At 43.4% G+C, this 142,821-nt stretch overlaps 3 protein-coding genes across 3 annotated transcripts; all 3 read left to right on the top strand.

Annotated features, from left to right (window-relative positions):
• Positions 1 to 7,667: 7,667 nt before the first annotated feature.
• Positions 7,668 to 19,486, top strand: ZC3H15 (zinc finger CCCH-type containing 15). Its single transcript, XM_054177048.1, has 10 exons — positions 7,668 to 7,781; positions 9,843 to 9,944; positions 12,238 to 12,349; positions 14,127 to 14,279; positions 15,318 to 15,409; positions 16,093 to 16,275; positions 16,940 to 17,086; positions 17,238 to 17,342; positions 17,568 to 17,694; positions 18,675 to 19,486. The coding sequence occupies exons 1-10, from the start codon at positions 7,704 to 7,706 to the stop codon at positions 18,866 to 18,868; spliced, it is 1,293 nt and encodes a 430-aa protein (XP_054033023.1). The 5' UTR covers positions 7,668 to 7,703; the 3' UTR covers positions 18,869 to 19,486.
• Positions 19,487 to 31,378: 11,892 nt separating this feature from the next.
• On the top strand, positions 31,379 to 84,314 carry ITGAV (integrin subunit alpha V). The gene is made up of 30 exons (XM_054177014.1): positions 31,379 to 31,647; positions 37,058 to 37,185; positions 48,665 to 48,756; positions 49,245 to 49,359; positions 51,088 to 51,149; positions 52,650 to 52,695; positions 54,921 to 55,046; positions 55,973 to 56,017; positions 56,193 to 56,236; positions 56,324 to 56,380; positions 56,997 to 57,049; positions 57,426 to 57,628; positions 59,305 to 59,496; positions 59,602 to 59,647; positions 60,761 to 60,862; positions 61,401 to 61,459; positions 61,954 to 62,108; positions 62,811 to 62,948; positions 64,351 to 64,418; positions 66,282 to 66,429; positions 67,573 to 67,665; positions 68,636 to 68,715; positions 71,422 to 71,502; positions 72,503 to 72,608; positions 73,869 to 74,027; positions 76,580 to 76,693; positions 77,220 to 77,333; positions 77,426 to 77,533; positions 78,577 to 78,699; positions 79,802 to 84,314. The coding sequence occupies exons 1-30, from the start codon at positions 31,493 to 31,495 to the stop codon at positions 79,895 to 79,897; spliced, it is 3,108 nt and encodes a 1,035-aa protein (XP_054032989.1). The 5' UTR covers positions 31,379 to 31,492; the 3' UTR covers positions 79,898 to 84,314.
• A 3,938-nt stretch (positions 84,315 to 88,252) lies between these two features.
• Positions 88,253 to 127,435, top strand: FAM171B (family with sequence similarity 171 member B). Its single transcript, XM_054177041.1, has 8 exons — positions 88,253 to 88,525; positions 117,711 to 117,944; positions 118,712 to 118,804; positions 119,084 to 119,242; positions 121,985 to 122,152; positions 123,407 to 123,523; positions 124,941 to 125,064; positions 125,326 to 127,435. Exons 1-8 carry the CDS (start codon positions 88,360 to 88,362, stop codon positions 126,656 to 126,658), a joined length of 2,394 nt encoding a protein of 797 aa, XP_054033016.1. The 5' UTR covers positions 88,253 to 88,359; the 3' UTR covers positions 126,659 to 127,435.
• Positions 127,436 to 142,821: the final 15,386 nt, after the last annotated feature.

The raw sequence follows: 142,821 nt of genomic DNA, 5'->3' as shown, positions 1-142,821 counted from the left end.
ACCACTGTCTCTCATCCTATCACCACAGGACCTTCTAAACAGTTCCTCCCCAGCCTTCCTGTAAGTTCCCTTCAGATACTGAAATGTAGCTATACAGTCTTCCCAGAGCCTTCTGTTCTCCAGGTGGAACAGCCACAACTCTCTCAGCCTGTCTTCGTAGGCTGTGCTCCAGCCTTCTGATCATCTTTGTGGCCCTCCTCTGGACCTGTTCCAGCAGGTCATTGACTCTCTTGTGGTGGGGTCCCTATAGCTGGACACAGTGAGACTGCACCAGATCAGAGTGACAGAATCACCTCTCTCAACCTGCTGGCCATACTGCTTTTCATGCAGCCCAGGGTAAGATTGGCCTTCTGGGCTGCAAGTGGTTGCTGGCTCACATCCAGTTTCTCATTCACAAGCACCCCCAAGTTCTTTTCTGCAGGGCTGTTCTCAATTTCATCATTACCCTGACTGTATTGATACTGATGATTGCCCTGACCTTACTGAACCTCATGAGATTCTCCTCAGCCCACCTCTTGAGCCTGTCCAGGTCCCTCTGGATAGCATCTCATCCTTCAGCTAATATTAGTTAGCTTATAAACAGTAGTCCTATAAAGAGCTTATAAACCAAATGCTGATGACACTGTATCACCATAATTCTGATAGCATTTGATTTTGCTGTCTCTAATGACACTTAAACCAGGTATCTCAAAATAGCTCTGGTATCAGGAGCTGGCAAACAGTTCGTGATATGTGAACCTTAGACAAAAGCACCTATTTCATGCTTCAAATTTAGTCATATTTTAAACTATTAAAAATGCCTCCTTAATCATGTGCTTCATGTTTAGGAAATGTTCTTCTCCTCTGACAGAATTTTGAATTTATAATAGACAATTCTGTGGAGAGATAATTTTCTAGGATTCTTCTATATGGACAGCGCAAGCTCTGAGAATCCTAACCAAAATTAATATGCATAGAGAACACTCAGAATACCACAGCCTTGGTTAGGAAGACACACAAAAATCAGACATAAAGGTTACAGCATCCTTCCCAGAGCACAAACCTCAGAAAGGCAACATCATCCATTGTGTCATCTCTGTTACATGATTCAGGCTACAACAGGGTTATTCTAGACATGGAGTTAATGCTGCCCTAGTGTAAACCCAAGAAAACCATACTGCTGCCTCTGCAGAAAGCCCCCCCTCTCCTTCACATCGCTATATTGGCACTGATCACATTCCAGGTACAATATATGTGATTCCAAGACTATGACATAAAGAAAAACCACAGGGAATAGTGTGCAGGTTTACATGCCTTTGGATCTTCCCCACTAAACTTATCTCTGAATCTTGCAGTCTTTGAAATGACTTTGTTAAATTCTCACTTATTTTGTTATATAACACAAAGATATATTGCTGCCATTTCTGTCCCTCATACCGAACCTGGAAAGACCTTTTAAAGATACAATTTACTTAAAACATTCATACACACACATATATATATATATGGCAATCATATGACTTTTTGGGAACTTAACTTGTAACTTGTGAACCCATGTAATTACTCTGCCAATGACAGCAGATTTTGACTGTGCAAGCTACACGGTTTTCTGGGCAATTCACTTCGAACGCGGGGGAATTCTGACACCTTTTGGCCGTTCCAGTACATGACCTACAGTAAGTCCTGAATAAGCACGGCCCCAGCATTATTTTGCTTAATAATGCAATCAGTATTGATACTATGAAATTACATCTTCCTAAAGTGAATCCTGATTAACTCGGGTATCATTTCTTCCTGCAGTCATCTAGGTTTTCTTTACCAGATATGTGAGAAGTCACAAGGTTTTCAATAGGGAAATTCAGTGAAGAAAGACAGAGCTCATTTAATGCCAAGAAGGTACATTATATATAACATTGGGGGGTGGGAAGGGAGGGGGGATGAAAAATACTTATTTAAGCATACTCAGAGCCATTTACAGACTTCACATTTCTAGTTAATGAACAGAATGAGATTATTATAGACTTACTACTAAATATCTGTATTTATACAAATGCTAGGTCTTAAAACTGTTTGTTGCTTGAGACTCTAAATGTTTTAGAAATGAAGTCAGAATAAGAAACACAACTGTTATCACAGTATCACCAAGGTTGGAAGAGACCTCAAAGATCATCAAGTCCAACATCCTAGCCTGGAAGGCACTCTTGACCAATGTCAAGCTTGTCTCTACCCAGCACCATCATTTTACAGAATTTCATTCCAAATGAAAGAATACTTTTACTTTATTTCTACCCCCACAAAAGCTAAAAAAAAAAAAAAAAAATCATTTAAGAAAAAATGTCATTGAAGTACTTGAAATGTCATTTATGAAGTGCAATATACCATGAAAGCAATTTATTTCTATAACACTATTTTTGATAGATACACTCTTTGGTTGTCTGCTACTGCAGTAAAAATAATCTTGGTTGAACCACGAAGAAAGGAGGGTATTCTAACGTGTATGACTCATTGCAATGGCCCAACACTTTAGCATCATGTGGAAACATGATGTTCTTTTAAGTCCTGACTCCGGTTTCTGAGTATTTTGCTGTGGGGAAAATTAAAAAAGGCTGTGTTCTCATCAAGGAGTAAGATTTAGAATCACAGAATTGTTTTGGTTGGAAAAGACCTCTAAGATCATCAAGTCAAACCATCCACCTAACAACATCATGGCCATTAAACCGTGTCCCAAAGTGTCATGTCCACACCTTTCTTAAACATCACCAGGGACAGCGACTCTACCACCTTCCTGGGTAACCTGTTCCACTTTAGAGAACATTATTTATTTTTAAAGACAAAACCACACTCCTTAGCTGCTTTAGGGTCTCAGAACACACCACACAATGACATGCAACAAAGAACTCAAGGGGGGGAAAAAAAAGAAATCAAAAGACAGCAAGATGTGTGAGTCACAATGTATTAAACCTTTGAAGGTTTCTGTCACGAAGACTTCAGCAGCATCACTGAATTTCAATATACTTGGTATTTGTAACTGAAAGTAAGAACACAGCTTAGCATGATATGGTGGGGATCAGTCTCCATGTAACACCAGTTGTTTATGTTCTGAAAGGGAAGTCTATGAAAACTTTGTGGTATGGAAGGTCCAGGCTGGTCAAAGAGATGAAAATAAAACCAAGCAACTGTTCCATGTGACTAGCACATTATGGTTGTAAGCTCTCAATCCAAACTGGGAGATTTAAAGTTTCTTCTCTGAAGTCAGCAAAGTGCAAATTTGTAATAATTTGGTTTGATTTCAAATTCCAAGTAAAATAAAACCTTTAAGAACAGGCCTGCCAGTAAGACAGTCACCATAAGAGAGCTCAGCTACTGCTCAGGACTCTAATTCAGTCTTCACCCTCACTCTCTCATGTCAATTAATGCCTCGAATCAGATGTGTAACTCTACACCAAAGGCATTATACTCACATAACAAACAAATGTAAGCACAAGTTGAAACTATTTGCCTTGAAAGAGGATTGGTATCTTTGGGGTTGTTTGTAAACACCTAATTGAGCAACACAATAACCGAACACCTTTTGCTCTCAGAGCAGCTAGCAGAGGGACCTGCTCTGAGGACACTGTCTCACATACTGCTATCATAGAATCAATAAGGTTGGAAGTGACCTCAAGGATCATCAAGTCCAACCTGGCACCCAACACCTCATGACTACTAAACCATGGCACCAAGTGCCACGTCCAATCCCCTCTTGAACACCTCCAAGGATGGCAACTCCACCACCTCCCTGGGCAGCACATTCCAATGGCTAACAACTCTCTCTGTGAAGAACTTTCTACTCACCTCCAGCCTAAACTTCCCCTGGTGCAGCTTGAGACTGTGTCCTCTTGTTCTGGTGCTGATTGCCTGGGAGAAGAGACCAACCCCCACCTGGCTACAACCTCCCTTCAGGGAGTTGGAGAGAGCAAGAAGGTCTCCCCTGAGCCTCCTCTTCTCCAGGCTAAACAACCCCAGCTCCCTCAGCCTCTCCTCACAGGGCTGTGTTCAAGGCCTCTCCCCAGCCTCGTTGCCCTTCTCTGGACGTGTTCAAGAGTCTCAACATCTTTCCTAAACTGAGGGGCCCAGAACTGGACACAGTGCTCAAGGTGTGGCCTAACCAGTGTTGAGTACAGGGGCACAATGACTTCCCTGCTCCTGCTGGCCACACTATTCCTGATGCAGGCCAGGATGCCATTGGCCTTCTTGGCCACCAGCTGTCAACCAGCACCCCCAGGTCCCTTTCTGCCTGGCTGCTCTCCAGCCACTCTGACCCCAGCCTGTAGCACTGCATGGGGTTGTTGTGTGCAGTCTTGACATCCAGCAATCCTGTGGCAGTAGCCTGGCCCCAGAGAAAACAAAGTTTCTTTCTTCCAGGCCTCGTACAAACTCAAATGCAAGAGAACAAGGACAAGGCTGCTGCAAAATGGCGGGCATGCACTTTTGGGTTCACCCTGACCAACTTCGCAGCCACACTGCCTCCCCAGGCTGTGCATTCCCTCACACAGAGAGAGCTGACAGGAAAAGGTGCCTGAGACTTAGGAATCTGTTTCAGGAGAAGAAAGGGAAAAGTACCTAAGACTTAGGAATCTGTTTCAGGAGAAAGCTGACCTCACCAGGAGAAGCAGTCAATGTTCTGAGCATTGAAACATGAAAAGTGGAGAGTCAGAAGCTGCACATGCTTGGTCACAGGACACAAGTAGCTCACCCACTGCTGAAGCCCTTTTTGAACGTAGAAATGTGAAAAGTGGAGAGCCAGCAGCTGCACATGCTTGGTCACAGGACACAAGTAGCTCACCCTCTGAAGAAGCTGTTTCCAGAAGGGGTTTCTCTGGGTGAGGCCTTCCCACCAAAACGCTTAGTGCCCAAAGCCCTCCTCAGGCCTTCCCCTGCACCGCTGGAGCTGTGCTCAGTGACGAGCCTCTGCCTCTGCTTAGCACTGAGCATAACTGAATGGAAATTACTGACCTGTCAGCCTCAGCTCTGTGCCTGGGAAGATCATGGAAGCTATACTGGAACACACAGAGGATGAGGAGGTGATTTAAGTCAGCCAGCATGGCTTCACCAAGGGCAATTCCTGCCTGACCAACCTAGTGACTTTCTATGATAGTGTAACTACATCACTGGACAAGGGATGGCCAAGAGCTGTCATCTAACTGGGCTTTTGTAAAGCCTTTGATGCAGTCTCCCACAACATCCTTCTCTCTAAGCTAGAGGGCTACAGATTTGATGGGTGTACTGCCCAGTGAATACGGAATTGGTTAGATGATTGCATACAAAGGGCAGTGGTCAACAGCTCAACGCCCAGATGGAGACAGGCAACAAGTGGTATCCCTCAAGGGTCTGCACTGGGTCCAGTGCTATTCAATGTCTTCATCAGTGATAAAGACAGCAAGATTGAGTGCACTGTCAGCAAGTTTGCAGATGATACCAAGCTGAGCAGTGTAGTTGATAAGACTGAAGGATGGGATGCCAGAGGAGGGCCACAAATATGATCAGAAGGCTGGAGCACCTCTCCTGTGAAGGCAAGCTGAAAGAATTGGGGCTGTTCAGCCCAAAGAGAAGGCTCTGGGGAGACTGTATAGCTACATTTTAATATCTAAAGGGGACTTGCAGGAAAGCTGCAGAAGGCTGAAGACTCTTTAGAAGGGCAATGGTTTTAAGCTGGAGCAGGGTAAATTTAGACTGGACATAAGGAAGATGCTCTTTACAATGAGAGTGGTAAAATACTGGAACAGGTGTGCAGAGGGTAAAATACTGGAACAAGGATGTGGTTGAGGCCCCATCCTTGGAGACATTCAAGATTAGACTTGATACGGCTCTGGGCAGCCTGATGTCTTTGGAGGTGTCCCTGCTCACTCCAGGGGGATTGGCCAAGATGACCTTTGAGGGTGCTCTCCAACCCAATGCAATTGTAACAGGCTCACAGTAAGTGCATCCCAGCCTAGATGGGATCTAGCTAGATTTTTATTTCTGTTGAAAGAACAATCCAATATGTTATACTTTTGACTATTATTTTTTTTAATTGTGGCAGACAGATGCATGACACAGTGAAACAGAATAGTGAGTAAAGTACAATGGACTCCTGGCCTACCCTGAAACACCTGAAAGTTAATCACTCCCTCATCATTTCTTTAATTCATAACACAATTAATGTTAATAAAAAGAAATGACCTTAATTTTTAAGGTATAGCAGAGAAAATGGAGAAGAAAATCATGAAGCTCAAGTTATGTCAAGTCTGTTATTTTTCTTGTTATTTAGAATTTTAAAATGAAATATTTTAGATACTGCTGAGCTGTATTTACTCATAATTCTAGCATCAGCTTGCTCTAAGCCTAATGCTGGATGTAAACTGCAATCAAGTTGCATAAATTTGTAGAAAATAGAAACAAAACACCGTTTTTCTGGCTTAGATGGCTAAACCTTTCATTGTATTTATAAAGAAGTAAAATCTGAAGAAAGCACACTCAATACTGAAAGTTCTGGTTTTCATTGGTTCCCAAAACATTTATTTTAGATACATTCATAGTTTTTTCCACTCCTATATATGTAATACATAGCAATTTATTCTTTCTAATAGCCTTTTTCAGACAATCAGCTATCAATCTACCAGATAGCATTGGCAAGAGGCTCTTTCTGCTCTTCAGGTACATTTGAAGAACCAGTCAGGCATCATAGGGATCTTCAGCCTTTGCTCAAAAGGAACTTGCACCAAAATTTATGGCAGTTCCATATATGTTAGTACAGAATTGGACCCTACTGAGTGGTAAGTTGTGGGGTTTTTTCCTTTGATTCTGAGTCTCAGAACTGGTTTAAATTATTTATTAGCCGAACAGATGAACAAAATACAAAATCAGTCATGTGAACTTGCACCAGTGAAGGACATGAACTACTTAACTGAAGGGGTGAATGTACTCGGACCACAAAGCAAGGTTTTATACTCTGTATCAAATAATTATGAAGATCATTCCCACTAATCCTCTCAGACCAGTGACAGCAGGCAACAAAATGGGACTCATTTTGCCTTTAAGATAGAAGACACAATGAACTTTCCCGCAAATGCAATGCATTTCATAGGAGGAAGACATGGCCTGGCTCCTTCTACAGTGGAATAGCTACAACATTATGTAGGAGCTTAACAAATTTAAGGCAGCAAGTTGTCCTAATAACTCAAACAAAACACATTAATTTCTAGACCAAATTCCTCCTGTTAGCTTCCAACTATCGTGTATGTATTGTGCTTATGTATTCACTGATGGATCAAGAAATCTTTCTCTACTACAGACTTCACCCGCGTGTGGCGGGGGAGGAGCACCTCCAGTGCCCACAAGCAGCGACATTCTGCAGGACATACCCCAACATCTATCGCGGGGACACGCGCAGCAGCCTAGCCTAGCCCCACCGCCCCCGAGCAGCAACAACCCGCTGAGGCGGCGCGCCACTCTGACGTCATATCGGCGCGCCCGTCGCCTCGCCGCGCGCTGCTTGCCGGGAGATAATTGGACGATCGCGCGCTGCCCTGCTCCCGTCGCGCCCCGCGCCGCCTTCCCAGCGTGCCCCGCGGCTGCCGGCGTTACGAGCGGGTTCCGTTGCGCCTCCCCGGCGCCGGCCGCCCCGTCTCGTCTCTCTCCGTTCCGCCCTCCCCGCGGCCCTGAGGCCTCCAAGTGAGAATTGAGACTGTTCCGCCCTCCCCGCCATGCCCCCCAAGAAGCAGCAGCAGCCAGCGGGGGGCAGCAAGAAAGCGGACCAGAAAAAGAAGGAGAAGATCATCGAGGTAAGCAAGCAGGGCCGCGCCGGGCCCAGGGAGCCGCGGCTGAAGCCAAAAGGGGTCGCTTTCACGCCGCGGCGCTCTTCCTCCACCTGTTTTTCCTTACCTTTTCCATTCGCACGCGGACAGCTCATTCCCTGCGCCCCCCTCTGTCAGTCCCCCTGCTACGGGGGCACGGATATTGCTGCCGGCCGTAGCTGGCTTCCCCGAGAGGCCGCCGTCATGGGCCGCGGGCGGGCCCCTAGGCCGTCTCTTCGGCTGAAGCAGACAAGGAAACAGTCATAAACCCAAAAACTTCGTGTGCGTGGAAGGGGAATGCCCACACGTACCTGCTTGGGGCTGCAGCCCAGGCCAGAAGCAGCGTTCCGGGGGATGCTGGTTCCTTTCGCAGCCTGGATCTGTCAAATGGCACACTGTCGCCCTTTAAACTGTGCTGTTTGGCGCTGGGCTTCTTAGACTGAGGTTTGAGTTTTCAGCCTCGAGGTTTTCAGGGCAGGTCTGAAGGTGATGTGACAGGGGAGTAGTCCTTTTTTTTTTTTTACCCTTTCCCTTTGCTATCTCCATTTCTGTGTTCTGTATGTGCCTTTTTGAGTCCAGAATTCTGAGATGTAAATCTGCATTTTTCACTCGGTTTAAAACGTGTGATTTGTTTGTGTGATTTATTAAGGATAATTTATTACATAATTGAAATACACAGGGATTACATTTGCCATGTGGCATTTGCCACACAAATTGAGTGAGTGATCTGTATTCTTTCCCAGTCATTTTGACAAACTGCAAACTTTTCAAATTAGCATGAATTAACAGAGAACTAGCTACTGTTGATAGGGGGTGTGCTGCAAAGGAAGACAGGGTGGTTCTGGAGACTTGGAACTGTTTGCTCTGCAAATCTGTTGTTATGTTTTTGGGTTGTTATGGTTTCCAAAAGCATGTTTGAACTGTGGTGTTATCAGTGGATGAACATCTGTTACTTGTTCCTGAAAGGAAAAAGATGTTGATATCAAGTCAAAGGAATGAGTAAGTTTGTAATGTTGTTATTTCTGCTTCAGATGCCCAAAAGACAGCTCTCTTCCCTATGAGTTTTTGTGAATGGGTGTGAAGATGAAGGTGACAGTCTTTTTTTGGTGGTGCCCAATAATAGGACAAGGAACAGCTGGTATAAACGGGAACACAGGAAGTTCCACCTCAGCATGTGGAGAAACCTCTTCCTGTGAGGGTGACAGAGCACTGGAGCAGGCTGCCCAGAGAGGTTGTGGAGTCTTGTTTTCTGGAGACGTTTCAAAACCCGCCTGGATGTGTTTTTGTGTGGCCTGCCCTAAGTGATCTTGATTTGGCAGGGGCCATTGGACTAGATGATAACTAGAGGTCCTTTCCATGTCCCTAACATTCTGTGATACTGTTTTGGTTAGTTTTGTTACAGAAACCTGTCTCTATACAATAAAGCTGGAGCTAGAGAGGAAGGATTGGTTCAGGCAGTAAACAAACTTTTTGCAGTGGAGTTTACCAAGTACAAACACTTATGTAGACTTGGCATTGGGGAAGGATTTCTATTCAAGTTAGTAAAGTTAGAAAATGGAAAGCTTAAAATACTTCAAAATAAAAAGTAACATGTTTCTTGTGGTAATAGCCATCTGTGTAACAAATGCAACATGTATGAAAACTTGGAGATAAAAGTAATAAGTGACTTTAGGCAGATGGGAGCCAAAAACAGTATATAGGGCTATTCAGTCTTCTTATTTTTCTCAGATGTTACTTGGTTAGAGAGTAAAAACTTCATGTCCTTTTGCCTCAAAAGGCCAGAAAAAGCTCTGTGTATAAACTCACTTGAATACTTGGACACCTATGACTCTGGTGATAAAAGCAAGAGCTTGCACCAAGGCAGCATTTGGTAGGTTCTTTGAAAAGCCAATCTGAAAGACGATGTGAAAGGTCTACACTGTTTCTTGGGTTGCTTGTGTGGCTAGAGGCAATAGTCTGTCTGTCACTGAAAACCTGAGAGGAGTGGCGAATCTTTTTTGGTAACAAACTTGTTTTGGTTAATGTGGCTGTCTTTATCTCTTGGTTTAGGACAAAACATTTGGCCTAAAGAATAAAAAGGGTGCAAAACAGCAGAAATTTATCAAGGCTGTGACTCACCAGGTTAAATTTGGTCAGCAAAATCCACGTCAGGTAAGCATTTATTCTGTAATGTTTTCCCACTGTATAGTCAAATCATCTTTCTAGGTACAGATTGTGATGTAATACTGAAGTAGAAAGAAGCTGAGTTGTTACATGCCTGTGACTGGCACAGATTTAGCTAATAGTCTTCTTTCATAGATCGTCTAGATGAGAGTTATGTACCTGTGTAATGGTATGTGATTCTTTGTCACTTTTTCTCTTTAATTCCTACCTAATCTAAGAAATGGTGGACAGATTAAATTAAGAATTAATTATTACTAATACTGGAATTGGGAAAATATTGAAGAAAGCATAAGCCCTTATATGCTGGTTGTTGTGCTTATGGAAGTGTTTGTTATCATTTTATGGGGAAATAAATCTGACAAGTCTGCTTCTGTTTGCCAGACAGGTCAAAGAAGGTGAAATTTCTGAGCATCTCTGGTTTTTTTCTCTGTGATGAAGTAAAATGGGATGTAGCTGTGATGTTTAAATTATATTGAAATAACAGGCATGGATGTTATAGAAATAAACTATAATGAAAGTGAGCCAGGTCTTTTATTCCTGTGGTGTTAGGGAGGCTGATTAAGCACTTAGACAGCATCCTGCTCTATGAATAAACGTGTAAAGCAATTATATTTGTGTCAGCTATGATGTCATAGTTTGTTCAATTCCTTACATAATATAAGAATGAGCTAACAAATGTACAGTGCAGCTTTAAATGTAAAGAGGGTATTTGGGTCATTAGATTTAGTAGGTTGGTGTAGTGGAAAGGACTGCTTGATGTCACTTTAAACCACGGTGTTAATCAAGAAGTTCTTCTGAAATTTGTGTGACATCCCTCAATCTGTAGCATGACTAGGAATACCAGCTTGTAAATTAGTCAGTGTGAATGAATTTGTTTCTCAGCTGCATGTAGCTGTTGACTGATGCATGTAGGTTCCCTCTCTTTTTTTTTTTTTTAGACCTGATTATACTTTCTTTTTTACCTTTGTGAAGTAGTTGTCAGTTAGGGTTGTCCTTGAGAGAGAACAAACACTTCAAGCAGTTTTTCTTGTGTCCTGAGATACAAATGGAAATGCTGTTCAGGTTTTGTTTTTATTGTGGTGGTGTTCAAGTTTCCTTGGTTGGTTGTTGGAAATTTTTTGGGGCTCTTTTGGGGGGTTTCTGTTGTGTTTTGGTTTTGTTTTTTAAGAGGTAAGCATTCTTTCAAGTACTGAGTTTTGTAGTTGATGTGTGTAGGTCTGCCTATCATATAAAACAAATGATGTCCTAAAAGCATCTCCCAGCTTCTGTGGACAGATTTGCTGGAATTGCTATTGGTACACCTGAAGAGAAAGAGCAAAGCAGCATGTAGGGAAGTAAAGGTAGAGAGGCTTTTTGCATGGGTCTTCAATTAACTGCATTGCATAGCTGCATTGCTTGTGTGTCACTAAAGAGCAACTAATTTCTCCTCTCTTATACTCAGTATCTTTCACTTGATTTTCTAGCCAATACTGGAGGAGTAGATAGAGGTAACTGTCATCTAATAGTACCCATCATTAGGTCACATTTCTGTATCAGCAATAGCGTGGCCAGCAGGACCTGGGAAGTGATAGTCTCTTTTTACTGAGCAGTGCTAAGGCTGCACCATGAATACTAGATCCAGTTTTGGGGCTTTCTCTACAAGAAGGACATTGAGATGCTGGAGCAGGCCCAGAGAAGGGCAGCAAAGCTGGCGAAGAGTCTAGAGCACAAGCTTTCTGAGGAGCAGAAGGCAACTAGGGTTGTTTGTCTGGAAAAAGAGGCAGGTGTTGGTTGCTTCTCCCAGTTGAGAAGCAGCAGAATGAGAGGAAATGGCCTCAAGTTGTGCTGGGGGGGTTAAGGTTGGATATTAGGAAAACTTTAGTCACTGAAAGAGTGAAGGTTGCCTGGGGAAGTGATGGGATCACCGTCCCTGGAAGTGTTCAGAAAACATGTAAATGTGATGCTTAGAGACGTGGTTTAGTGATGGACTTGGCAGTGCTAGGTTAAGGGCTGGAGTCAGTCTTGGAGGTCTTCTGCAACCTTACTGATCCTTTTACTATGATCCTACCAGCATCTTTTATCTGTTAAATTTGGAATCTGTTTGAAAGTCAGTACCACTAGATGGCAGTGGCCATTTGTGCGAGGGCAGGAAGGCTGAGAAGCTCAGGAACCACAGGTTCTTTTCCTTCTCTCCTTGTGTGTTAATTTAGAATGATTTGCTATTTCGATGTACAATTCACGTGAGGTGAGTAGTGTCATTCTAATTGTACATTGCCTGACTTCAAATCTGGGCTTGTTCTAGGCTGCTCAAAGTGAAAGTGAGAAGAAGTTAAAAAAAGAAGATAAGAAAAAAGAATTACAAGAATTAAATGAACTCTTCAAGCCTGTGGTTGCTGCACAAAAAATTAGCAAAGGTATGAGTAACTGAATACTCTTCACTTATGTTCTCTTCTTCATATATCTACTTTGGATAAAATAGCCCTTCAAACCCAGTTACTAGGTGATTAGGGTATCAAAAGCTACCTTGATATTGTCAGGGCAGGTAGAGATGCTCTGCTACATTCAGCTTCATGAATTAGATGCTTCTGGATGAGTGGCATGATGACTTTATTGCTTTGTTATGGAATTTATTTAAAGCAGCCTGCTTCTCCAGGGAAACATGAACATCCAGGAATTGCAAGGAATATAATGTAACTATTGTCTTCACAGGAAGCTTGTGTTAAATCAGAACAGTAAAAATGTTCCAATTCCTTCTATTTCACCTCACAATTAGCAGTAGGACTTGGTTTCAGAAATGTCTTCACTTGAAATCAACTATTGAACAAACTAGTTTTGCAATGAAATGTGAGCTTAAGTGTGTTTGATACTATGAGACTTTACAGTTGGCTCTTGTGTGGAAATAAAAAAATCATACTTTCAGGAGTGAAGTAAATGTTACCAACTCTTTGCTTTATTAATCTGCATAACAATTTTTGACTAGACAAAAGTGATTCCTATGAATGTCAAACTTGATATGTGCTCATTGTGGCACTTAGGAGCAACGAAGGCCAGTTCTCTGTTTATGATCTGCAGTGCTCAGCTTCTCTAAATGAAGTAACTCTTGACTTAAAGTTATTTCAGAAGACTTAATAATTGTCTTAATTAAAGCTGTGTCTTTCTTCTGAAATTGCCAACAAGGAGAACTGTATTCTTGCAGGGATCCTTTCTGTGTTAAAAACTAGATTTTAGTTAAGTTTTTAACCAGGTGTCGCTGTGCATGCTCTAGGCACTGGTGACTGGCACCACGCACAAAGTCAGCAAATGAAAAATCCCAGTTTAAAATCTTACAGGATCAATATTACAACTAAAATATTTCTGATTTAGTTGCCTCATAAATAATTTTCTGCCTGCTTTCATTTATTTTCTCACCTAATGGACAAATAATTCCTTTAGTGGGATGATACTTAAACTGTGGTGAGGTTGATGGAGTAGTTCATGCTATAATAGTTAATAGGCACAAATGGGAACATAGGAAGTTCCACCTAAACACCAGGAAAACTTCACTCCTGTGAGGGTGTTGGAGTGCTGAGCAGGCTGCCAGGACAGGTTGTGCAGTCTCATTCTCAGAAGATGTTCAGAACCTGCCTAGTGATCCTGGGTCACCCTGCTTTAGCAGGCAGTTGGACTAGATGGTCCTCAGAGGTCCCTGTCGTTCTGAGTTCCTTATTATGGGGTCTGTGAACAGCCATCTTGCTTCTTCTGTTACAGAAAGTGGTCTGAATGAGTGCAGGATAAATAATTCTAATTGATTCTAGCTGGTTGTTGATATATTAGGGGAAGATTGACATTCCAAAAAAGTTTTTCCCTGTGTATTTGAGGCAACAGATAGCTCCTTGTACAGGGAAGAAGTTGCACAGAGTGCGATCTTGTGTGTGAATAATTAACTCGGGCACACTGCTATCAGTCTCTCTTTACATAGTCAAGAGCCAGGTTTGTTACTTAATGGAAATATCATGCCCTACAAAGTAAAAAGGACATGTTCAGGACACAAAGTATTTCTGTGGTAAATATCACATCAACTTTCATTCTAAAAATGTTTTCATCCTCAACAGGTCCTCAATGTTGTATCATCCTAGACATTGTTCTCAGGTTTTTTTATTTACAGCTTTTGCTTAAAAACAGTATTAAAATCTTACAACTTTCTTCACTCAGGTGCTGACCCCAAGTCTGTAGTTTGTGCTTTCTTCAAGCAAGGACAGTGCACTAAAGGGGACAAGTGCAAGTTTTCCCATGATTTGTCTTTGGAAAGGAAGTGTGAAAAACGAAGCGTCTACATCGACGCAAGAGATGAAGACCTTGAAAAAGGTAAAATGCTTACAGAAAATGAGCACTGAACTTTTCTGGTTCTGAAACTAGATTTTTAAGAGGCTTCTTGTGTTTATGATCTTGGAGAGCCTGGTCAGTGAGCAGGGCAATTCATGCCACTATGTTCAAAATGATGTCCAACAGTGACAGGCACTTTAAGAAGCACGTCAGGAGGTGTTCTTCAGACCTTCTCTAGAAAAAGAAGTATGACCTTGTGACACTGGATTGTGGTTTTCAAATTCTTCTGTGTAATGTAATAGGTCATAAAAGCAGCAAGTTGTGCAATAATTTGTCTTTCTTGTAGTTGCTAGTTTTCTTCTTTCATAAAATGGAAACATAAGAGGAAGAGCAAGCACTGTAGCTTCCTAGAATTGTTACTAGTGGTTGCCAACTGTGCACAGATCCAGAAATCAGGATACTTGGGAATTTTCTGGTTATTTTCTCATCTTGCCCTAAACCTCTTTGTTGGCCAAGTGTTCTGGTTAGAGATTTTTATAGTTAAAATGATCTATTTTTCCACAGTATGTCATGTCTTGATCTTTATTTGACTTTTAGCCTCTATCATCCTAAATGATAGGATCCCATATGAATCTATGGGATTCTGCTGCTGCTACCATTGGTGATCTCTCTTCATACAATCTCAGAACTTTGACACAGGAAATTTCATATTGTCTCTTTTTTAATCCAAATGTTATATTATTTGAATTTCTGGATGTTATCCTCCAGCTTTCCCTTCAGTCATCTTCCTGTTCTTTTCCATTGTCCACACTTGGTAGTGTACAGATGTAATGACAAGTTTTTTTAGTCCTTAACTGAAGCACACTTTATATGTGTCACAATACCAATTTCTAAGGCTTTTGAGGAAGTGTGAGCAGCATAGGGGAGTTTTGAAGTCTGTAATAAACCAGAATTTATTTTCCATTCTATCAACTAGGTAGCAGGTAAGAATTCCACATTAAAACTCTCTCTAGGGAGAAAACTTGACAGCAATGCTTACTATTTGGAATTGTTGTGAAACCATCTGTTGTCTTTTTCCAGATACAATGGATAACTGGGATGAGAAGAAGCTGGAAGAAGTGGTGAACAAGAAGCATGGTGAGGCGGAAAAGAAAAAACCCAAAACTCAAATAGTATGTCTCTCTTCTTAAATTTTTTTTCAATTGAGCTGTAGTAGAGAGGATTAGCTGTAGACTGGCATTAGATGTGTCTATTGTTAGCTAAAGGGGTTTTGTAATGGAATTTTAGAAGACTATTCTGAGTATCCAGTTGGTGATAGTACTTCTAATAATGCATTTTCAAAGATGGAAAAGCCCATCCCACAGCTCTTTCTGTTATAAGGTATTTTCTCATGTAAAATAAAATGGATAGCAGATGAAGTGCTTTCAAAACTGAAATGCTAATTAGTAATGTAGACTAATCCCCCTGCCAGAGAAGGATCATCTAGAGCAGATGACACATGAATGCGTCCAAGTGGGGTTTGAATGTCTCCAGAGAAGGAGATTTCCCAGCCTCTCTGGACAGTCTGTTCCAGTGTTCTGTTATGTTCACAGTGAAAAAGTTTTTCCTTTTCTTCATGTGGAACCTCCTCTGCTCCAGCTTGCCCTAGCATTGGACATCCCTGAGCAGAGCCTGGCTTCATCCTCCTGACACTTGCTCTTTACATATTTATTAGTAGCTATTCATATCAAACGTTTCCTTTGTTTTTCAGCACAACTGCCTTTAAATTCCTGTGCTTCTGACACATAGTAGCTTCACATGGAGTGTAAATTGATGGGGGTGAAAAGAGAGCTAGCAGCTGTTGTTTTTTACACAGGTCTGCAAATACTTCCTTGATGCCATTGAAAACAACAAGTATGGATGGTTTTGGGTCTGCCCAGGTGGAGGAGACAACTGCATGTATCGCCATGCTCTCCCTCCTGGTTTTGTATTAAAAAAGGACAAGAAGAAGGAGGAGAAACAAGATGAAATTTCTTTAGAAGATCTAATAGAAAAAGAGGTAAAGTTGTCAGACAGGTACCATGTGGTGTGGTGTTTGTGTTACTCTGAAGAGCCACTTGTAAATAACTTCCTAATAATTGAAAAAGTACAGTGTTTTTATAGCTGTATGAGCTAGGGTGAAGGATGTATGGGATTTGATTCATACTGTTGAGAAACTATTACCTAGTGAATAGGTGAAACTACAGCTGCATACTTAGTGGAGGTGTTGCTAATTCTCTTTTAGGAGGCATCTGTTTCTTACTGCTGTTTTTCTTACACCTGTGGCAACTGTGTCCACAGGCTTTTCTCACTGCCAGCTTACTACCTCTTGGTTCTTACAGAACAGAGAGGAAGCATCACCAAGGGAATGGGGCCTTCTGAAGATGTTATGATGCTCTGCTTATTTTTTGTCACCATTGCCTAACTATCGGTTTGAGGAGAACCTGAGCTTTTATTGTTGGCTTCTCTTCTCCTCCACTTTCTACACTACCTTTCATGTCAACTCATTTTACTAACTGGGAAATGGTTTGTTGAGTCAGACTTCCAAGTTTAACAGAGGTGAACATGAAGAAGGAACTAGAAATAAACATTTTCAATTTGTTTCTGGTAAAGAGTAATTAAATCTAAGTTGTTACAGCCTTTGGAAACAATTTCTAGCATTAACCAGTCTCTTTACTTGACAGCGTGCTGCCCTAGGACCAAACGTTACCAAAATTACTCTAGAGTGTTTTATTGCATGGAAGAGGAGAAAAAGACAAGAAAAAATTGATAAGGCTGAGCAAGATATGGAAAGGAGGAAAGCAGATTTTAAAGCTGGCAAAGCACTGGTGGTACGTTCTACAATCCAATTGTTAATGTAAGAAGAAAGAGTAAATAAGTGTTTGTGGTAAGGTAGCTGACCTTGGTTTGGTTTGAAGTTTGGGGGTTTTGCAGTATAAAGTCTATGAAGTGCCAAATGAATATGTCTTCTTCTGTGAACAGATCAGTGGGCGGGAAGTATTTGAGTTCCGGCCAGAGTTGGTTGATGCGGATGATGAAGAGGCAGATGACACCCATTACGTTCAAGGAGCAGGGGAAGATGATGAGGTAAAGAACAGTGTCTACTTGAGTGACAGTTCAAGTTGCATTGAAGTCTGACAAGTTTGAGAGCTTTTACAGTGCAGTTAATAAGCATGATTCTTAATACTTGTACAGGGTATATTTTGTTGAAATTTTGATGGCAAAAGGAAGAACATTCTGTAGAAATCCTGCAGAAACAAGGCTTTCTGTAGGAAGAGTAATTCATGCAGAGCATCTTGATTTATTTTTCAGATGGAAGACCCTGTGTGCATAAATGATGTCGATTTGAACCTGTATGTCCCAAAGGCTGTAGATGAGACTGGCATTACTGTGGCCAGTCCCGAGCGATTCAGCACATACAACTCCACAGAAAAAGATGGTAAGTTGGCTACTGGGGCATGCCTGATGCAGGATTGAACTGTAACAGCTTCCCAAAAGGTAGATGCAAATCCTTTAGCCATCTGCTGAGAAGTGTTTGTCTAAAGAAGGAGGGTGGGGGAGTAAAATTACCAGCAGTAATAAATGTGATGACTAAACAGAAACCTTGTTGTAAATGTTGCACACTTACTATTCTGCTTAAGTTTAAGTAGAAGATATTGTTTATGGCTGCTTCAGGTAAATCCTTAAAATGTTCCTTCTGGCAGTTTGCCTTTTGTTCTTCTAGATTTACTAAACTGAATTAATTATGTCAATAAACCAAGCTTTTATTTGCATCTTTTAGGTAGCTTAAGTTAGCTTGTAATTTGTTAGAGCAAGATCTTATCTTGGTGGCTTACAGAATGCATACCGTGGTCTTTAAGACTCCAAGTGCAATCTAAGTAGGAGCACCTCGTAAGGTTTGGCTCAGTTAGAATGTTTGGAATTCAAAGACTTGGGATTTTCACTTACTCTTTTTCAACTTGCTTTAATAGTTGATGATCCAGACCTGAGTATTAATCAGGTACATGCAATTTAACCACTGTAAGTCTACATAAAATTGAAATGAAGCAACTTCTGTATAGTCTCAGCACTCTAAAACCTGTTTAGTAGGATTGTGAATCAGTGATGTCTTCAACTTCTGGTGCGCACTAATAAGGGAACGTAGGATACAAACTTGAACATAGAAGATTTCACCTCAACATGAGGAGAAACTTCTTTACAGTGAGGGTGATGGAGCAGGCTGCCCAGAGAGGTTGTGGAGTCTGCTTCTCTGGAGATTTTCAAAACCCACCTGGATGCATTCCTGAGTGGACTCCCCTGGGTAATGCTGCTCTGGCAGTGGGGTTGGACTGGATGATCTCTGACAGTCCCTTCCAACCTCGGACAGTCTGTGATTCTGGGATGCTGAAATACATATAATTTTTTATTATTTTTTTTCAGATAATAAATTGAGTGAAGCTTCTGGTGGTGATATAAACAGCAGTGAGCAAAATGATTTAGAGGAGGACAACGATGGAGATGGGGAGTTGGAAAATGGAGTAATTGATGCGGTTCCAGTTGATGAAAATCTTTTTACTGGAGAGGACTTGGATGAACTAGAAGAAGAACTAAACACCCTTGATTTAGAAGAATAAATTAAAAGCTGAAGTGAGGAGTTAAATCCATGTGACAAAGTGAAAACTGACTATGGTTTTTTTTTCTCCTTTTTGACTAGAAATTCTTAAATGGGAGGTTTGTGGTTACCCAGCTGATTCTGATGGGCACGTCATATACCAGGAATATTTTCCTTCAATCTCATCTACTCCCATCTTGACTGTGCTCACAGTAAACTATTCAGAGTAGCTGAGAATTACCTGACAAGCTGAATTTGCAGAAAATGAGATTATACTTTCAACTAAAAGTAGGAAATGTTAAGTACTTTGCCAGTATGCAAGCATGAGTGGGCAAGTTGATACCAGGTACAGTATGTAAGTCCAAGTATGCATTCTTCACCAGAACTGCGTTCTTACTAGAGATTGTGTTGATTTAGAAACTGCCTGAAGTGGGTTTTAGGCAGTGTACTCTAATGGAGCTGATGCAGTTTATGCTTCTTTAAGTGGTGATTTAGCTTTATTTGATCAGCTGGATACTGAAGATTGTGAACTGGTACATCATGCAGTACAGTATGGTGCCCTCTGTTCAAATAATGTTTTAAACTTTCCCACCGCCTTTTGCCAACAAAATTGTAAATAAAGACTCTCAACTTTAAAACACCTGTGTTGATTTTTCTCTGTTAAGTTAGGATCTCAGACCACACTGTTAATAACTCCCATTTTCTACAACAGTGATAAACCACTATTCTCTTGCTAGTCCTGATACTGCAGTGCTGGCTTCAGTTAATTTAGGGCTAACTGCCATTGCAGGGTTTTTTTTCCCCACGATTCTTGCAGTGTAAAATTCCGCAGCTGACTTTTTTCCCCCCTCCTGTTCTTATCTCCTGCCCATCCATTAACTGATTCAAGACATGCTGTAGGTCACTCATTGCTATTTCAGTCTCATTCTTTCTCCACTGTGTTTTGTATATCAGGTAGGACCTCAAGCTTTGCAGAGCAGGGATGTTGTGGTTTAAAAAAAACTGCCTGTGATGCCTTTGGTGTTCTGTTAATAACACAAAGTTTTGCAGTAGTCAATTGCCTCAGCGTGATGCTGTGCCCTGGATTGTGTTCCCTGCAGAAGGTATTTGCTGCCAGGCTCCAGTGAAGTCAGTGGGTCCTTTTTAAAGCCACTGAATGCCTGCCATAAAGATTTCTCCTTAGTGGTGCTTTTTGAAAGGGGCTCTAAGTGATGCCTCCTTTACAAAATTACTGAGGCTGGAATAGACCTCTGAGATCAAGTCCAGCCTATGACTTAACACCACCACACTGGCTAGACCGTATCATCAAGTGCCACATCCTTGCCATACTACTAATAGTATCTGCAACAGTATTGCTGTACTAACCATACTGTTTGTATTGATTATTTTTTTTCCCTAAACCTTTTAAGTTGCTACTTAGAGACCTTTATTAAGATTGGTGGCATTGTTGGTGAGCTTTCTTCATTTGCTGTTGGATGGTACTGTTGGCTTTAATGATTCTTTCTGACACTGCTAAATCGACTCTGGAGTCTTGAGTACTGTTTCTGAAATAGCTGACTGAGACATGTTCTACCCTTTTGGGAAACCTTGTGAAATATGTTTTCTCCTACAGGAACAAGAAGCAGTGTTTGGGAGAAAAAGGCCTACTGAAATGGACTTCTAAATGTAAGTGTTTAAGGAGAAGCTGCAATATCAGATCTAAGTATTTATGGAGATTTTCCTCCTGTGGCTGTAAATAAACAGTGTTGACAGATAATTGTATTCTCTTGACCAGCAGCAGGACACCTGGATATCAGGGCACTTAAGAATGCAATTCCTATTTGAATGTATGATGCATAATTTTTCAAAGTTGTATATTTTAAATGGGAATAAAATTAATTTAATCAATATCAAGGACAAAAAAAAATTGGCTTTCTATATTTTGTGTCTTAGTGGCTGGTAATATGACATATGATACTGATTCCTACAGCACTGGTCTGCTTCACTGATCCAAAGAGGTTAAGCCTTTGCCACAGTTGTGTCAGTGTGCATTTTGCAGTGGGAGGATCACAGGGTAATGAACACTGATTAAGATAATAGAACACTGGGATAAATGGGCAGAGAAAGACTTGTGGTGCAAAAATTCCTTTGTCCATGGACCATAGAATGGTAGGGGTTGGAAGGGTCCTCTGGGGATGATCTGTCTAGTTAGGGCAGTTGCCTTCTGTAGTATTGAAATAAGTTGTATATCTGCAAGTTGATTGAAGGAAAACTTCTTTTCTTAGACAGTAGATACTGACTGATTGCCCCACGTTGTCAGGAAACAGTTTGCTGTCACTTTTTGGTTTCACTTTTTCATCTAGATTTATTCTGGCACTTTTGACTGGACTTGTTCTAGCCTCTTGGCTTGGTTGATCTGTCTTCCAGTCGTGGAACCAGTGACTGCTTTTAAAGAAGTCTTTGTTAGTACAGCATTCAGGCATACCTTTGAGGATTAGTAGTGATGTGCTGCTACTTGTTCCTTCTCCTTGAGGACAGGCTTGAATGTAGCCTATTGAAAGTTCTCAGTCCTGTGAGTTAAACTTCAGTTTGCTGCTGACAGGGAGTTCCAGTCAGTAAATGCTTGATTAAAAATGTAAGCAAAGGCCATGCTTAGGGCAGATTGGTGTTTTGGCAGTCAGCATTAAAAATGTAAGCAAAGGCCATGCTTAGGGCAGATTGGTGTTTTGGCAGTCAGCATTAAAAATGTAAGCAAAGGCCATGCTTAGGGCAGATTGGTGTTTTGGCAGTCAGCACTGTGACAGAATGGAGTCCACCTGTATGGGACTTGCTGCTGAGTTGTTTCTATTGATAAAAGTTTCCTGAAATTCATATGAATTACTCAGTTATGGGAAAATGAGAGAGACTGAATCCTAAAATAGCAGTACCCTCATTGTAGTGACCAACCAGTTTGAACCAGTATTTCACTGAGGGGAGCAGGAAGACTTAGTCCAAGACACCTAATGGGTTGAGGTCAGGCTCTCAAGCCTGACCCAGTTCTTTCATTTCAGTAGATGCTCTCTCTTTTTACAGAGAGGGCCTGTTGCTAGAATTAGCAAGAAGGCAAAGATGTTTTATTCATTTATGATGTTATAGACTTAATATGTGACCACAACAGACTCCTTCATAGCATGTTAGTGAAATGAATGGCAAAAAGTAATCAGTGCTTCCAGTCATAGAGTAGCAGCATTTTATTTGAAGAGACCTCGGAGGCAGCCTTTTTATTTTACATTTGTGGTGTATTTGGACATAAATTCGAGCAAGCCTGGCTTAAAACCAAGGAGATGTTCCTAAAGTATGAGGTGACTCCTAAATTAAAGGGAGGTTGGACTAGATAATCTTTTGAGCTCCTTTCTAACCCCTAATGTTCTGTGATTCTGTGTAAAGCAGGATACAGTGGAAAATCATCACAGGTTTCCATTAAAAAAACATGCATGGAAAAAAGCAGGAGCCTTCTTGAAGAGAAGAAAGGAGAAAATTCTTACTGTAGAAGGTTGGCAAGGCCAAACAATATTTTTTGTGCAGTCAGCCATTGGGGTTCTAGGGATGCTGTGTCCTTGAACCCATGTTGGGCTGAAACTGTCTTTTCAGAATATGATCAGCGCAGCATATCTTTTGTAGCTGTGGAAAATCAGCTGAAACCTTCTATTTATCAGGGATTTTAAGCATTTTAACAGTCTTCCCTGTTCTAGGAAACCTTTTATCCTATTTATGTCTCCTTCCCAGTTTTATTCCCTGGTTTACCTTCTGATGCTGAGGCTGTTGGTCTCCTGCGTGTTAAGACTGGATCGAAGACATCGTAGTGGTTTGGTCCATGTGCAGTAATATGAATCCACTGCAAACTTCAGTGAATGTTTTCTACCAACCTTACTAATGGCTGATGTGTCCAGTAGTTTAGTTGTAGTTTGGAAACAGTGGAACCAAGTAACAAGTGATAGAAGAAGAGGCAATGGCCTGAAGTTGTGGCAAGGGAAGTTTAGGTTAGGTATTGGGAAGAATTTTTTTCACTGAAAGGGTTCTCAGGGTGGTGGAGTCCCCATCCCTGAAGATTTTCAAGAGTTGTGTAGATGTAGTGCTTAAGGATATGGTTTAGTCAAGGACTTGTCAGTGTTAGGTTAATGACTGGACTCCATTATCTTAAAGGTCTTTTCCAGTCTAGTCAATTCTCTGGCTATTCAAAGGGCTACTCTCCTGGAACAGTTCTCTAGCTGCAGCTTAATTCTTTGTTAAAATTAGGTAACAGCAAAATTTCTATTCATGAAACCTTTAACATTCACTCTTGTTTTCTTTTGCCTTGCCTCTCTTCCAAGTCTAAACACTGCATGAGGAAGGTTCTTCTGACTGACCTCTCCAGTCCATATCCACTATCATGCTAATGGTTGTGTAAGCCTGCTGGTTCTGTTTTCCTTTGGGGCTCCCTCTGTGGGTGTGGAGTAAAGCATGGTAGCACCCAGCAGTGTGCTCTCCTCATGTGGCTCTAAACACTCCAGAGTTTTGTTTATAAAATGGAGAGGATTAGGAAAGTTGGTCAGAAAGGGCACAGCAAAGATCTTATCTCTTCAAATATCTGCCAGTCTAGAGGCAGAATAAAGGGGATAAACTATGAGGCATCAAAATGATTTAAAATGGTGTCATCTCACCTGTGTGACTGTTCACCTTGGCTGAGAACGTAACAGCTGTCAAACTATGCTTTGTGCCAGAGGTATCAGCCTTGCACCACAAGCTCTTCAGTTTTTTCTTGTCAACACAAAAAGCCTGTATTCTATAAATAGAGACAGTGTCTTCCACGCAGAAATATCAAGTAACAGCTCTACAGAACACTTGCTATACATAAAGAATCACCCATTCTTTGTATGTATGGGGAAGCAGGGGGAAATGGAATGGTGACAGCTCTTCCAAGACAGCAAAAAGGCAAAAGCTTTTGAATGTGCTCTCGAAGCACTGGAGGGTCTGCAGTTTCTATCAGCATTAACTGGCAGACCTCTCTGATAGATTCAGCAAATGTTCTTCCAACAGGAGCACTGAACTGGGTGTGTACTAGGGAAAAAAACCTCCTGACAATTGCAAGCAAACATTAAAGCCTTGTAAACCAAAACCCATTGGAGGCAAACAATAAACACTTGCAAAACAAAACAACCCCCCACCAACACCACCCTGTATCCCCCCAGCCAAATCCTCCATTAGAATGGTTAAAGAACTAATTCTATCTTGGTCCATCTTCCTTAGCTTCATTCCTTGACATAAATATTGATCCTTTAACCCATCCAAGACATAGTCACCCATATGTTTTGTGGATAATTACATGCTTTGCTTTAATGCCAGACAGGACAGTATTCCTTGGATACAGAGCACAAAAATATAATGGCATTCAAAGTGAAGGTGAGTTGGTGGTCTTTGGGGAGACAGGGGATTTGGAGGTGTTGGGGGAGTCAGTTTGAACTCTGGGGCATTCTCTAAGATGGTGGTAACATGTCTTCTGATGTCCAAAAGCTACAGCTGATAGCTGAGCTGGTTTATCAAGACCTGCAACACCTGGTTTTAAACAGCTGAAACACTTTTGGAGAGAGGAGGAGGGAAATTTCTTTTTCCATGTCAGTTTGACTGCAAACTGAACTGCTTTTGTATTTGAGTGTGAAAGAACATTCAGAGTATCAGGTAGAAAGGAGCTTGGCTCTACTTTACCCTGTTGTCTTTCAACTCCACTTGCTCTGCATCCTGCTATTTTGCTATTTTTTTCAATGTGTTTACAGCTTCACCTTATTACTGAGTTATTGCCAGCCAGGGAATTCTTAAGTCTTTAGCTTGGCTTTGTTCTACATCCTTTGGCAGGGATGTAGAAGCATTACTGTAATACAGGAGTACTAGAGGAGATGCTTCAAGGGAAGATGTGGCGTTGTGTTTCTGGAACAGCAAATTAAAAAGCAAAGCTGACTGCTCGTGGAGACTGAGCTTTATTAGTTTCCTCTGAAAATGCATGATGGAAAAAAAAATGGAAGAATCAGTGAAAGTTTCCCCAAAATCAGAGACTAGAAACAGAAGCTGTGCATAACAAAGTGTCACAATTCTATTTAATAGAAGATGATTTGCACTAAAGACAGGGATCGTGATGTCTCTGTAACAGGAAGCTGTTATAGCTGTTATCTCTGCTATTTCTGTATGACCATAAGCAGACAAGAATGTGGAGAGGAAACAAAGTAGTCACCAACCTAGAAAATGCCTCCTGTCTTCTGGGAATTCTCCATAAATGGCAATCTACCAGTAAGTGCCCCTTGTTTCTGTGCTTACAGATCCTGAATGCAGGCAAGCATTCTGCTGCTCTGCGCTCCTGGCAAAATACTCTTTCACAAGTATTTCTCCCAGAGATAATCACTTCCCCCTTCTAAATAAAAAATGGGGATGTGTGTTCTGTACACACTTGTGGCAGAAATGTTGGTACTTAAACTGGTACCAAAATAGTAAGAGGCAAAAGAAGGGGAAAGCTTCTCAGGAGAGAAATGTAGATGCAGCTAAGAATAAGATGAAGGAACAAAAAATGATTCCTTCCTCACTTTTGGGGAGTTGTCTATATAAAAACTGTTCTAGAGGGTGTTCCCTAAATGTGAAATATAGTAGAGTTCAACTCCTGGCATTCAGCAGGCAACTTCTCTTCTTGGGAAAGGAAGGCAGAAGTGGAAGAGAATGATGAAGAGATAGTAGGCATGATGATTGTTTTAATCAAGTGTAATACTGGGACTCTTGTATTAATTGTGCCTGCTGTGTATTTAATAGCTCTGCAGAATCAAAACTGAAGGGTGGGTCAGGAAGAAAAGCACTTCTGTCTGATGGAATCAGCCACAACAGCAGGAAGCAGCATAGGCAGCTGGAGCTTTTACATCTAGAGGGCTGACTGGCTGCTCTGCAGGGTAGGAGAAGCAGGAATACAGGAACACCTTCTGTACACAACACAGTTTTCCTTTTCTCTAGAGGAAAAATACTGTTTAAAAATAGCTTTTAGAAATATTTCAGCCTTTGGGAGGGTGCTGAGCAACATCTGGATACATTTGTTTTAGATCTGCAGGTGTGCTCTGTGTATCAAAACCCGAGACACAGGCGTGATTTATAATGACTAATGTTGTCAGACTGAAAAAAGATGAATCCCATCGTAAATCGAGCAGACCTGTCCCTGGACTTGGTGCTATGAAATCCTCATTTTAAAGGCCTGGTGAGTAATGAGTGCTCTATAAAACACACACACCAATAAAAGAAAAGGGGATGGTAGTAAGACAGTGACTAACACTGAAGTGATAGAACTATCAGTACTGAACAAATTGGGGGGGGAGGGGGGGGGAATCCAAGTAGGACTCACTTCCTGCATCCTTTGGAAGTGGAAGATTGCAAACTCCACACAGAGTTTTTCACTAGCCAGAAGGTAATTTTTAAAACCTAGCCATACCCTCATTGTCCTAAGAAAACATTGCCCTGTAATCTTGGGTTAAGGACAGCTCAATGAATTTTAGCTGCTGTGGTGAATTGCTCACAGGGGCAATAAAGCAAATCAAGCTTACAGCACCGCTGTAGTGGTTTCCTCCTGTTTCTCACCCAGTAATGCTTCCAAAGCTTACAGGTTTCATGTGGTTTTCTTCCAAGAAAATGAACATGAATATTAACCAAAAGAGGAAGAAAAGGCATCCATTGACCAAGCCAAAACAATACATCAAGTCCAATTTTTGGTCATAAGGTTTGCTTTCTACTGCCTTGGTAGAAACAGAGTTAATTCTCTAAAGGGCAGCTAAGCCTCTTCTTCACGAGTCCAAGTGTCTGGATGGCAGAAGAGCAAAATATGTGCTAAAACCTATGTCAATAAAGGCTTTTCTAGGAGACTAATAGTAGTATCTATGAACAAATCAGTGATAATCCTTTCTTTGCTCCAGATATTTAAAACTACTGATGCTGTAAGGCGCTGGATCTGCTAAGAGGCTGAAGCTTATCACTTACATACAGGACATCTTGCTGAGCCTTTTAAGTCGGGCCACGGTGGCCTGCGAGTGCATGGTTTCTACCATGGGCTCTGTCCATCTCTTGCTGATGAGCATCATGGCAGGAGGAGGAGATGCAATTGCAAAGGAAAAATACTCTGAAATGCTCTGTAAATGTTGCTAAGGTTGAGATTCAGGAATAGCATAAAAGTGAGTACAAGAGCCTTGCTACATACAGTTGTGTTGCTAACTACTGTGCAAGTGAAAACTAGCAAGAGTGATAACTTGTAACAGAAAAACGGTTTTATTTATTAAATAACAGGAAGTAGGTTTTCTTAGGCACCCCCCAAAAAATAATCAGTTTCAAATGCAGACAAAAATGTGGGTGTTTTGTTAAAGGAATCCCAGTCCTGCTAATTTTCACCACTGACTATCTTAGTAACTTGTACATTGAAAACTCGAGATAACAGGAGAGTAAACTTAGAAATGTTTGATTTGTGTGTTTGTTTATGTTCTGTAATGTGATCTCTGTGGTTGTTCTTGACCTATTTGCTAGTGCTGAGCACTAATCATGCTAGCAAAGGAAAATCACATCTTCACTGGAAGGTTGCTTCCTGCTTTACACTACCAGCAAAGTTTGGTTTAGGCTTTCATTCCTCTGTGCATCATTCTGTCAGCCACAGCAGCTCATTGCAAGCCAGGGTATCAATCACTCAGTCTCTTTGGTGATTGAGCAGCAGCAAAGTTTCCTTCATCTACTTAAGACTGGCTTTGATTAGAGGTATAGTCCCAAGCCTGCACAGCTTTGCTTTTTTTTTTTAACATGCTGAGGGGTATATGATACCATATAGGGAACTGTGGCTGTGCTCTTAGGCTGTCTGGACTGGTGGGACTCTAACTGTATTCTGAATGAAGGCCAGACAGGAGTGACACCACTGCTTCCTCTTGCAGCTGATGACTAAACTCAGTGGGAGCGGAGCAATGCTCTGGGTGCTGAGTCAGGAAAATGACAGGCTGCTTCTCCTTCCTCAGCCCAAATGATGAGAGAAAGCAGATAAGCATGAAACAACTGTTGGAGAAGCTGTCTTGAAGAGAGGAGCTGGTTTGGAAAAGGGTCTTCCCAGGTGTGAGTAACCCCCGAGTCACTGCAAAGTCTGAGCTCTTCCTCTGGCTGCGCTGTTAGCAACTGGCTCACCACAAGCAGTAGTGCTGAACAGCCAGTCCTGAGGAAGCCAGAAATTATCACTTGGTTAAACAATTCTAGTATCTTAAGAGCAACTTATCCTTCACTGTTTGCGTAATGCTGTGCAGTTATACAATCAAGTAGAGAAAATAAATCCTCCTTTTCCCCCTAATCTACTGACTTACTGATCAAAGGACACACAAACCATTGCTGCCTTGGAGTTTATTGCCCTGTTTGCTACGATTTGGGAACTTATCAACTCCCCTGCAGTTTTGCTTTGATCAGGTCTGTGGTGTAACAGCTGTGAGACAAGAGAGTAAATAACAAAAGTTAAGTTTTACTAATGATGATTTTTCTTTAGTTATCCTATAAGGAGGCAGCAAAGTTAGGAAAACTAGCAACAGGAATCAAGAGGAGGGATAAGAACTCTCCTCCTTTTCTTGATAGAATAACAATCTTTGTCTGCTTCCTTGAAGAATTATGTGTAGCAAGAACAAGTGACTGGAACACAGGATTGCCAAGTTCTTTCTGGCTCTGCCATGGATTTACTTGAACAAATCACTTCAGTTCTGGGTGTTGCTCTTTGTCAGGCTGTGATAAACTTTATTGCAGACAGGGAAGTTCTGAGAGTGAATAAATGGAAATGTTTCGGGGGCTCTTCTGTAGACCATGAGATTGCTAAAAAACCTGTTTAAAACACTTGTAAGATGTATTAATACATATGACTATAAAAAGTACTTACTTTTTACTGCTTAGAGTGTAGCAACAGCACTGCAGGGTTGCACAAGTGTGGATGCAACACGTATTTCTAGGTGGGAGGAAACAGTGCAGACACAAAGCATTTGTAAGATGGAAAGCTCTTAACTCACAAACCCTTCTCAATGAGAGCAACTTGTTGTGAAATCCTCTCTCCCTGTCCTTGATTTCTTTTTCCCCTCATACTGGTAAGTTTTCCACATGAACTTGTGAGGGGAAAAAGCCCCTGTAACTGTAGGTAGGTGTATAAAGCTTGCTTACCTTGCATCCAGCTTTTAAAAGACTGCTGTTAGCCTATTTCTCTTAGTCTCTGGTATTATCTGTTGGCTTCAAGAATAAGTAATTTAACTTGCATGCCAACGTAAAATCTGACAGTATTAAGATATATTTAGTTAGTTAGCTGTAAAGCAACTTCCTCTGTTCGTTTAGTGAGAAGTTTAAATGGTCACCCAATATCAATGTTTGGTTCCTTCCTTTGGAATTCTTTGTACTTGACACATGTTTTCTTGGAAGCCTCGGTACCATGACATCATTTAATGTAGGCTGATGGGTCATCACTTAAACCCATACCACTGACTGGAAATTTGCAGTGCAAGGGAAGCCAGGAAACTGATAGCAAGTGACTTGTGATCCATTAAATAGCGATGATGAAAGTGCTTTTTTCTTGTGAAAGGTCCTTGGGTTCTTTGAAGGAGTAATTTATTGAAAGGAAAAGAAGACAGACAAGGTTGAATGGACCTAGGCCAGAGTTATTAATGCCTTATTGGTATGTACTCTACATTGAATTCAAGCAAACTGCATTAAAACTTCAGGGATGCTCTGATGATGATGATTAAGTCATGGCTCTCTTCAATAGTTCTTTTGCAGGCATTTTGCTTCTGACTGCATTAAGCTGTCTCCCAGTGTTCCTGATAACTGTAATTACTTTTTGCTGCCATGGTCACTCTCCACTGAAAACATTCTCAGTGAATGGCTTCTAATTTTGCTTGTTCTGAACCTTGTTACCTCTGTGTGCTACAGCTGATTTTATTTTTGCATTCTTTTTTTTAGAACTGAGCTTTTTAGATGTCCACTTAGAGTCAGTTTGAGTTCAAAGCAAACCGATCCCTTGTAGAATCTGAGCCCAGAATGCCACAAGTGATTTCCCACATCCAACTCAGAAGTTCCGAGGGGAGTATTTCAGACACTCTGTTGCCATTTGCATTCTTTAAATCAAACCAGCCCTTCAAGGTAGCATTTTCAACTCTTGCAGCAGTTGTTTTGGTACCAGAATTCATCTTCTGTTAAAGAGGCATCAGCTTAACTTCTCTGCAACATGACACATTTTGTGAGGCTTTTTCTTGTATGCCTTCGTGGCTTTTCATAAGCTTATAGGTTTTTTTTCATTCAGGATTGCCTTAACTCTGACTCATTAGTAAATATATATGGATATTTTTAACTTGTATTCAGGGGTTGAAACACCCTTACATTTTCCTATTTTTAACTTGTATTTAATGGTTGAGACATCCTTACATGTTCCTTTTACTTTATCGTGCTCATGTGAGAAAGGTGAAGTGGAAAGATCAGTCTGTTAGTGACAGTAGTGTGACACTAATTACATGGTAGGAGTATCGAGTTTAATTCAGAATATTAACTCATAAATATGAATTACAATTTAAAGGGCTTCCAACATATATTCTTTTTCCTGGAACACTACTCCACTGAGCAGATGTTGATCTCAGCCCTTGGCTGCTGCAGGCACGGCTATGAGGGATTTGGTATTTGAAGCCTGCAACGGCCTGAGCTACCCTGCTGACAGATGATGCAAAGTCAAAACCGGCGCCTGGAGAGGTTCATGTTGAGCGCTGGCCTGTGAGGGGTAGTGCAGTGATAAAGCAGGAGCTGAGATCTTCAGCAGGGAGGTTTTACAAACCCAGCTCGTCACCGCCCTGCACTGGCTGCTCGGCATCTCTGTGGCTGCTGGGCTGTGGCTCTGGGATTTGACTTCACTTCATCCCCATAGAATCATGGGATCGTTGGGGTTGGAAAACACCTTTAAGATCATCGACTCCAAACCGTTCTTTAACTCTACCACATCTGGTGCTAAACCGTGTCCCTCAGCACCACATCTGTGTTCATTGTTCTGATAGTTTGAAAATCGTTGGGTTGTTTTCCTCCATGGATGGGTGCACACGGACGCTTAGTTCAGTCTCTGCTTCTGTTGACAGCTTTCCTGGAACAGAGGGTCTCCAAGGCTTTGTAAGAAAGGCTTCACCAAGAAAGACTCTGAAGACAAAGCACGGCTGTGTCGCCCTGCTCCCATTGCTGGTGTTTTTCAGTGGCACTTGACCTCCGCATCAAGCCTTCGGGTCAGGCAGCCACTGGTTTAAAAGGCAGGTGCCTTACCCGAGGGGAGAGGCGAGGGCAGGCACTGCCCTTACCCCAGCCGCAATCCCACCGCGCCGCAGGCCAGCCGTCGGGCGCGGGGCACAGCCTCTCCGCAGCGGGGCCTGGCCTCTGCGGGCGGAAGGGCGAGGCGGGCGGGGAGCGGCGCCGCGGCCCCGGCCCGGTGCGGAGCAGGGCCCGCCTCCGCACCACATGATGCCGCTGCTCCTTCCTGCCGCCCCTGTCCCGAGCAGAAAAGGGAACTGGGCGCAGGGCGGGAGGAAGTGACTTCGCTCCCCTCCCCGCCCCGCCGCGGGAAACGCGCGGCCCCTGCCCCTCGACCCCTATCCCCAGCGGGCCGGGCTGGGCCATGGCGGGGCTGTGTCTGCTGCTGTTGCTGGGCGCTGCGCTGGTCCCGGCCGCCAGCGCCTTCAACCTGGACGTGGAGCGCCCGGCTGTCTACTCGGGCCCCGAGGGCAGCTACTTCGGCTTCGCTGTAGATTTCTTCGCTCCCGACCCATCCTCGTAAGTGCCCCGCCCCGTCCTGCCCCCCGGAGACGCTCCCGGCCCGGCTCGGGCGGCCGGGATCTGCCGCCGGTGCTGCTTCCCGGGGCAGGGCGGCCCGTGCTAGCGGGTCCTTCCTTCTTCCCTTCCCTTTGCTCCTTTGGTGGCAGGTTAGGGGCTGTCCCGGCAGGAGTCTGGTCGACCTAGAGGGTGATGATGGCGATAGAGGGGCCAGGAGCAGCCCCCGTGTCAGCAGCCGAACTGACGGCTCTGGGAAGAGAAGGGATTTCTCCGTGGGAGCCTCTTGCCCTGGCCCGGCTGGGTCTGATGAAGCCGGGAGGTGCCTGCTCCGGGGGCGGTGGGGCCAGGCCCGCAGCGGGGCCCGGCCAGCGCAAGCACCGGCACCGTGGCGGCGGAGCCACGCCGGGCACGGACGCTTGACGGCAGCTGTTGCCCTGCTTAGGGTGGCTCTGGCCGCTGGGACCCTTTCACAAGGGGCAAGGCTGTGTGCTGTGCGGCCGGTGGGCTCAGTAACGCGGCATGAAACTTGCACCCAGGGGAGACCTGCAGGTCTGCGGCGTGTGCAGGTCGTGGTGATGCTGAATGCAGTGTAGAGGTGAAGGCGTGGTGGTGTGCTTCATCGTAGCTGGCACCCATGGAGCTGGGGAAGCCCTGCCGTTCCCTTGCCGGGCTGCTCTCTCACACAAGTGCTGTGTTTGAGTTACGCTTTGTCTGTGCGGGTCACAGAACTGCTGAGGAGAATAGAGAAGAAAAAGTTCAATGTAAATATTCTCCCTATCAGCTTCCCGAAGGTGGTGGTTTTTCACACTAACGAATGTTGGTTAGGCAGTGTGCCGTGGCTGCTGTGTTTCAGGCTTTTGTATCGTCGTGTCACTGACTTCCAAGTTACGGTGCTGCCGGAATAAATTACTTCCATTTCTTAAGTGCTGGCTACATGACGGTCCAGCTCTTGCCACATTGCCCCCTCCTTTCCCATCTAAAAGGGCTGTAAAGCCGGAAAAGCTGCTGGTTTCCATTATGCCGAGGGGATTTTTCTCACTCACTGGATCCTTACCTTGTAAAACTTTATAAGCAATTTCTAGAGCGTTGGAGCAACTCTTTCTGCAGTGCATCAGTGAGCCTTGTTTGCATTTCTTTATTGCCTACAAATATTAGAAGTCATCCTGTCTTAACTTGCTTGAGTTGCAACACCTATCTGTGCTATCTTAATCCTGTAAGTCTTACTGCCAAGAGAAAAAAAGATTCTATTTGTGTTCCTCCCTTTCATTTTTCAGTCAGCGTGCATGGCTGCAAAGTTATTGAGAAACTGGCAGGTAGTAAACTTTCTTGTGCTCTGATAAGGAATGATGTGACCCAGCTCTCACTGAAGTCATCATTTGGAACCTTTCCATTATTTTTGTAGCAACTATTTACCTCAGAGTGCATGGCTGTAAGAGAATGCAGTGCTGGCTTCTTTTTTAGTCTTATGACACTAGCAATTAGCAGACAGTGGGGAAGATTCCTTCATTTTAAGGGAATTTTCTCTTTCCTTTTTTACTACAAGTAAAAGCCCTGCACTTAAATTTAAGCACATTGCTAGAAGGAGCTGTACAGCTTTTACAGGAACAAGCTCTAATGCTGTTAGATTGAGTTATTGCTTATGGGGACAGATATTTTACATCCCAAAATAGCCAGAAGCTCTTGCATGCGGTGTTCTCCGGACACAGGTCAGTGTCTTCCCCAAAGCAGAGAGATTACTGAAGTTGTTTAGTGAAATGAGTCTCGATGCATGGTTTCTGTGGAGTGTCACACGTGTGCCTTGGTTCCCACACCTTTGTTGTGGCTCTGTTGATTTTTTTTTGTCACCTGTTCTTTACAGGAGCACCAGAGATGAAGTGAATTTAGTTGAGCTACAGCTGTGTGGATTGACTAGCCTGACAACAAAGGAGTATTATTAGTTCTTGAATGCTCAGGCTGCTATTTCATAGTCTATTTTGACCTCCTGATTACCAAAATAAAGCATATTTTGAAGTCCACTGTGAAAGACTTAATCCAGGAGTTGGAGCGGCAGGCAGGGCGCTGTGTGGTGCCTGACAGAGGGCATAGCTGTAATACTGAGGGGCTGGATGTAGCTTCCTAACTAGCAGAAAAGGTTTCTCATTTAGACAGTCGACATGCCCATGGAAATGCCAGGTTTTCTTTGTTGGCCCATAGCAAAGCACTGGCAAGTGATTGTTCCTGTAAGAACACCTATGGAGGATGAACTGCTGAGGCTGTTGGTGCAAGCCCAGCCTTGTCCATGGCTCTGTGTTTGGTCAGGTGGTTGCATCATGTAGGACAGAAGTGATGATTTTCCCTCTGTTGCCCTTTACACCAAGTATATGGACTAGAGACTTCTTTCTATTTTAGTAACCTGTATATTAAAGACGCCACAGCCAGCTGGCAGCCAGGCACTAGTGGTGTCCCTCAGGGATCAGTGCTGGGTCCCACGCTCTTTAATATCTTTATCGACGATCTGGATGAGGGTATTGAGTCCATCATCACTAAGTTTGCAGATGACACCAAACTGGGGGCAGGTGTTGATCTGTTAGAGGATAGGTGAGCTCTGCAGAGGGGCCTTGACAGGCTGGACAGATGGGCAGAGTCCAGTGGCATGAGATTTAACACATCTAAGTGCCAGGTTCTACACATTGGCCACAGCAACCCCAGGCAGTGCTACAGGCTGGGGTCAGAGTGGCTGGAGAGCAGCCAGGCAGAGAGGGACCTGGGCTGCTGGTTGATAGTAGGCTGAACATGAGCCAGCAGTGTGCCCAGGGTGGGCAAGAGGACCAATGGCATCCTGGCCTGGATCAGGAACAGTGTGGCCAGCAGGAGCAGGGAAGTCATTCTGCTTCTGTACTCAGCACTGGTTAGGCCACACCTTGAGTCCTGTGTCCAGTTCTGGGCCCCTCAGTTTAGGAAAGATGTTGAGATGCTGGAAGGTGTCCAGAGAAGGGCAACAAAGCTGGGGAGGGGTCTGGAGCACAGCCCTGGGAGGAGAGGCTGAGGGAGCTGGGGTTGCTTAGCCTGGAGAAGAGGAGGCTCAGGGGAGACCTTCTTGCTCTCACAATTCCCTGAAGGGAGGTTGTAGCCAGGTGGGGGTTCGTTTCTTCTCCCAGACAAGCAGCCCCAGAACAAGAGGACACAGTCTCAGGCTGCACCAGGGGAGGTTCTGGCTGTGTGTTAGGAAAAAGTTCTTCATAGAAAGAGAGATTGGCCATTGGGATGTGCTGCCCAGGGAGGTGGTGGAGTCACCATTGCTGGAGGTGTTTAGGAAGAGACTGAATAGGGTGCTTGGTGCGATGGTTTAGTTGATTAGATAGTGTTGGGTGATAGGTTGGACTCAATGATCTCAAAGGTCTCTTCCAACCTGGTTAATTCTATTCTATTCTATTCTATTCTATTCTATTCTATTCTGCTTGTTTCAGTCTATGATGATGAAAATGCATTTTTCTCCCTTTGGGAAAAGAGGTGACTGAAGGAGTCCCATAATGATTCCTTTATTGTTAATCTTGTTCATGAACTTCATCACAAAGCTGGTCTTTGGAGAAATTTAAAATAGATGATTAGAATGGGAATGATTATTTTTTTGTACCAAGCCTAACATTTGGGGAGGCTTCTCAAGAACTACTGATAGAGGAGTAAGGTGGGAGGCAAGCTGCTGCTGGTTTGGTGGGTTGTAATTATAACAATTAATGTGTTTCCTTGCTTGGCATTATGATTTTTATTTTTCAGCATTTCTGTTATGCCCAGGGAGAACAGTTTTGAGTTCATTAATGTACTCAATACTGAATACATTACAGTGTTTGAAATTCTTGATTTGGGAATCTAGACAGACTGGGAAAGGCAACTAAGGAAAGCAAATGGATCTCCTCAACTAGCCTGGATTTTTCTCTCAGGGTCCAAAAATTCACACAGGCTGAAAACTAGTAGCTTCTGTTGATCTTCATATAAATTGAGCATTCATCCCTGGAGGTTTTTAAGGCCAGACTGGATGTGGCTCTGTGCAGCGTGATCTCAAGTGTGAGGTGTCCCTGCACATGGCAGGGGGGCTGGAACTAGATGATCCTTGAGGTCGTTTCCAACCTTAACAATTCTGTGAGGTGCTACACATTAAGAAATCCTGTGGTGTGGCTCAGTTGGTAGCACATAAGACCCTTAAATGGGAAGCTTGTGAGTTCAAGCCTGCAGTGGGCACTATTGTCCTCCCTACTCTAGTCATGGGGTCTGTGGTGACAGGTTGGACTCGATGATCTTTGAGGTCTCTTCCAACCTTGGTGATACTGAATACTGAAATGCAAACTCAGCTCTGCACTACAGCGAAGTCTGGAAGATGGCTGTGAAAAGCAGAGCAAGTTTGATGAGTCTTGATCCACATTTCTCCAACCAGTCTTGCAGCTTGTTCAGCTAACCCAGTTTCCAAACTAAATAACCATAACGTCTGATAGGGGATGATAAGACCTGCTCTTGCGTGCTGTGTTCTCTCTTAAACAGCTCTCGTCAGGATGTGCTCTGTTTTCAGCTTTCTATCTTCTACATGTCTTTGTCTGTAGCTCAAATTGACTTTGTCAGGAATGCACTGCCGAGTCAAGCGTCTCAGAATTTCCTGGAAGATGTTCTTAGAGGTTCCTGGAAGATGTTAAGATCCTTGTTGGAAGACGCTAAGAACCTTGTTTGGCCGGGCCTCTTATGCAGCCGGCTTCCTCCTTTGTAGCGTCTGAATTCTACCGCTTCAAGGCACAATCTTGTAGCGATTCCTGCCGGGACTGCACTTAGCGTGTCCTTGCAATCAGAGATTTGTAAAAGCACAACAGATCTTCATAAGGAAATGCTTGTTGTGCACTGAATTTCAGTAAGGATTCGTGAATGTAAACCCCGTGCTTGACAGGCGTTTGGGTGCTTGGAGGTTCCTTTAACAGAGCATTTGCTGACTCAAACGCCTGGGCTGACTCACCACTGAGTACCTCCTGAGCTCAGAGGCACTACTGCTTTGTTTATGTATTGTTTCCATTTTTGACCCACTTCCTTGAATTGCTCTTCCTTACAAAATTAGCCAGAAATTATGCCAGCTGATGGCTTTTTTCAGTTGCAGAAGTACACAGCTTCCTGTTCCACTCAATACATGCATATTTTTGAAAGAGGGAAAAAAAGGCTGTAGAAGATGTTTTCTTTGTGGCAAGTGGTGGAGGCTTTTTGCCTGCTTTTCCTTGCAGAAAAGAGGGACCCAAGGCCTAAAACTTGCTAATAATTTCTTCTCTGAAGTCAAAGCAGTTCCAGTCAGATTTAGGTTTGAATAGGCGAGGCTTTTGCTTTGCTAACTGTTCAGATGTCATAAAGTAGCATCTGTGCCTCGGGTGTCAAAACCTTTGTCTTACTTCTTCTTTTCCTGCAGGATATCTCTTCTGGTGGGAGCTCCAAAAGCAAACACCACTCAGCACAACATCGTCGAAGGAGGCCAGGTGCTCAAATGTAACTGGAATTCAAACAGGAAGTGCCAGCCGATCATATTTGACTCCACAGGTAACTTGTGGATCACTGCCAGGGGAGATGGGGGTCTGTGCTCTGATCTCTGTGTGTGAGAGTGGAAGGGACTCACGTGGGGTTTCTTGGTCTGTGTGGATGCAGGCTGGGTTTGGACTGGTAGCTAATCAAGGCTTGCATCTTTTAATTTTTTTCCCCCCACTGTGTTCTGTCTTTTAGATTTCTGTTGTCCTTGGTATGTGCTGAAAGCCCGAGTCCAGCATGCATTAGCCTCCTTTGGTTTTCACCTGTTTGTGTGTCACCTCTGTACTTCTCAGCAGTCCTGAAACATTTAACAATCTAATTCCCAGCAACCCCCCAAGGAGTTTATTGGCCTGTTAAGAACATGGCATGTGAGGCAAGATGCTTTTTAATATCAGCAAAAGCGGAATAGGTAGAAATACTCAGAAGTTTACCCTGAAATGGGGACTCTAATCTTCAGACTGAGATAAAAATGGCTTTTTTCTCTTATCTGTTAAAAGATTTTTCCCCCTTGGATGTAGCTTCACAGTATTTGTGATGTCTATGAGGGCAGCACTCAGGGTGCCTCAGGTCAGAGGCATTACTTACCCATTTCTGAAGCACGCTCCAGCTGAGCAGCAGCAATGCTGGCATGAAGCACAGCCCTCAGCCTTCATGCTCTGGTACACACGGTGACTTCCACAGGCTGTGGCAGGTCATATGAGAGCATGCTGCGTGTGCTTCCCTGCTTCAGCCACTCGCTGCCGAATCCTCTTTTCCACAGCGTGTTGCAGGGCAGCGGAAAAAACCTTTCTGTGTCATGGGAGGAGCGGATTAGCAAGAGCCATGTGGCAGGGCAGAGGAATCACCTGTGCTTTTGTGGTCTAGTTGGTCATAATTCATTCTTGCCTTTGCTGGTGTTTGGACTTGCCAGTCTAAAGGCTATTAGATTTATGCAGCCTTTGTTGTGTGTGATGCAGTGGAGAAGCTCTGCTTCCGATCTCCTTGTCAAGGTGTACCACAAAATGCTGGTGTCCAGATGTCTGAAATCAATCTTCATTTGTTTTTCTGAAAACCATTATGTTACCAGCTCTCTTGTGAAAAAAAACATCCAACCAGCCAAACAAAAAAACAACCAACAAAAACCAACACCTGAAACCCCACCACCAACTAACAACTAAACAAAACAACCCACCAAACACAACACCAGTGACAAAACACCCCCCCAAAGTACTTAATGGTGCACACAACCTGAGTTTGTCATCAGGCTCTTTACATCACTTGACAGGAACCTTTCTGCCAGATAAGAAAGCCAGGAAGAAGTTCTTCACCGTGAGGGTGGTGAGACACTGGCACAGGTTGCCCAGGGAGGTGGTAGAAACCCCATCCCTGGAGGCTTTTAAGGCCAGGCTGGATGTGGCTGTGAGCAACTAGAATACCAATGTGTTGTTTTTTTGGTTTGAGAGAAAGAATCTGGATGATCCTAATTAATAATTGCTACTAAAATAATAGCCAAAAAACTTCTGAGGGGGAATGATGAGCCACCTCAGGGAGCTTTTAGATGCATCTTGCAGTGGGAGTTGCAGTGCATTAATCCGTTTATGCTGTGAACATTTACAAGAGGCTTTTCCATATGCCAGGGAGAGTAGAGGCCACGCTGTGTTGCTATATGTCTGTGCTGAAGGTCTGTGCTACTGGGCAAACAAGCACTGTTTTGCTTATAATTTGCTTTTATGTGTAATGGGCACGTTAATCACTTCAAATGTAGCAGTAAAACCAGCAGGACCTAATGGCTTAAGAGGATTTCTTTCAGGCGTATTTTTAACTCATTCCAGCTTTGTGGCAATGAATTGGGAAGTAATGCATTTGTCAATTATTATCTGGGTGAAAAGGGGCATTGTATTGCAGCATAATAAAATAATAAATGCCCTGGGACAGTATAAAATGTCTTTTTCTTTGTACATAATACAATGGTTGAGTCCCTGTGTTATGATGACAGTGTCTTACTGCTGGCACTGTGTGAACTCCCACTCCTCCCTAAGCCTACCTCGTAAGGTTAGCAGGGTGTGGGGAAGACCTGTGATTCCCTTGGCAGGGTGTAGGAAGCAGAAGATTTGACCACTCATTGGTGGTGCTGATGAGAAGGTGCTTTTTGTAGATGGCTAAACACCACCTCTGCAAGAATTCAGGTGTTAACATCACTACTTCAAGGCTTGTGCCATGTGATTTGTACTTCTAGAGGTATTGCTTAGCCTTGCAATGTAAGGCAGATGATTATTTTTTTTTCCCCTGGAGCACCTTTCCTATGGAGACAGACTGAGAGAGTTGGGGCTGTTCATTTTGGAGAAGAGAAGGCTCAGAGAGAGAAGGCCTTCCAGTATCTGAAAGGGGCTACAGGAAAGCTGGTGAGGGACTTTTTGGGGTGTCAGGTAGTGATAGGACTAGGGGGAATGGATCCAAGCTAGAGAAGGGGATATTTAGATTGGATGTTAGGAAGAAGCTCTTCACCGTGAGGGTGGTGAGACACTGGCACAGGTTGCCCAGGGAGGTGGTGGAAGCCTCATCCCTGGAGGTTTTTAAGGCCAGGCTGGCTGTGGCTGTGAGCAGCCTGCTCTAGTGTGAGGTGTCCCTGTCCGTGGCAGGGGGTTGGAGCCAGGTGATCCTTGAGGTCCCTTCCAACCCTGACACTTCTTTGATTCTGTGGTTATTTAGCTGTTTTGTTAACAGGAAAAGTAGCACAGGTTCTGCATAGTTAATTAGATGGGTTTCTCCAGAGTTCTTTTCTGATTGTTTTCAGCTAGTGAGAAATCTGATCTGTGACAGTGGTGACAACACTGGTACTTGTGGTTTGTCTGTTTACCTGTGGATGCCAAACTCCATATGTGGAGCTGCAAAATTGTAGACAGCCTCCTATTCCTCTCCTGCTTTGCTGTGTCAGACAGCATAGCTTGCCTGGACCAGGCCAAGCCATTGCATCTGAAAGCAGGGAAGAGGCTGTGTTTCTTTGCTCTGAATGTAGCAAGGGAATGGAGAAAAGACAAATCTTGTTCTGAGTGTGTGGGTCTGTGCTGGTCTGCTCGTCTTGTATCCCAGATAACTGTGAGGAGAGTTTTACAGGAATCCAGGAAGCAAGATGTTTTGTTTTCTCTCGGTTATTTTTTTTCTTACTAAACATTCCTTGGATTTGGTTTTCTTTAGGCTTTATGGGTCCTTTTCCTCATCCATACAAAGGCCACACTGAGCTCAGTTGCACAGCAGTGGCTACACAAAGTTGGGTTTTATTTTCCAACACTTGCTTTTGGCCTGAATGCTGCATTGGCACAGAAGTGTGGTCATTTACATGAGACAAATGCAACAGCTCTTAGGTAGCCCAAGAGGGAAGGTACTGAGCTGCTTTATGGTAATCTTTAGAGTTGTGCAAGCCCTTGCTTTATACCAGCATTGCTCATTACTTGCATTTAACCTCACCCCAGCTCTTCTGGAGGAAAGTGATAAGACATGAAGCTGATAGTTCCTGATAGCACCAAATTTACTGCTTTGTTTCTTCCTGTGCATGACAGCTCAGCTCCTTCAGGAGGGGAACTGGGCAATAGGAGTCCATTGATGGAACTTGCATAGCTCTCACACTGAAAATAGATGTGTTTGCCTCCCTTCCATGCCCTCCCCACCATACTGTAACTCAAAAACCCTCTTTAAAGCATATATGACAATTTTTAAGCTGTTGGCCAGAACAGAGAGTGTTCTTTCACTGTTCCTGTGCAGCATGTATTCTCATTCCAAAGGGCAGGATTATTTGCAGAGGGCAAGGGAGTTCTGCCCTTCTATCTGTGTATCTGTGCATGTCATGCTAATAGCTTTTGACATTCTGGTATACTTGGTGGCTCTGGAAGGCAAAATATTTATATCACACATTAACACTTCCCAAATGTAAAGATGCTGCACTGTGGGGCTTCTGAGCAATTTAGCACTGACATCAGTTGGCTTTGATTTAACTTAGTTATGCCTGTGTGAGAATTGCATAACAAATGTGGGTGGTAGAAAATGCCCTCGGATTTAGGGGTGCGAAGAGCAGCATGCTGCACACGCTTGTGCATGCGTGGCCTGAAAGCTAGAGGAAGCTTATTTGAGTATCCTGCAGGCTGGGTTTTGGCTTTTAGAGGCACAGAAAGGTTGAAGTTAAAAAGGAACCAACCACCAGGGCAAGTTCACTCACAGGCAGCTTTTGCTGACACTGTTGCTCACAGTGTTCCTTGTGTCTGCTACCCTAAGGGGTTATCCTGCAAATCCGGATAGAAGTAGATCTAGTTAAAAAGTGCCTTGTTCCTGTTTGCTTTGTTAATTCAGAAGCTGAACGTGCCACTGTCACAGAACTGAAGCTTTTGATATTTGTGTTCTTGTCTGCCTTGACTTCTTGCTGCAATTTCCACAGCACTGTCACGATTTCAATTGCGGTGTGTAAAATATTTCCTTTCTGTCTTAATTAATGTTCAGAGTTTCAGAGTGTGTAGGAGACTGCATTTCTTCAGGACAAGCAGGAGGGAGGAATGAACATTCTCAAGATGGTATAGTCCTCAAAATTGTCCTTAGCATAAACAGTATCAGTAAATCCTTTCCTTTGCAAGGTGTTTCACATTTCAGATTCAAATTACCAAAGCCCACAAAGGTTGGTAAATGTTTGTCCTCATTCTTAAAACCCTTCTCCACACCAGACAGTTTAGTGACTGCAAATTTAGTTTCTTTGTTGTTGTTGTTTTAATGTGTACAATAGGGGCATGTCCTGAGTCTTTTACAGAAGAAAAAGAATTTGGAAAAGCAAATGGTGGGAAAACTGCTCATACAGCTTGCTGAGCCCTGACGCTGCCCTTCGTTCGACTGACTGGAGAGGTGGTTCCTCTCTTAGAAAGTTCAACAGTTGGCTTCATCTGCCAGCTGCTCAGCAGCTTTTTCCAGGAAAAAACATATTTCTTGTGGGTAAAGTGTAAAAGGAATGCACTTAATAGAGCAGCCCTTTTCCCATTTCTGATCAGTTTTGAGACAAAGGTGCCTTGTTTAAAGGCGCATCTGCCTCCCCTTTCTTCCTTCTGCAGCCTTCACAGACTAGCACGTCAAATCTTGCGTAGATAGTATTGAAAACATTTTTGTAATCTTGCTCAGGAAAAAGGTTTCTTGAGAAGCCAAACATTTTTGTAGGGGCTGCACGTAGTTTCTATGGTTGTTAATTCATTTTTTTTCCTCTGTGTATAAAATCTAATGTTTTTGTTTTGCTGGGGCAGGATTCAAAGCCCACTGAGCAGACAACAAAATCCGTGAGCAGAGGGAGGGGTCAGATGTCCTTTGTGGCAGAATAAGTGATCTGTATGTTTTTATTTGTATGGTTTACAGTTGGCATACATGGAACAGCAGGGTGGGTACACTTAGCTAATTGTCTGTCACCTAGATAAATGGCTCCATTATTTAGCTATGGAATTTGAGAGCAGAATCACTCTAAAATGATGTTTTATTGTCATTCTCACCAGCAAAATAATTCTTCAGAGACCCTTGTAGCCAGTTGGAGTTAATCAGACTGTACACATGTGAGCAATATGTGGCAAATTAATGTAAACCAAATGAGTTTCCTGTGTGCTTGTTTTCCAAAAGGAAGCAAGCTTCATAATTGTATTCCTTTACTTTTCATCTTTGAGGTCCTAGCTCGCCATCAGTCAAGAACAGTGGGGAGTGGGTTGGTAGAAAGAGCATTTCTTCATGCTCCCATAGATCTTCATAAAGATGTCACAAAAGGGCTTGTTATGATCAAGTTTCTCTTATAAAAACCTGACAGTTCTTTAAGGAAAACTGAGAAACCTGTGTCTGCTGCAGTACAGGATGCCTGAAAATGTAGCTCTCTGTCACCATCAAAAAGGGCACTTCTGAGACTCGTTCCAGGAGCTCCTGCCTTCGGAATCATCTGATGCAATGCAAACAGCTCCTGCCTTCGGAATCATCTGATGCAATGCAAACAGCTCTACCAATGTTACAAAGGAAAATAGGCTCACAAACGAACTTTGAACTTCTCTGCTGATGAATTGCAGATTTCTTGAGCAAGATTTCATTTTTAGCAGGGCAAGCTCTGCTTGCTCAGGCAACGGATTGTTTCGCTCTGCAGAGATGCGTAGTGTCAGAGGTCAGCGTGCTGCTACGTTGTCATCCCTGCTTCTGGTGAAAGCATTCCCTGCTGCTTTCATCTCTATATCAGATTTCAAAACTCAGGATTGGGGAAAATTACAGAAGCTGTTGGATACTAAAAACTAACAGCATCTCAAATGTTTTCAGCTCTGTGTGGTGTGTTTGGATTGCTTTGGAAGAAGAATTCAACATAGCCTCCAGATGCGTGAAGCTGTATCCCTTTGGCACTTGTACCGTCCCTCCTCTCTCCCCCTTCCCGTGTGTTTTGACACACCACAGTAATTTTAGAGGAATGGTTTGTTCTTAAGTGTTTTTTGGATTAAATTCTTTCGAGACTGGTTATTTTGATCTGTGCTAAAAGGAGAAAGAAGATTCTGAAAAGGAAAACGCTCACAAACTCCCTCTTCTGATTCCTCCATATGCTTGCACATTTGTGTTTTTTTCTATCTCCAAGTGGGTGATTCTAGATAATAGGAGTCTTTGTCTGGAAGCCTCAACCACCAGTTTGACATGGCTGTATCTATCTGTGACCTATTTAGTTTGAAGTGGGCATTTTAACTGCCTTGTGCAGCTTCGTGCTGATGTTGGGAGGCTGGGACTGGAATGGGACTGGAGTGGGTGTCAAGGGTTTGTATTTGCTTTTGGGAGGTTTTGACGGCTTGCACAAATGAGTCAGTTGCTCATAACTCCATCTTTCCACTTATGGAACAAAGAGATGGATAAGGAGGTGTGGGATAGGTTGGTATTTTGTGAAAATAGCATGCTTTGACTAAGTGCTGGTTTATTTTTAGCCAGCTGTTTCGTTGGTGTCTGCCTGGGGATTGCAGTCTCAAAGGCTATGGATTTAGTCAACAATAAAGCAATAAATCTTGTGAAGACCATTCATTCACTTGCAGCAAAAGGGATTGGTTTTTCTTTCCCTGGTTCCATCTTTACCTCAGTCCCCTTGAAGTTTGGTTGTTACTCTTCTGGTGTGTGTAGCTGTAAGTGAAGCCTGCCTTGGGCTCTGAACGCAAACGAGGGCGGCAGAATGTATCAGACCTCCTCCACATCTTGCTATAGCTGACAGTGGAAAAATGCTCATGCTTCTGTGATTAGGTAGGCTCAGCATGAGTACTGCTGGCTCTGTGTGTCTGTGTAGCTGGATCTCAACTGTATGACTAGTTGGAAAAAAAAAAGCATCATATTTGTGTTGGGCCAAAGGAAAAGATGCTTTTGTTCCAGCACTACCCAGGCAAAGGAGCAGGATTCGTACCTCTGAAGAGGGAAGAGGAATATTAGGAAGCTCTGTATGCCCCTCTCCCATAGTCATTAACAAAACACTGTGGCTAAACCGTCAGCTGCCTCACAGCATGGGGAATTTCAAGTCAAGATGAGCTTGTACTTGCTGGCTCTTGCCTCATTAACTAAGGTTGGAGTCACTGAGATTTTGGATGGAAGACAAAAGCAAAACAGCAGAGTTTGTCTTTCGTTCGGCTAGCTGCACAGAGTTCCCCTTTACCTGGAAGGGTACATCGTTTACTTTGGCAGAGTTACAAAGAGGTTTATTTTAATGGGAATTCTGTGATTTGGGTGACTGCTTCAGTTTCACAACTTCATATGTGTTCATGGTATGCTGACATTGAACCAGGCCTCACTGCCTGGGTTCGTGATTATCTCAGTCAAGTCTGGCACTCAAGATCAGGGGCAAATGTTTCAGTTCAGTTTTCTCATGGCTGTGCAAACATGTGCAGTCACGTTGTGGTAACACCATTGTCTCTCTCACTGGGAACATTTACTTTGGAAGGAGAAGGTGCCACTTCTCCAAAGCTGATGGCCAGAAGAAACCCAGCACTGAAAGAAATTTTGATCTTTCTATTATACTTGGAAGGTAACTTAGACTATTTGGGCTTTGTTCTTTTTTTTTGTCCTTCCTAAACTCTTTCTGCAGTTTCTCCTGGTAGTCCTGCTCATCTTGCCCTGTTTGGTTCCCACTTATAAATCCTCTGTAACACTGAAAACAGCAAAGTGGCAATGTTCTGTTGGTCCAGCAGCAGCACCTCCCCTATGCAGTGAATTTTTCAAGCAGTTGTGTTCCTGCCTTGACAACCCCCTCGCCCCACCTGCAAAGTACTTTGCCAGATGAAGCACTGCTGACTTGGCACTTCAGCCTTTTTCACTCCAATGAAAGAGTTAAATAGGAATCATCATGTGATGTCTGCAGCAAGGAGAAGGAGCAAAGGAAAAACCCATGGCATAAGCTGCTTTTTACAGATAGGAAGTAATACCCTATGGACAAATGACATAATCCTGGAATTAATGACCCATGAGGTAGAAGTCCCTGTAGTGGTTGCATTTTAGCCTGACAGACAACACTGTATAAAACCTGGATGTTTTCTTGAGTAAATCCAGTCAGAACAGAGTTTGTATCGCCTAGATACATTTGTTTGAGTGCCTGTTTAAAATGGACAGCACTGCTTTAAAAACGCTTCTGAGGTGCCCTTGAGGCACTCTTAAGAGAGTTTAGAAACACCAGAAAACCCAGCAGTGGCTATGAAAACTCTTACATAGCAAACTGTTGGCCTGGCTTTCGAAATCCCTGTGTGTTTAAGTCCTACCTGTAGTATTCTTTCTTTAATGTAGGCACTGTTTTAAAAAGGAGGGGGGAGAAGGTTATTACTTTTATTTTTTCACTTTTTACCACTGCAAAATGTTACCATTATCCAGTAATAATAAAGCCAGGTTCATTCCTTTTGCCAAAACACAGAAATGATGAAGTCAGTCCTCTATCTTCCCCTGACAAATACAGTATAGCTGAAATTTTAGTTCACTCTAGTGAACTCTAGTTTTAGTTCACCCTAGTCCTATCCCTAGCTGTTAGTATCCAACAGTAGAGAAAGGTGTAAAAGATGCCATCTTGTAACTGTTCTCAAGTTTTAAATATAAAACTTCATTTGGTGAGTAAAGCTGAGAGATTTCTTTGTATTGGAGAGCAGCTGGACAAATAGAGGATAGAAATCAAATCTGTCTTCCTAGGCTGCGTAAACTTGGGTGCGGTTACAAGCAGAATAAACCAACTTTAAGTCCCTGATGCTGCCAAAAGGGATGGAGTTCCCCAGCCATATGTTTCTGTCTTCTCAGAAGGTCAGCACTCCTTCCCTTCACATGCAGTCAGCTGGGCTGGTCCCTGATTCAGTTGAGTTGTTATTTTAAGGTTCATTCTTAAGTGGTTTATGGTGTGACTGGGTGGCAGTGCCAGGAAAAGGGACTGCCAGGAGGAACGTACGGATAGGAGCAAACGTGAGCTACTGCCTCCCTTTGTGGAAGCTTCATCTGAACCTAACTCAAGCCATGCAAATGCATCCTTTGAGCACAACTGGGTTTGGGTGGAGTAAGTCAGAGATGCTGATGAGAAACCAGAGATTTCACAAGTGTGCTAAAGACAATTACTTATTTGGCAAACATCCTGATCCGTTTTCTGTACCGTCAGAAAGTGATTTGTAGGTCTCCAACTACATTTCTGCCTGTGCAAAGGTAATGGTGTAAGTGTTGTAGTGTACATAAATCTGTGTGGATGTGCTCCTCATCACACACCAGCTCAATAAGAGAGTGGAGGAGGGAGTGACAGAAGGAAGTGTGGGTTTTATAGCTTTGAAAGCAGAAAAAAAACCCCCACAATAGTTCTCTGTGATACTGTGGGCTTGGCTCTGATTTCTACATAGCTCAAATCTAAGAGCAGAAATTGCCCAGATAGTTGCTTTGGCTGACTCTGCAGATAAGAACAGCTTTTGTTGTCCTTTTCATGGGATTTTCCTAAAGGAAGTAACAACAGTTTCTCAAGACAAAACATTATTTGCAAGGTGTAAGACAAGCAAGGAAGTTTTGATTCAAGTGGCCGCAGGTCTGTGATTCAGAGTGGGGTGGGGTTTGGGGATTGCCCCAGCAGTCTGTGGCAGAGAGATGTGGCTGTTGACCTTACTGACTCCTTTAGCTTTAGCAGTGGAAGCCAGCAAGTTAGGTGGCTTTCCTGAAAGCTGGCTTCCAGAATGTTGTATCCACTTTCTCATTATGCTGGCAAAGTCCCTTGTTATTCCAAGTAAAGCACCTAAGAGACATTGGATGATTTAAAGACTTTTCATGGTATCACAGTACATTAGAGGTTGGAAGGGACCTCCAGAGATCATCCAGTCCAACCCCCCTGCCAAAGCAGGATTACCCAGGGCAGTCTGCACAGGAATGCATCCGGGTGGGGTTTGAAAGTCTCCAGAGAAGCAGACTCCACAACTTCTCTGGGCAGCCTGCTCCAGGGCTCTGTCACTCTCACTGTAACTCCTCATGCTGAGGTGAAATCTTTCATGTTGAAGCTTGTACCTGTTCCTTGTCTTGTTGGTGCACACTACCAAAAAGAGCTTGGCCCCCTCCACTTGACACCCACCCCTCAGCTATTGATAGACATTGATCAGATCCCCTCTCAGCCTTCTCAAGACTGAACAGCCCCAGGGATCTCAGTCTCTCTTCACAGGGGAGGTGCTCAAGTTCCCTAACCATCCTTGTGGCTCTCTGTTGGATGTCTCTCCTGAACTGGGGAGCCCAAAATTGGACAGAGTATTGCAGACATGGTCTCAGCAGGGCAGAGCAGTGGGGAAGAGGAGCCTCCCTAGACCTGCTGGCCTCGCTTTCCTTGCTGCACCCCACCTGAAGAAATACCACGTGTTGGTTTGCTCCTTGCAGTCTGCATCACTGAACATTTAACACACAGACAGCAGTGCAAATTATCCCTTGTTTAACTTAACTCTTCTGTATGGACAACTCTGGTATTTGTGTTCCTGAATGCCCTTCCACTTGCCTAGCTCGTCAGCATGCTGGCTGCAGAGCTCTGTGACGTTCAGTCACAAAATGTGACTCCAGTGACATTCAGAATACAGAAGGTAACACTTGGTTAAAAAATAGTGGCAGAATTTCTGTCCTGATTCTAGCCAAAGCTCACATGATTTAACCAGGGCAACACTTCTTCCAGAAGCATTAGTCCTAGCTTGGCTTTGGCACTGATTCTTGAGCAGTGCTGTAATCTGACTTGGAAGTCAAATATCTGAAGTCTGATGTCGCTGTCGAGGACGCTATAAACTTTGCTCTCCTGTAACAAATCAGTTTTGTTCTACTGTAGAAATATATGCAAAAAAATAGCTGTACAAACCACTAATGAATCTTTTTCAAAGCCTATTTCCACGACAGGGTGATTTTTCCTCCAGTGTCACCGTTTTGTGCTTTCCTTTGTACGCCCCTAAAACCAGTGGCTTGCCTTTTTTTCCTGCTTGTTCTTCATGTACAGTTTCCTGTGCAATTGTACTTAACTTTTTTCTTTTCTCTTTCTTCCTAGGCAACAGAGATTTTGCTCCTGATGATCCCCTGGAATTTAAATCTCATCAGTGGTTTGGAGCTTCTGTGAGATCCAAAAATGATAAAATTCTGGTAGGTTTTCGATGCCTCTCAGCCGTCTCAGTAATGGGATACTGTGGTGGGAAAAATGGGCAAAGATCTGGGGAACTCAGAATTTAAACCCAGTCTGAATGTGACTTGTCTTCAGAATGTATTGGCTGCCCTTTCTGAGCTGTTTATAAGCAAGGGTGTAGTATTTTTTCTGGCTTAGAGGAAACTGGTAGAATTGGCTTGATGTTAGACTGTATCATAAATTGTTGATGGAATCCTTCTGACTCTTGCTTGAAGAAGATATTGCTTCTGAAGTCGTCGTGATAAATGAGTTACTCCAAAAAACAGAACCTGGTGATACTCCTGCCCCAGCACTGATTGTGCAAATCTCCTTTAATAACACCTGGCACATCTCCCAGAATTTGGTTTGGTTACTGCTTTGTAGGAAACCAAAGTGCCATTGTATTATGCTGTACCCCCAGCATTTCGAAGTGGAGTTTATTTCCTCACTGCCTTGTGTTCTCCTGTAGGCCTGTGCCCCCTTGTACCACTGGAGAACTGAAACTAAACAAGAGAGAGAGCCTGTAGGAACTTGTTACCTGCTTGCTGGATCAAAGTCTGTGGAATATGCACCCTGCAGGTCAAGTAAGTGTAGAAGACTTTGTTACTTTCCTCTTTGGGATTTCTCTTGTGTTATGTTTTGTATACATCAGAAGTGGGATGTTTTGCAGGTGTTTTCCCCTTCCACATACAGCCTCATATCAGACAGAAAAACCCTAAAGCTAGATCCAGACATCTGAATTCTCCTTCACCTGATGCTCTGGATGCAGACCTTGCTTCCATTACTGCAGGCCAGAGTAAAATCTTGGATCCAAGTATCATTGGAATTGAGGACTTCTGGTTTTGAGTGGACCATTACTGCAGTAATCCCTTGAGCAAAACTATGTAGCAAGTGCTTCTTCAGAGACCAACTCCAGAATTTTCCACAGCTTAATTATTGTTATTCAATAACAACAAAGGCAAAGCTCATTTTAGAAGACAAGGTTTTGCACAAGTGGAGGCTGATTTCCATGTGTCCATGCATATGTAGCAATGTCTTGTTTTAATTATAGTATCACTAAGGTCACAAAAAACCTTTAAGATCATCCAGTCCAACCATAACCCAACTACCATGACCACTAAACTATATCCTGAAGCACCACATCTACAGCTTCATGAACACCTCCAGGGATGATGGCTCCACCACCTCCCTGGGCAGCCTTTTCAATGCCTCACCAGTTTCTCAGTAAAGAAATTTTTCCCAGTGTCCAATCTAAACCTCCCCAGGCACAGCTCAAACCCATTTCCTCTCATCCCATTGCTACTTTCTTGTTAGAAGAGACCAACACCAGCCTCACTCCAGTCTCCTTTTAAGTAGCTGTAGTAGTTCATGGTTGAAGATTTTGGGTCTTATTTTATAACACTTTTCATCCAGAGAAGGAGACTCCACAACCCCCCTTGGCTGCCTGCTCCACTATTCTGTCAGACCCACAGGGAAAAAAATCTTTCCCCATGTTTCCATGGAACTTCCTATGCCTCAGCTTTCACCCATTGCCCCTTGTGCTGTCGTTGGGCCTTCCTGAGCAGAGCCTGACTTCATACTCTTGGCACTCACCTTTTACATCTTTATAAACAGGAATGAGGTCACCTCTCAGTCTTCTCTTTTCCAAACTAAAGAGCCCCAGCTCACTCAATCTTTCCTCATAAAGAAGATGCTCTACTTCCCTAATCATTTTTGTGGCTCTGTGCTGGACTCTTTCAAGCAGTTCCCTGGGGTCCTTCTTGAACTGAGGGGCCCAGAACTGAACACAATATTCCAGATGCAGCCTCACCAGGGCAGAGGAGAGGGGGAGGAGACCCTCTCTTGACCTCCTAACCCACTCCAGAATGGTCTTTGCCCTCTTGGCCACAAAAGCACATTGCTGGCTCATGGTCAACCTTCCATCCACTAGGACCCCCAGGTCCTTTTGCCCTTCACTGCTTTCCAAGAGGTCAGTCCCCAATGTATTCTGCTCCATGGGGTTGTTCTTTCCCAGGTGCAAGGCTCTCCCTTTGCCCTTGCTGAATTTTACTCAGTTTCTCCCTTCCCAACTTCCAGCCTGTGCAGGTCTGGCTGAATGGCAGCACAACCCTCTGGTGTGTCAGCTGCTCTACCCAGCTTGGTGTCTTTAGCAAACTTGCTGGCAGATTTAGGAGAAAAAACATTCCAAGTTTGAAGTTGAGCTGTGCAAGGCTATCTAGAAAGAGGCATTGGGAAGTATCCCCAGAGTTATTCTTGGATAATATTTCTGTAACTTCTTTTCCTCTCACTTTTCTACTGATTGTGTCTTGTAGCCACCATCGATGCAGACGGACAGGGATTTTGTCAAGGTGGATTCAGCATTGACTTTACAAAGGTATGTGATTCTTTCTCAAGTCCTAGCAGGCAGCAGAAAGGTGCCAGCTAACAACAGCCCTGATACAGACCACATGCAGACACAGCTATTATGGAACTAAATGAAAACTGCCACTCCTGGGCAGAAAAAAAAACAATCACTGCCAAACACATCCTTGTAACTAACCAAAAATTACTTCAGATCTCCTGAGTCTTATGAACCTCTTTCTCCCTACATCCTCACAGCAGCACACTTTCACCTCTTGTAGGAATCATGACCCCAACAAATAATCTGCTTTTCCAGCCTCGTGCTGTAAAGCTGCTGCAGCTAGTCTTGAAGTAAACTGTAGTAGGCAGGGTTTTAGAGATGTGTGTTCAAGGGGTTGGTGCACAAGGAGCATTACTGCTTGAGCAAGAGTAAATTGCTGCTGAAGAACTGGGGAACAATATTCTTGTGACATACATTTTGGCTTCCTCCTCAGCTAGCAGAAGCAGGATGGTTTTGATGTCTGCTTTGTTTCTTCTACTTTCACATTCTCCCAGCCTTCTACTGTTGTTTGTTTGAAGTTCACCATTGCTTTAGAAATCCAAGCAGAGTTCCAGTGTGCACAAACCTGAGAACTAACTGTAGCTTTTCCTGTTATAAGTTGTTCAGCATAGTGTGTTTAAACCACACAAGTCCCGTTGGTGCTGCGGCAGTGGTTTTGGTTCTGCACAGGTTGTGATTGGGTCGTATCCCTTCGCTCTTTGCCCGAAGACAGAGGAAATATGCCAAGTTCACTGTAGGACTGAGAGTGAGTTAGTTCTTGTGTCACCCTCAGGCTTACTGTGCAGACTGTAGCCCCAGTTAAAACCAGCCTTGGGCTCTAATCCAAAACCTTAGCTCAGTGGGCGAGCCTGGGTAGAAGATATCTCCAAATCCCTGACCTAGATTGTTTGGAGTAGGGGATATGGGAGTTTTTAAGATTCAAACCTGCATAAGTGGCTTAATTATGCAGTAAAGGCTGTGGCCCAGTTCAATACTTAGGAAGGAAATTCCCAGCACTGGGTCAGCTCATGTGGTTGCAGTTTCATCAAATGGGTGGCAGTGGTACCAAAGAACATAGAGCAGGGGAATGACATCACAGCTTTTAAAGGTAAGTTAGGGAAAGTGGCAGGGGCAGAAGATGAAGCTGGTTTTTAGTACTGGTCTAAAAACCTGTGATGGTTTCATGGAAGCAGCCTTTAAGTTTTCTCCTAGTGGGCTTTCTGTTGTTGCAGATTTCTGGGGGTAGAAGGCTCTGCTACAATAACAGCAGAATTCTGCCTAGAGCTGTAAATGGGTGAAGCAGAGAAGTCACTGAAGGCACGTCGTTTATCTTGGCACTCTACAAGATGCATTTTTAATTGGTCATTCCTTCAAACCCCAAAATGTATTTGGGTCAGTGAAGCTACAGTGACACACGTGTGGGATTGCTTCCTGTAAACTTAGAACATGTTCTCTCTTTATATGCTTAAGGTGTTTTTTCTTTTCCTCTCCAAGGGAGACAGAGTGCTGCTTGGAGGACCTGGAAGTTTTTACTGGCAAGGTGAGATACATCATTTAAGACACACAGGAGCTGATCTCTCTGATTTTTCTCTTTATCCTCTTAGTCATTTGTCCTCCAACCACTGACAAAGTCTCTGTCAATAAGAAAACAAACAAAAAGAGGTAACAGAGGTCTTTTTTACCCTTAACGATCCTCTGAATGGTTCTTCATTCTTCAGAACATTTCCTGAATAATCAAGGCAATCACAGAGTAAAGTTGAAGCAGTAATTGTGTAGCAATGTCTTTTGTCTTTTAAATAACCCTGTGATCATTTAAAAGGCATTTAAGCAGCAATGTAGATTTTGCCTCCACTAGCAGATTAAGTCTCCCGTAGGATGTTTTATTCTTTGTTTCAAAAGCTACGTGTTTTGTAGTTTCTGGCACACATGTGGAGCATATAATGCCAGTGATAAATGTACCCTGCAAAGAGATCTATCGTTTGGTGGCAAAGATGCACTGCAGTTGTTCCATATTGATCTGCTTGTGCCGTGGTGCAGTTTTTCCTCTCACTATGCTGTTTACACAGAGTATTACCTATCTGTTTTGCTAATGTGGGCTTCAGTCAGTATTTGTTTGCAGGATCATTTAGCATTTAACTCTCAAAAGATGGTGCTGCTACATTCAAGGCATTGCTGCCAAACGCTGCTGCATGGTTTTTAATGTAAGCATTCACACTCATGAAGGATTTCTGTGGCTCCTGCCGGCTCATGTGCAGATGGAGCAGCACAGGGGGCTTGTTTCCAGTCCCAGGTTTGAAATTCTGAACAAAATGGAATGACTGAAATTAAACTGGAGATGTAGTGTAGTACAGGTGATACCTGGGTGTTAATTTTTTTGCTTTTTGGCAAAAGTGATGCCTCATCTGCTGAGATAACCTTGCTGACTTAGACTACTGCTGTCAGCTGTAGACCGGAGACAAAGCAATATACATGGGAAAAGGAGATTCCCCCCACCCCCATTTGTATTGTGCACATCTGAGATGCTGGAGCAGTAGCTTTCCCTGTACTTGATACAAATACTTTTGTGATGTGCTCTTCTGCAAGAAGTGTTGTGATACAAGGAGCAATTTGTAAGGAAAGAAAAGAATGTAATGAAGTCATCATCTAGTGGCTAGTGAAGGGAAAGCAGAGAACCCTGGAACACACTGAGCTCATTTTATTAACACCTAGTCTGACCTATTAAGCTCTCATGTTGTGATGTTTAGACAAGGAGTTCTTAAGATCTCACTTCAGACTCAGTTCTGCAGTCCCATAAGCATATGCTTACTGTTACCTAATGGAGCAGTCCCAGGTTAAGTCCTGGCATACATCTAGGAGTGCCTTCTCTTCTCAGTGAGAGCTCTTTATGTGCTTTTGATTAAATACATGCATATGGAGAGCAGTGAAGGGGAAAAGGACCTGGGGGTCCTAGTGGATGGAAGGTTGACCATGAGCCAGCAATGTGCTCTTGTGGCCAAGAGGGCCAGCACCATTCTGGGGTGGGTTAGGAGGTCAAGAGAGGTTCTCCTCCCCCTCTACTCTGCCTTGGTGAGGCTGCATCTGGAATATTGTGTTCAGTTCTGGGCCCCTCAGTTCAAGAGGGACCTCAGGGAACTGTTTGAAAGAGTCCAGCACAGAGCCACAAAAATGATTAGGGAAGTGGAGCATCTTCCTTGTGAGGAAAGACTGAATGAGCTGAGGCTCTTTAGCTTGGAAAAGAGAAGACTGAGAGGTGACCTCATTCCTGTTGATAAAGATGTAGAAGGTGAGTGCCACGAGGGTTGAGCCAGGCTGTGCTTGGTGATGTCCAATGCCAGCACAAGGGGCAGTGGTGGAAGCTGAGGCAGAGGAAATTCCATGGAAACAGGAGGAAATTTTTTTTCCCTGTGAGGGTGACGGAACAGTGGAGCAGGCTGCTTGGGGAGTTGTGGAGTCTCCCTCTTTGGAGAGATTCAAAACACATCTGGATGTGTTCCTGTGTGATCTGCTCTAGGTGATCCTGCTCTGCCAGTGGGGGGTGGATTGGTTCCTTCCAGCCCCTAACATTCTGTGAAATCTCTGCTGAAGTAGGATCCAGATTTCCCCTTCTGCCCATTCCGGCTCTGCTGCTGTTGGCTGTTGTCTGGTTGGCACTGTGGAAGAGTTGTTGCTTTAGAAGCGAGCATTCCGTGAGGGAGTCCTGCTGCTTATGAACGAGTGCAAGCTGCCTCTGTTTGTGGGTTTGAGCTGGTTTTGTTTTCTCCTCAGGCCAACTTATTTCTGATCGAGTGGCGGAGATTGTGGCTAAATATGACTCCAAAGTCTACAGCACAAAGTATGATGACCAGTTGGCAACCAGACCTGCCAGTGCCGCTTTCGATGACAGCTACTTGGGTGCGTAGTTTGGGCAGCAGCAGAGCCTCGCTCCTTCTTTTGGAGAAGCTCACTTGTGCTGGTCATATTTAAGTCAAAATCACACCACTATTAATTTGGTATTTGACAGCTAACTCATGAGCTACTTCCCTGAAAATGCAGTGGTGTATGTGTGAGGGAAGCTTGATTCAGAAAGCTTCTGATGACAAAATAAGTGGAAATGCTTCCATGGATTTATGTACACTCTGTGATTGAGGCTGAATATGGGGATGGCCAAGGTGTGAGGTTTTCATGTGAGAAGTTAGCCACATACCTAATTTATTTTTAGTAAGGCAACTGTTTCTAAATAATCTACCAAAGGAAAACAGAACTTCAAGAGAGTCATCTTTGGGAAGAAAAGTACCGAAGAGGGGCCCTTAAAGGAGTGGAAAATCACCATTTAGTTTCATGTATGTCTGGTTGGGTTCAGAAAAAAGCAAGGGTGGGCCAGGAGGGTAATTTGTAAATTTTCATCTTCTGAACTCAGATTCATGCTGATGAATTACAGTCTGCTTATGTAGATGTTTGGATGTTAGGAACAATTTCTTTACCGTGAATGTGGTGCAACACCATAACAGGTTGCCTGGGAAGGTGGTTGAGGCCCTCTCCCTGGAGATATTCAAGGTGAGGCTGGACAGGGCTCTGGGCACCCTGATCTAGTTGAGGCTGTCCCTGCTTACTGCAGAAGGGGTTGGACTGGATGAGCTTTGGAGGTCCCTTCTAACCCAGGCAATTCCACGATTCTGTGTTGGTGTTTATAGTTGAAGCTACTTGGAGGCAATTTTTATTCCATGGTGCTCTAAGGTGATGGGCAGACTGTGCTTAGAGACCTATGAAAAGCATAAAGAGAGACAAGGAGTTTAAGAAGGTTTTTTGGAGTGATTTACTGATTTTTGTCTGTTGATCAGGTTATTCGGTGGCTGTTGGAGACTTCAATGGTGATGGCATAGAAGGTAAGATGTAAAACACCCTGTGAATAGCCCAGGCAGGTCTTTCCCATAAATGGTGTAGAACAAATGATACAGTGCAGAGGAAAATGCATAAAGCACCAGGAGTAAACTCTGTTCAAACAAAGGCAAGGTGCTTCAGGAGCTGAGTGTGACTTGGGTTTCTCCCTTTGTATTTCAGACTTTGTATCAGGAGTCCCGAGAGCAGCAAGAACTCTGGGCATGGTAGGTGGTTTGAAACGTGACCTCTTGCACTACATTACAAAGATGAGTGGTGTTGCTGTGCTGTAATGTGTGTTTCTTCATCTGCAGGTGTCTATTTACAATGGGAAAAACATGTCTTCCATGTACAACTTCACTGGGGAGCAGGTAGGTGGCTTTGTTCAGCGTGGGGGGTGAGCAGGCTCTTCCTAGAGAAAGATGAGATTGTTGAGACAGGATTCAGGGTACCAGCACATCTGACAATCTGTGTGTTATTAGCATCTGGGCCATATTACAAAGTCTGTAGGAATCCTGAACATGTCTGCTCTGCAAGTTGTCATCTTGTAGTACTATGTGAAACCCAGTCTTCTTCAGAGGAAGGAATGCCCAGAGAGGTTGTGGAGTCTCCTTTTCTGGAGATGTTCAAAACCTGCCTGGACACATTCCTGTGTGACCTACTCTAGGTGATCCTGCCCTGGCAGCGGGGCTGGACTGGCTGATCCTTTGAGGTCCCTTCCAACCCTTATGTTCTGTGTGTTCTGTGAGCTGCTGCCAGTTACGAGAACTGGGAAAGGGGACTGGTTTGTGCAAGGGGCAATGGGGAAGGTAACTAAGCAGTTTGCTTTCTAACAGAGTAAGGAAAAGAAAACAAAAGGGGAAAGGCAACAAAATAATGTGGTATATACTCTCATGGTGCTGACATCTTTTCTGTACAGCTTTGTGTAAACTTGGGGGGGTGTTTATCACTGTGACTCAAAAGTTGGGTTTGAATGTTGTTTTCCAGATGGCTGCCTACTTTGGGTATTCGGTGGCTGCAACAGATATCAATGGGGACAAGTAAGTGCCCTTTGCACCCTACTGCCACCCAGCTTGGTTTTGGAAAGAGAAAAGGAAGCTTTTACTGTGTATAGTCACTCCTACAGTAGAGGTTTTTGTCCTCACTGCTGGTGCAACCTGTACCTGTGCCACACACTTTCTGGCTAGCTCTGAACATTTGGTTTGTTGTTGTGTTTGCTTGATGTAATTCACAGGCTTTAAATGCATTCGCTTCTGGAGTATTTGTTCTGACTTGGGCAATAAATGTTTGCCTTCACTTGCAGCTCAAAGATAGGTAACTGCCACTTTTACATTGAGTTCAGTGCAAGTTAATGCTCAGAGGATGACACTGAATTTTCCTGCTGTTACTGAAGAATCTTCTCTTCCTTTGGTCCAGTTACACAGATCTGTTTATTGGAGCCCCTCTTTTCATGGACCGAGGTTCTGATGGGAAACTTCAGGAGGTTGGCCAGGTTTCCATTTGCCTTCAGCGAGCCTCTGGAGGGTTTCAGATCACAAAGCTGAATGGTTTCGAAATATTTGCGAGGTTCAGCAGCTCTATTGCCCCTCTGGGGGATCTCGATCAGGACGGCTTCAATGGTAGGACACCAGTTATCAACGCGTATTTTCTGTCCCTAGATGAAGTCTAGGCAGCACACTGAGTATGGATTCTGCACACAAACATGAGGCATTCTAACCATGACTGAATGTTGGACACTAAGGTCTAGACTCCTTTCGATGCTTGTATGCTACTCCCAGGAATGCTAACAGGAGTTACATGTATGCATCGAGCAGAGACTATACCATTTGCACTGCAGCATGGATTATTTTAGCTCTTACGCTCACCAGTTTGGTGCTTGCTAAGTGATAAGTACAGCAGAAATGTCAATGAAATACCTGACTCTCCACTGTCACTTGTTAGGACATCTTCAGTAGCATTTTCCTGTTTCCATTGCTTAAAGCCAATTTTCCTCTACAGAAACTCAGTGATGACTGTAGAGAAGGTTTTGGTCTAGAGAATTGGTTACATGTGTTCTGATAGAAGGGATTTTCCTGAAGGAAAAGGACTATAGATGGGGTTTTTGTCATTGGTTGTTCTAACTTCATAAGTGAAGAGTGGTGAAAATATCCCTTAACTACAGCTAGCTGTGCCATAGAATCATTAAGGTTGGAAGAGACATTTTAGATCATCCAGCCCAACCATAATCCAATTACCATGACCACTGAATCATGTCCTGAAGTGCCTCATCTCCACACTTCTTCAACACCTCCAGGGGTGATGACTCCACCACCTCCTTGGTCAGCCCTTTCCAGCCCCTCATCACTCTCTCAGTAAAGAAATTTTTCCTAATGTCCAATTTAAACCTCCCCTGGCACAACTTAAGCCCATTTCCTCTCATCCTATCGCTAATTACGTGGGCAGTTGTAGAGAGCAATAAAATCTCCCCTTAGCCTTTTCTTCTCCAGACTAAACAACCCCAGCTCCCTCAGCTGCTCCTCGAATGCTGTGCTCTGCAAACCCCTCACCACCTTCACTGCTCTTCTCAGAATCACAGAATCAACCAGATTGGAGAAAAACCTCAGAGATCATCAAGTCCAACCTACTACCTAATACCTAACACGTCCTGACAACTAAACCATGGCTCCAAGTGCCACATCCAGTCTTTTTTTGAACACCTCCAGGGACAGGGACTCCACCACCTCCCTGGGCAGCACATTCCAATGGCCAATTACTCTTTCTGGGAAGAACTTTCTCCTCACCTTGAGCCTAAATTTCCTCTGGCACAGCTTGACACTGTGTCCTCTTGTTCTGGTGCTGGGTGCCTGGGAGAAGAGACCAGCCCCTGTCCGTCCACAACCTCCCTTCAGGCAGCCGTAGACAGCAACAAGGTCTCTTCTGAGCCTCTTTCTCCCCAGGCCAAGCAGCCCCAGCTCCCTGCAGGTCCCTTCCAACCCAGACCATTCTATCCTTCTGTCATTTGGCTGCTGGTCAGTGACTGAAGTGCAGAAGTGTTTGCAGAAGTATCCCTTTCCCTCCTCCCACCCCCGTGCAAGTCTGTGGTAAATGTTCTTGTTAAACATTGATGTTTTCTGGAAAAAACAGCAGCCAGTTAAAACCAAGTAGTTGTTGATGAGCATTTTAAAGGCCAGAGTCATTCCATCCTTTCTAGTAGACATGCACTGAAACTGTAGTACCAGGATGACTGATGGACACAAGCACGAATCTGTTCTCCTGGTCTGTGTCTGGAGGTGACAGTTGTTCTTCTGGTTTACAGATATCGCAGTGGCTGCACCATATGGTGGAGAGGACAAGAGAGGACTTGTCTATATCTACAATGGAAGAGCATATGGTGTGAATGCAGTCCCATCTCAAATCCTTGAAGGGCAGTGGGCTGCTCGCACTATGCCACCCAGTTTTGGGTACTCGCTGAAAGGAGCCACAGATGTGGACAAAAATGGATACCCAGGTCTTTTGCTCTAAATGTCAATCTAGAATCAATTCAGAGTAGCCCCACCTCTGACTAACAGCATGTTTTAAATTGTCCTGTGTAATATTTCTCCTTTCTTCCTAGACTTGATTGTTGGAGCCTTCGGTGTTGACACAGCTGTTCTGTACAGGTAAGTGTCCCTCTGTGCAAGCAGAGTGAAGGCTCAGCAGCATTCTTGGGCTACAAAACTGATGAAGGTATTAAAAGCTTCTACTGCTGTTTACCCAGAATCACAGTACATTAGGGGTTGGAAGGGACCTTGAAAGACCATCTAGTCCACCCCTCTGCCAGGGCAAGATCACCTAGTGCAGGTCACACAGAGGAACGTGTCCAGGCGGGTTTTGAATGTCTCCAGACAGGGAGACTCCACAGCCTGTTCCAGGGATCTGCCACACTTACAGTAAAAAGGTTTTTCCTTATGCTCACATGGAACCTATTATGCTCCAGTTTGTCCCTTGCCCTGTCATTAGGCATCTTTACACAAAGTAAATGTTCAGTCTGCTTTCTATTAGTTATCTCCTCAATACACTAAAGTTAAGAGAAAATAGAAGTAATCTGTCCAGGCTTTCTGCCTGAGTTTCCTACAATATGACACACACAAGGTGCTGCTGGCTCATATCTTGCAATCCCAATATTCTCATCCTTTGGGGAAAAAACCCTGACTTGTCTGTGCTAGAAATAAATAGGACTTCCTCTTAACACAGCTGTCCCTGTTCTGACTCTTGACAGTAGTGAAAGGGCATAGAAAAGATTCCTGCATTTCCCTCATGTATTCAGGGATTATTTGTTAGACAATATTTAGTGAAACCTGAAGAATAAGTGCATGTGCACATTTCACAACTGATAGGGAGAGTGTTGCTTATGATGGTGGTGAAGGCTATTCAATGGGATGTTAATAACCTGTTTAATGTTCCAGTATCTTAAGGGGGCCTACAAGAAAGCTGGAGAGGGACTTTTTAGGGTGTCAGGTAGCGATAGGACTAGGGGGAATGGAGCAAAAATGGAAATGGGTAGATTAAGATTAGATGTTAGGAAGAAATTCTTCACTGTGAGGGTGGTGAAACACTGGAACAGGTTGCCCAGGGAGGTGGTAGAAGCCCCATCCCTGGAGGTTTTGAAGGCCAGGCTCTGAGCAGCCTGCTCTAGTGTGAGGGGACCCTGCCCATGGCAGGGGAGTTTGAACTAGATGATCCTTGAGGTCCCTCCCAACTAACAATTCTATGATTCTGTGTTTTCTTTGCAGGGCTAGGCCAGTTATTCGAGTAAATGCTGCCTTGGAAGTTAATCCAACCATTCTAAACCCAGAAAACAAAGCCTGTTCACTGTCAGATGTCAAAGTTTCTTGGTAAGCAGCGTGTCTTCGTTTTCTTTGTGGGGAGGGACCTTTTTTGGGTTTTATTTTCATAAGCTTTCTAGTTTGAAAACATTCAGGATGCCATGGCTTTTGCAGTGGTTTTCACTCATTAACTTGCTTCTGAGGTGGGTTCATTAGGGAAGACACCTGTGCTCTGCAGACTGGTTTTGGTTCTTGTTCCTGCACTGTTAACCAAACCCAGTCTTCTTTTTCTACTGCTGAATTCCTTTTCAGCTCAGTTCCTTTTAGCTTTAAAAATGAATGAGCCACCTCAGATTTTAGGAACAAACACTCTCCTTCACAGGTGACTGTTTCTACAGGAATCAAGGCTCCAAGGCTTTGCATTGCTTGCATTGTTGTCTACTTATTAATAGGTTATAGTTTTGACCCTACCAGTAGGAAAGAAAGCCCTTGGGGAATGAATTAGAGCCTGAAGAAGGATACTTTTGAATTGGGAAAACCAATACAGAGTTCTAGAAGAAAATGTGAAAAGTGTCTGATGTGAGCATTTTCTTTTCCTCCAAAACAGTTTCAAAGTGAAGTTCTGTCTAAAAGCAGATGGCAAAGGAAAGCTTCCAAATTCACTCAGTAAGTTCTGCTAGCTTAAAAGTTCTGTTTGCATTGTTTGCAGACACAAGCACTGCATTGTTCTTTTTCATTATTGAAACAGTTTGCTACCCTTTACAGCATGATCCTGCCAGCTCAGGAACCATACACACCTATGGGACTGTCACCAGCACCTTCCTTGCTGAAGAGCAAACTTGCTTTACATCTTCTGGGGGGAAAACACTGACTTCTGCTTTTGAAGCTCTCTAGCAGTTATGGAAATATTGGTGCTTTTACATATTGCCAGCCTTCAAGGACATAGCAGAGTCCAGTTTAGGACAACAGTGCTTGCTGGCTGATATTTTGAGAGCTAATACAGTAACAGATTTTATACTGACAGAACTGGAACTTCTAAAAGTTCCAAGGAGGGGATTTTGGTTAAGCTGAAATTAGGGTTTAACTCCATTTCTGAAGGGGATTTGCACTGTGTCTAATTGAATGGAATACCTCTAACCAAAATGCTTTGGACTGGACAGATTTCCAAGTGGAGCTGCTGTTGGATAAACTTAAGCAGAAAGGAGCCATAAGGAGAGCTCTCTTTCTTCACAGCAGACAGCCCAGCCACTCGAAGAACATGACCATTACAAAGGGGGGCAAGATGAATTGTGAAGAGCTTGATGCCTTTTTGAGGGTAAGTAACCATTTGCTTTTTAGGCAAACGATTTTTGGTGCATTGTCTATTGCAAGTTCCTTGTGTTAGCTGTTTTCAAATAAATAAATGATGCTGGAGAGCTGCATGCCCAGTGAATAGACCTAAATTTGCTAAAACCATAAATGTATGTCCTGGAGTAACGCTGCTGTCAGAGGATGAACTGCACAGGATGAGGGGTAATAGCTTCCAGCTGGAAGAAGCTAGATTGAGATTGAAATGAACAATATGAAAATCAGCAACTCCAAGTGCAAACTAACAATTTTAGGAAGGAAAAACCACAAATCAAAAGATGACTATCTGGGAGGGGTGTTAGAAGCACAGTGAATTTTGTGTGGTAAGGAAGAGTGGCATTGTGGCACCTTTTAGGCTTCTTGCTCTATGACGTAGTACTTGTGTGTGCTCCACTTTTCCATTTGTACATCAGGCATGTTACTATGGAAATTATCCCTCTTCAACATTTCCAGTGCAGGTTTCCTGATGAGATTTCCTAGTCTGAGCAGAGCTCAGAAATGTTACAGATGTTTTGGCTTCCTCATTCCTACTATAACGTGACCAATAAATTAAAACCACTGCCCACTGTTGCTCAGGGATGATTGCCTATAGAGGCTTCTGAAGGGTATTTGTTTGGTGGTTGTTTCCTTCACATGTTGCAATTGGAATTCAACTCCCTGCTTTCCTCAGGATGAATCTGAATTCAGAGACAAACTGACTCCCATTACTATTTTTATGGAATATCGTCTGGATTACAGAACAGCTGCAGATGCAACAGGCCTGCACCCTATCCTCAACCAGTTCACTCCTGCCAACATGAGCAGACAGGTACACTTCTTACACAGTCTGTGCTCAGACTACCTGGAACATTTTCAGCTTTCAGTACTTGCTCAGTACTCATCTTGGAACTTCTGAAAAAGTACCATAGAAAAATACACCTCTAGGCTTTAGTCTTTGAATTGAAGAGGTATTGATGGTTACTGCATGTTTGGCTACTCTTTTTTCCCTTCTTTCTATGTCAGATTTCTCTTTTGACATGTCCTTAGTGCTGGACTTCCTCTTCACTCCTATAAATTCATAGTTCTCTGGAAAAGAGCAGTTAGACAGTATCAAAGGTGTTTATCCTGGATCTGGGAAGGAAGAATAAACTGCACCAGTATAGGTTTAGGAGGTGATCTGCTAGAGAGCAGCCCTGTGGAGAAGGACCTGGGAGTCCTGGTGGATAAAAAGTTCTCCCCAGTAACGTGCCCTTGTGGCCAAGAAGGCCAATGGGATCCTGGGGTGCATTAAGAGGAGTGTGTCCAACAGACCCAGGGAGGTTCTCCTCCCCCTCTACTCTGCTCTGGTGAGGCCACACCTGGAATATTGCATCCAGTTCTGGGCTCCCCAGTTCAAGAGGGATAGGGATCTGCTGGAGAGTCCAAGGGAGGGCTGCAAGGATGATGAAGGGACTGGAGTACTGCCTTATGTGGAAAGGCTGAGAGACCTGGGGCTGTTTAGTCTATAGGAGACTGAGAGGGGATTTAATAAGAGTTTATAAATATCTGAGGGCTGAGTGTCAAGAGGGAGGGGACAGGCTCTGCCAATGTGAACTAGAGGTTGAACACAAGAGGTTCCATGTCAGCATGAAGAGGAACTTCTTTACTGTGAGGGTCACAGAGCACTGGAATAGGCTCCCCAGAGAGGTTGCCTTCTCTGGAGGCTTTCAAGACCCATCTGGATGCATTCTTGTGCAACCTGCACTAGATTGTGTGGTCCTGCTCTGGCAGCAGGGTTGGACTTGATGATCTTCAGAGGTCCCTTCCAACCCCTAACATCCTGTGATCCTGAAGGATTGGAGTGTTTCATCTGTTGTTCATTCTATGTTGTTTTCTGTATGTGATGTTTGTCCCTGTAGTTCTCCTAAGGTAACAAATAGTTTTTCTGTTTCTGCCCTTTACACATTTTTTTACACTTATTGATGAAGTGATGAACCAAGGATTAGTCAAAATATGGCAAAAGGATTAAGATGGCTGGACATCAGTCCTAGAATTGCATGATGGCAGGATGAGGCAGAGTGTCCCCTGTAATCAAAACTCATTTGTTCTCCTCTGAAACAAACGAGATGAAGGTATCTCCTAGGCAGCTATACAGAAAGGTTTTCTTTGGTGCTGAAACAGCATTATTGGAAATGTATGCTGGAACAGATGCAGTGATTGTGACAAGAACATACATTTGATTTTTCACACAGGCACATATTCTGCTGGATTGTGGTGAGGATAATATCTGCAAACCAAAGCTGGAGGTATCAGTGGAAAGGTAAATACATGAGAAAAATACTTCAGGGAATAGTAACTTCCCTACTTGAGTTCTAAACTTCAGGAGTGTCTAGTAGTTTTGTTGAAAGGATGTCTTGAAATAAGTGGGACTTCTCAATATGTACAATCTAAACTCATGCTTACTTGGTTTAAGGAAAACCCATTTTCTGCTTTGCAACCAAATCTCTCTAGCATTTGATACAGGGAGAGGGCAGGCACTGCCAGCCCCATGCTGTCCCCTACTCTTGAGTACACAGGATTGATTTCTGGATTTGCTAAGCTGGCCATGGAGAGCAAGCATAAAGCAGTGTTAGCTGCAGTTGTACCACTGCTCATTTAATACTAGACAGACAGATGATTTTACCCAGCAAGGGGCAGAGTAGAGCTCTCTTGAAACACATGAAAAATACTGTTGGTATTGGTCATGACTTCTATTAAACCTGGAAAAAAGAGGAAGTTTTAACTCCTAATTCTTTCATGAGTCTGAGTATTGTGTGCAAAAGCCATTCTTAGTGTAGGATCTCTACTTGTAAGTGTGGTCTGGGATTTTTCATGCCCTTGATGCTGTTTGCACACATCCTAATTGATGTAGATGCTTCAGAAACATTGGATGTCAGTGCAGGTACAGGTAGGGTTTCCTGTAGCTGCTGAAATCCAAATATGTTGTTTGGAAAGTTACTCCTGCAAGCCTCAAGCTGTGCCAGGGGAAGTTTAGGCTGGAGGTGAGGAGAAAGTTCTCCACAGAAAGAGTAATTGGCCACTGGAATGTGCTGCCCAGGGAGGTGGTGGAGTCACCATCCCTGGAGGTGTTCAAGAAAAGATTGGATGTGGCACTTGGAGCCATGGTTTAGTTGTCCTGAGGTGTTAGGTATTAGGTAATAGGTTGGACTTGATGATCTGAGGTCTTTTCCAAGCCATGATTCTGTGATTCTTTTGGCATCTGGATCGAACACAGCATAAAGCTCTGGGCTGGATTCCATCAATTTTGTTATGAATTTTGTTATTTTTGTTATCTGCTCTGCCCTGGTGAAGCTGCATCTGGAATATTGTGTCCAGTTCTGGACCCCTTAGTTCAAGAAGGACCTCAGGGAACTGCTTGAAAGAGTCCAGCACAGACTTACAAAGATGCTGAAGGGAGTGGAACATCTCCCTTATGAGGAAAGGCTGAGGGAGCTGGGGGCCCTTTAGCTTGGAGAAGAGGAGACTCAGAGGTGACCTCATTCATGTTTATTAAGATGTGAAGGGCAGTGTCAGGAGGGTGGCGCCAGGCTCTGCTCAGTGATGTCCAATGATAGGACAAGGGGCAATGGGTGCAAGCTGAAGCATAGAAGGTTCCATGTGAACACAAGGAGGGCGATGGAACACTGGAACAGGCTGCACAGATTGGTTGTAGAGTCTCCTTCTCTGGAGATACTCAAAAGCCGCCTGGATGTGTTCCTGTGTGACCTGCTCTAGGTGGTCCTGCTGTGGTAGAGGTTCAGACTAGATGATCTTTTGAGGTCCCTTCCAATTGCTAGCATTCTGTGATTCTGTGAATGTGTGCTGGTAGCTCTGCTAAGCAGACATGTAACTCCAGATGTATACAGAGAGATTTAGCTGTTCATAATTCTTTGGGGGGGGGGAAAAATGGAATTGTTGCTTTTTTGTACATTTTATTTACAAAGACCCTTACATACCAGCATGGAATATTTGCTCCATTTTTGTGTTTATAGAAGTGGGGTTTGTTTTCAGCATGGTGTGGAGCTCCTGAAGCACAGATACTGCCTCTCCAGTGTCTCTTTCCAGTTTCACAGTGTCTCATTTCTATGAGTTCAACTAGTTCCATACACTTTAAACCCTGAATTTTTATACTTGTTTTTCCCAGTGATCAGAAGCAGATCTATATTGGTGATGACAATCCCTTGACACTAATTGTCAATGCTCAGAACCAAGGGGAAGGTGCCTACGAAGCAGAACTCTTCGTCATCGTTCCACCCCAAGCAGATTTCATTGGTGTTGTTCGTAACAATGAGGTAAAATTCCAACCACCTTTTTTCCTTTGAGTAGTCACATTTCAGATGCTTGGATGGAAGTCTTATGGAAGGGCAAAGCATGAAAGAAATGGTAAGATTCTTCCAAGTCCCAGGGCTGACTGGTTTCAGTTTAAGAGCCTACTGCTAGGAGCAAAGGAGAATCATCTGTGTGGTGGAGCTTGACACACAGTTAATCTGTTACAAGTCTTTATTTGAACAGTGCCCTTGTTAATGTACTTAAAGGTAGACTCTGTCATGTGTTGGACACATGTAGTGGTGTTGGGTATTACTATGTTTACCCATCTAAGAGTGCAGAAAGTCTTGGGTGTCTGCCATCCTGACTACACAAAATACTAACATTTATTTCCTGGTTTTACTTTGGATTATCAAATGTCTTTGTCACTTCTGAGTCTTTGAAGACATGTGGGTATAGTCCATGTTTTGGTTTAGCCTGTGATGGCTGTGTGTAAGTAATACACTTGCAGATGTTCTTCATCCTTGTTTTTATTTGGTACTGTCTATGATCAACCAATATATCCCTGAAGTTACAGCATGTTAAGGGGAAACTACTTCCACCTGTATCAAAGGATTCTTTGATAACCACATCCTTCATATATGTTGGACCATGCCTTGGTTTGGTCCTCCAGTTTGCCTTAGCTACTCTAGAACTTGTGATGTGGCTTTATCCAATATCTGATAGCATCTCTAAGACCACTTTTTAAGTAAGGTAGCAAACATTCATCTTATTTTGCCTTCCAATCTTGACTTTTCCAATGGAGACTTGGCCCAATTGCCAATGTTTCTTCACCCAGGTTTCAAAGAGTTGTGGGGAAATACCTTAAGTCACCAAAAAATCCTCAGTGCCACCCAATAGAAAAGCATTGAATTTCTCTTTTAGAACCTTGGAAAGAACATCTATTTTACGTGGGAAAACACTTGCTTTTGTGAAGAGCTTCATGCTTGGATTTTGCTTACTTTAGTGCTCAATTGTTTCAAGACTGAGAAATGATATTAAAATGAACACAGCATGTCTAGACCTTCTCTCCAGACTTCCTTCCAGGGATGCAGATGTAAAGAATGACAGCCCTTAATCAGAGAAGCAATCAGGTTGGAAAAGACTTATTTCTGTCTGGTGTATTGCAGGCTTTAGCAAGACTGTCATGTGCATTTAAAACAGAGAATCAAACTCGGATGGTAGTCTGTGACCTGGGAAATCCCATGAAAGCAGGAACTAAGGTAAGGTTTGGCTCAGCAGGTGTCTGGTAGCTCACTTAGCTTTTTTTCCTTTTAATCACAATGGTGTTTGGGCAGGATGCTTACTCACAGGAATGTAAGATCAGATCTGGCTGGCATTTGGCTGGGCTGCCCACATGTTTGCTTAGTTCAGTGGTAACTGGTTTCAACTTTTCAGCTAAATTAAAGGCTGAAAGGAGTGTTCATGAGTTTTATGATGTTACTCCAAAGGAGTAATTCATTCAGCAGGGAAATTAATGAACTGGTCCCTCATGATTTTGTCTTTAGGTTTCTCTGAGATGTATTTTATAGCATGTAATAAAGAGCTAGCTGATAACACACCCTTCCTTCTCTTAGTGGAAACCTAATTGTGCGTCTCTCTTCTGCCTAGTGCTGTGCAGTTTGAGAGGGAGTTTTGCCTAGTTGAGACCTCTTCAACTCCACCAAACATAGCTGGAATTGGACTAATTAAAAACCTACTAGTGGACCTGGCAGATACTAAGATGATAAAATATAATAAGCCATATCTGAGGAAATGAAATGACAATTAGTCCAAATTATAAGCACTTTGATGCTTTTCTTTCAAGAGACATTTTGTTTAGATGTATAAAGGCTGCTTCCAAAGTCTTTCGAAGTATATCAAACTGAACTGAGAACAAACCTTGGGAACTGAATTTAGAATCACTCAAGTGTACCCTGTTCTTTAGCCTACAGTAGTTTGTGTGTGTAAAACAGGGGGAAGCAGGGGAAGGTGACCATGATGTAAAGCTCCCAGGGCTGCTGAAATCCACGGAACAGGGTACATTTCTAGGCTTGATGAACTAGTCAAGTTTTATTTGTTGCTTTTCTCTGTGTGTTCAGTTATGCCCACAAGCCTCAAGCTATTTGATTGTAGCCTAATAGTATCAAGAAGCTTTTCTGATGGATTTTATGTGCTCCCACTGAAATATGGTGATTGGGTTTTTTCCTGCAGCTATTAGCTGGCCTGCGTTTCAGTGTGCACCAGCAGTCCGAAATGGATACCTCTGTCAAGTTTGACTTGCAGATACGAAGGTATGGAACTCTCAGTGTGTGTACCCTGCCTGGTAGATAATCCTGCATTCAAAGGTAACAGATTGTGAACTGAGCAGATAGTGTCACTCTGGACTAACTCTCTGGTCTTTGCCTTCTAACTGTTTAAAAGAGAAAGACTTTTTAAAATGAATTATGTTGTATGAAATAGAGGAAAAATAAAGAACACCTTCTGTTTGAATGCAGTTTCATCTGCTTACAGCTTTTGGACAGGCCATGGCACAGGTGAAATACAAATGAGGAGGAACAACAGTTTGAAATGTTTCAAGCATAACTTTGTACCTGCAGGCTGTTGTGATGTCGTAACGCTTGTGTAGTGCCACAGGGTGAATTGTGTCTTTGGGTTTCTAGCCCTGTTTTAAAACCAATGTTTTAAGTCTTTAGCTTTACTTCAGAAGGAACTCGAATTTCAGGTTCTATGTATGTTGAGGAGGAGAGGTGTAAGTCTTCCAGAAAAGGCACAGCATGTGATGCCTGAGCAGAAGCAACATGCAGTGAACCATTTTAAGTGTTCTACAGCAGCAAGCATAGAATCATAGAATGGTCTGGGTTGGAAGGGACCTGCCAAAGGTCATCTGGTCCAACCACCTCTGCAGTAAGAAGGGGCATCCTAATGTAGATCAGGTTGCCTAGAGCCCTATCAAGGCTCACCTTGAATGTCTCCAGGGATGTGGCCTCAACTAACTCCCTGGGCAACCTGTTCCAGTGTTTCTCTACCCTCATGGTAAAGCATAAGAGAGTCTAAAACTCAGTGGAACAAAACAGTGGTGTTCCTGCTGACCACAGAGCTTTTATGAGATAAAAATCTGAATTTATACCTGCTGGAGACACTAGAATTTAGAGATGTGATCAGTAGGAATCTTTTTACCCAGTACAGTTTTATGTTGCTTAATGGACAGTACCAATTCAACTAAGCTTTTTTTTTTCCCCCCTCCCACTTAAGGCCTTCTTTTTTGTTGGTTTTTTTTAATGTACTGAATAATTTTTTGCTCATGCACTTAGGCATTTTTCAGGTGCAAGTATTGAGTAAGTTTAAACCTTCATTCTATTGTAATGCTACATGGCTTACCATACTCAAAGGCCTTGACAGCGTTCAATATCTGATCTTACATTGCTCACTGTTCAGTTTTTCCCCCCTCTTCTCCATCAGCTGCTAAGTGGTGCCAGCAGCAGTGACGTGTTCTTTTGTGGAGTGTCTCTCATCTTCCTTAGGCTAACAGCAGTCACTGAAAACAGTCAGTAAGGTCACTTAAGTCATGCTGCTTCTCTTCTGATGGAAGAGAAAGGAAGTTCTTGTAGCATTCTATGGAAGGAACTCCCTTATGTGACTTCTGAATGCAGGAACAGAGATGCAACCACACACACTCCAGAGAAGGGCCATGAAGATGGTCAGGGGGCTGGAGCACCTCCCCTGTGGGGACAGGCTGAGAGAGCTGGGGTTTGTTCAGCCTGGAGAAAAGAAGGCTCTGGGAAGACTTAATAGTGGCCTTCCAGTACCTGAAGGGGGGGCCTACAAGAGAGCTGGGGAGGGACTTTTTTATAAGGGCTTGTAGTGACAGGATAAGGGGGAATTGGATTGAAGCCAGAAGAAGGCAGATTTAAACTGGCTATTAGGAAGGAATTCCTTACAGTGAGTGTGGTGAGACACTGGAACAGGTTGCTGAGGAAGCTGTGGATGAGCCAGGTTGGATGAGGCCTTGAGCAACCTGCTCTAGTGGCAGGTGTCCCTGCCCATGGTGGGGGGATTGGAACTAGGTGATCTTCCAACCCAAACCATTCTGTGACTCTATGGTAATCACAGGGATTATCAAATTACTACCTTGAAGAGCTTTTAGAGCTCACACTAGTTGTCCTGAACTCGTCAAGATTCCTGAAGCTGGCACAGTTCCTAACAGAACTCTGATCTCTGCAATAATGAAGGATTTACAGGTTGGGAAGCAAACAGTGTGGCATACATTTTTCATTATTTTTTTTATGACAGCAGCAGTGAAGAATAATTAAAGGGTTTAAGGTGTTTCTAAAGGAAACTGCTTAGGTAGACAGAATAATCAGATCTAAGAAGATCATGACTCTGTTCCCAGCTCCACTTGGAGAGGCATAAGGAGTGGTAGCTCTCATTTTTTTCTCTATTTACAAAACAAAGATTGAAGAAATTGCATGTACCAGTGGCTCTACATGCCTTAATATCTGTCATCTCTTAGTGTAGCTGAAGAGTAGGAATGGGATGTTAGTTCATTTACTGGTTTAAGTACTCTGAAGAGCAGTAGGCAAAAGTAGCCTTGCATACTTTTCTGCCCTCAGAGTTGTTTGAGGCCAGCAAGTCCCTAAGCAAAACAGATGTCCTAAGGAGGAACTTAAGGCTCTGCTAGCTGTATAGTGGATGTTACCCCACCATGCTGGCATTTGATTTTTCTTAGCTGTGGCAGCTAAAGAACAGAGTCAGTGCTATCTTTGTGTCCTTTATCAACTTCTCCCTGCTGAGGGAACCCCCAAACTGTGCTGAGCGTGGGACTGTCACACACTGAAGTGTGAACTTGCTGGAATCTGCTCCTTAGTGTTTAGTGACTGTGCTGTCCTACAGTGGCTTAGGAGTAATGTTACAATGTTACAGACAATTAAGAGTTTCTTGTACTTTTACAAATATTTAGCTTATTTCCTCTAAGAAATTGACTTTTATATTCTCTGCAGCTCCAACCTGTACGACAATCTGAGTCCAGTAGCATACTATCAGGCTGACCTTGCTATTTCAGCAGCTGTTGACATTAGAGGGTAAGCATTGATACTCTTGAAATCATTTTCTTTCTTCAATGAGCTTTGCATGTTTGCTTCTTTATATTCAATGAACTTTCCTTCAGGTATGCATACATTTGCAGAAAGCCTTCAGGGTATTTTTAATCATAAAGAAAATATGTCTCTCTCTAGACCCCCTTTGGACTTTCAGATCTTAAGTAGTTGTAAGTAATTACAGCATGAATTCTGAAAAGGAATGTTGGCTAAGCCTCTATCAGTAGAGGGGTTTTTAGAAGAAGGAAATAAAATAATGGCCCCTCATTTTTGCACTTAGTTTCTCCAGATCACTTTCCTCTTCCACAAACTGGCTTTTAATCTGAAAACCCCTTAAACCTTTTCTAAAAGCAAAGTTGAAAATTGCATTGAAGACAAGTTTGCAACTTTTCCACCTTCTTCAGTTTTCAGCATAGTATGAATAGTAATATGCTTTCTGTATGAAGTGTAATGAGGCCAAGTGTAGGGTCCTGCACCTGGGAACACATAACCCAGAAGGGCAGCTCTGACTGGGAGCCACCTGGCTTGAGAGCAGCACTGTGGAGAGGGACCTGGGGGTCTTGGGGGACAAAAGGCTCAACATGAGTGAACAGTGTGGTGCAGTGGCAAAGAAAGGCAACAGGATGCTGAACTGCATTACTAAGGATATCTCAAGCAAGGATAAAGATGTCATTCTCCCACTCTACTCAGTACTGGTCAGAACCCACATTGAGCACATTCTGTCTGTGATTTACTAGATGGTGCAGGATGAATCCAAAATTCAGGACAGGAAGAAAAGTGTTTCTAAATACAAAGTCTCATAGAGAGAAGACGACTGAATACTTACTATACAAGCCACTCAACTTCTCTTCTTTCTAGCTTTGTATACTGGGGATGAAAAAGAGAAAATGGTATTTTAAACATGCTTATTTTTTGGAGATGTTCCAAAGAAGGACATTTATTGTTTCACACTTTATAACAACAATTTGTTTGCTCCACTCCTCAGCGTGTCATCTCCTGATCACATCTTCCTTCCCATTGCAAACTGGCAGCCAAAGGAGAATCCAGAGACAGAAGATGATATTGGGCCTTTGGTTCAGCATATCTATGAGGTGTGCAATTACCACATGATTCAGTTACACAGTTCTGTGATAACTGAAACAAAAAGCTTCCAGGGTAGCTTTACTCTGGAAGCCATGGTTTTGTTCTTACGATCTTTTTAATGCTGCATCAGTAATTGGGTTAGAAAACCTGCAATTAGTGTTAACAGGAAGTGGCCAAATAGCAGAGGCTGGTTTTTACCATTGTTACACGTAGTTTATTTTCTAGCCCTTTGAAATCTAGAAAAAGACTTAAGGAACTTGAACTCAGAAAGTGACTCATGGCTGCAAATGGTTCAGTATTGTCATTTGCATTCCAGCTGCTTCCAAATCATTACTGTAAAGCCTTGAAAATTAGTATGTGTTTAAAATTTCCTTTAAAGAATGATCACAAGTTTAATAGAGATTGTTTCACTGAACAGATCTTACCAAGAGAGCTGTGTGAATACAATAGCTGAAAGTTGTTCTCTAGGCTGCAAAAGCTGGGATTGTTCAGCCTGGAGAAGAAAAGGCTCCAGGGAGACCTTAGTGCAGCCTTCCTGGAGCTGATGGGGGCTACAGGAGAGCTGGGAGGGACTTTTTACAAGGGCTTGTAGTGACAGGACAAGGAGGAATGGCATTAAGATTGAGGAAGGCAGATTTAGCCTGGATGTTATGGAGTGACAGTGATGAGACACTAGAACAGGTTGCCCAGGATGTCCCCTCCCTGAGGGTGTTCAAGGCCAGGCTGGAGGAGGCCTTGAGCAACCTGGTCCAGTGGGGTGTCCCTGCCCATAGCAGTGGGGTTGGAATTAGACAACCTCTAAGGTCCCTTCCAACCCAAACTATTTTATGAATATGAACTTAAGAGACCATTTAGCTACTGAAATTTATGGGTGTGTGTATCTGTGCTCAGGGTATCTTAGCTCAGACGTGTTGTGGCTGTGATTCATGCAGTAAACTACAACAAAATACATTTTTTCTTCCCAAAGGGAAGGGAAAAAAAATGTCTTCAAGTCAAAAATCCTAATGACAGATGGCTTTGAAGAAAAGTAACTTTTATGATATTACAGAAGTAATTTTAAGTTTTGCCTGTTGGAGGAGTGAAGTTTAGCTGCTGGTTTTAGGTAGGTCAAGCTGTTGATGCTATTGCCCAAAAGTGGTTTGGGGTCGGGGTAGCAGCAGTATCGTTTACAGCTCAAATACAGAGTAGCAACTACATGCACATTAACAAAGAAGGCAGCATTGCTTTGGGGCTTTTTTTTCACATGTTTATTTGATCTTTATAATCAGCTGAGAAACAATGGTCCAAGTGCATTCAGCAAGGTGATGATGACTCTGCAGTGGCCTTACAAATACAAAAACGACACGCTGCTGTATATCGTTCAGTATGAAATTGATGGTCCCATGAACTGCACTTCTGATATGGAAATCAATCCTTTGAAAATTAAGGTAAGGAGGCCTTGCCTTTTGTCTGAAATGAAGTCTGGTTTGGAAACACTCAAAATACTGAAATCCCCCAGAGTATCTGTTGTAGGTTAAGGGAAATCAAGAGCTAATTGGTTAGAACCATAAGGAAAAGTCCTCCAGAGAGTCCCAGGGGGGTGGGCAGTTCATCCCAGAATATCAATCTGTTATTCTATTCCATTTTCCTGTATCTCTCTATTTAAGGGAGTGTACAGCCAAAGCTTGCTCGCTCTCAATCTCTCTGGTTGGGCATGGTATATAGGGGAGAGGTTTTTCTCTTGGCCTGGGCTGGCAGTGAATTTCCAGCTAGGCCACTGGGCCTTGTTGAACCCTGCAGCAGGTCTGGGTCTAGTGGCGGGGAGCAGTTTGGCTGCTCTTGGGTCTGCTGAGGCTGAGGGGGGTGGAGGTTTCTGGAAGGGTTTGGCCTGGTGAAGAACTGAGCCTAGTTTGTGAAGGCATTCCTTTTACCTGAATGCCTTTTGTATATATATTTGTGAACAGAAATTTGCATTTAAACTTCCAATCAGTGTGGAGCATTTTTACTCCTTGGGAAGGGGTAAAATAACTTTTTTGTCCTTTTGCCCTGGGCAGCTCGTGGCTCAAAACTAGGACAATATCTAACACTGAATTTTCACTTGTGGCTGAGGAACAAGCCTGCACTGTTCCTAGTACTTACCAGTGTATATAGCAGGTGAAACAAAAGGTAGGCAACAGATTCTCATCCCAAAGATTAATTTGGCTTTTTTTGTTGCCTTTTTTTCCCCTTTAAGGGATGACTGTACTATAAGAGTTCTAAGTCTCAAACGGTGGCATTCTATTGAATGTGGTCACAAACAAAACCATTCCAGATGTTCCTGGGTTGTTTATGCAGATTTTTAGGGGTTTATTTCTTGGAATAAAATGGCAATATTTTTTTCCTGTTACTATCTTGTTTATCTAGATGCTCATCCAAAAGCCACAAAAACCAGTAGGGGTGTTTCAGTGGGGCTTAAAAGAATACTGTCGCTGCCAGCGAAAAATGCAGGGTGCAGGGCACAGAGCAGAAGCAGCTCCTCTTTTCTAGGTTAGACTGCACAAAGAAGCACCATATCAAAACCAAAAAGTCTGAGGACAGAGAGATCAATTCCAAAGCAATTTAGAATAAGTAGCAAAATTAATCACAGTATTCTGGAATAATTTAAGCAAGCATGCAGGAAAAGACTAAGGGAAGGTATTTGATGTATGGAACAGCACCAAATACTCATGTGTCTTTGATAATCAGAAAGCAATGAATGCATCAATACCATTTCCCTCTGCTTTTGCTATGCCATTTGCAATAATTTGTTTTTTATAGCTCTCTGGTAAGTTTTCTCACACAAATCTGTTATGTAAAGGACAGGTAGTATGGCTCTGCCTCATGCACTGTGAACATTTCCAGTTTCACTTTGGCATTTTCAAAGGGCTTACTGAAAGAATTTATTAGACCTACTTTATTTTCAAGCCCATGCTAAGAAGAAGCTTTTGTGTATGTCTGGATGTGGGTACACACATGCACAGTGCTGTGTGGTACATCAGGCCCATACTAGTGAATAGAATAGAAGAGAACGTTGAGATCATCGTGTCCAACCCATCGCCCAACACCATCTAATCAACTAAACCATGGCACCAAGCACCCCATCAAGTCTCTTCCTAAACACCTCCAACGATGGTGGCTCCACCACCTCCATGGGCAGCCATTCCAATGGGCAATCACTCTCTCTATGAAGAATTTCTTCCTAACATCCAGACTAAACCTCCCCTGGTGCAGCTTGAGACTGTGTCCTCTTGTTCTGGTGCTGATTGCCTGGGAGAAGAGACCAACTCCCACCTGGCTACAACCTCCCTTCAGGTAGTTGTAGACAGCAATAAGGTCTTCTCTGAGCCTCCTCTTCTCCAGGCTAAGCAACCCCAGCTCCCTCAGCCTCTCCTCATGAGGCTTGTGTTCCAAACCCCTCACCAGCTTTGTTGCCCTTAGTGCTACTTCTTCAGAGTTAAAAAACTGAAAAATGTTTAATTCAAGATTGCAAAATTGCAATATTTATTGCACCCTATTTTTTTTACATGAAAAAGTTTTGAGTTGGACTGAGATACTCAAGGCTCTGCGTTACTTTTTAGTAGGAATTTGCATCATTGATCTAGAAAAGGCAGGAGTCACATTTTGGTTGGAGCTGTAGGTAAAACTGGGTGCTGAACAGCAGCTAGAGTAGAAAGAAACTTGCTAAGTTTTCTGTTTTATTGACCTTAACTTTGAAGCCTGCAAATATCTACATGCAAGAATTATTACTCTCAGGCATTCTCAAGAATTACTGTTCTGAGGCATTGGAATGTGCTGCCCAGGGAGGTGGTTGAGTCACCAACCCTGGATGTGTTTCAAGGTCGTTTGGAGGCGGTGCTTGGAGATGTGGTTTAGGGGTGAACCTTGTAGAATAGGGTTCTCAGTTGGACTTGGTGATCCTGAGGGTCTGTTCCAACCTGAATGTTTGTGTGATTTTTACTTTGTTTTCCCTGGTGTGCCCTAGATTTCTGCTTCTAAAGATGACGACAAGAACGAGACACTTAGCAGGGAAGATCATCGTGATCACCGTATCAGCCGAAGGGACGTAACTGCCATGGAAGGAGATGTGCAAACTTTGGTAAGTTCTCAGCACTGATATGTTGATAATATTTTCAGTTTTTAAAAATGAAGGTGGAGATGAAAGTTCCAGGAAATGAAGACTCATTTCATAAAATCTCTGTTCTCTATTCAAATGGTTAACAGACAAAACCATATGCTCTGGAGCTGTTTTGTGCATCAGTTTTCCTCAGGGTGGTCAACCAGTGAGGCACATGCCTAGACTTCTGTGCTGTTACAAGTCCTTACAAACAAAGGTCAAGGCACTTCTTCCTCTGTCAATCTTCTATATTGTGCTGTTCTCTGAATTCAGTGAAAATCAGTGCTTCATAAGTGGAATGCTTGTAAAATAGGGTAACTGAGAGGAAGTCACTTGATGTGGCCCCGGGCAGCCTGATGCAGTTGGAGGTGCCCCTGCTGACTGCAGCGGGGTTGGACCTTTGAGGGTCCTTCAACCCAGTGCAATGTGTGAATCTGTGGAAATGATGCCATTAATGACTTCTCCAATGTCTTCAGATTTGGAATAACGTTTCTATTTTTATATACAGGGCTGTGGAAATGCTGATTGTTTGAAGATAGTCTGTCAAGTTGGCCACCTGGAAAGGGGGAAGAGTGCAATACTGTTTCTGAAATCACGCCTTTGGACCCAAACATTCATGAACGTGAGTGACTCTGAATATTCTGTCCCTGCTTCTGAAACAGAAAAAGTGATTTTTGTCTCTGTGCCATACTCATTTTCTCTCTCCTTACACAGAAAGAAAACCAGAATCACTCCTATTCTCTCAAATCATCTGCTTCATTCAATGTCATAGAGTTCCCCTATAAGAACCTTTCCTTTGAAGACATCCACAATTCCACAGTAGTAAGTCATTCATATCCAGTCTGAGTTACCCTACATTATGACTTTGAACTTCATACAAACCCAGTGACTGTGACTGGCTTTTTTTGTGGCTTGGTATAACTGTATACTTATCAAATACTTGATTCATAGATTCATTTCAGTTCTTCACCTACAGCTGAGGGTAAACCAGACATTTTTGTCCTAAAACTCAAGAAAAGAGTATTTGGAGCTTTGAAGGCTTGACTGAAACTTAAAAACATGATGGTGAACAGTCATAATGTACTTGCTAGTGCCACTGGTGTTAGAGGAAATACTGTACTAGGCAATTACCTTCTCCTGTGGTAGCACTTAGAGCTTGAATAATGCACCATTAATAGTATGTGGAGTACGATGTGAATGTCAAACCATCTGAATCCTAGAAGGTTTCAGGGATGGAGACAATCACAGAACAGAAGGCATAGGCCAGTTATTGGGGCTGCCAATTTAAAAGGTTTTGGTGGGCACTGTAACATAAAAGATATTAAGAAAGGAACTTAAAAGGATTGTGATTGATTTTATTTTTTATTCTTTTTAATATGGTGTCTAATGCCTGTTACTGTATTGTGTTGTGGGTTTTTTTCCCCACTCCTAAGCCCTGTGGAGTTGATTTTTGTTTCCTTTTAGGAAAAACAGGAAAAAGCCTTGAGTTATTTTTCTGTGATTACAAAATACTTCCAGATTCCTACATCATCAAGCAGTACCGACTACAGGCTGGTGTGGTATCACTTGATTGCAAAAAACCCACCAACTCACCAGACCAGTCAACAAAGAAACCCAAACCTCAGAACAAAACAACTCCCCAAAACTCCTCTTTTTGTTTCATTTTAAAATCCTATTATATTTGGGTCGGTGAAGCCTTTATGTCACCATTCATCTAAGCTGTTTACTCACATCGGGGAGAAAAAGTAATTTATGATAGACTATTTTAAACACTATAGAATAAAACCACACAAGGCTTAGTCTGCAGGAATGAACTCGGTGTGTCACTGCTGTGCAAAGTGTGATTTATTGTGTTTTTCTACTAGGTTACCACAAATATTACATGGGGCATTCAACCACAGCCTATGCCTGTGCCAGTGTGGGTTATAATTTTGGCTGTCCTAGCAGGATTATTGCTCTTGGCTGTTCTAGTGTTCGTTATGTACAGGGTAAGTACTGTGTCTAGGGGGGTTGTATTGTTTTCTTTTCCCTGCTAGTGATGTGAAGAGGTGTCTCCTCATTTTGAGGTCAAACGTCCTGTGTGCTAGCTTGTACCCATTGTTCTTTGTCCTGTCAGTGGGCAGCACCAAAAAGAGACCATCACCTTCATCTTGAACCCACCCCTCTGATACTAATAGGCATTGATCAGATCCTCTCAGTCTTTTGTTCTCCAGACTAAACAACCCCAGGTCTCTCAGTCTTTCTTCACAGGGGAGATGCTCAAGTCCCCTGATCATCCTCATAGCCCTCTGTTGCACTCTCTCCAGCAGATCCCTGTCTTTCTTGAATTGGGGACTCCAAAACTGAACACAGTATTCCAGGTGTAGTCTCACCAGGGCAGAGTAGAGGGGGAGGAGAACCTCCTTAGACCTTCTTGACATACTTTTCCTAATGCACCCCAGGATGCTGTTGGCCCTCTTGGTCACAAGGGCACATTGCTGTCCAATGGAGAACTTGCTGTTCACTAGGACTCTCAGGTCTTTCTTCATGGGGCTGCTTTCCAGCAGGATGACCTGTAGTCCTTGAAATAGTACCAGCAGCTTACAGAAATACCTTGATCTTCTAGTTATCTGTATCAGCTAAGTTTTTGGCCTACTGTAAAACCTCATCTTTCTCAGAAGAAAACTGAGTAAAAGGGGATGTCTGTGTTGAATTACTCAGTTTAATTGTTCAGTTGATATTTATTGGCATTGGAGGTTAAAAATAGGGAAAAAGAGAAGGGGAGGGAAGAACATCAACTAATTGGGTAAGATGTGATGAAGAAGGAAAGAAACAGGATCACAGAGTCATAGAATGTTAGGGGCTGGAAGGGACCGCAAAAAATCATCCAGTCCAACCCTCCTGCCAGAGCAGGATCACCTAGAGCAGATCATGCAGGAACGCATCCAGGTGGGTCTTGAGTATCTCCAGAGAGGGAGACTCCACAACCCCTCTGGGCAGCCTGTTCCAGTGTTCTGTCACCCTCACAGTGAAAAACCTTTCCCTCATGTTTCTGTGGGTGTATTATTCAAAGATCATGTCACGATGTCCCTGGTTTTCTCTGCGTCACAGATGGGATTCTTCAAACGTGTGAGACCACCTCAGGAAGAGCAAGAAAGAGAACAGCTGCAACCACACGAGAATGGGGAAGGAACCTCAGAAGCTTAAGCAGAGTTTTATCTGTAAGACACTCTGAAGTTTCACCATGCCTACATCTTGGTTACGACTATTGGTTTCCCTCTTAAGGAAAACAGACTCTTGTGACTGCGAAGCTGCTGGTCTCAGAAGGTATCAGCACCTACACAATAAGAGCAACATATTGAAATCCTCCTTTCTGCATTATGTTCATACGTGTGACTAACACAGCTGCACTGATTTGTGTGTGAAAAAAATCAGTAATATGTAGTGCCATGACTTTGCTTACTGGGATGTAGGAGGCACCATCTTTTCTTTTGATTCCTGGACCAACGTTACGTGAATTGCTATGCAGATTTTGCATTCGCTCTCGAAGCCAATGGCTTCCATAGATCCTTGCTGGATGACACATTTAGTCTCAGTTGGTAATTTTTGTTGGAGTACACTACACTTCATTTCCTAGTTCCTGAAAGCTAGTTGTACAAAAATATGAATGCAGCTTGTCTTACAAAACTGAGAAACATTCTTTGACCCACTAACTCTGCTGCTGATGTTCCTCCTGCTCGCAAAATACTGGGTGGAACCATTCGCATCTGATGCCTATTCTGCATGGCAGTTCTCTTCCTCCTTGGTCAGCTGTCCTGTAGTTTCCCTCTAGACTTTACAGCTGTTGTTCTCCAGGTCCTAGGTCTCTTACTACAGAAATGAGACCTACAGAAACAAAAGCGAGCAAGAGAAAGCTGAGGATGGTGTACTTTCTATGGGGCCTAGTGACAAGATTCAGTGTTAGATCCAAAGACTCTGCTGTGTATTTCCCTGGAGTGGGACACAGGTGCTCCACAGAACTCTCGGCAGCATGGAAGTCATTCAGGTACTGCCAGAGACAAGGTAGTGGACTGTGGTTGTCAACACACGTGTCTCATGAGAAAACCCACAGCCTTTACATTCACAAGTCAAGCTTCCACAGCGTTTGAAGTTAAGCCGGTATGTTACTTGGCTCACATTTCGGTTTCTGGCAGAAAAGTGGAGGGAATACTTTACACCTGCTGCAGTGTAAAGAAGCTGTTGTTAAGTGTCACATTCTGTGGTTAACCACGTCCAAGCACAGGCTGGAGTAATACAGGGATTGTTTAAAGCGGACTGTATGCTGGCCAAATGCATCTAGATCACATCAGGACTTTGTCCACAATCATGCCACGTGCCCTGAGAGAACAGTGAGCCTGTCAAATGAAGCAGAGTATAGCTGGGAAGGCGAAAGGGGTTGAAAAGAGAAGGTTGATCTGACTTTATTTCATTTTGTTCATTTGTAGCTTCATTCATTGTACATTTCATTGCACAAGACGTTTTGTTGCATTCCAGACATTTCATTACCAGACACTAAGATACTTTATTGCCTTGGTTTTCAAACGTACCAAAAGTTCAGTAGTTTAAAGCCATGGGTTTATGCCATTCCTAGGTTATTTCCCTTGCACTGGTGTGGTTAAATGATGCCTCTTATGCTTAAAAGAGACCACAAGAACACTGTCTGTATGCATTTCAGTAGATGTGTTATCTGCAGATTAGGAGGTTGGTTGTCTTGGAACCACGTGTAGCTGTGTTGCACACATCTTACTGTGGATGTACTTAAACTGTTACAAAGGTGCCTTATATGACATTTGTTTATTCTCTGCTCCAAAAAGAGAATAACTTACTTTACAAACTCCCTGTATGCAGCCACATACAGAAAGGAAGACTTGTACTGTAATTTTACAGTGCGAGTTCCATGTAGGCCAGCTCTTAGAAGGACAGAACCTCTGGTTTGGTTTGGTTTTGTATCTTGGGAGTTTTTGTTCGAAGCTGCATCGCTCCCATAGACGCTGCACTGCCCAGTAAACCCCCAGTTATCTGAAATGATGAACAGTTTGATTCAGCTCTCATTTCTGCATCCTTTCCACTAATGGCTTTTGTTGTTAAGCCCATTCTTACTCGCTGAACCGTGGTGGCATTTGAGTCATTAAGAGAGACAGCACAAAGTCTGTGGGGGCCAGTATGTGTATCAGATACAGGCTTGCATATTTATCCATTTGCATGTTTCTGTTTTAGACAGTTTGTTTAGGTAGGATGAGTTTATATGAGAGAGTATAGGGCACAATACTGCTTTCACTGAATTTTCATGGTCTTCAGTGTGGCCAGCATTGTATTTTTTGTTGTTTTTTTTTTTACTTCCAGTATTGTTAATAGTAATATAGTAAAGAATCAGGAGTCAGCCTTTGATCCTGGCCTCAAAATGTGATTTTATAAGATACAATTTCAGTTACTTACACAGGCTTCTAGCTCACACACTTTGCTGACTGATTATCTACATGTAAGGAGATTGTTTTTACCCAGTCTTAATCTTAGTAGGTTAAGAGGTTTAAGAGACTGTCAGACAGATTATAGCTCTAATTCTTACATGTGTGCTTTCATTACATGTACACAGTGTTGACTTGAAATTTATTAGACTACTTGCACATCTAGGCATTATAAGGAGATGAAAGTAAATTACAGTACAATAGCCACGATGGAGATCTCTTCAGCTTGCAGGGAAGGGATCCCGTAGTGGTGTTAATGGCAGTGCTAACTGCAGCTTCATTTTATACTGTGCAACTGGAAACTCTCTCATTGTGCTGATTTTCAGGATGAAAAGGTACATTTTATTGGTACAACTACTGTAGCTAAAGGAAAGTTTCTTCCATTTATTGAAGTCTCATAAAGTAAGATTTATTTAAGTGGTTTTTATTTTCTTGCATTCTATTGGAGAGTAGAAGCACACAGCTGCTTCTCCCACTAATTTCCAGCTTGGTTAGAAATAAAAGAGTAGCATAGATAAATTAAGGATACAGGTTACTTAGTGGGCATAGACCTAACACTCCAAATTCAGTTGAAAGTAACATCTGTGTTTGAAATAGATGCTGAACAGGATGTGTTCCTGAACGAGGGTGCAGGGAACATTTGATGTCACATTCTGTACTCGGCAGTAAGATTACAGACTGTGTACGAACGCTTGTGTCAGTATAAATTTCATACTGGCTTACAGGCACTGATGTTTTCTTAGAGCAAATATTGTAGAATGATGTAAAAATGTTTACAGAAACTTGAAATACGCATTTTGGAATGCAGTTAATGCCTTTGAGTTAAAACTGATGTGCATAAGATGCATACTGCAAGCATTAAAAAAGTAAATACGATACAGAATTAGTCCTCTTTTGAGAGTCATGTTTCAGAAGCTTGTTTTTCATGACTATAAAATCAACAGCTATGTAATTATTTAGTGGAAACATTTAAAAGGAGCTGTATCTTTTTTATAATGAAACACAAAATTCTCTAAGTACTCCAGTTGGCATTTCTTGCAGCATCTCATGACCAACATATAAGAAGTGATTTCTATTTCCAAGTGCATGTTAATCTATTACTGCATTTCACCACGTTTAGGAAACACAAAGCGAGGAACCTAATGTATAGGTTTATGTTTCTGTCAGTAGACTATGAAATGGTGGAGATGGCTTTTGGAGAAGCACGGCTGCAAAGTCAAATAAGGGGCTGCATTTATCAGTTTGAGTTCAGATCTTTGAGGAAACACTTGCAGATATCAGTATCAGGTTTAGAATTTGGTATCTCCCATTTTCCCATCTTAAATGTTGGTCTGTACATTGATCTTTGATTCACATGACGTTTGTGGAAGCTCCAAGGAAGTTTATTATATGTGCTCTTTCTGTATAAAACATTGATTCCAAGAAAACATTTTGCATACTTAGTTGTCTCTAAGCTTGTGTCCATGCTTAAATAGTCTAAGGTAAACTCTCACGGGTACTTTGAAACTATTGCAGCAATAATCAGCACGTTCTGGGTGGTTTGAAGGATTCATGCTGCACTTAACACACTTTTGCAACATTTGGGTTTGCTGTGAGTTAACTTGGCATAAGCCCTGCAGTATTTTTTCCTAGACCTTCAAGAACACTCACAGGGCAACATGACCCTGGCAAAAATCTAGTCAGTTTCTGCCTCCAGTCCAGACTAAAACCTACTCCACGGTTTAACAAAGACAGAGACAACCTGACATTTCATTGCCACTGGCTGTGGAAGTGACCCTCTGTGCTCGGTGCTGCTGGCTGTCATGAAGAAAATAAATAAAACCAAACAAAACCAGGATTTGAAGAAAGGAAAATGGAAATCCAGAAAATAAAAGGTGATGACAGACCACAGATAAGCCTCACAGCACAGAGATTGTTTTGTTGGGGTGTCTGTGTCCCAGATGGGAAGAACCCATCGGTTGTCAGTCGGCAGTGGCCTCCTGTGACAAACACACCCCACAGTTTGGATCCCAGCGATACACTGAGCCCCAGGAGCCCTCACTGACTTGGGTGGGATCTGAACTCTGTGGTACTGAATCTCTGGCTTCTAATTCCCAAGTGCAATATAATGTGATCAGCTCTAGCTCTGTTTATCCCTGCCTCAGAAGGGATGTCGTGTTTGTTGACTTGCAGTGGTCACTGTTTTTAACAGCGTTTGTTAACTTGCAGAGCTCAGTGTTTTTAAAGGCATTAACAAAACCAGCGTGTTAAGTTGAGGTGATAAATGAATGACAGCATAGGAAGTTTTGATGACCCACATTGGGTGAAACATGATGTATATTCTAAAGAGCATCCCTTACTAACTCTGGAGTTACTGAGGATTGGTACAACATTCTTTAAGTCCAGTGTGGAAGATTTGACTGGAGACTACAATAATGGGCTTGAGTCTGTAATGCTACTACTGCTCCATGTGCTTATCATATTTAGTATTTCAGTCTGGTTTTTCCAGTGTGTGGAGTAGTCTATATTACACAGAAACTCTAACCTTTCATGCAATGACCTTCTCAAAGTATGATGCATTAAGGCTAAACAACTTGACCCTTGGCTTTTGCAAATAAATAAAGATATAATGTAGTGTTTGAATCTTATGGAAACTTCTACAGGTTTAGGTGGCCCTTTCTAGTCCATGAAGGAAACCTGTACGTGCTATGACACAAATATGTTGGCAATGTAACATTTTATTTCTTCCTAACAGAGTCTTTTTGCCTTTTGTTGTTGTTGTTGGTTTTGCTCGTGCATTAAATCAGTAGAGCATTGTTTGCACAAGCAGAAAATTAACCTACTAATGAGTGTGCTGCATTTGGGGTTTCTTAGTCATGTAGTAAATACTTGTTAAGGCAAATGGGAATATTTTCAGTAAGTATGAACTTGTTTCAAAGGTCTTTGGTACATTTAAGGAGAGCAATATATGTCTGAAGTCACCTTATTTTTATTAAATTATAAATCTTGGGGGGAAAAAAAACAAAGGGGTGTTGTGGCAGAGCAATTTTGTACCGATACCAAACACGTAGCCATTAAGCTAAGATTTTCTTTTCAACTCCTTTTCATCCTAATTTGATGTTCTTAGGTTGTATTTTTCTACACACGTATGCAATTGCAAGCAGTTGTGATTGGGTAAACTGCAAAAAAAAAGAAATCTAAGTATTGATTGATTCTGATGTTTGGAATTTTGGAATAAAATACCTCTTAATTAACAGGAATTCTCTTGTTTGGGTTTTGGTATTTTTTTTTTTTTAATCTTAAGTATGTTTTTTAGAGTGCATTTTAATTCACCTGAAAGCATTTCTTAGTATATGTTTGCTGTCCCAAGGTACCTATTAAATCTGAGAAGATCACACAACTTTCATGGTCTCAGCTAACATGGCACACACTAACCTTGAGTCAAAACATCTTGTAATCACAAGCAATCATAGAACAGTCTGGGCCAGGAGGGACCTCCAAAGGTCATCCAGTCAGCAGCGACATCCTCACCTAGAGCAGGTTGCCCCGGGCCTCGTCAAGCCTCACCTTGAATACCTCTCAACCACCACAATCACCAGAAACCAAATTTCCTAGCAAGTATTTTTGCATACCAAAAATATTTCAGATTTTATAGCTGCCCCATTACTGTAGCAAATGGTAAATGCTGCTCCTTTGGTTAGGGAACTTCTCAGCAAGGGGGTGTTTCTGTTCTCATTATTAGGCTAATTTTAAGGTTACATTCTTTCTGATTAACATTCATAGCTTTGTGAGTGGGGTGACAGCAAATCTTTTGTATCCAAATAACAACATATGTGTTTATTTTATCACAGAATTGTTTCAGTTGGAAAAGACTTCTAAGATCGAATCAAATCATGATGTCTCTCTGCCAAGTGTGGTGCTGAAGTCTGTCCCTCAACATCACATCTCTGTGTTTTAAACACCTCCAGGGATGGAGATTCAACCACCTCCCTGGGCAGTCTGTTCCAGTGAGAGCCTTTCCAGTGAAGTCCCTTCTGATATCCAACCTAAACCTCCCCTGGTGCAGCGTGAGGCCATCTCCAAGCCCACTTTACATTGCTTATTTAGAATAGATGTTGGTGCCTCTGAACCCTTTAGAAAAACTCCAGAGTTCTCTGGATTACAAGGGGACCATGTCAACCTCAAGAAAATAAACAAGAAGGGCACTGAAAACATAAAGAGCTGGTGTTTGTGTTTCATTTAGCAACTTGCAGTGACCACAGAGTAGCTACACCTAACGTGCATAAGATAACAGCAGTAGTCAAATCATGACCGACCATTTGTTCGGTGCACACCACAGCCAACGCAGGCCTGGTGTTTGTGAAACAAGACACCCTCAGTCAGTTACCAGCACGGTGTGATCACTACAGCTGCTCAGCAGTTCCAGATTAATGCATTATGGAGAAATTAGTGACACCAGCTGCCTCATCACAGCAGCAAGGCATGGCTGGCTTTTCACCTTCAACAAAACGATGGCCCATGGCTTGAAGCTATTACCATCAGCACAACTCCACTGCTCCCACTTGAGTTGTGCTGCTTTGCATTGTCTAGGTTTCTGATGCTGCATACATCAGTGATATTTTATTGTATCCCTCTGTCAGTAGTGAGTTTGTAAGTAAATAATGAATACATTAATATTTGATTACATATGAATACATTCATATATTTGTTACTTGCCAGTTCATGTAATTTTAAGAACATGGGGAAAAAATGAGCCCTCTTTTTTGTTGTTAAAAAGTATAACATCTCATGGATCTATGGTCTCCTGTGCATGAAGAATCTGGGTCAGTGCTGTCAGCAGCCCTTCTCAAAAGGTATTTCACAGTCAATCTGGTTTGCTTCATCTAATAAACTTACAAGTTTGATGATTCTCCCTCTCTACACCACTCTCGTGAGACCCCACCTGGAGTACTGTGTCCAGTTCTGGAGCCTCTATTACCAGGCAGATGTGGACGTGCTGGAACATGTCCAGAGAAGGGCCATGATGATGATTAGAGGGCTGGAGCACCTCTCCTGTGCGGACAGACTGAGAGAGTTGGGGAAGAGAAGGATGATCAGGGGGCTGCAGCACCTCTGCTACAAAGGCTGAGGGAGCTGGGAGAAGTCTCTTGGGAGACCCTTTCTTTCACCTGAGCACACGGCAGTGTTGTGAGGATTTCAAAATGAGTCCAGCACTTGTGCCTCTTTTTCTTCACAGTGCCCAGCTAAAAGGTTGAAATAGGAAGCTGAGTGAGAGAGGTTAACTGAGCCAGTAAGCACTGAGCTTTCCAAAGAACCTCTCGTTGTGAGCTGCTGGGGGAGAGTTCCACATCAAGTAAGTAATTATTTGGCTCGTGTGTGTGTGTGTGTGTACTTCAGGCCGTTTCCTCGCGTCTCACCGCTTGTTACTCGGAAGAAGAGACCAAGCCCCACCTCACTACGACCTTCTCTCAGAGAGCTGTGGAGAGCGAGGTCTCCCCTGAGCCTCCTTTTCTCCAGAATCAAAGCGTAGGAACTATCTGCAATGACTGCCACTACGACGGCCACTCACCGGCGCCGGAGTGAAGGCGATTCTCCAGCTGACACACGACCATCCCCGTGTCTGCCCCGCAGCAGGACGTGCTGCACCAGGATTACCGAACGTGCTTTAGCACCCTCAGCAACAAGCGTTATGATCGACTTAAATGCTGTCGGGTCGGAGGGCTGAAAGAAAGCCGACAGGGCGCTGCTTAATTTCCCCGATAACAGGGTTTAAGGCCCCAGCACCGGCCGGCCCGCCTCTCCCTCACCTCCGCCAGATCGCGAGCGCGCCACGCTCCGCCGCCAGACGAGGCGAAGGCGAAGCTCCTGAGGAGAGTCCTCCGCCGGACTTCGAGGCCGCACAACTGCCAGCGGAGAGGTGTAGGGCCGCCACACCAGACCATACGCCACCAAGCCACAGATACCAGCTCGTCGCCCTCCGGCCCCCGCCTCGGCGGCACCGTGCACCCCCCTCACCGGCATCGTCTCCCCGCCCCGGCTCAGGCCCCGCCCCGCTGCTCACTGGGGGCGGGCCCTCGGCTGCCGCTCTCCGCCGCAGTCCCGCCGCTGCCGCCGGAGCCGTTGGTCCCGGCTTCCTGCCTGCGTCCTCGCCCGCAATATGCCTCCACTGCCCTCGGGCTGCTCGCCATGCCGGGGACCTGCGGGCGCCTCTCCTCCTTGCTCCTGGGGCTGGCGGCCGCGCTGCTGCTGATGGGGCAGCCACCTCTTGCCGCCGCCGCAGCTGCCGCCACCCGCCCGCAACAGCAGCGGGCGGCGCTGCCGGGGGAAGCCCCCGCCGCCACGGCGGCTTCAGGTACTGATCCCCCTCCTCCACCGCCGCCCCCGTTTCCCGCCTTCGCTGTGGAGGTGTCTCGCCTCGCCTCGCCGGGCCCGCGCCGTCGGGGTCCCTTCAGCCCCGCCGCGTCTCTCTGCCCCCGCGGTGGGGGCCGCGTCGTCCTCAGGTGCTCCCCGCGCCGGGCTGCCCAAGAGCACCGGGTCTGAACCCGTTGCCGCCGTGTCGCTGCGAGCCCGTCACCGTGTGGGTTGTTCGCTGCCGTGGGGGGGTCGGGCGTCGTTCCCAACGCGGAGAAGCAGCCGCGGCGTTTCCCTTGGAGCAGGTAGAGGAGCCGTGGCGGCTGAGCGGGGCGAGCAGGATCCATCTTTAATATCAGGGATCTGTATGCAGCTGCCGTAGCGTATCACCGGCAGGGGAAAAACCACCCGGGCATGGCGCAGCCGGTGTCCAACCTAGCTGGGGATGCTTCCTCAAGTGCCAAGCAGAGGAGGGTTTCGGGGGTATCTTGACTCTGTGGGGTCCTGTTTGCTGCCAGAAGTCATCAGAGCGGGATAAGTGTCCATATATAATATACAGCGAGGCAGTATACATATATTGATGTCTGTATCCATATAAAAATAAGTAAAAGCTGATACACGTGCGTCTTAAGCCTATCAGATGAGGTATGGGGCTGGTGAGCTCATTAGTTTTTGCATCTCCTCTGCAGAATGAGGCAATAAGGTGGTTTGGCCGATAGCTGAGAGTGTGAACATCAGATGCTTATTTCAGTGTTAGGCCTTGATGTTGTGGTCAGATGCGTGAGGTTGCCCCTTTGCCAAGCAGAGGCAAGTGATAAGGTGTTCGTCTTGTCACCGAGTTTAACAAATACGTGTTTATTCTGAAGCCTGAGCGGCTTCAGTTAGGTTAAACCCAGCGTTTTTCTTGACATACTGCCTTTCACCAAAGGATTTCAAGATGGTTTCAAACATGAATTATTTAAGACCTTTGAGCACCAAGGCTCCGTTTGGGCATATCACTAGAGTGTATGGTTCATTTTTAACATCTATGCATATTTCTATTTGTAGTTGACTTCAAGGAGGTATAAAATGTTCTTAGTTTCTAGGCATATGGTTAATATTTTGCTGAAGTGAAGCCAATTTATAAAGCTGCCAAAGCATGTAGGTTAATTGGGAAATATGAGCAAAAATCTTGAATTATGCTCTTTGCTTGTAGCTTCCCCAAAATGTAGGATCACAAAATGGGTGTTGTAGAATATGAAGTCTCCTAAATTCTCCTGAGAGATGCTTAAAATATTGTGTTTGGCTTTTTGGTTTCGTGTGTGGGTTTGGGTTTTGTTTTGGGGGGGAAGGGGGGGGTGTTTTTGTTTGGGGTTTTGTTCTTGTTTTCTTTTCCAGACGTTTCAACCGCAGGACTTTGAAGAAGGGTATTTGGTGAGCAGCCTGGTTCTTGATGTTCCTTTTGAACTGATGATTTTTCATTATTTTGTTTCTTCTGATGCTTTTAGAGGAATATCCCATTAATCACCAGCAAGCCCCACTTAAAAGGCATTGGCAGCGTTTCTAAGTTGTGCAGTGAACATTTTGCTCATTAAAAATTGAGTGGCAAAAAAAAAACAAACGAGGAGACTTTTTGTGATTGAGTAATCCTCTTTGATTTCAGGTATTGATTTCTTTTGAAGAAGCTCTGTTGCCTCCTTATTGTCAGCCCTGGCCAAAATCTTTGTTGGTACTGGTTTGATGCTGATGCTGCTGGTTTGCTGTTGCAGAGCCACGTGCCTGGCTTCTGTTGCTTTCTTTTATTTGCTTATTATGCTTCATGGGTTTTGAGGTACAAGATTTCTTGTAGTATGCAGCTTTCATGATCAACCCCAATTTATCAGTGTTTGAAATGATCATTTAAGCTGATCCTCAGCGTTTGTTTCTGCTGTCTATGGCTGGCTTTCTAAATGATCTGGGTTATTATATTTGTTTCTGTCATCAAAAAAGTAAATTAAAAAGTGCCAGTAATGATTCATCTTTTGATTAAAAGACAAGCTAATCACTGCTCCAGAATTGCCATTGCTCTGAAGAAGCTGCTAAGCACCTTTGTTTTCTGTGTGGTGTTTCCTTTCAGTAAAGCATGGCAGCAGTTTTTGCCCTCAGTATTTTCGAAATGTTGAAAAGGAAGATCCTGAGTCCAGATACATATTTGTCAGATCCTAATGTCTTCTTCCATTGAATTATCTTTTGATGATTTACAGCAAAAAGTAGTCAGGGTAAGTGGCTGTTGCCTTTCCAGCTGAAGACTGGCAGGCTACTAATCCCGGAGGGGAATGCTCTGAAGAGGCCACTCCTGCAACAGCTGCAGGTCCAGTGCTGGGAGCTGCCAGGGGAAAAGGTGGCTTCTGGAAGTAAGGAGGAGCCTGGCTAAATTTGGATTTTTGCTGTGTTTGTGACTCGAATGTTGTTAGACCAAAGGAGCCTTCTGCTCCTAAAGCAGAGAAGGTGCAGAGCTAAGGTTAGAGTTCACAACCTTTTGTCGTTTGATGTTCCCGTATCGATGTCCCTGTTCTGTCAAAGCTAATTATACAGTTTTACAGATCAATTCCCTCCTGGATTAACAGACTTCTGCCAGTGCAATTATCGTGCTGTCTGGGAAGAGATGCTAAAGTCAGCACAGCTGTGTGTGGAGGTTTGGGGTGCAGACAGTGCTGCTGACGTGTAAATGTAGCGGTGAGAAGCACATCATGGCTGAATAGGTTTGTTGATTTTTTTCACCCCTTCTTTCTCTGCCCTTAAAAACAACAGAAAACTTAGCACTGACTCAACAAATAATTACATCCTAAAGATGAGGTGGAGAAGACATGACAAGAGGGATTTGGTTCCTGGAGCTACTCTGACTCATGTTTTCTAATGGATGTAGTTGTTCTTCCAAATTTTAGAACAAACATATTCAGAGAGAGAGAGAAACAGGCCTCTCTGGTTAGGGTGGTGATTGCTGGAGAACCTGTCTTGGTTCCTTGTTGTTTGTAGTGTGTTTTTCCATTTTTTCTGTGGCAGTTTAGAAATCTGGGCTTTTGGTGTGCAGAAGTCACTGGGAGCTTCAAATACTGAGCATTGAGGCTGGTGTGCTTGAGCACAGAATTCAGCAAATTACAGTCCTGGCTTTGATCCAGGCATATGTGGTTTGGTTCTGTGTTCCCTTTTGTTTATCTTTCTTGGAATGCATTCTTTGCAGGAGGTACAGGTTGTGTTCCTTCATGTCCACAATGCTTGGGATATTCTGTGTGTGTTGCATTGTTGTTCTCTTTATAGTGCAGACATTGGGCCCTAAACACAGCAGAGAGCATTAATTGAATAAGCAATACCTAACTGCATCAGTTCTGTGTCGGATCTGACATCTCCTGAATGAACAAGATGCTTCTGGAAAGAGCAGCAGTTGTGTAAGCAGAAGCTGTCACATTATGTGTAGTCAGCACATAGAGTGACATACACCATCTTCATCTCTGAATCCTTTGCCATGTTGAGACCTTAAATGAGACTTGAAGTGTGTTTTACAATAGGTGTGATTTAGTCAAGTTTCTGCCATCCACCTGCACGTGCTGTGCTGTGGGTATTCCCCGTGCCTTTGGTAATCCCAGCCTAAACAAGAAAAGGTTTACCATTGGTTTGTTGCAGACCATTCTCAGTCTGCCTCACAATCCAGAGTTAAAGGGAAAAGAAATGAATTTTACTTTTTTTTGTGGTGGTTGTTCAGGCTGTTGGCTTTGCATGTGATGGGAAGATGAGCTGAATTTTTGCAGGGGAGCAGCTAATAGAGATCCTGACCAGAGGAGAGACATGGAATTGCTGTCTGTATTTATTCAGTTAGTTCTGTTTGCTGAGACCAGTGAAATGAGTTAAAGATGTGATTGTTGGCAAACCCAGAAGAAAATAGGAGATTACTTTTGTACCTGTTGGAGACAAATACACTGCCTGGGTGCTGCCTGTGGAATTTGATTCTGTGCCCATTTCTCAATCCTGTCTAGCTGCATGTGATGATGAGTTGCTATATGATGTGAAGCAGCTTTCTACACAAGGGGAATCTAGTTAAGATTTTTCTTAAGTCTTTTGTTTGTCATATTCTTGACTGTTCAAGGAGACAGCTTTCTCCTGCTTCCTTTTTATTTGAGGTACAGAAATGTCTCTCTGACACATCCTTGTGTGACTTAGTGCTTTTTCTAATCACAGAATATATCTGGTTGGAAGAGATGTCAAAGATTGTCCGTCAAACCTTTGACCCAGCTCTGAAGGGTCAACACTAAATCATGAACTTAAGTACCAGGTCCACACAATGCTTGAACTCCTCCAGGGATGGTGACTCTACCACTGCCCTGGGCAGACCATTCCAATGTTTGAGTACCCCTTCAGTGACAAAGTGTTTCCTAATATCCAGCCTGAACCTTCCCTGGGGCAGCTTCTAACCACTGCCTTTAGTCCTGCCGCTTGCCACCAAGGAGAAGAGGCTGCCCCCTCCTCACTCCACCCTCCCTTCAGGGAGTAGTAGAGAGCAATGAAGTCTCCCCCTCAGCCTCCTCTTCTCCAGACTGAACACCCCCAGCTCCCTCAGATGCTCCTTGTAGACCATGTGCTCCAAGCTCTTCACCAGACTTGTTGCCCTTTTCTGGACATGCTCCAGCAGCCCAGTGTCCTCCTTGTAGTGAGGCCCAGAACTGAACCTAATACTTGAGGTGTGGCCTCACCAGTGCTGAGTACAGGGGGATGGTTGCCTCTCTGTTCTGCTGGCCACAGTGTTTCTAATCCAAGCCAGAATGCCACTGGCTTTCTTGGCCACCTGGGCACACTGCTGACTTGTATTCTGTCAGTTATCAACCAATACTCCCAGGACCCTCTCCAAGTTGCAGCTTTCCAACCGCACATCCCCAAGTCTCTAGCTTACTATGGGGTTGATGGTGACCCAGGTGCCAGACCTGGCACTTGGCCTTGATGAACTCTATACTATTAGCCTTGGCCCATCAGTCTAAGCTGTCCAGATCACAGCAGAATCACAGAAATCACTGAAAAATTTGGTTGTACTTGGTGATGCTGAGGGTCATTTCCAACCCAAGATTCCTACTCTACAAGGTTCACCCCTAAACCATAGCCCCAAGCACCACATCCAACCAACTTTGAAACACATCCAGGCTTGGAGACTCAACCACCTCCCTGGGCAGTATATTCCAATGCCTGACCACTCTTTCCATGAAAAAATTCTTCCTAATGTCCCATCTAAACCTACCCAGTTGCAGCTTGAGGCCATTCCCTCTTGTTCTATCACTAATTACCTGGGAGAAGAGACCAGCACCAGCCTCTCTGCAATGTCCTTTCAGGTAGTTGTAGAGAGCAATGAGGTCTCCCTTCAGCCTCCTCTTTTCAGACTAAACAGCCCCAGCTCCTTCAGTCACTCTTCATAGGAACTATTCTCCAGGCCCTTTCCCAGCTTCCTTGCCCTTCTCTCTGCTGGCTCCAGCACCTCCACATCTCTCTTGTATTGACATGCCCTAAACTGGACACAGTATGGAAGGTGTGGCCTCACCAGGGCTGAGTACAAGGGGACAATCACCTCTCTACTCCTGCAGGACACTCTACTCCCATTTCCCACTATGAAGCTTCCCTACGCTGTAGCAGATTGACACAGCCACCTAGCTTGGTACAAACCTACTAAGGGTGCACTCAATCCCCACATCCAGATCATAAAGAGGAGATATTAAAGAGGACAGGCCCCAGTACTGAGCCCTGGGGGATGCCACTAGTGTCTGGACTTTGTTTTCAGTGTTTCTAGTGGTGAAATATTGTTCCTAAGGACTTTTGTATCGGTCCGTAGGTGGTACTTGGGTATTGCCATTTTTTTTTCTGTTAAGCTGGGGATGAATTTGAGTGGTACTACATCACAATGCACTTCTGAAAAGAAAACAATACTTTGAGTGCTGTGTGACTGGCTTGTTTGTTGCTTGGTGGAACAACCTTTGTGGCTTGCTGTCTCTGTGGTCGCTGAATAGGGGTTTGTAATGGCAGCAATAAATTCGGTTCTGCTTTGGAGCTTGTGTCACAGATAGAGACCCCAAGTACATGGCTGAGGAGTTAACAGCTGTATAGGGGATTATGTAGCAGTCCTACACAGAAGGAAATGCAGTACTTTTTGTGACTGAGTGATTATGTAGGATGCAGTTTGTGCTCAGGGAGGCAGGGCTGCCTGAGATCAGCGCTGGGGTTGATTGTTTTAAGGAACCAGCAGCACAGCCTTCTTAACCAGTACCTATTAAAACATCATCGGTGTCAGGGAAGAAGTTTCCTTGTAAATTGTAGAAGCTTCTGGGTTTAATTGCAGTAGTAGTTTTCTATTTGGACATGGAGGGGATGGTTTGCAGAGTTTTGTGTTATTTTTATTTGTTTTAATTTGTTTTGGCTCTATCAGATGTAAACTTCTGTTACCTGTTTCTTGTACAAAGAACCTTAATGAATTCAATATTGGGAAAGAATTTCTTTCCTCGAAGAGTGGCCGGGCATTGGAACAGGCTGCTCAGGGAAGAGGTGGAGTCCCCATCCCTGTGTAGATACAGCACTTCAAGGTGTGGTTTAATGGCCATGATGGTGTTAGGTCAACAGTTGATGATCTTAGAGCTCTTTTCCAACCAAAACAATTCTATGACACTGACTTCCAATCCAGTGAACAAATAACTTTGGTTGTGAACTAGAAGTGTGGAAGTATCCCATGCACACCCCCTGCAGACCCATGGCAATAAGCTCAGAAAACATCTTCTCATTTTCTCAGCCTCCCAGGTTTGCAAGAATGGTTTCTCAGCTAGGTGGGAAAGTAGAGAAAGAATGTAAGCCTTGGACATGTCCTGGTTTATTGGAGCTGATGTTCTTAAGTGACCTAGCTTTCTGTGCTGATCTAGGGCTTAGTAGTGCAATGAAATATCAGGAAGGGCATTAGGCTACTGAGGGGTGATAAAGCATCCGCAGTTCACGGCAGGAATGGGTAATGAAAAAGAAATATTCACAGCTAATTTCCTTTATGTGTCCACGATTTTGGTCACTCAGTTACTTATACAAGAAAAAAGGGGAGTTTGGGGCTTTCCACAGCAGAACAGGAATGAAAAAATATGTGCTTTTTTATGTTTCAGGAAAAGAATCAATATAAACCAAAGGTACTGGGGAGCTCGGAAGAGGCAGGCAGCTCTCCTGGGCTGAAAGCTTGCTTTTATTCAGGCTTGTAATATATTATACAGCATCATGCTCTGGACTGCAGAAAACTCAGATTTCAAGAATCTTGCTTTGATAGCAGCTTTCATTAAAAGGAAGGGAGAGAGACAAGGGCAGAGCTGTGTTTTAGCATCCACAGAAACAGGACTTGGTGACAGGGTGAGAAGTGGCAGGAAGCAAGAGTAAAGAATGAGGGCAGGAAGCTCCCTACCTCTTGCAAGGTGGGAGTTTTGCAGTTCTTAGTTGTTTTGTTGAAGTTAAAGTCTTATTACTTGTTGTTGATCTCTTGGCAGACTGTTCACCATCAAAGGCCAGTTGATGTGTATAAAAACATTCATGGAATTGCTGTCAGACTGAGGAAAAAATCAGTTTCAGGGTTTGGAATGCAGATGCTATCTGGGTCACTGGGGATCTGTAGCATGGTTTCTCTGTGAACTAGCTCAGTAGATGAAGTCTTTGAAGGCAGAGATCTGAGAGGAAGGTTTATTCAAAATAAACTTAATTTTTGGCATATCAAACTTAAAAGGAGCACAGGTTGCTTTGCCTTGCAAGTTGCACGTTGCTGCATTCTTCTGTGACGAATGGGGGTTTGAGGCACGGTGTGACACAGCAGATGAGGCCTCTGTATTACTCCTGGTGCTGCATTTAATACCCAATTCATAAATCTAGCTCTAAGAACACCCATATTTTGTGATGAAGAATTTCCATTGCACTCCAGGGGTTATTGTACTTTAGAATTTCTGTGTTCAGTAGGATGAAATTACCAGATCCAGCTCTTCCTCCCTGGCTAGCTTGCCAGAGGCATTCCAGCACTCCTCATGTGTGCTCCTAAGCTGTCATCTTCCACACATGTCTTGCAGGCAGCTGTGTTCAGCAGGCTGCAAAGCAGCTATTGCATTTCTTGCTTTATTTTTCTAGCACTAGTTGTAGTGGAGGAAATGTGAGGCTTGAAAGCAATTTTCCTGGTAGCAGGTGTTTGATCTGAGCACGCACAGCTTCATGATCAGGAATGTAAGAGTATATTTGCTGAAATGACCTGTGCTCAGGAACTTGAGGTTGGATAGCTCAAGAGAATGAGTTAATCCTTAGGACTGCCCACTGGCTTAAGGTTCTTGTGACTGGGAGGTAAACATCAACAGGCATGGTCTGTCCAGTGTGTGTGAAGGACACTCACAAAGCATCAGTTGCCTTAAACATATCTTCTTAACAGAACACAGGACTAACATGTGGCACCAGCAATCGTATCATGTAGAGAAAAGAACCCAAACTAAACCAACTTCATTGTATGCTCTGAATTTCATGAGCAGTTGTCAGCTGTCTGCAGATCATGTGAAGAAAATCACAGAATTGTCATGGTTCGAAGGGACCTCAAGGATCATCTAGTTCCAACCCCACTGCCATGGGCCCGGACACCTCACACTACCTCAGGTTGCTCACAGCCACATCCAGCCTGGCCTTAAAAACCTCCAGGAATGAGGCTTCTACCACCTCCCTGGGCAAGCTGTTCCAGTGTCTTGCCACCCTCATGGGGAAGAACTTCTTAACATCCAATCTGAATCTAACCATTTCTAATTTTGCTCCATTCCCCCCAGTCCTATCACTACCTGACATCCTAAAAAGTCCCTCCCCAGCTTTCCTGTAGCCCCCTTCAGATACTGGAAGGCCACAAGAAGGTCTCTTTGGAGCCTTTTCTTCTCCAGACTGAACAACCCCAACTCTCTCAGCTTGTCCTCATAGGAGAGGAGCTCCAGCCCTCTGATCATCCTTGTGCCCTTCTCTGGACACATTCCAGCACCTCCAGATCTTTCCTGTAATAGGGGCTCCAGAACTGGACACAGTGCTCCAGGTGGGGTCTCACTAGAGTGGAGTAGAGGGGGAGTTGTGCTGGCCACAATTCTCTTGATGCAGCACAGGATGTGCTTGGCTTTCTGGGCTGCAAGTGCACCCTGGTGGCTCATGTTGAGCTTCTCATCCATCAGCTCCCCCAAGGCCTTTTTTTCAGGGTTGCTCTCAAGCCCTGGAATGGGCTGCCCAGGCAGGTGGGGGGGTTGACATCCCTGGAGGCATTTAGGAAAAGACTGGATGGAGCACTTAGTGCCCTGGTCTACCTGATTAGTTAGGGTTAGCTGATTGGTTGGACTTGATGATCTTGGATGTCTCTTGCATCCTGTTTGATTCTGTGATTCTATCTCAGCTGAATCAGCTGCCTTAACTTCCCAAATGATTCTGCTTGCCCTCTGACTGCAGGCATATTGTGTATGCTAGTGAACAAAATACTAATAGGTCTGCATTTTGTGGTGCATGCATGGCAGGACCCTGGTGATGTGTGTTCTTATCTGATGTAACTTCTGGAAGCTGCCCTGTGTGATCTGTGGGGACTGGCAGTGCTGGGGAGTGATGTTGTTTCTTGTCTGTGCATGTATAAGCCCTCTAGGGCTCACCAAGTGCAGGCATGAATCCTGTCAGGTTCCCATGCTATCCTTACTTTTCCCCCCTTGATTTCTTGTCCTTCTTTCTCTTCCCTGAGGTTGTGATTATGCTTCATTATGTGGGCTTAAAGAAAGTCTCGACTGACTGAAAGACAAGTCAGACTTCAGGGCACAATTGTTCCCTTCACAACATGGAAGTGAGGCAGTTGAAGGAGATGGATTGCGGGGTCAGGTCCTTCTGGTGGGCTTTCCACCTGACCCCTCTTGCTTTGGCTTTCTGTATTTGCTGCTGATGGTGCCAGGTACCAAGACAGTGAAGTCCTACAAGTGCAAGAGGTGGCCTCTCATTGAGATGATGTGGAACGAAATTGTGGCTCTTGGGTTAGAGAGCAAAAATCTTGGGGCTCTACCTTCTGACTGTCCTTGTTCCATTTTGACAAATGTGCTGGTTTGGGTGTGGATCTTACCTGAACTACTGGCAGCTCCAGCAAGGTAACCTGTAGATGGGGGCCAGTTAGCTGTGGCAGGGTTTGTGTTGAATATGATGTGGTAGTTAGAGGTATGAGTGTGAGGCACATATTGAGCCATGTGCATTAGGAGGTGATGAAGCAACAAAATACAGACAACTTCAGAATGGCTTCAACGTGTCCCCACCACACTCTTGTTGAAATGCATTATTGACACAGCCACTGCACCCCAAAAGCGCTCTAAGGTCTGTGGAGTGTCGCTCGATTAATGAGTGCTTTAGCCTGTGCAACTCTTCTTGCTGGAGTGCTTTCACTAAACACAGCGTAGCTGTAGCTACAGAAATTGGAGCACTGGCCCTTCATGCAGTTTGTTTTGGAGGAAAAAGCTGAATATAGGTGGGTTTTTCTTGGTGGTCATTAAGTGTTCATCTGCCTCTTCTGAAATCTTTTCTTCTGGTCAACATTGTTATGTCTCATCATTCTTTTACCTGTACCTAGTGGCTGAGCTTTCCCACTGCAGTGTGCACGTAGCTGTCAGGTGTTGTGTCTTAGGTTATTTTAGTTGCATGCTCAGACAACCCTTTGATTAGTCAAACTGATTTTGCTTTCAGACTCATCAATGTTTCTGCTTTCCCTGATTGTGAGTGTTACTGAGTGAGGCTCTGCAAGATAAAATGTATCTTTTCATCCCATTTCCTTAATAAAGCTTAGAGTTCACATCAGATTGAGCTCCAAAAGTGTCACAGGGTGTTTTACTCCCACTAAAACATCCAGCCAGATTTGCCAGAATTAGCACCAGGTATAAACCAGAATTGAGTCAAGATGATGTCTGTTCTCTGTGGGTTTTTCTTTAGGTGTTTGCTGTGATTTGGAAGTGATTATAAGGATCTGGAACTGGGGAGATACTCAGGCATGAGGGGATATTGGGAGCTCTCTAGTCCCATCTGCTTAAAGCAAAGTTGGCACAGGATTCAGACCTGTGAGCTCTTTCCTGTCAGGCCTTGAAAGCCTCCAAGAATGGAGACACTGCTGGACAACTTATTCCAATGATTGTTTATTCTCAGAGACAAAAAAATAATCCCTTGTGTCCAGTCAGATCCTTCCCTGCAATTTGTGACTGTTGCCTTTCATTATCCTGCTATGCATCGTGACAGAGAATTTGGCTCTGATCTTGGTAAACCCATGGGTATTGGAAGGCTGTTGTGTAGGTCCCCCCAAGCCTTTCCATTGCAAGGTTGAAAACTGAGTGCAGTTCCCAGATGCAGCCCAGCAAGTGCTAAATAAGAGGGGTGATTTGTTTCTTCTGCTCTGTGGCTGTAGGATGGTGTGCTGATCACCCTAGAAAGTCTGAGGGCTCACTCCTGACATGTTTAGCTTGTTGCTCACCAGGTCTGCCCTCCCTGTTTCTTGCAGGTACTGCTGAAAAGGATCAGGTGCATCATTTTCTGTTTGTCCCTGTTGAATTTCATGAGGTCTTTGTTGGCTCGTAGCTCTCTCTAGCTCTCTTGGAGCAGCTCTCTAGCTCTCATGGAAAGTCCAATGGAGAGCCACAAATATGATTAGGGGACTTGAGTATCTGCTCTGCAAAGACGGACAGAGAATCCTGGGGCTGTTAGTCTTGAGAAGACTGAGAGGGGATCTGATCAATGTCTATAAATGTCTGAGGGGTGGGTGTCAAGTGGAGGGGGCCAAGTGCTTTTCAGTGGTGCACAGTAGTAAGACAAGGAACAATAGATACAAATTTGAACACAGAAGGTTTCACCTCAACATGAGGAGAAACGTCTTTACAGTGAGGGTGACCGAGCACTGGAATGGGCTGCCCAGGGAGGTTGTGGAGTATCCTTCTCTGGAGACTTTCAAAACCTGCATGCATGCATTCCAGTGTAGGCTACCCTGTGTGATCCTGCTTTTGGCTGGGGGATTGGACTGGATGATCTCTGGAGGTCCCTTCCAGCCTCTAAAACTCCATGATTTTGTGATAAGGACTGCATCCTTGGCTCTCTACCATGCACAGACTTTGAGGGTGCATTTTGTCCCCTCTCCAAATCATTGACTTGGACATGACTACAGAGTGAGTCAGCTGCTAACATTTCTCCTTAAAGTTCTGCATTTCATTTTGAGTGGAATATTTTCTTCTAAAGCATTAGGAAAATTTGGAAGAGGGCTGAGTGATCTCCTTTGCTGCAGATTTGGGGCTGTTTAAAGATATGATTTATGCAGTTGGCTCTGAAATGGATACTAAAATTTGGCAGGGCACCAAATTTATTACTAATTATTTATTTTTAATGATTTTACATGGGCAAGGCTCCCAATGGAAACAGATTGGAAGATTCTCCTCGGAGTTATTTTTCTATGAGGTAGTGAATGTGGTTGATAATTTGTGCTAATGTGAGCTAAACTAGAAAAAGGGTCGATGATGTCAAGATACTTGAAAATAGAGACCATTTTACTGGAATAATAAGGAGGTGCCTGCCCTCTTCAGCTATTAGAGACACTAATGGAATTACAAAAAGTTTTTTCAGGTCATTGTGGAAAATGGTTTTTCCTCTGTTCTGAAGCCTTTCATGAAGTGACTGAACAGAAGGAAGAAGTGGTCTTATGTTGAGGAAATGCAGGATATTCATAGAGTTTGTGTTTGGAACAATAAAAGCTGTTAATAACCTGAATTATGCCTTGTGGTAAATATCACAGCAGCTTATATCATTGTGTTTGAGAGGAAGGGAGAAAACTTACTGAGATGAAGGGGAGATATTCTTTGGATTGTGGACCACTGGTGTTGAGAAAATCCTCTAATTCGGTTGACCGGATTAGAAGGGCAGCAAAACAGTTGTGAGATACTGCATAGTTTTGGTGCTTTGTTGGGCTGTTTGCCTCTTAATTAGTTGTCAGGTTCCTTTTCCTGTTCCCCTTTTTGTACTTTTTTTTTCCCCTAAGAAGAAAGAAAACCTGACCCTCAACATTTCAGTCTCCTGGATTCCTCAGTGTTGAATGGAACAGATTGTCTCAGAACTACTGAAATGGGTTTGCTTCCTCCCAGTCCAGCTGGCACAATATCAGAGGTACTGAATGAATTTGGGTGTTTTTCTGGGAGGAAAAAAAGGGGCTTGCTATCCCACTTTTAGTCTTGGTGTCAATAAAACTACTAACATTTCAGAAAGGTTTCCATGGTGCTAAGTTGTTTTCTAGTTATTCCCTACGGGAATTCATCCCCTTGCTGTGAAGGGACAACTTGTGTGCCTATGCTGGGGACACAGTGGGCAGCAGGTTCATCTCTAGCAGCTGTCCTTTAGCTGGATCCTGGGGCACTTTATCCTTTGCTGGCTGCAGAGTGGCAATAAGAATGCAAAGTGCCAATGGGTGAATCATGAATAACTTCAGCATTGCCACTTACCTCGACAGTATCCACATGTGCAGAGGAATTCTTTAATTGTGGGGATAGTCTTGGGTCTCTTGTTTTCCTTTATCATGTTGTCTGAATTGACAGATCCTTCTATTTTTTTAAAACCCTTTATGGCATCTGTGGAGTTTTAATTAATTATTAGTAGGAATCTGCAATAATTGTAATCTGCAATCATTTTCTAAAACCTAATGTCACATTTATTGCTGTTTCATAGTTGTTAGTAATTTGCTATATGAAACTCGATTTTAATGAACATTTATATCTAGAAGAAGCAGCAGCTTCTTGAATGCTCTTGTTTTGGTGCTGCAATATGGATTTCCTAATCAGTGCAATAAGGAATTCCTGTCCTACATGTATAGAACTACAGGTAGAAAACCTTCACCTGTAAAGTTAGTGTGACCAGCATGGAAAGGGAGTTGATTGTCCCCTCTACTCTGCTCTTGTGAGACCCTACCCGCAGTACTACATCCAGTTCTGGTGCCCCCAGAATAAGAGGGACGTGGAGCTGCTGGAGCAGGTCCATAGGAAGGCCACAAATATTATCAGAGGGCTGAAGCAATTACCTTGTAAGGAAAGGCTGAGAGAGTTGGGGCTTTTAAGCCTGGAGAAAAGAAGGCTGTTGGAAACCTTATAGTGGACTTCCAGTACCCGAAGGGGGCCTACAGGAAATCCGGGAAGGGACGTTTTACAAGGGCTTGTAGTGATAGGATGAGAGGGAATGGACTGAAACTTGAGGAGAGATTGGAGGTTAGGAAGTTATTCTTGACAGTGAGGGTGGTGAGACACTGGGATAGGTTTTCCAGGGAGGTTGTGGATGTGCTTTCCCTGGAGGTATTTAAAGCCAGGTTGGATGAGGCCTTGAGCAACCTGGGCTAGTGGAAAGTATCCCTGCACATGGCATGGGGGATTGGAACTAGATGTTTAAGTCCCTTTCAGCCTAAACCATTTTATGAATCTAAACTTCCAACTCTATTTTCTTCATGCATGGCTTTACACGCTGGCCTTCTTCCAGAGGGTGAGAGGATCTGTTCCTCTAAGTGAAAGACAAACATTGCTGGCACACTGCAAATATCTCTTCAAGCAGCAGTGTGAGATTTTGCAGTGATTAGGGAAGAAAATTATTTCCAGCATAGTGACCAGCCTGCTAGTGAACAATGTCACTGAATGTGTTGGTAGCTTTCATGTGTGATCAGTGAGTAACCTGCACTGATGTTTGAATTACTACCTGTAGGGTGTGTTATGCCGCTGAGTTTACACAGGCATATCTGCCTTAAGGTTAAAACCTTCAGGCCATTAAATGTCACATTTGAAGAGGGTACTACTTTATTGTGCTCTGAATTTTATTTGAAAGCTGATGTTTGAACTTGGATAGATTTTTATTTTTTTTTCTTTAGCAAATTCTACTGAGTAACCACCACTAAAAGCTACATGAGACAAATCCTGTACCTAACCCCTCAGGTTAAAATCCAGATGATTTATGCTGCAGCATTACTGGAATAGTCTTGCTCTGTCCAGGTGTTTTGATCTATCATTAGAAATTCTCCATAAGAAGTAGTCTCATTTTGTCAAGGAGATGATGCTGAATGATTCACTTTCATTTTTTGCTCAATTTCATTTAATTTTTTCCCCCTGTTTACTTAAAAGGCACCTGCCCATTTCTCTGGCAGGTATATAATACAACATGGGGATTCAAGACTGAATATTTAAAGTACAATGTTCTGCAGATTGTGATGTTTTCCTTCTGCATTTTTTTCCCCTAGTATTTTGTATACAAAGTGTGAATTTTTAGTACTATTTTTTCATTCCCTCAGCTCTGATGCATGGACGCAAAGGCCATTAAAAACCAAACCAACCAACAGCCGCCCCCCAAAACCCCTAAACCCAACAACACAAAAACCATCCAACCACCCAAAAAACCCCCAACCAACCCAAAACAGAAAAGCAGCATTACAATTTTAGCCTTAGCCCGTGAGTAAACAGATGAAAATAAAATATATGATAATGGCTTCTGAAATGCAAAGGTGTTCTGTTTTGTAGCCTTCAGGAGCTCTGTTGCCAGTATTCACTTGCTCATTTAAAAATTTATCTTTATTTCACATATAAGGATTGTGGTTTCTTAAAGATTTTTGGTCTGGTAATATTAATCATTTATCTCACTTAGACAAGATTACAGAAGATGGTACTTAAAATAAATGATTCCTAAATAAGTGAAGCTCTGCAGACTGCAGCATTTCATCTTGTCTGCTGCGTAACTCCCTTGCCCCAGGAAGATGAATTTCTCAGCTTCCATCTTCCATGGTAACCAGAGTTCTGAGGAGCAGACTGGCTGATGCAACAGAATAGCAGCAAATAAAAATGGGAAGTTGCTATGGTAATTGTCATTGTCACAGCTTCACTTGCAGGTGCCAGTTTTGAATTTTATTCAAATTCTTACTATTTTTTCCAGTATACCAAATTAGAGCAAGAGGTACTCAATGTGATTCTGTAATGAAAATTCAGGTGTATTGTGTGCTGTGAATTCTCAAGTTCTGTCTTGGGTGGTGAAACATTCTGATTTTAATATGTAAGCTGAACGAAGAAGGCTTTTACTGGTTGCAGCAACATCCTGTAACTACTTCCCAAATGAGTACCTTATGGCAGGACAAGATACTTCAAAACACTCCTATGGATTTTCTTTGATGACCTAAGCAAACCCACACAATGTTAAAGGAATACATGGGGGGGGGGAAGGGGGGCACAAATCCCATCTCCATTTCATAGCTGCTTTCATGTCTGAATTTCATAATTCCTACTTAGGTAGGCCATTAAACTATTTACAGGGCATTTCTTATTTTCTTTCTTATCTTGCATATCTTACTAGATGCACTTGAAAGTGTTTCGGAGTACATTCCCATTGGACAGGTGAGTGAGTTGTTAGCTGCTTTATGGATTAGCTTGATGACTTTTTTGCATGGTTCTTACAAGCCTGATCATTCCAGGAAGGTGTTTATTGATTATGTGGTAGTAATCATGAAGGATACAGCCTGTAATGATCTGGTTTATTTTATTGATTTTGCAGGACCTTAGTTTCATCAATATTTGGATGTGTCAACATTGGTGGAATGAATGTCATGCTTACTGCGTTTCTTTGTGCATCTGATCTGAGGTCTTGGTTGGAAGTGTAGCCAATTATGATGGTATTATTCAGTTGTTGGCTGTAGAAAAGGGTTGTTTTGTTTGTTTCATATACTCATTAAGGCAGTCCAGTCTTATACACAACAAATCTTAACATTAAAGCTGAAATGCTAATTTACCTTGCGCAATAGCACAGATTTTGAAAGCCAAGGCCATCCAGATCACAAAATAATCCAAGCCCGATAAACTAATTGCAAGCACTAAAGGTTGGAATGTTTGTGAGGTGTGATCATTCTTTAAAATCTTAACCTAAGGTAGTGCTCCAGCAGCCAGGTGGAGCAAGGGTGTCATGGAGGTAGGCAGCTGGAGTGGTGTATAATGTCTGTTGGAAAAACACTACAGGCTTCTAAACTCTGCCACTTCTCTGAAGAACTAGCTCATGCTAGGCAGGTACATCCTCTCTGAAAACATGACAGATGTAGCTCACTGATGTTGAATGTGGGCCATATTTAGTCCTGATTGGATTTTATTTTTCTTTTAAGTTGCCTCTGAATTTGGAGGAATGGATTCCAAAAGTTGTGGGGAAATCAGTTTGTTGAGCCTCCTGCTCTGGAGACTTTCAAAACCCACCGGGATGCTTTCCTGTGTGGACTGCCCCGGGTGATCCTGCTTTTGGCAAGGGGGTTGAACTTGATCTCTGGAGGTTCCTTCTGACCTCTAACGTTCTTTCATTCTGAGTGACTGGTGACTGCTCACTACTTTGCAAGGTATTTCAGCACAAAGGCACTAATGAAGTATAACCTTAAACTAATATTTGAACTAAAATTGAAGATTGCTGTTAAGAATGTTTTGTAGTTTTCTTTACCTCCCTCTTGTTAAAAAAACCAGCCCCAAAACCCCTTCCTTTCCTCTTGATGGCTTAAAATTTGTGTATATGTGCACACACCATTCTAAATATAAACCCCTGAAATTTGTTAGTACAAAAGGAAGCTAATTATTCTGTGGAAGTGAAATGAAATCATTGTGAGTAAATAAATTTGGTGAACAACCTTTTTTTTTTTGCCAAAGCCTCAGTAAAAATTCAGTGTTAATTGTATGTAAAGACATAGTGCTAAGCCCACAATATTTATGATTCCCAGGAGCTGGGAAAAGCTCCTGGAATGTATGACTGAGAAAAACAGTTTATTTCTAAAGTGGTGTGATTTTCATTTATAAATTGATTTATTTATATCTTCATTTCTCTTCACTACCAAAATCCCTTTTAGAAGGGAAAGAGTCCTCACCTGTGTCTATAAAAGATAGTAAGGCTTCTTCCAGTGTTTCAGTAGATGGTTAGCTTCTCCATACTGTCTGGTACGCTTTCATTACAACATGAAAGTGGGTTTTGAACTAAATGAATAATTAGTCTTTGACCTACTAATTTAAAGAGCACCTTGATATTTGCTCTGGATCATGTGGTGATTTGCCACAGGCAATCCCCTGGAGTTTTTCAGTCTGCTAGGTTAGGAGTCGCCATTTAAAGTGCACATCCTGATGGGAGGGTTGATTCAGTGCATTTCATTTTATGCAATGCATTTATCACTCACTTTTTAGTCTGTGAAGCTTGCAAAAAAACCCCTCATCTTTAGAAAAAGTATTGATTTTTTTCTTCATGATCATTGATTTCACAGGCTAAAATATTATGGGCACTCATCATCTGAGAGATTACTCCAGGATGGGGCAAATGCTGGGAGGAAGGAGCTGAGCAGAGCTCTGCCAAGAAAGGAGAACAGTATGAAAAGGTGTGAGGAAATAGGAACTCGAGAAGCTGGCTTTTAGAGAGCAATAAAGGAGCAGAAAGCAGTGGGAGCAAGGATGAGATGTTTTTCTTTGAGATTACAGTAGGTTGTTTGGTTTATATCTTTCCTACAGTGCTGGTTTGGTCGGCTCTTAAAAGCACATGTATCCGCTTGTTTCAGAAGGTTGAGCCTAGTCTTGATTTGCAGCTGAGGTGTCAGGGTAGTGTGGGATGTGTTCCCTGAATTTCTGGATTTGGTTTTTCCCCAGTAAGGTGTGAAGAAGGGCCACCTGAGGACTGTACTATGTGCTGCAATAACACATCCATCAACATGAATGAGCTTCTAGTAAATAATTATTATTGGGGGGGGGGTTAAAATATTTATTCTTCTAGATGCTTAAGGACTCTGTCACTCTCATCTGCATGTGCCTGGCACAGCATAAGCTACTGAAGTAAGAGAGTCTTTCTTGCTGTATTGGAAATTAATGTAAAAGAAAATGCTTGAAAAGCCCTCAGAATGTTGTTTGGGTTTTGTTGTTGGTTGGTTTTTTGTTTGGTTTGGGGTTTGATTTGGGTGGGATTTTTTCAGCAGCAGCCTGATGGGTGCCAATTACTTAAGCAACAGTGTTCCATTTTCTTCTGATTTCTAGTCTGTTACAGTTTCTCTTGAGGATGGACAAAGTGCTTGGCTGGAGATGCCCAGGTTTGACTGGATAGGGTTAAAGTGTCTCCTGTAAAACAGTTGCAGAAGCCTCTCTATATGCAAAGGGTAGTGCTGGTACCCCTGAGGATCCAGCCTTAGCTCCTTCATAATTGGAATTCTGTTGATGACTAGTGTGGAAACTGGGTGACCAGAAATAGGGCAGTGGGAATGCTGTGGTGTCCTACTTTCCCAGACCCCGTTGTGCTGCTTTGTCCCTGGGAGTCAGTGGTGTATTCTGCATCACTGCAGAAATTTTTGCCTAGGCTGTTCTTTTAAATATAGATCTTGATGTTCAATTTTTCATTCAAATCTTTCGAGGGAGTGCTAAGCCACAGAACTCTGCTGTATAGATTCTGTGGTGCTATTGCAGCCCCAGGACTGGCTGTCCATACACAAATGGAGCAAATGTTGATTAGCTCTGGGCTCCAATTAATTTAATACTTTTTTGGGGGGGCAATATCTTTGCAATGCCTAAGAGCAGTTCTCTCTGAGTCTCTATAGTTGAATGCTATTGAACAGCAGCCCTGACATATGGCAGCAAAATACCAATACCTTCTTTTTCCCTAGTGCCTTTCAAGGAACAATCCATATGTGCTTTAAAATTAGAGTACTTGTGCTGCTCTTTTGCTTCAAGATCTACCTAAACAAGGGGAAGTTTCTGCCGTGGCTGTGACCCAGGTCTGTCCTTATGCACCTGTGTTCTATTGAGGTCACTGGCTGGTTATAGTTAGTGACATGGCTGTTTGCTAGGTACATGAAAGTTTCAACTCTCAGTGATTCTGGAGGGAGCACTACAACTTTCAGCCTGATGCTTCGTGCCAGGATGAAACCGTGTCAGCTCATTGTCAGTTTCAAGTGTTCTCCTTTTCAGCCACCTAGAATGATTGTATTTGGTGTTCTTACCTAAATCTAACTTTATTTTTTCCACAGAAATTAAGTTTTACTGCTGGTTAGATACGTCTTTGCTGTGTTTCCTCAGATCTTTTGTGACCTGTCTGAGGTTCTTTGCTTCTCACTTTAGTTATAATGCCTTGAAAATAAAATGTGAGCATCTCCCCTGTGAAGAGAAACTGAGATCCCTGGGGCTGTTTAGTCTTGAGAAGACTGAGAGGGAATCTGATCAATGTCCATAAATACCTGAGGGGTGGGTGTCAAGTGGGGGGGGGGGGGGGGGCAATCTCTTTTTGATGGTGTGCAATAATAAGACAACAGGTTCAAGCTTGAACATAGAAGATTTCACCTCAACATGAGGAGAAACTTCTTTACAGTGAGGGTGATGGAGTGCTGGAACAGGCTGCCCAGGAAGGTTGTGGAGCCTCCTTCTCTGGATGCATTCCTGTGTGGACTAGCCTAAGTGATCCTGCTTTGGCAGGGGGGTTGGGCTTGATGATCTTTTGAGGTCACTTCCAACCTCTAACATTCTGTGATACTTGTAACTGATTAAAAAAAGACCAGGTTGAAATTGCACAGGACAAAATACTTGCAGTGTGGTTTTTATTTTAGTGATTGTCCTGTGTCACTTCAAGGAGGAGGACAAATAGCTTTCTGCATTTATTTGATGCTGTTGTTTTAAATCAGAAGAGTGCCATATAAAGATCTTTACAGAAGATCACATAATTATTTCTTAAATGAGATATTCTGTTGTCACTTTGGCATCTATAGGATTATTTGTGTGGGGTTAGAAGTGTCTCTCTGCATGTCTGTAAGTGCCTGTGTGGAAAAGGGCAGCATAAAAGAATGCTGCTAGCTAGCAAGTGAAGACTGCATGAAGACATCAGGGTTATTAATGACATTTTCAGGTTATTTGATGGCTACAAGAGGTATCAGTGAAAACTTGTCAGAGGGCTTATCCTGGTATCTGGCAGTAATTGTCAGAGTATAGCCATAAAATAGCTGTTGGAGTTTGGGGGTCACCTATTATGTTATCCTAATGCACTTGGCAAGGCATAAGAGGCAGTGCATTGTGCTTTAATAAAGAACAGAAGATAAGAGTGATGGTGTGCTGTAGTGAGGAGGACTTACTTCAGCATTAAGTCATTCCCTCTCATGCAGCTGCTGCCAGAACTCACCTTTGTCTACATGGGTTTGTAATGAGCTTTAAAGGTATAATAGGCTTTTACTTTTTATAGGTATGCTTTTGTAGTTTGGCATTGCTGTAGTTTTAAGGCAGTTTTAAGAAGTGTAGCAATTGTTTCCTGTGGGCAGGAGGATTGCTTTTCTACAACCTTGTTTTTACCAAAGCCAGATGTGTGTTGGCTGTGTAGATGATATATTTCATTGATTTTTATCACTGATACCCTCTGCAATACTGCACATGCAGTAAAATCTGATATTCTTAGAACATGCTATTTCTTCTTTACAGATCAGTGCACCTATCACATCCCTGATTGTATTAAGCCAAAAAATATGGCGTTCTATGAATGGAAAATGATTGTTCAGTCAGCTAAGACCCAGTAAATTGCACAGCACACATTTTATCTCTCTGGCTCGCAGGGTGCATGGCAACACAGTGTATGCAGTTTCCATAAAACACATGTAAGCAGGTGTCTTCCTGAAAGCATCCTGAATCAGGGGAGGAATAACAGCAGGTACCAGTACAGGTTAGGGGCTGCCCTGCTGGAAAGTAGCTCCACAGAGAAAGACCTTAGAGTCCTAGTGGACTGCAAGTTCTGCATGGGACAACAATGTGCCCTTGTGGCCAAGAGAGCCAATGGGATCCTGGGGTGCATCAAGAAGTGTGTGTACCAGGGTGAGGGAGGTTCTCCTCCCCCTCTGCTCTGCCCTGCTGAGACCACACCTGGAATGCTGTGTCAAATTTTGGGCTCCCCAGTTCAAGAGAGACAGAGATCTGCTGGAGAGAGTCCAACAGAGAGCCATGAGGATGATTAGGGAACTTGGGCACTTCCCCTGTCGAGAGAGACTGAGAGACCTGGGGCTGTCTAGTCTTGAGAGAGATTGTCTAGAGCCTAGACTGTCTAGGCTGAGAGGGGATCTGATCAATGTCTATCAATATCTGAGGGGGTAGGTGTCAAGTGGAGGGGGCCAAGCTCTTTTCAGTGATGCACGATCATAAGACAAGGAGCAATGGATACAGTCTTGAACACAGAAGATTTCACCTCAGCATGAGGAGAAACTTCTTTCCAGTGAGGATGACAGAGCACTGGACCAGGCTGCTCAGAGAGGTTGAGGAGTCTCCTTCTCTGAAGACTTTCAAACCCCACCTGGATTCATTCCAGTGCAGACTCCTCTTGGTGATCCTGCTCTGGCAGGGGTTTGGACTGGATGATCTCTGGAGGTCCCTTCCAACCTCTCATGTGCTGTGGTACTGTGATCTCTGGGAAAGGATGAGAAAAGTCTCTTCTGAAGGAAGGAACTGATGAATAATGTAATTGTAGCTGCTGTTCCCTCCACTCTGTGTGTTTGAGGGGAGTTACTCCCTCCTTCAAGGTAGGACCTTGGTGACAACTTAGGGCTGTTTGCAGGATGTGTAGGAATACTTCCCTGCAGAGCCCTGCATTGCCCACAGTTCAGTGCTGCATCTCACAGTGATAAATGTGGTTTGGGATATATGGGTGCCTGTAAGGTCTCCGTGACCATGTTAATTAAATCCCAGATCAACGTGGTAAGCAGGTGGCACACTTATCTGTGGGTGATGAACTAAGAACAAATTACAGAGTGGTATTTGTGGTAGTTTTAGGCTGGTGCCTAGAAAATTTTTCACAGATTGAGTAGATGTAAAAGGGAAAATAATGCTAAGGTGTAAATAATCCCATGGGTCTGAAATCTAACAAAGTTAGTTGTGTACAATCACTCCCTGGTTTTGGTTTCTTTGCTCTAGTTGGTTGCTTGCTGACTTTGGCTGCATTTCTTTGTTGTGGCTAAGAACTAATAAGCTTCTCTCTGCTTTTCTCTCTTCTCTGTACAGGGTGGGGAGGGAAGGGAGCAGGGATGGGGAGGCTTTTGGTAACCCCCTGGTTTTGTCCAGTGTGGGGGGTCTTGTGCTGTTTATAAATTGTAAATGTATGTAACTATTGTGCATTTTGTGCATATCCATTGCATTCCATAGATTTAGATTGTAGTTTTGCTTGTAAATAGAGCTTCATTTGCTTTCAGTTGAGCTGGTCTGGCAATGTTTTGTTGGGGGGCAATTTCAACCCACCACAGGTATTACAGAGAAACGCTATTGTTTTTGCACTGCTAGGTTTTGTGGCTGAATTGTCATTTCAAGCAGTCCTTGGACTTAATTCTGTGATATGACTCCTGAGTTAGGACAGCGATGGGAAGCCAAATTCCAGGCATTAGATACTGTTGCTGGAAGACAAGCAGTGTCCTTTTACTGGCTGCAACTTCTCTGAAGTAGCTAAATGTGGTAGAAGGCCTTGTTTGCCTTCGTCTAAGTAACTGCTGCATTTGTGGGAGCCTTTACCAGCCTAAATGTCCTAGAAGCTGGCATTTCCCATGGACTTGCCAAGAGACAAATCTCCCTTCCTCTGAGGCAGCACAAATCAAATTAGCTAAGACTGAGTTCTTTCTTCTAATTGTAGGAGTTCTGTCAAATCTATTTAATACTGAGATACAGCTGACCCACTTGTGCCTGGCAAGTGTTGGTGACCAGGAAAAAAGCACAAGTTTCATCTATTGTTTATCAGCTTCTGTTGTGTCTCTGAGATGCTTTTCAGTACATTTTACTGTGATTTAAAAAAAATCCTACTGCAGCCTTCGCCATATTTGAGATCAAAAAGTGTCCTCAAGGACTTGTGCATCCAGATTTTTAGAAGAAGCAAATGGAAAAAGGTAGGGTTTGATCTGCACATGAAATGTCAGGAGTGTTAATATGGCATTGCTGATAACTGGGTGCCATTAAGTGTGCTGGGTAAATCTGCACAGTAAATACATGTGAGGGAGTTGGTTTGAGGAGGTGGTTGGTCAAGGGACAGCAAGTTTGGGAAGACAGAGAACAGTGCACCACTGCATGCACAGCCCCAGCCCTTAGGACCTCGTGATTGTCTTGCTTTTAACTGTGCTGTCCCAGCTGGCTTGCTGGGGTGTGCTCTGGTACCCTCTGTTTTGTACAAAACAAGAGTGAAATGTGGCTGGGGGGAAGGAAACTTGTTCATGTTGGATTCTGGCTTTTTGAACTGTTTGGGATTTTTGGTGGGTTGTTTTGCTGTATTTTCACATTGTTATTTCACTAGCATTCGGATTCAGAGCCATGATATTGCATGCTTGTGTCTTGTGCACTGCTACTGTTGATGAACACCAGGATTTATTGTTTCAGCAAGATCTTTCCAAAATCATAGACTCACAGAATTACAGAGTGGTTTAGGTTGAAAGGGACCTTGATGATGGTCTAGTTTCAACCTTCATGCCTTGGGCAGGGACACCTTCTGCCAGAACAGGCTGCTCAAGGCTTCATCCAGCCTGGCCTTGAACACCTCCATGGCACAGAAACTTTAAGTAAGTTGGCAGAGTTGATTCTGGTGGTTATTAGAAAATCTGAATTATTTGCTTGTATAATATCTTGTAGGGAGGCAACAGCTTTCAGCCCATTGGCACACTTTCTTTTGTCAGGAAGGCTCTCCTGTTAGCACAGAAGATAAGGCTAAAAGCAATTAGAGCTACGGATCAAGTCTCCTTCCATCTTTGTATTAGCAGGTGTGAAGGGAGCATTTTTCACTTGAGTAACTGCTACTTGTACATGACAGCTATATGCAGGTAATTACGCTTTCAGACCTTGCATTGTCTGTTTTCACAGGGGAGACCTTTGTCTCAGTAACCTCCCCTGAAAGATTTCGGTCTGCATTTACAACCAGGCTTCTGCATCTTCTCAACACCATTTTGGCAAGAAGATGAGTTTAGAAACAGGCTGTGGCAATTTCTGAACCCACAGGAGAAAAGTAATGAGTGGAGCATGTCTAAGAGCAGCCAATGATATTTGTCAGTACACTGTGAGAGTGAAAATAGGACTTGGGACTGCTGGTGGATGAGAAGCTCAACATGAGCCACCAGCGTGCACTTGCAGCCCAGAAAGCCAAGCACATCCTGGGCTGCATCAAGAGAAGTGTTGCCAGCAGGTTGAGGGAGGTGATCCTCCCGCTCTGGTGAGACCCCACCTGGAGCACTGTATCGAGTTCTGGACACCCTAGTTCAATAAGGATCTGGACATGCTGGAACATGTCCAGAGAAGGGCTACGAGGATGATCAGAGGGCTGGAGCTCTTCTGCTGTGGAGGCAGACTGAGAGAGTTGGGGCTGCTCAGTCTGGAGAAGGGAAGCTTCCAAGGAGACCTTATTGTTGCCTTCCAGTGTCTGAAAGGCGCCTACAGGAAAGCTGGGGAGGGACTTCTTAGGATGTCATGTAGTGATAGGACTAGAGGGAATGGATCCAAGCTAGAGAAGGGGAGATTTAGATTAGATGTCAGCAAGAAGTTCTTCCCCATGAGGGTGGTGAGACACTGAAAGAGGTTGCCCAGGGAGGTGGTGGAAGCCTCATCCCTGGAGGTTTTTCAGGCCAGGCTGGATGTGACTGTGAGCAACCTGCTCTAGTGTGAGGTATCCCTGCCCACAGCAGTGGGATTGGAGCTGGCTGATCCTTGAGGTCCCTTCCAACCCTGACAATTCTGTGAGTCTATGATTTTTGCAGTCCTTTTTTTGGTTCTCTTTCTTCCAACCAAAAGCTTCTTAAAAAGTGGGGTTTCATATAGCTGTGACTGAAGCAGACAAGGAAATATTTTTGTGCAAAATAAACTTTGCATTTGCTAACAGCTAGGGGAGGAAGGTAGAAGTTCCCTTACACCACAGAATTTAGGCTTTTTATTAGGAGGAAATGGAAAAAATACACATTAAGGTGTGAAATGACTGAAATTAAGTCTCTTTCTGGGTACATCCTAGGTTTTCATTTTCTTATGACTTACTTCAGCTGTTATTACTAGGCCTTTTTTTTTTCTCCTGACTTGATTCCAGCTATTTAAATACTAGTTTATACCAGGAATTTCTGGAATGGGTTGCTACTGGCATGAGCTTAAAGAATGTGCTACTAAATTTCACATCTTTTAGATAAAGTTTCACAAGATACTCCTGGCTTGCAAAGTGCTTGCAGGAGCAGAATAATGTATGCAGTCTGTTTTCCCTGTTTAGTAGCCTTTTAAATAGTCATTGGCCAGGGGCCAATGTCCTGTCTTCCAGGCTTCAAAACCATTGGAGTCACGCTGGTATATAGGGAACTGGATCGGTGCCTGGAAGATCTGTTTGTAGCCATAATTTGCTTACATGACATCATTAAAAAAAATAAAATAAAATCCTTGCATGATTTAAAATCCTCCAGCAACAGTAATTGAAAAGCAATTATTCTTGAAATATGATGCTTAAGGGGGGAAAAGCCAGATGAGAGTGATCTAAGGAGAGTCACGAGGGTGATCAGAGAGCTGGAGCACCTCTCCTAAGGAGACTGAGAAAGATGGGGCTGTTCAGTTTGGAGAAGAGAAGGCTCTGAGGAGACCTTATTGTGGCTTTCCAGTATCTGAAGGGGGCCTACAAGAAAGCTGGGGAGGGACTTCTTAGGGTGTTGGGTAGTGATAGGACTAGAGGCAATGGATCCAAGCTAGAGAAGGGGAGATTTAGATTAGACATTAGGAAGAAGTTCTTCCTCATGAGGGTGGTGAGACACTGGAACAAGCTGCCCAGGGAAGTGGGGGAAGCCGCATCCCTGGTGGTTTTTAAGGCCAGGCTGGATGTGGCTCTAAGCAACCTGATCTAGTGGAAGGTGTCCCTGCCCATGGCAGGGGGTTGGAACATCTTTGAGGTCCCTTTGAACCCTGACAATTCTGTGATTATTGTGCATTTTGTGTTTAATTCATAGAATCATAAAATCACCAGGGTTGGAAGGAACCCCTAAAGGTCATCTAGTCCAACCCCCCTGCAGTGAGCAGGAACATCCTCAGCTAGGTCAGGTCACCCATAGCTTTGTCAAGCCTCACCTTGGATATCTCTCTGGGCAACCTGTTCCAGTGCGCAGCTACCCTTGTAAAGAATTTGTTCCTAACATCCAATCTAAATCTGCTCTTCTCTAGTTTCAAACCATTGAATCTTTATTCTTTTCATTTTCTGTGAGAGTATATACTAATTTTCACAAGGTGTAGGTTTTTCTGTAGCAGTGTAGAAAATCAGGGTGGCACAGTTTCAGAGCTTTTGTTGTGTATGCAGTAAACAGCAATAAATTCAGGCCAGCACAGCTTTTGGTGTGTGCAGGTCATTTTTGCTTTGAATGTATGGTGTGCTGCATGTGTACCATACATCTAAATAAATACTTACTCCAGAGAGGCTTAACTTGGACATCTTCACTGCATACTGAGCTTTTTTGATGGATTGCACTTGGCTTCTCAAGGCTTTTTCATTTAAATCAAGGTCAGTGGTAGTAATCTCTTGGTGCAACGTCAATCTTGGTTATAGAGCAGACACTGAAGTGGAGTTTCTTGTGGCTACAAAATAGTGCAGTGGTGCTGAATAGTTGCATATCTGTAACCCAAACACTGGCAAATTGATGTCATTTGGAGTTCAGAGATATTTTAATATTTGGTAATAACTTCATTTCACACTGGAAATAATGTGGAATTCTGTCCATTTCCATTTACCTGCTGTCTGTGAGAAGATTCCCTAGCAGCTTCTTTACAGCCAGGGTGGGAGAGAAATTGGATGTAATTCAGAGACTGTTGTGGAAATGGACTTTGTATTTTCAGTCTGCTGCTCAATCACTTGAATTATTATCTCTGCAAGAGAAGAAGGGATGTCAGATCTTCTCATTAGCAGAAGGCAAATACTGTTTGGAAGTTGCAATACAGAAAGGTGAAAACTAGACCAGAAGTGTAAACCCAGTGGGAGAGGATAGATTGAAAAAGGCAAGGTGTCTGGATGCATTTGGTTCCTTTAAAAGGCTTTTACACACGTAAAAACCCCAAGTGTTAGCCCAGTCTGCAGACGTGAGATTCTCTGGTTTTCAGAAACTCAAGGTGTGCCTTCAAATGTGTGACCTGAGCCAAGGGCTACACTTCCCCCAAAGCTGCAAAATCTCACACTGCTGCTTGAAGAGATATTTGCAGTGTGCCAGCAATGTTTGTCTTTCACTTAGAGGAACAGATCCTCTCACCCTCTGGAAGAAGGCCTGCGTGCAAAGGCACACATGGAAAAAGCACAACTGGAAATTCGTATATTCATAGAATATTTCAGGTTGGAAGGGACCTTAAAGATCCTCTAGTTCCACCCCTCCCACCATGGACAGAGACACCTTCTACTAGACCAGATTGCTGAAGGACTCATCCAACCTGAACATGAACACTTCCAGGGAGGGGCATCCACAACCTGTCTGGGCTACCTAATCTGATGTCTCACCACCCTCACTGCAAAGAATTTCTTCCTAATCTCCACTCTAAATCTGCCCTTCTCAAGCCTCAATCCATTCCTTCTTGTCCTGTCACTACAGGACGTTGTGAAAAGTCCCTCCCCAGCTTTCCTGTAGGCCCCCTTCAGGTACTGGAAGGCCACTATAAGGTCTCCCCAGAGCCACCTTTTCTCCAGGCTGAAATAGAGCGAGACCATCTGTGTTACCAGTGTGATATTGCAGGCCTCTTGCTAATCACATTGAATTTCACCTTGGCACAGATGCATTGTTCAAGCTTAAGTGAAAAAGGGAAGAATTGCTTTGTAATTTTGGTTTTCTTTGTTGGTTTTAGGTTGCTTGGGGTTTGGGTTTGGTTGTTTGGGTTTGGTTGTTGTGTTGTGTGGTATTTTTGTTGCTGTGTTTTGGTTGGTTAGTTGCTTAGTAGGACTGTTCAGGTATTGTATTTGCTGACTTTGGTGAACACTCTTTTTCACATCTTTGTGCCCCATCTCAAGGTCTTTTCTTTTCTTCTTTGTGGCATATAGTGCTAAGATTAACCCTCCCTCTGAACAGAGTTTCCCCTCTGTTGGAGTAGAGATGCATCATACAGTGGATGAATAGCTAAGGCATGACCTGAAGGACTTCTTCTCAAGTTTCAGTCATGCTCCTTAACTTCTGATGTATGGTGACCTCCTGTTTTTTTTCTTTCTGTTAATAGGATCTGTTTTTACGCTGAAAGTCCAAGTGAATGACATGATCAGTCATCAGTACCTGCCACAAGCTGTTGTGGAAGTGTTTGTTAACTACACAAAGACCAACTCTACTCTTACGGGAAACAATGGAGCAGTGTTAATAAAAGTCCCCTACAAATTAGGCTTAAGCTTAACTATTGTATCTTACAAGGATGGCTACATGTTGACACCTTTGCCTTGGAAGACTGGGAGGATGCCAAGTACGTAAGCATCTTAAAGGCCTATTATTAAACTGTCTCTGTTGGTAATTACATTTCTCTCTTCCTCAGCAGGCTGGGTAGTTGCTGGCGACTGAAAATGGCCAAATGAAGCCAGTCAAGAGAGGTAGTGCCTGTCCATGTGGATGTAAGCAAGAATGAGCTGTTAGACTTGCAAAATTCTTATTCTTGTGCAACAGAAAAGAGCCCTTTTTAACTCAAAGTAGGTTGTATTGCAGTACAGTGAGTGCAGTTGGAGGGGTGGTTTACCTAGGCTTAGCAAAGGGCTGGTAATGTGTTCTGACAGAAATCTGTGCTGTCTTGAGTGAATCCTGCAGTGCCAGAGCTTCTGAGTCCTGCCTAACGGGTATAACGTGTTGTATAGCTTCCTTTCAGCACTATTTCCTCATGAGTTTTCCTGTTTGACCTTGTGGCATTTTTAGGCTGATGCCTAAAAAATTTCCTGGGCACTAGCCTAAAACTGCCACAGACACTTGCATGCTCTTAAACTTGCTTGGTTTGTGTGTGTTTGTTTTAAAAGCCTGGACTCTGAAGAATTCCAGCCACTTCTTTCCCCATGGAAGGCACAAGACAGTAGCAAACACACAACAGAAGAAATTCCTGCTCTGGACAATAGAAGTGACTTTATTTGTCCAATCTTCATATAACTTTTTTTGATTGCTGTGTTCACAGTTCCTTCAGAACTGGAGATCTTAGAGGATTTTTGTTTATGGTGGCACAGTGTTAACTGCTCTTCTGACTTTTCACAGTCTACTCATCGGTGACGCTCTCGTTGTTCCCACAAAGCCAAGCTAATATATGGCTGTTTGAAGATACTGTCTTAATAACTGGAAAACTGTCTGGTAAGTTTGGTGTATGCAGACCATAATCTAAAGCACTTTGGCACTTTGTACATATCCAGAACCCCCTAAGCATGTTGATATTCTTCTATAATACCTGTCTCATCAAAGCCAGGTTGTAAGTTAACTGTGTTGCTGTAATGTGCCTGTGACAAGTGGTAGACTTAGAAATGCATCAACTTGGAGAAGATGGCTTGTTATGCCATATGGATTTCTGAACATTAATAAACCCCCTGTTTGTGTGTTTTACCATTGCTGAGACAAAATATAACTCTTTTACAGATGCCAAATCTCAACCAAGTGTCCAGTTTCCAAAGTTTTTAATAAAGCTTCCAACAAGTCACCATATTACAAACCTTACAGCCTACCTGACAGTGCCAGAGCAATTCTTGAAAGTGGATAGCTTCCTCTATACAACAGGAATTCTTCTAAATAAATCAGGTATGGAAAGAAGCTGGGTAAGATTTTTGGTAAAAAAGAAGTCTTCACATTTGAATGCATCTGAGTTTTAAGAAAATAGAAATGGGTAGATTCAGGTTGGATATTAGGAAGAAGTTCTTCCCCATGAGGGTGGTGAGACACTGGAACAGGTTGCCCAGAGAGGTGGTAGAAGCCTCATCCCTGGAGGTTTTTAAGGCCAGGCTGGATGGGGCTCTGAGCAGCCTGATGTAGTGTGAGGTGTCCCTGCCCATGGTAGGGGGGCTGGAACTGGATGATCCTTGAGGTCCCTTCCAAATCTAACAATTCTATAATTTGATGATGAAAAACATAGGCTTAAATTCAAAGGTCCTGAAGCTTCTCTTACTGCATTAAATCACAAAGCTTTGTTCTATAGGAGTAAGCTGTAAACACCCAGGTGAGTAATTGATGTCAGTCTTAATCTTTTTCCTTGTAGTATGAGAACATAACATATCTTACTATACTGAAACACTCTGTCAGAGTCTGCTTTGTGTGTATAAATAGGGGTGTGTGTTTGTGTGTGTATGTTCAGAGTTTGTTTAAGAAAGATGCTGAGATGCTCAGATGTGTCCAGAGAAGGGCAACAAGGCTGGTAAGGAGTCTGGAGGACAGCCCTGTGAGGAGAGGCTGAGGAAGGTGGGGTTGTTTAGCCTGGAGAAGAGGAGGCTCAGGGGAGACCTTCTTGCTCTCTACAACTCCCTGAAGGGAGGTTGTAGCCAGGTGGGGGTTGGTCTCTTCTCCCAGGCAACTAGTGACAGATCAAGAGGACACAGTGTCAAGCTGCACCAGGGGAAGTCTAGGCTGAATATTAGGAAGAAACTCTTCCCAGAACAAGTGACTGGCCATTTGGATGGGCTGCCTGGAGAGGTGGTGGAGTTGCTGTCCCTGGTAGTGTAGGAAAAAAAGACTGGATGGGGCACTTGGTGCCATGGGTTAGCTGATTAGATGGCGTCGGGTGATAGGTTGGACTTGATGATCTTGAACCTCTTTTCCAACCTGGTTAATTCTGTGATTTCATGAGGCAGTGGAATTGGTTTAGTAAACACCTTAAAAATATGGTTATGGCCAGAGTGTGAACTAGACAGACCAAAAGAATCAGTGCAACTGCAGCAGTGGGCTTCAGCTGCAGGGTTTTCTACTTTTCCACTAGAATGGTTGGTTATGGGAGCTTTACCTCTAGTGTAAAGGTTGTGCAGAAGCTGTAGTTCCACTCAGGGGCAGTCAATGTCCATAAGGCTGATGGAAATCAAGTAGTCCCCATGTATGCAGATCACAATTAGAGTAATGTTTTCTGTGCATCTGTTTCACTGGGGAAGCAGTAAGTGGCTTCACAAGTCATTACAACTCTGTTCATATGCAGCTGGATCTTTTTGTCATCCAATCAGATGTTTTTTTTTACTGGCATAAATCTCTGGCAGATTGTACTGCGTGCAGTTCCTTCTTTCTTTTGTTCTTTTCTTTCTGTTCCCGGTGGACCTGAAGCCATAAGGCTCTTAAAAATCATTACAGCACGTCAGGAGGCCACTACAAGGCTTACTTGAACTTGCCATGCACTCTTCTTTAATTTTCCTTGAATTAAAATCATCCTATATATTGATAACTCGACTTCCATATTTTTAAACCTTTCTTATTTTTATTCCACCTCTCTAAAAGCAAAGCATAAGAGAAATAAGCAGTGTTTCTCCTCTGAGTTTTCCTTTTAATCTGCCTGGCTTGTGTTTTAAATTATTCATATACTCCTAAAGGAATAGGCTTCCTTTTAAGGTAGGTGGAAGCTAATTGGTATCTGATGCACCAGGAGTTTTCTCACAACCAGCTTCTAACAGCTTGCATAGATTTAACATTATCCTGATACTTACTAATTCTGTTTCAGCTGCTTTCCCCATCCTGTCATACTGTGCATTCTGAAGTAGCTGCAAATTAGTGTGAGAAAGACAAGAGAAACAAACTTTCAGGCTGCCTGGTAAAGCTCTGTCTGTGCAAGGTTTCCTTTGAGTGCGTTGACAAGCCCCATGATTAAATACTCGCTTAATTATAGCTGCCAAATTAGAAAGTTAATCCTTACAGGAAAGTTTAAGAGGAGAGTTTAACTAAGTAGAAACACAGCAGTCACTCATTTGCATGTCTTTTCAGTTTCATTCAATGTTCCATGCATTGCAATTATAGGTACTGAAAGAATAGGTTAGCTATTCTGTAATCAAATTATCTGAGGGGAAAAACCCTTCTTCCCCTACCCCCCAAGCCAAGTTTTGCCTAATCATTGGCTCTACAGGCAGCATTGAACATATGTCCTAAGTCTGTTTCTCTTTTAGAGATTTGGTATAGAGATGATAGAATCCTGGAATCACCCAGGTTGGAAGGGACCTTCAAAGGTCATCTAGTCCACCCCCGCTGTAGTCAGCAGGGATGTCCTCACGACTCGATCAAGTTCCCCAGAGCCACACTGGGCCTCACCATTAATATTTCCAGGGATGGGGCTTCATCCACCTCTCTGGGTATTATTTTGGTCACTGGATTTTAAAAGTCCAGAATAGAAGAAATGTTGAGGCTTGGGGTTTTTTTCTTTTGTTTTACTTCAGGTTTGGTGAAAAGCTGACTGTGTAGCTGGGTGTCAGCGAGGCCTTGCCTTTAGTTATCAACAGGGATAGATTCTTAATTCTGAGTACTTCTTTTAAAAATCCACTATGAATGGAGAATTACAGACAAGCTATTTCTCACATGCAGGTTTCAAAAGCATGGAACTGGCTCCTCTTGCTGCAATATGTGTAAATGTTCTTTTGGCTGGGAAAGAACTGAAAGTAAATGGTCCCATCCAGATTACACTTCCTCTTCCCACCACTACTGTAAAATCAGGAGATGCTATACCTGCATGGACATTTGATATGAAAACTGGTAAGTGGCTTAAGTTATTTGTTACTCTACCTTTTAGCACATGTATGTAGTTTTGGGTACACTACACTGCCTGTCATGGAATGGTGGTGGGCACTAACATATGTAGGTGATGGTAGAGTGTGAAGTGTAGAGACTTGCACATGAGAAAGAACAAACTCATGGAGCAGTACAGGTTGGGGAGTGGCCTGTTGGAGAGCAGCGAAAGGGAAAAGGACCTGGGGGTCCTGGTAGATGGGAGGTTGACCTTGAGTCAGCAAAGTGCTCCTGTGTTTTTTCAGGACTTTGCCTGGCTGCTGCTGGTGGTATTCTCTGCCAGCCATCACAAGAACCAGGAGAAGGTTGCAAGTTTGGCTGCTGAATGGTGTTTTGTGTGCCTCTGTGTGCACACATGTGGCATGTGGCAGTTTTGGTCTTTCCCTCCTGTCTGGTCGATACTTCCTTTTGCTTTTAGGAAAGAAGCATCCTGGAGGAAAATATGAATCCTAGACCTTTTATGAGTTATACTTATTGCATGCTTTGGTTATTGTTGCTTTTAACACCTTGGTGGCTCTCTCTCCTTCTCTTGAGACAGGGCAGTTTATCTGAGGTTACTTTTCTGTCCTTAGAATTTCACAGATGGCCTGTAATAAATGTGTTCAAGTGTATCAAGTATAATTCTCTCTCCTACTGCATACTTTATTAATTGTAGAGGCTGGCATACCAGAGTACCTGTCCTTTGCATTGCCAAACAGATGGTGTGGAATCTGTGCCCTAACAATAGACCTTGCTTTGGCTAACTGCTGTGGGGTAGGGAAGAGGAGAGAAACAGTCAAGACATTGTGGTAGCTTATTAGCTTAAAATGTTTTCCCACCAAGTGCTGCTAGCTAATATGAAATGAGTATTCATATACTTGAAGTCTTGAAGTCTTGCCCTTCACACATGCTTAAACTTTTATAAAAGAAATTTTCAAGTAATTTGTGGCCATTTCTGCAAAAGAGATTTGTTGCCAGAATTTAATGTAATATATTTTCTGTTAAGTAATGGTGATGCTTTGTTTCAGAGTGCATGTCCACACAGGGATATCTGCAGTGCAGTTGTCAAGACACAAAGTTGGTGTGCTTAGCTAAAGCTGTGTATTAAATAGTGTGTAGGTTAGAAGTTTCAGTTTATCTTGTGACCTTTTGTATCCTGGGTAATTAATTGCCAATGGTTTGAGGTACAGAAGAGTCCTTTGTGACATGTGCAATGTTTTGTTCTCTGTTGTTTTTTCTCAGGTGCTTGGGTAAGCCGTGGCCTGGGAATGGTAAAGGAGGCAGATGGTCAGTTAGTGTGGACATACACTGCTCAACACTTAGGCTACTGGATAGCAGCTCCACTGCCTGGAACAAGAGGTAGGGCAACAAGAGAGAAATTACTGAGGAGCCCAAGTACAGATGTGTTGTAAGGCTGTCGGTTTGTCCTGGGAGAAATGATGTGCAATTGCCACACATGGATACCTCCTCTTTGACTCCTGAGAGTCTGCCTTTGACCACATAACCATTTCCTAGAACTTTACATTATCTGGGGGTGCTGGTGGACAGCTTGCTGAATGTGAGCCAGCGGGGTGCCCAAGTGGCCAAGAAGGCCTCAAAAGTAGTGTCCAGCAGGAGCAGGGAAGTGATCATGCCCCTGTACTCGGCCCTGGTGAGGCCAGAGCTTGAGTGCTGTGTTCAGTTCTGGGTGGCACAGTATAGGAAAGACTTTGAGGTCTTGGAGGTTGTCCCCAGAAGAGCAGCAAAGCTGGTGAGGGGTTTGGAGGGCATGGGATACAAGGAAGGGCTGAGATATCTGGGGTTGTTTAGTCTGGAGAAGAGAAGGCTGAAGGGAGGTCTTCTTGCTCTCTACAGCCACCTGAAAGGAGGTTGCAGTGAGGCCAGTGCCATCTCTTCTCCCAAATAACTAGCGACAGGACAAGAGGAAATGGAGTTAAGTTGTGCCAGGGGAGGTTTAGATTGGACACTAGGAAAAATTTCTTTACTGAGGGAGTGGTGAGACATTGGAACAGGCTGCCCAAAATGGTGGGGAGTTACCATCCCTCACTGTTCAAGAAGCTGTAGATATGGTGCTTCAGGATATAGTTTAGTGCTAATGGTAGTGGAGTTATGGTTGGACTTGATGATCTTAAAGATCTTTTCCAACCTTAATGATCCTATGAAATGCTATAGTCCAGACTGAATTTGAACGTAGGTATTTGTAGTATCACCATCTTTTGGGAGAAGCCTGCAAGGGAGCTGCAACAACAGAGATCTAACAGTCAGCAGGACTGTACCACTTACCACTGAGGATCATGTGTGACAGCAGGAAATGAAGCAAGAAAATTAATCTTGGGTAGAATGGTCCCAGTGGCTTCTGGTTTAGGTAGACTTGTTGCAGACTCGCATGAAGGGACTCTTCCTGGGCAAAGACGATGTCAAAATGTAAAAAGCTAGCACTTTGTGACAGAAGCACTAAACAGAAAGTGTAACCCATGTTTCAAGGTCAGTTTGGACAACTAATACAAGTGTAGTTTGACTGGAGTTGAGCAGATGTCATGGTAAGGCTTTAGGACATGAAATAACCCCGTGAAGGTTCATGATATTGTAACCACTGTTTGTGTGGCTTCTGGTTTGCTGAAACAGCAAGGTGAAAGGGGAAGGCTGAACACAGTGCCACAGGAATACAGGATCACTGGAGAAGTACAGCTTCATTTATTAGCTACAGCTCTGCATATCAAGCAGCCTTATTTGCTTTTGAGAATTAATTCTTGTGTGGTTTTCTTTGACAATGCAGAATCCATTATTAGTGCAGTTTCCAAGGACATCACAGCCTACCACACGGTGTTCCTTACAGCCATACTGGGAGGTACTGTTGTCATAATCATTGGATTTTTTGCTGTTCTTCTTTGTTACTGCAGGTAAGCAAAAAGAGAGGCTCTAGTAAGCTCAGTGTGAATGGAATTTTAGGTTGATTAAAATCAGTCTTTTGAAGCTGAGATTTGTTTCTTTAGCTAAACTATGTCGTAGCCTAGCATGTCTTTAAAAAAATCACAGTTGTTGCAATTACTTTTTGTGGCATCACATTACACTGCAACTTCTTAACCAAAATCTTGCCTTCAGCTTAGCAGTCTAGTGTTTCCTCACGTGCTCTGCAGTCACCTTGCATCTCTTTTGCACAGGGATAAATGTGGTCGGACACAAAAGAAGGAAAAAACCACAACGAAGCTGGAGGTCATAAAGAAGGACCAGACAACGTCGACAACTCACATCAACCACATCAGCGCCGTCAAAGGGGCTTTAAAGTTGGAGGATAAGCCCCAGTTGTACGGGCCCAAGGTTTCTTACAGCCCCCAAAGAAGGATGTCCACAGACACAGAAGATGGGAAATCACGAGACAACTTTAAAATCTACACAGAGGATGCTTCTTATCAGCCCTCCTGCCAGACCGAGCAGTCGAGAAATTCAGCCCATTCCCTGGAGCCCAGTGCTGGAGGCAGGCATTTACAGCAGCCAAAGCATAGCAGCAGTACGACTTCCCAGGCTCCTAGGGACGTTCAGGACCAAACCAGATTCCTTACGCTGAAAGAGGACGTGTATGGGCTTTCCCATATCCCAGAGCATCTCATGCACATTTACAATCAGCCCATCGCCATCCTCCAAACCTCGGACCTCTTCCACTCCCCGGAACAGCTGCACCCCGCTAAATCGGCGACGTTGCCAAGGAAAGGGCAGTTAGTGTACAGCCCCCTGATGGAACCCATGAGTCGTGACAGCTACATGCAGACGTTGCCCAAGATGCCGGCGCACTCTCACCCGCAGCCTTCTGCCTGCAGGGAGGAAAGCGGCGCGCTGGACGGCGAGGAGGGCTTGCCCTCCCAGGCGGCAAGCTGGGGCCGCTACACTAACAGCCTGCTGGAGTCTGTCTCTGTTCCCGGGACGCTGAACGAAGCGGTCGTGATGACTCCATTTTCCTCTGAACTTCAAGGCATTTCGGAGCAAACCTTACTGGAGCTCTCTAAAGGAAAGCCATCTCCACACCCTCGAGCGTGGTTTGTTTCCCTGGACGGGAAGCCGATCGCTCAAGTGAGGCACTCCTTCATAGATCTGAAAAAGGGCAGAAAGACGGAGAGTAACGACACCAGTCTGGACTCTGGTGTGGACATGAACGAGCACCATCCCAGCAGGAAACTGGAGAGAGAGAAAACTTTCATTAAAAATATGCCACATTCTAAGATCCTTTACTTGGAAGACCTGGATCTGAGTAGCAGTGAAAGCGGGACCACTGTTTGCACTCCAGAGGACCAGGCTGTGAGGCACATTCTGGATGGAGGGAGTGGGCCAGTCCTAGAACAGCACGAGGAGGAAGGCCTAAGAAAGAAAACTGTATCAGGAGCTCATGAATCTGGTATCCCTTCTGCTAAAAAAAGGGATAGGCCATCTATCACAAAAAGAGATAGCAAGACCAATATCTGGAAGAAAAGAGAGGAGAGGCCTCTTATTCCTATAAATTAAAACACAATGTGCTTTGTGTTGTTGCTCTCCCTGCTGGTTCTTGACCTTTTGGCCGCTTCTGTCAATTTCTGCAGTGCTGGGTTTACAGGGGAAATGTTGTTTTCTAGTATCAAGAAAAGTTACATTTGTTTTGAATATACAGATCAAGTTGCTAAACTTCAGCTGGGCAACTGATATTCCACCTCCACTGAAAACAGGGAAATGCTACTATTAAAGTTCTCCAGTTCCTGGTTTTGCTGGCAGTGGGTAGGGAAGGCCCACGTTTTCATTAGCCTGTCCTTCTTGGACACAGCTCCGGGAGTGCAGGGTGAGAAATGCAGGCACGTGTTTTCATTCTTTTTGTACTTGTTGCTAATGCTTTGGTAGACCTTTTAAAGCCATTCCTCAGCCTTGTTCCTGATCTGTGTGACCATCTGTACAGTATTTTCTATGTGAACTTTTCTAGGGGTCTGTTACTACTTTGTATAATGGAAAAATGTTTCATCGGTTAGTCCCATGACACCAGCAGATGAACTCTGTTGGATTTATCAGCAGAGCTCTATAGCATTACTGCCCTCCCTGTGTGCCCATCCACCTACAGAAGGCTGCCCTTCCGTAGAGCAGTGGCAGAAGGGGAAAGTGCACAAACTCTGTGGCCACTGCAGTTCCTGGTCCCTGCTGTCTTAAGATGCTGCCTGTCTGCTTTGTTGTGAGCTGCGAATACTGAAGACTGACATCTGCTGTGGAGTGTCCACATCCAGCAGAAAGGACTGATTCTAGTAGCATTTGAAGCTGCTGCTGCTGATCCCAATGTCTTAGTTTGGCTTCATTCTCAGTTGAGATCTTCTCTTCTGCATGCTGTTGGGCAGGTTGTGCTCCACAACATAGTCTTGAGTCCCTGTGTATTTAGAAGATGGAGTTTGGCCCATGATTAAGAAGTATGCAAGTTCAGGCAGATGATGCCTTTGACGTAGTTTCCTTTAGCAGGGAAGTCTAACACTGCTGGGTTTTATTTTATGTTTAAAGGAAAAAAACAGAAGGAAGATCATTGGAGGTTTGTGTGCCTACATTTTGCCGGCCTGAGCTGCTTCTGTCTAGGTTGTGCATCGTGGAGGGGTTAAACAGGCTTTAAAAGTTGGGGTTTTTTATGAGCATGAGAGAGCAGCTGGCAGGATTTGGTCTATAATGCAATATAAGTACTACTTACAACTCATCTTAAGAGTTAAACTTACCAAAAGTGACAAATGCATGAAATGTAACTAAGATATATTTAGAGGAAGGAAAAGGCCATCAGAATATTCTTTATTTTTAACCTTCACCTTGTCAGAGTGATCATTCCAACTTTGGCTAACAGAAAAAGTAGATGCACCCCTTCATGTGCTGCATATAGAATGTCTTTCTGTGGCTTTGAGGCTGTTGCCCTGGGGAAAGAAGTTCCAGCATTTTGGCTTTGGCAGTGTGATTATAAATCCTCCTTAAAAAGCTTTATAAGTAGTTCCCTTCAAGCTTGGTTAAGGTTCTATACCAAAACTCAAGCATAAAATGCCTGCATCCAAATTCTGGGATGAGGTGCACTCGTTTGTCTGCCCTGTTGCACACCTAAGAGTTGGGAAATGCCCTATGCAGGTCTGCTTCTGGAAACAGTTACTCAGGAAACAGCACTGTGAAGCAGGTCTGTCAGGTTGGGATTTTTAATTGTCTGGTCCTGTTTCTAGAAGAATATGCAAGGTAAGCAGATTAATCTCCACCACCTTTCCTGTCTCTTAGCACATATGCACAGATACCTTTCCCTTAGTCTATGGGCCATGTCTATGAAGTGCTCACTGAGCACTGAGTCCGTAACTTTGGGCTCCATCTGTCATGAGAGTCTTTCAGGGCAGGAATGATGGTGTGATACTGGACAGTTGCATGCTGAAGCCAGTTCTGGTTCCATCACCACTGTGCCTGTCTAGTTCTATCATTGCCACATGTTGCTTGGTTTCATTGAAGTTCATCCTTCATTAATCTGGGTGATTTTTACTGCCATACCCTTGGCATGACACAGAGCCACCACAGAGGTGATGATATACAGTGTTCTGCAGCAATTAACATCATACAATTTGGGTCGTTGGCTGTTCTCACGCCAAATTAAATGCCCTTGAGGTGCACATCCGACATCGCCATCCTTCCATGTTTCCCACCAAGTGCATCCATGTCCTTGAATGAGAACACCTTCACAAATGGCTTTGCTTTTGCCTGAGGCAGGGATAACCCAGATTGTTTGCCCTAGCATACTCTGTGTGCACTGCAGGGACTTTCTCTCCTTCTACAGGACACGAGAGGCTTGAGCAGGACCAGCTCACGTGGCAGGTCCTCTGGTGTTACCTAGCCACGTGGCTTTCGCTAAACGCGTGTCCCAGAGTTTGAAGGTAACAACCCCCCGTTGCTCTCAGTGTCCTTTTTAGCAGTCCATTATACTGGCAGCTGGTGTGTGGTAGGGGAGGTGACCCACTCAATGCCATGCTTCTTGGCCCAGGTGTCTAGGAGGCAGCTCAATAAATGAGTTCTGCTGTCAGACTCGGTTCTCTCTGGGGTGCTGTGTTGCCGTAAGACTTGCTTTTCAAGGGTCAGGATTGCGTTCTGCACGGTGGCATGCAGCACAGGGTAGGCTTCCAGCCATCTGGTGGTTGCTTTCATCATTGTAAGCACATGCTGCTTGCCTTGATGGCCTGGTGGGAGTGTGATGTAGTCAATCTACTAAGCCTCTCCATATTTATATTTCAGCCATCATTTTCCATACCAAGGGGGCTTTAACTGCTTGGCTTCCGTGACTGCAGCACATGTTCATGGGTAACCTGTGCAATCATGTCCAGGGTCAAGTGCACCCCCTTGATCATGAGCCCATCTGTATGTTACATCTCTTCCTTGATGGTCTTGAGGTGTCATGGACACATGAGACTATAATTCACCCTTACATTTTCAGTCCAGATCTACCTGAGCCATGTCAGTCTTAGCAGCCTGATCCACCTGCTGATTCTTTTGATATTTTTAAGTTGCCCAGCTCTTGGGTATATGGACATCCAGGTGGGCTTTCAGGTTCTGTACCTGAGCAGCAGTACCCTGCACTAGCAACCCAGGTGCTTTGCTCCTATTGCTGCAACCCCCCACCCCCTGCAGAGGGCATTTGCTGCTATCCATAGGTCAGGATCAATAAAGCAGAGGCCATCTAATCCACTCAGCAGTATCTAAAGCTAGTTGCCTGGTTTTCACCTCTGCAAACTGGCTTGTCTCCTTCAGCAGTCTCTCTGACTTGTTACAGGGGACTCCATACAGCCACCTTCCACCACCACTGCTTTCCTACAAGGTGGCAGGACCCATCGGTAAACAGAGCATATCACTTCTCATTTTCTGGGGATTTATTATACACCAAGGCCTTTTCAGTGCATGTCACCTCCACCTCTGCTGGTATTTTTAAATGATTGCCTTCTGGCCAGTCCATGATCAGTTCCAAGATTCCTGGCTAACTGGGGTTTCCTCTTCCAGCTCGGTGTGTGCTCAGTGTGACCCACTTGCTCCGGGTAGCAGCAGCTGCCTGGTGTGTGGAAGAGACCTTCTACAGAGACATTCAGCAACATGCCAGTTCCTAGCAATAGGAAGATGCTGGTTGGAACATCCCGAGGACAACAAAAAATTTCAAATCCCTCACACGCTGTTGGAATCGGGCTGGTAGAGAAGGATGTGAGGAAATCTCTCCTCCAGAGGTCTGTTCCCCGAGAAGTGTAATTATCAATAGTCTCCAGCAGATGGCACCCGCGGCGCGGCGGTGCTGGCAGTGCGGTGACAGATCGCCGATTAGCTTTGGGAGCCCTTTTATCGTTCTAGAAGCCAGTAGTACAACGTACAGCAACACGATAACCTTAACGCAGCCCCAGAGGTACTAAACAGCACAAGGAACATATACAGCAAGTAAAGTGTTGGATAACACAAGTCTGTGAGAGAAAGCACAACGCACTGAGCAAATAAATCAGTGTTGTGCCCAGGGGCTGCTAAACTGCTGTATTGAATGCTTATAACAATATTATTTTGCCAAACTCTGGTGAGATGTTATCTCATTCCTTTGTGTCTGATGCTGCCTGCCAAAAAAGACTGTTGTGGATTGACACTGGCCAGCAACAAAACCCCATGCTCCTCCCTTGCTCACTGAGAGCATGGATGTTTAGTGAACTATTTGAATTGTTTCCTAGAGTGCACTTTCTGTGGCTCTGGTAACATAATTTCCAAGGCTGCCTATAGCTGTCAGTTCTATTCATGCCAGTGAAACAACAGCAATCTCTGCTTGCTTTGGAGCTCCCACCTGCCAGCTTTTCTGTGTGTAACGTGCAATGTCTTATGCTGCTGGTTAGACTTGAAAAGGCTTATCTAAAGTTGAGTTTTATATTAAAAATGAATACATAACTTGTTTTCTGTGTCAGAATAGGAGAAGATTATTCTGTAAAGAGAAGGTGATTGCTGCAGTTGTATCTGCAAAGGTAAATGCTGATGCCCTTGAGCACAGGGTGATGGAATTCTTTCTGGGCCCCATCGTCAACATTCAATCTTGGCTTTAAAACTGTATTAGCTGTTAGCAACTAGAATTCTTTTGGGGTTTAGATCATAGGAGTTTGGCTACACTGACTTCTAGCCATTGCTGATGTGTAACATGGAGAAAAGACAGCATGTCTTTGTGGCATTTGTGGTCAGACTAACATTTTCCTATGTTTTTATCTATGATTTTCAACACAGGAATGTGTAGGAATCGCTGAATTATTTTTTTAAGGGAATTTTTCAGTCGGCTCAGCAGCACTGAGTGCTGAAATGCTAGTGCTAAGATTTGGTCTATACAAAAAGTAACAAGGACTCGTGGCACACCGCTCTTGGAAAGCCCAGGGAAGCATTCAAAGGTTTTGACTTTGGATCTGGAGGTTGATTGCCTTGAGAATAAGAAGTGGGTCATGCCCAAAGCACCTTTCAAGTAAGGCTGCTCTAAGGAGAGGGGAATGAGTGGGGAATACTGAAGAGGTTAGTTTCTTTCTGATGCTTGTTTCCAGACTGATACATATTTGTGCTTCATTAGAATTAGTTATCTTTGAAGCACACAACTGTTTGCAAGAATTATGTCTTAGTTCCTCACAAGACATTTCTTGAGCTGTCAGCATTTGCAAAATCCACATAGGTGGATGTACAGCTTTAAGTGAAAGGTATTAGGTAGATGCAGAACACTCAAGACCAATTTTTGTCATATATTGAAGGCAAGAGGCAGTTAATAAACTTTAGGACAGTTTCCCCACCGCAGCTTCGTGTGGAAGGATGTACCACTTCCAGGTCTTACCTGGTTTTGGTGTGGTGGTTAGTTGAGTTACACAAATCTTGTATCTGTAGATTAATTAATGTGGCTTAGGTCAGTGCTTTGATGTATCCTAGATGAAGGGATGGGGATTAGGCTATGTAGCTTTATGCACATTCATCTGGATGCATTACCTACAATGAGATCATTGACAATAACTTTCATATTGCTACCAAATGCCACATATTAGAGAGAAAAGGGGAAATCACTTGAAAAATCCATTTGATTAACCAGAAAAAAATCCTCATAGTGCTGTCAGAAAAGAAAAAAAGACTTCTGTTATCTTACAAACCTGAAAGTAAAACTGATTGGATTATTAGGGACATGATTTGCCAATCACAGAACCATACAATGTTAGGGGTTAGAAGGGACCTCCAGAAATCATTGAGTCCAACCCCCCCTTGCCACCAAAGCAGGATTGCCAAGGGCAGGCCGCACAGGAATGCATCCAGGTGGGTTTGGAAAGCCTCAAGAAAAAGAGACCACAACCTCTCTGGGCAGCCTGCTCCAGGGTTCTGTCACCTATAAAGGAAGCTTCTCCTGATGTTGAGGTGGGACCTACCTCCTGTACCCATTGTTCTATCATTGGGCACCACCACAAAAAACCCCATCAGCTTCATCTTGACATCCACCCCTCAGGTATTTGTAGATGTTAATAAGATCCCCTCTCAGGCTTCTCAAGACTAAACAGCCCCAGTTCTCTCAGTTTTTCCTCATAGGAGAGATGTTCACGTCCCAAAATTATCCTTGTAGCTCTCTGTTGGACTCTCTCCAGCAGATCCCTGTCTCTCTCGAACTGGGGAGCCCAAAACTGGGCACAGTATTTCAGCTGTGGTCTCACCAGGGCAGAGTAGAAGGGGATGAGGACCTCCCTAGACCTGCTGGAGACACTTTGCTTAATGTACCCCAGGATGCCATTAGCCGTCTTGACCACAAGGACGCATTGCTGTCCTATGGATAACTTGCTGTCCACTAGGAATCCAAGGTCTTTGCAGCAGGAAGCCCCCCAGTCTGTACTGGTGCCTGGTGTTACTCCTCCCCAACAGAGAGCTAGCAATGATGCACAGAAATGAATCCAGGCTGTAGGAATGTTTAGTTGTCTGCTTTATTTTGATGCAGTAATTTGTACCAAAGAGGATGAAATGGAGGGGTACCACTCTTAACACCATTCCAAAGTGAATCAGGGTAACCGACTTCCTGATCCGACACTGTGCAGGTTAAAAGGCAGTACGCCACATCCCTTGGCTGGTAGGACAACCTGAAGATGAATTAGCCTGCTGAAGTGCCTTTCTCTTCCATCAGACATACTTTGTCAGTGGGACCCCTGGCTGTCCAAAAAGCACATGATGGGTTGTTTTGGGGTTTTTTTTCTGTTAGCCAAAAAACACCCAGCCTCAATTCATATTTATGTAGCTTTTGTAACATTTTAGAAGGCAGATATAAGAGGTTTTTTTATGTTGGAATACTGCTTCCTGCATGTTGGTGATGATGGTAATTGTTGTAAACCCTGGGTGGTTTTTTCATGTTTTCTGTTCAAAAAGGAATATATCTTTAGTGATCTGAACACTAGGATCTGTTTTAAGCTGCACATATGGGATCTGATTCAACTTCACAAGTCAAGCCTCAACATCTTCAAGTCAACGGATTTACCGGTGTCAAACGGACTGGGATTTTAACATCAAAAATGAAATTAATAGATGTTTGTATATAAACACTGTTATAATGATGAAAATCCTTCTTTTTCAGCTGCTAACCTTCCTTGCCAGTAGAGGCAGAAAGTGTACGGAGATAGGTAATGCATTCTGATTTTCTAGAACCATTTTAATCCCGATTTGGAGCCTAACCTGCTTTGTTTTTATAACCCAAGCTTTTGCTTTTGTAATCAATTAATTATTTGGGTAATTAATAATTATTATTAATTATTAATTACCCAAATAATTATACTAATACATTAATTAACTATTAATTAATAATTATTATTAATTATTAATTACCATGCCTACAGAGATAAAACTGAGCATTTTCTAGCACTCCCCACTAATTTGTGCCACGTGTAACAGCAGGAAGCTGCATTTGTGGCAAAGAATTGCTATGAGAAGTGGTTGAAATTACATTAATCTGAGCTTCATTTTCGTTTCAAAGCAGTAGTCAGTGTGTTCTGGTTACCAAAAATATATGGCTTTAGATAGTTTATTCCTTTTAAGACTGGCAGGAGGAAACCCTATCATTATTTTTAGTAATAGTGCTCTCTACTTCATAATTATTTTACCATATATTTTTTTTTTGTTCAGTCAGCTTAAGATTTATGATCATGTCTCATATTCCCCCTCCCCAAAATGTCCTGGTGCTTTATTCCCCAGTTAACCGATTCGATTCCTTCGAAGCACTTGCTGCACTTCAGTCCCTGTTAGAGCAAGTCGTATTTTTACAAGATATTACTGTGTAGAAAAGCACTTTTGGTGCTTGGTAGAGCATGGAGTTCATAAAAAGCCTGGCTCTGAGATGCTGAAAGGTGGGTGAAGTGACTTTGCTCACCACCTTGCACGCTGGAGCCTTCTATTCAACTTCATTACCTTGGCAAACATTTTCAGCAGCACCCTGGTATTGGATATTGTTCATGTAAAACGTTCTTGGTATTCAGCATCCTGGGTTTAAGTATTTCTACCTTTTTATATTTTTGTCAGAGGTGTCTTTTCATCTCTGTATTTACTACAGTCTCAGTGTACCTGTTGCTGAAAATGTAACTTAAGATTTGTAAAATGTTAGAGCTTATGCAATACAATAAAAGGTTTAAAAAGCCAGCATTGCCTCCACATTTATTTGAGTCCCTTTGAAGCCACACTTTCTTCTTTTGTTTGTTAAATCCCACTAACAAGATGTGTTTCTGCCATCACCATAATGCCAATGACAGAATAAGGTTATTACCCTCTTAAGTTTTCCAGTTCTAATTCAGTGGCATTCCCTGTTACATTTCTGCTGAAGAAAGACCTCTATGTCCACATTAAATCTGGTTCCTCTTAGTGGTTAGTCCAGCTAAGAGCATTCCTTCTGTAAATGGCTTTTGTTGCAGTTGGAAAGGTGTACCCAGGGAATAATATTATTTCAGGCTTCGTTCTTATGTCTGATCTCTCTCTTCTCCGTTCTTTCACTTAGAGGCTTTCTGTGGCTCTGAGAGCTAACTAAAGATTCTTTCTGTATGCCTGCACAGTGCATAAGACAGAGGCTTATATTCCATCTGTAAATAAGCTCACAGCACTTCAGGCCAGAGAGAAAAAATTACAATTTTGTGTTATCCAAGATCTTGAATTACACTTCAGGGTATAATGTCCTGGTTTTGATGGTACCTAACCCTAGTATTCCTCAAGTGCTTTCTAAGCTTCACAAAAGCCACATTTCAGTATTGCTCAAAAACCCTGCAAGACTGCAGGCAAGCACATTGCAGGAGTTTCCCCGCCATGGAGAGCACTTGCATGTGTTGTGTGATCACTCCTTTAACAGCCTGAGAAGCTAAAGTCTTCCAGTAAACTACTGATTTTCTTACTCTTGCAGAACAATGTTTTGATTTTCAACCTTCCCAAGAAGGAGGATTTTTGTTCTAACCCCAAGGAGTAATTGTTTGGTTGGGTTTTTTTGTTCTAACTGTTGCAAACTCCAAACTGATGGAGTGAACTTTCTCCAGGAAGCTAAAGAAAGCCCAGGAATGTTATTTATATATATATATAATATATATAAAATATATATATATATATATTTATATAATGCTATCTTATGTCATATTCCACTTCCATGTTAAAACTGGGTGATGACCTGGGTCAGCAGTTGATCTCTAAATGCAAATCCTTCTCTCCAAACTGATGTTCAGCTTGTTCTATGCTATCCTAGAAGACACAAATTCCCAAGTACACAGATTACTCATTGAAATAGCATCTCTTCTCACATGCTTTTAACTCTAGCTGTTTCATTTGCTCTAAATAAGTTGTTAACACTTGCAGCCACATTTGGATTTCTCTTCAAAGGTACGAAAAGGACTGTTGGTACCTTTCTAAAAGTAAAAACGCAGAAGAGTGGCAAAAGCCAATGAAACATTTAGGAGCAGGTGCTACTCAACACGGTAAACATAAAGGGAAAACCAATAGCACATCAACAGTAGTAGGAGCTGGGTTAACAAGCAGTTAACTCTAGCGTAAAGTAGTAGCTGCTACAAACACTAGCCTAACCCGGAAACTTTCTGTTGGCTTATTGGGGTTTGAGCTAGGTTTCGTTTTGAAACGAGCGCTTGGTCGAAGGTTGGACTGGGTGATCTTTGAGGTCTCCTCCAGCCGGGTGTTTTCTGTGATGCCTCTGTGCTGATGGCCGCGGCAAGGAGCGCGTGCCTTCCGTGCCCAGAGGCCACGCGCGGCGGCGCCCGGCCCGCGCACAGCGGCGCGGGGGCCCGCGCGGGCTGCGCGCTGCCGCGGTCCCTGCGCGCGGCGCGGGCTCCGCCGGCCTCGCGGCTGCTCCTGCGGGCTGACCGCAGCCTCTCCCTGCCTCCGACTTGCTGGGCGAAGGGCTGCCTATTTCTACTGGCCGATTGGCGGTAGGATGTGTTCAGGAAGCCAAAGGCTGCCGCTTGGTTCTCTTCCCTCGGCTCTCGTTTTCCGCGCCCCCGAAACGCGCGCTCTGTCGCGCGCTTTTCGCCAGGCAAACCGGTGGTGACAGCCCCGCCCCGAAGGCCTCTCCCTCGCGGCGCTGTCGCTAGGGGGAGCCGCTGCACTCTCCGCGTACGCGCGGTACAAACGCGGCGGTTTTCACTTCGCCTTTAAACCCTTGTGTCAGTTCTTCGAACAATTGATAGTGGCGAGACCTTTGGTGACATCAGAGCCACCTGTGCCGTTTTTACTGGAATACAAACGCGCAGAATGTGGCCGCGTGAGTCTGGCTCCCGCTTGTGCTTTTTTGTCTGGAGGTCACAACAAAGTCGCGGGCTTCTCTGAAGTGCCTTTTCATTTTTCGTTTGAGAAGTGACTAAGCCCTGCTGGGAAGTGACAGAGATGGGGCAGAGCTCCCAGAAAGGCAGAAGTCAGCAGAGGTGGCCCCAGGGATGCCAAAGGAGTTGAGATGAGGTTATGGGAAGGCAGCAGGAGCCTGGAGCTCTGCCACATGACAATGGATGCAACCTCCACGACCAGGTGGTGGAGGAAAAATGTTGCCGAGGAGAAGCTAATCTAGTTGCAGGACTCTCATCCAGAGCAGTGCAGAGGTGAGAACAAGGTTAGGGGAAAAGGGGTTTTTGAATGCTAGGTTCACAAAAGAAAGAGCTGGGGACCTTGATGCCTGGGCGGGGAAGAACTTTCAAGTGGTGTGGAAGGCACTGATGATATTAGGACTCGATACAGTGACTCAGGTGAGTTTCACATGTGGCTAGAGTCAACTCAAATGGGCAAGACAAACTAGAAGGACTGAAGTGGCTGTTTTTAACTAAGTGGTCTGTCAAACAATCCTCAGAATTTATTCTTTCAGCCAACTCATATGGGCCATGCCAGCAGGAAAAGGCTAAAGGGTAGGGAGCTGAGAGAGGATCAATAGAAAATTCTCTTGGTGTAACGTTCTTGAAGGCCTCAGAGTGTAACTTTTAATTAGGTAGCACAGCCATCTCATAAAATCTCCTGTCCAGTTCCTGGCCTTTACCAGTGGCATCTCTCCTGAATAATTTTAGGGGAAAAATCCCCAACCAATAATGATTACATTTCACTGGTTGGTTTGTGCAGGATTTGTTTTGTTTGGGGGGGTTGTTTGTTTCTTTGGTGTGGGTTTTTGTTCTCATTTTGTTTGGTTTGGGTTTTTTTTCTTTCCTACTAGACATGCCATGGTGTTAATAACCATACAGAAATGGGAAGAGGAATTTTAAGAAGAGCTAAGGTGGTTTTGTGATTCATACAATTCTCAGTGCTGGGTTTGAGAAAGGTACCTGTCTGCATGTACCTTGCAAATCTTTTGAAGGGGAGGACTGCAACCATGCATAAAGGACTCAGTTTCAGATTGTGTTGAACTTCTTCAGAGAAAGAAACTGTTACCATAAATCTTAACATATTAACAGCCTCTTTGTACATGTTTTGGACATAATTTTCCCAAGCCATGGTATAGAGAGTCCTGGTGAGCAAATGAGAAATTTGGTTACATTTAACCATTTTATATAACAATTGACAGCCTGTTCCCATTTGCAGGTAAAAACTGTTCCATGACATGACCCAAGATGTGTCATTTTGCTCTTACAAAGTGATTGCCTTTTGAACGATTTCTGTTCTAGAGCTGGTCAGGCATTTATTCACCTTTTGTTCTGGCTGGCTTAGTAGCCTCAGACTACAACTGTGCTTAATCCTCATCCTCTTGAAACGTTTCAGAATGCAAAATGACACTGTTTTCTTCATCATCAAAGGTCAGCCAGGACAGATCTTTGGCAGTATGTCTAGCAGCTTGAATAGCATATCCCCAGTTTGAGAACTCTTATGCTATGTGGGAGGATTCAGCTGTATTGATTCAGCTGTATTAAAGACCTTTAAAAAGAACTGTTGTGCAATAGTGCCTTTCTTCGAACATTCTTTGAGATGGCATGTGCCTCTTGATTAGTTTTACTGGATTTTGAAGCAGTGAGAGCTTTATCTCTAATGTCAGTGCATAAAAGCTTCTCAAACTCCTACGTTTTGATGACTTTGTAAGAGGTATAGATAGGGAGCATCATCCAGCTGTCTTCATCTCTCTAATCTATTACCATGAAATGTCCAGGCAACAGTGGATTCTTTCACTCTGATGAGATAGAATTTGCTAGACCCCGGTTCTGAATTTAATTTAAGTGGAAAATTGAAGAAGATGTCAGTTCCCACCACCAAGGAAGGTCACATCTTCAATTTCTTTCTACCTGGGAAGTCTCTGAATTCCAGTATTTAAGCTGGGGGAATTCATACAGCAAAAAGAACTCTTCTCCTCTCTTGAGGGAATTGTGCTGCTGTAAGTCAAGATTTATTTGACCAGAGGGCAGGACTGTGACTTTTGATCTTGATAGTTTATATATAGCTCTGTGCACATTTTGGGGGGGCCATCTTTCTGTATTACACATCACTGAATGAAATATGAGCAAGTAGAAGACAGATATGTAGTCTTAACTGTAACCTCTTCTAGGTAAGCATCTTCATTATAATTTTAATGCTTTATTCTTTATGTTCTCCAAGCAGATTTTGTCATCTTTTCCATGCAGTGGCAGCTCTTGGATGCAGTGGGTGGAGAATGCCTCTACCACTTCTCCCTTTTCCTCTTCATCCCTTTAAAACTCACTGCAAAGAGCTGACCTTCCCATTTCTGGGGAGAAGGTGGTTTCTGTTCCCACCTTGGGGTCAGACACTCTGGTTTAGATGCCTTGATTCTCTTCTATACATACTTACCTACGTTGTGCTTAAGCCCTGAATAAATATCTCTTTTCCTGTGGCGTTAAGTCTGACAGATGCTCCCTGTCTTGGTTGAGAATTCATTATGTCTATTTCCAAAGTGTGTTTCCCAAACACTTGAACCCAGGAGCCTTTTAATACAGTGGAGCAGGACAGCAAGAAATTTCACTCCAAAGAAACTCTTTAAAAAGACTGAAAAATAGGATCAAAGGTTTGGAGAATCAAAAAGAATTATTAGATTTCTGCAGCCTCCTGCAAAGCATGGAAGGAGAAGATGTATCTCCTGTCAGAGATACTAACTTAGTGGTAAAAAACCAAAATACTTTAAGACTTACAAAGCAGAATGACCTCGTGGGTTAATATTAGTCCAGGACTGAGGAGAATCTAATCATGGTTCTTTGATAGACTTTCTCAGTGACCTTGAGCAAAATGCTCAGTGTCTCATTTTTTTCCATCAGGGATGCTTCCTTTTTTCCTCTTTCCTGCCTTATCTGTTTAGACTCATCTTCCCCTTTTAAAGTGAGGGACTTCAGGGCTCTCAGTACGTATTGCCTTCTCTCAGTGCTTACTGACAGTGACACAGTGGAGTCCTGGTTAGCGACTTTCTGCTTTACTAATAATAAGCATTAACTGGTTTTGTAACTGTATAGTGCAAGGCAAACTAGATAGGTGTTTTACCAAATTAAACCAGCATCTTGCTAAAAGCTTAATATCCTAGTGCTGCCAATAATAACTGGCAGAAGAGTAAGGCCATTGTTATCCTAGCACCAGCCTGCAAACACTTTTTTCATTAGGTATAGGGGTTTGGTTTGGGGTCAGTCCATGATCTTTATCAGAGTTCATCTAGAAGGCCTTGAAGATAAACAAAACCCCCAAAGGAACTGGTTAGTGGGAGAAGCTGTGTGTATGGTTTCATACAATACATGCCCTTTAAAGGTCTACATCACAAGTGGAGCAAGAAATAATCACGCTGAAAAATGTATTTTGGCAGGGTGAAGTGAAGCAGTCTTGATGCTCCTGAATCGTTTCAAGTGATAGGAACCTAAGTTTAATGCGTGGTATAGAAGTCTTTCTCTCCACTTTTACTTCAGTCCAGTGTGTGCACGTGACATTGTCTAGCAGGGACTGAGGTTTGCCAAAGTATGTTTTCAATGACATTACAAAAAAGATTAGTACTGACAGCTTTTTTATATATATTTCCTACGGGGGGCCGATTCTTCCAGCCCATTTCCTTCACTGATATCTGGAGAGGATCTGATAAGCTTTATACTGCTTTTCACAGGTCAAAGGGCATTGTCTTCCCCTTCACTCCAGCTGCCAACAACAAAGTCAGACATCTGTTATCACCATCACACAGGAAGCTGTGAGCCTGCTTGTGTTCAACAAAGTACAAATACAGGAAGAGCGTCAGGTTAGTTAAAAGCTGATGGAGTTCTGCTAATAATGCTATAGCCCAGTAACACTGTCCTGTAACCCATTTGCTTGTGAGTATTAGGGAATGGTGGTTATTGATTGTTGATTAGTTTAACGTTACAATAGCCTAAGCAGAGGCATCCATTTAAAACCTTTTACATAATGCAACAGAATAGTTACTTATTCATAAAGAGCAAAGCTGCAGTGGGATTAACTGATAATGAATTGAATGTGAAGCTCATCTGAACATACAATTCCCTGCTGCTAATTAACAAACAGAAGGTGACTTGCCTTAAATTTGTCTAGCTTCCTCCATTTTAACATACAGATGTTGTGTCTCTAAACTGATGTGCAATATACAGCAAGCCTGTAATGAAAGGATGTGGGTCATGACATCTAAGTGTTGGCAAAGGTAGGTTTTCTACTTCTCTGTGATTTTGGAATTTGAAATCTGCTTTATAGGAGCTCTGTGTTTTCATCACTGGTAGCCAGTATTTTGGAACCATGTTCATGAGTGCTAAATTTGGATGTGTTTGCAGCTTGTCTTCTGCTTCCAGTACATTGTTTACAACTTCAGGAAAGTCTTCCCAATACATTATGAGTTCCCATCCTCTGGCTTTTGCTCAGCACAGAATGAATCAGGTCAGGCACACTGAGTTCCAACTCCTGTCTCTAAGGACCAGTTGGAGCTCTCCTATGATACACTGCTTCTACCTGGAAGTTCTAGAGTGCCTCATAAATAACACATCCAAATATCTGTGGGGATAGAGGACATTGTTATAGTGCCAGTGAGTGTAGCACTGCATCAGTGAACAGCCCTACTGTGATCTGTCCCACCACCACTTGTTATATCTTTGTTTTCACACCTTCAGTGGCTATGCCAAGAGTTCAGTATACTCTCAGAAGGGCCTTAAAATGATTTTCTTCCTCTCTTGAGATCACTATGTTACTTTAAATGTGAAATGAGCACTTGAGCTTTAGCTATCCAGAAATATAGATCCAGCATCCAGTGCCAGTGCCTGCCACTTTGGAATGCTGTGTGGATGGAAACAGAAAACAGATTTGAAAGTCTTGTGAAGATATGGGAGAGATGAGTAGATAAGACTCTGCCACAACTCAGCTCCAAACTTCTGAGTTCCTGGTCTGCCTGTATCTGCAGCAGGGGACACTAAGAGCAAGAAACTGCATTCACAGCAGCTGAAGCTCAGAGACCATGGCAAAGCATTTAATTTAACCCAAAGGATGGTACTCATTGGGATCAGAGGTTGGCCCTAATGATGACTGGCATTAAAATGCTGTCACTACTGGGATGCTTTTCTTCATGTGACATCTGTTCAGATGTTGGGAAGAAATCAACATAAATAATTTAATCAAAGTTATTTTATCCCAGCCTCAGGCTTTTTCTAAAGGAATTTTATTGGGATGGAAGCTGTTTCAAACCACTCAGCACCACGTTGTGAAACTCTGCTTGTTTTCTGGTCCTTTGTCACAAGAGGGGGTTGGCGCTCTTTGCAACTTCTAAAAGCTGATGTGCTATAGAGGAAAAGATGTTTTAGCTGATTAGAGGAGGTTTTGGGAGGATAAAACAAAAATAAGAAAAAAGGTCTTATTATGGACTTGTATTTGAATTGTAGTGTTTTAAAATAATAGACCAGAAACTTGTTGGGAAATTCAGGTCAAAAGGAGTGGTTAGGAAGAACACAATTGTTCCTGATTGGTTTGGGGCTTTGTCTTCGTTTAAAAAGGGGACAGATATACTTTTACTCCCCCACAAGAATAAAATAAAATGGTTTTGCTGAATTGGAGAGAAATACAGAACTATATTCAAAAATATACAGGAAAGTACAGGATACATGAATCCTTAACACCTGATAGATAGCCCAAAAGAATACAGGATACGTGAAAACCTCCCAAAACCCTTCTGCCAACCAGACTAAACCACAAGCCCCAGTGCTCCTTTCTCCTCCCCACCAGTTGCCTCCCTTCTGTTA

This window comes from Dryobates pubescens, chromosome 37 (assembly GCF_014839835.1).
Source record: "Dryobates pubescens isolate bDryPub1 chromosome 37, bDryPub1.pri, whole genome shotgun sequence".
NCBI lineage: Eukaryota > Metazoa > Chordata > Aves > Piciformes > Picidae > Dryobates > Dryobates pubescens.
This window is presented reverse-complemented; position numbering and strand designations above follow the sequence as displayed.

Excerpts from the sequence above, each read along its gene's own strand:
- FAM171B (XM_054177041.1), top strand. The coding sequence starts at position 88,360 with ATGCCGGGGACCTGCGGGCGCCTCTCCTCCTTGCTCCTGGGGCTGGCG. Across the intron at positions 119,243-121,984 it reads AATTCTTCTAAATAAATCAG|GTTTCAAAAGCATGGAACTG; the intron begins GTATGGAAAGAA and ends TCTCACATGCAG. Across the intron at positions 123,524-124,940 it reads TCCACTGCCTGGAACAAGAG|AATCCATTATTAGTGCAGTT; the intron begins GTAGGGCAACAA and ends TTGACAATGCAG.
- ZC3H15 (XM_054177048.1), top strand. The coding sequence starts at position 7,704 with ATGCCCCCCAAGAAGCAGCAGCAGCCAGCGGGGGGCAGCAAGAAAGCG. Across the intron at positions 7,782-9,842 it reads AGAAGGAGAAGATCATCGAG|GACAAAACATTTGGCCTAAA; the intron begins GTAAGCAAGCAG and ends CTCTTGGTTTAG. Across the intron at positions 17,087-17,237 it reads AAGCTGGCAAAGCACTGGTG|ATCAGTGGGCGGGAAGTATT; the intron begins GTACGTTCTACA and ends TTCTGTGAACAG.
- ITGAV (XM_054177014.1), top strand. The coding sequence starts at position 31,493 with ATGGCGGGGCTGTGTCTGCTGCTGTTGCTGGGCGCTGCGCTGGTCCCG. Across the intron at positions 59,648-60,760 it reads GACACAGCTGTTCTGTACAG|GGCTAGGCCAGTTATTCGAG; the intron begins GTAAGTGTCCCT and ends TTTTCTTTGCAG. Across the intron at positions 72,609-73,868 it reads TGGTTCAGCATATCTATGAG|CTGAGAAACAATGGTCCAAG; the intron begins GTGTGCAATTAC and ends CTTTATAATCAG.